General features: G+C 47.8%; 1 protein-coding gene and 1 long non-coding RNA gene across 6 annotated transcripts; both read right to left on the bottom strand.

Moving 5' to 3' along the window:
* Positions 1–29114: 29114 nt before the first annotated feature.
* Positions 29115–32565, bottom strand: LOC144370077 (uncharacterized). Its single transcript, XR_013430032.1, has 2 exons — positions 32254–32565; positions 29115–32031 (listed from the first exon to the last, which is right to left on the bottom strand). It is a non-coding gene; the product is annotated as an uncharacterized LOC144370077 (long non-coding RNA).
* Positions 32566–35086: 2521 nt separating this feature from the next.
* Positions 35087–140216, bottom strand: LOC101954706 (E3 ubiquitin-protein ligase RNF213). 5 transcript variants are annotated; one of them, XM_078030678.1, is made up of 68 exons: positions 140047–140216; positions 133110–133276; positions 128441–128584; positions 122928–123365; positions 122560–122682; positions 121785–121957; positions 121380–121535; positions 120870–121078; positions 118263–118546; positions 117456–117715; positions 115870–116067; positions 111819–112050; positions 109357–109412; positions 107929–108082; positions 104757–104918; positions 101218–101307; positions 100470–100592; positions 95837–96017; positions 93413–93586; positions 93085–93234; positions 89680–90266; positions 88739–88904; positions 87538–87755; positions 86440–86580; positions 86166–86330; positions 83881–85033; positions 82790–82983; positions 82427–82582; positions 78168–81773; positions 76426–76562; positions 75794–75889; positions 74752–74870; positions 73913–74032; positions 73380–73507; positions 72823–72967; positions 72399–72537; positions 70013–70204; positions 69153–69298; positions 67843–67997; positions 66393–66605; positions 65987–66168; positions 65253–65373; positions 62061–62161; positions 61787–61969; positions 60928–61097; positions 60737–60836; positions 58495–58606; positions 57601–57814; positions 57237–57427; positions 56363–56485; positions 55535–55645; positions 54849–55091; positions 54452–54533; positions 53630–53664; positions 52377–52471; positions 49843–50002; positions 49057–49237; positions 47918–48009; positions 47110–47361; positions 44150–44285; positions 43726–43809; positions 43260–43440; positions 42832–43033; positions 41586–41663; positions 40840–41034; positions 40316–40405; positions 40053–40231; positions 35087–37991 (listed from the first exon to the last, which is right to left on the bottom strand). In XM_078030678.1, the coding sequence occupies exons 2-68, from the start codon at positions 133227–133229 to the stop codon at positions 37838–37840; spliced, it is 15450 nt and encodes a 5149-aa protein (XP_077886804.1). In that variant the 5' UTR covers positions 133230–133276; positions 140047–140216; the 3' UTR covers positions 35087–37837. The 5 variants fall into 5 exon arrangements, with proteins under 5 accessions (XP_077886804.1, XP_077886805.1, XP_077886806.1 ...); XM_078030679.1 differs by having other exon boundaries at positions 93413–93580; XM_078030680.1 differs by lacking the exon at positions 128441–128584.
* Positions 140217–144179: the final 3963 nt, after the last annotated feature.

Genomic DNA, 144179 nt, shown 5'->3' with positions numbered 1-144179 from the left:
CTCAAACCTGATCTGAAGATTCAGTGCATTCCAGAAATTCCCAACACGCTCTTTTTAAACCTAAACTAGACATCACTGACTTCAAAAGGACACACACTTCAAGAAGCCACACATATGAATGCCAGAACCTATCAAAATACTCTCTAGATTTGCATTTAAAATGGGAAACTGTAAAACTCTAGAAGATGTGCATGACCACATGTTTCATGATGAGGTTCTAAATACAACCCACCCCCAAAATCCATGAAAGCTATGGATGTGGCTCAGTGGTTAAGCACTCTGGGTTCAATCCCTGCTATCAAACAAACAAACAATAACAACAAGAAATCCATGAAAGAAAAACCTGATAATGTGGAATGTATTAAATTCCTCTGTAAAAAAAATCATATTAAGGAAATAAAAAGACAAATCAGAGACTGGGGGAATCTTTGGAAAGTATATGTCTAAAACAAACTTGTGTAAAAAATATAGTAAGACTCAACAATAAGACAACATAATGGGTAAAGATATGAACAGACAACTCACAAGAAAGATACGAGATGGTAAAGAAGCATAGAAATGATTCTTAGTATCACCTGTCATGAGGAAAGCATAAACTAAGACCCCAAGTGCACTGCACACCTACTGAGCTGCTAAGGTCTTTAGTAAGTGTAGTATCAACCATGAGGATGATAAACAGCCACAGGCACTCTTGTGCATTGCTGGAAGAGCACACAACAGTTCAACACTATCAAAAAACTGACCATTTTCCCCAAAGTTAGACATGGTCTCACCACATGGTCCTAAAAATATAGACAACTGCCTCAAAAATGTATGTCAAGATAACACCACTCCAAAAAAAAAAAAAAAGAGATAACACCACTCCATTACATATAGTAGTTCTATTCACAATGCCCTAATACCTTAAGCAATCAGGATGTGCTTCAATGGGTAATAAAATAGCATAACTGCTATGAATCTATGCCATGGAGGCCCTGGTGTCTCTGAGCTCCCCCAGGTCTCTACTATGGACTGCCTTTACCTTTACACACCTCACAGAGGGAAAAGTGAATTCTGAATAGAAACACCTGTACATGCAGCTGATAAACTCAGGCTCAATATGCAGTTGCTGCCTATGGAAAGAGATTAAAAAGTTCTGGATGTGGGTGGTAAACTCAGAAAAATGCAAGCACAACAACCCAGGCCTACATCTTTGTTCACAGGAGCTTCCTGGGGAACAACAGACAAACCTGGAGGCAACTCCAGGATCCCCACAGAACCACATCTAGGGGAGAACCCGGAGGTGGCTGTCATTAGGGCCCCTGTGTCTCACCTCTGATTAGCTTAGAGGACATTATGCTACAGCTTCATACCTTCATCCCAACTTTTAATTTCATCTCTTTCCACAGGTTGCAAATGCATCCTGAGCTTGGATTCTGTTGACTGATTAATTTGTTTAATGTTGCAAAGAGAACTATTCCACTACCTAGTCCTGATGCACAACCTCTAAAATTCACTGTTCTGGTTATTCAACATACATTTGCATATTTTTGGCTAAAATAGATCTAAAAGGATGGTTAGCAGTTGTTGGGGTCTGCACACTCTGCCATCTGAGCAACTTTCTCTGTGTCCAGAGGCTGCAGAGGTGTTATCTGTTGTTCCAATTAACTTTTCCCTTCATTTTCATTGAGCCATAGTGGCCCTGAGGTTAGCAACTGTAGCTCCAACCCACCGAAATTCTGCAGGTCTCCTCTGGCGAGCAGAGTGTCCCTCTCTCCCTGGGACTGGTGGCAGCTCTGCTGGAGTGGAGCAGAACAGGTGAGCGCCTCCTCGGGATGGGGAGCCTGGAGGAGAAAGGGCAGAGCCAAGGTGAGCAGATGCCAGACCCACAGTTTCCACTGCAGGATAAACCAAGCACCTTTCAGAAACTACAACCTGACTTATGTCCGCCAGGTACCTCCTATGGGCGGCACAAACAGGGGACCTTTTTGGCAGCAGAGCGTGGAGACCAGGAACACCTGAAGCCACCCCCGAGAAGGGCGAGTGCCCTCCAGGCTCCATAAAGTCAATCCAGGGTGCTGGAGTGTGAGAAAGGGCTGCGTTACAGGTCGTGATTTCTGAGTTCTAATTCCGCTGCACCCTGGCCCAAGCCTGAGTGGTTTGGCTATGTGACTTAACAACTCTGAGCTGTAGTTTCCCAGCTGTGCCAGGCGGTGGCAGTGCTGTCCTGGTTCCCGCCAGATGGGCAGCAAGGAGCTGGTGGTTTCAGGGTTGGAAAGCTCTCTGGGGCTCTGTAGCATTGCCACCCTCTGTGCATGGATCCTGCTCCCCTCTCCATAGCTCTGTATTCAGCTTGTACTCACGCTTCAAGTCACTGCAGCCATAACGTAATTCCTCATAGGCACTCACCCATTCTTCAATATACCCCACATTGTTTGGAGAACCATGCAGTAAATGCCCTCATTTGCAGGGCTGGGATGTGGCTCAGTGACTGAACGTTTGCCTCATACATGTGAGGCCCTGGGTTCAATCCTCAGCACCACATAAAAAGATAATAAAAATTAAAAATAAAAACTAAATGCCCTCATTTGCTATTCCCCCTTTCAAGACTTAAACCTTTCTTTCAAGCTTTGGATCTGAGATTTCTAGGTGTCTGATGCAGGTGGGTTTGGTTTTTCCTTCATCTAAGACTGGGCCCTGCAATATGGTGGGGCCAGAAGCTGATAGGCATGATGTTGTGTTTACACCATGATATTGAGGCTGGGACAAAGTTATGTCTAGGAATAGTGACTGAGCCTATGTAAGGAGTTTTGAGAACTGTTGAGTAAACACCCAGGCCTTGCCTCTCTGATCTTGAGTCTGAATTATACCAATTAACAGGTGGAATGGGAGCTACTTCTACATAGCATACATGAAAGCAATTCAGAGGAGAAAGGCAGAAAGGAAGACTGCAGAAGGGATCTTACACTTGGCTGGGCTCTGGGCACTGCTCTGACCTGTGGCCCTTCCCTATGGGGCAATAAGCCTCACCTACTTACTGCCAGGAGGTTCCCTGTCCTACAGACACCAGGTTGTCCTCATCTTGGACACAAGAGTTTTCCACCAAGGCCTTCTGGGTTTCAGCAGAAGTTCAGTGTCTAGGGCTCGGGATGTGGCTCAAGCAGTAGCACGCTCGCTTAGCGTGCGTGCGGCCCGGGTTCGATCCTCAGCACCACATACAAACGAAGATGTTGTGTCCGCCAAGAACTAAGAAAAAATAAATAAATGTTAAAATTCTCTCTCTCTCTGTCCCCCTCTCTCTCTCACTCTCTCTTAAAAAAAAAAAAAAAAAAAAAGAAGTTCAGTGTCTAAGCCCAATGGATGCTACTGCAAAGAGCAGGCAGCTGCAAAAGGGGAATGTGAAAGGCTGGCCAAGGGGAAGAAAATGTAGGTTTGCCCTTGCACAGAAATGGGCTTTCAGTGAAATAGGTTTCAGTGGACACACTTTCTGCAATAAAGTGGCTAACTCTGAGATAAACAAGATTGATAAGAATTTAGCCAAACTAACCAAAATGAAAAGAGAGAAGACTTACATAAATAAAATTAGAGATGAAAAAGGGGAAATCACAGACATTACAGAAATTCAGCAGAACATTAGGGACTATATTGAAAACTTATATTCCAGTAAATTGGAAAACCTAGAAGAAATAGACACATACAACCTGCTAAAACTGAATCAAGAGGACATAGAAAACCTAAACAGACCAATAACTAGGAATAATGTATAGAAACCATAAAAAATGCCTTCCAAAAAATAAAACCCTGGGACCAGAAGGATTCTCAGCTGAATTCTATTAGACCTTTAAAGAAGAACTAAAGCCAATACTCCTCAAATTAATCCATGAAATAGAAAAGAATGGAGCACTTCCAAATTCATTCTATGAAGCTAGTATCACTCTCATATCAAAACCAGATAAGGACACATCAAGTAAAGAACACTGCACACCACTATCATTGATGAACTTAGATTTTTTTAAAATATACCTAATAAAATATTAGCAAATCATGTTCAACAACATACTAAGAAGATTGTACATCATGATCAACTTGGTTTTATACCAGAGATGCAAGGATGGTTTAATATACACAGATCAATAAATGTAATTCATCACATAAGTAGAATTAAGGGCAAATATCATTTAGTCATCTTGATAGGCACAGAGAAAGTCTTTGATAAAATTCACCACAAAATTTGACAAAATAAAAGCAATGAAGAAACTAGGGATAGAAGGAACCTACCTCAATACCCTAAAGGGTATATATGAAAAAATCTAAAGCCAACCCCACAGTAAACAGGAGAAAACTGAAAGCATTTCCTTTAAAATCAATAACAAGACAAAGATGTCCACTCTCACCACTCCTGTTTTAATATAATTCCAGGCAGAACAATTAGGCAAGAGAAGGAAATAAAGGGATTAAAAGTAGGAAAGAAAGGAGTCAAATTATCACTGTTGGCAGATGATTTGGTCCCATACTTAGTATATCAAAAAAACACCACCAAAAGACTATCAGGGCTAATAAGCAAGTTTGCCAAAGTAGCACGTTACAGAATCAACATAAAAAATCAGTAGCTTTCCTATGCATCAATAATTAATCTGCAGAGAAAGTAATCAAGAAAACTATTCCATTCTCAATAGTCTCAAAGAAAATAAAATACCTGGGAATAAATCTAACCAAGGAGGTGAAAGATCTCTACAATGAAATCTATAGAAGATAGAATAAAGAAATTGAAGATGACTCAAGCACTTCAAGTCTTATCAACAGAACGTCAGCTTCCTTGTTCGCCATATAAAAAAGCAGCAGCTCTGGGAGTCCAGACATCATTGACACTGTTCCACTGCTTACCACTCAAAGCCGTCAATTCTGAACATCCTGCCATCACAGGCTGCAGATCCCTTTGCTACACAATGAGTCCCTCCAGCTAATTACAGCCCTGACCTCTACGACGCAGGCTCCGGAGCAGCGCAGACCCCTCTGCATTAAGGATGCGACCACCGCCTGCCCGCTCAGAGGGAGCTGTCGCTCTCCACCTGACCTTCACCTTAGGACCTTGGCGCCCAGTCAGAGTTCCCAAGGCGGCCATGGACGGCGCTTTCCAGGGGCCCCTCTCCCCCGGCGCCACTATATCCCAGCGCCATATAGCAGCGGCAGGAGCCTCAGCGCCCCGGTCCCCCAGCACGTTCCCATCCCGCCTGCGCGCCCGCCCTCTCGCTCTCCGATGCCACCGCAAGTCGGGAGCCTGCGCTCACCTGGGCGTAGGCAATCACGATGGACAGCAGACCCACAGTAGCGTCCAGGTGAGCTAATGGTGTGCACGGGAGGACCAGCGGAAGAGAGAAGGAAGCGCGCCGCACTGGGCTGCCTGCCATTGCGCTTGGGCTCCGTCTAGCCCCTGAGCCTCAAGGGCGGGGTCTCTTTCCAGGTCGCGATCTGCGCAGTCGCACAGCTGGAGTTCCAGGGTGAGGGGCCCCAGACCTCTGTTGCTCACTCAAGTGGACTCCCAGGAAAGCTAAAGCCAAGGCTGCCCGGTGTCCTTGCAGCGGGAGATTCCATAGAAAGGAATGGACTTGAGTGGGTCGGTAGACCATGGAGTCGGCTCCTTTGGGTGGTGCTGCTTGCTGCAGACGGTGCCCTCCTGTGAACCCAAGCAGAGACACACTAGAAACCACTCACGGAGCTTAAGCAAAGCCCAAACCATTGACTGTTGAGCATGAGTTAAGGCTCCAGTGTAACAGTATCGCATCTCAGTGTCACAGGAACTTAATAACCTGTGTTTGCCAAGTACAAGTCCTCCCTAGTAACTTATTACCATCTGGTATTTTATAGAAGTTGACTGTGCTACTATTCTCGTTGTTAAAACAGAGAAATGAGTTTAAAAATTATTTAGAAGTGAGATAATTATGGAGGTCTGTGTTCTGTGTTAGTAATGATATGATACTTGGTTTCACATATCATCCCCTAAAGGCCTCCAGAGCAGCCTCCTGTTTTGTTTGGTAATTTTAGCAGGCCCCCTGTCTTGCAGAGTGATGCCAGTGTGGTGAGTTTTCTAACACTCATCCTTGAACCTCTCCATGCCAAAGAGCACTTATCTGGTCCTATAGCCCTGTGCAGTCACAGCCACACCTTCCACCTGAACATCTTTAGCAACCTCTTCAGCTTCAAGAGCTCAACCCTGAACTATTACTTTCTTAATTCCTCATTATGACAAATCTTTTACTCTCACCCTCCATCTGAAAATTATGTGGTTTTTCTTTTTTGCCACAAAATGTTACCAGGATTCTACTAAAGTAACTTGAAAGTTTAAATCATATCTTTCTCCATTTAAAAACATGTGGTGAAGGGCTGGGGTTGTGGCTCAGTGGTAGAGTGCTTGCCTAGCACGCATGAGGCACTGGGTTCGATCCTCAGCACCACCTTAAAATAAAATAAAGATGTTGTGTCCACCTAAAACTGAAATAATAATAATAAAATGTAAATAAATAAATAAATAAATAAAAACATGTGGTGAGCCAGTGCTGTAGGGCATACATATAATCCCAGCTACTTGGGAAACTGAGGCAGGAGAAGTCCTGGAAAGTTCAAGGCCAACCTGGACAAACTAGCCATCCCTTGTGTCTCAAAATAACAATAAAATAAAGGGCAAGGAGAGACAGAGATCTTGCCTAGTGGCAGAGCACTTGCCAAACATGCAGGAGCCCCTAGGTTCAATCCCTAGTACTGCAAAAATAATAGCAAAAACAACTGGGGTGGCAGCTCTGTGGTAGATCACTTGCTTTGCATGCATGAGGAACTGAGTTTGAATCTCAGCAGCACATAAAAATAAGTAAATAAATAAAGATATTGTGTCCATCTGAAGCCAGATTTAAAGATAGGTAGTGTAGTTAGGTAAATCCAGTAAAATTGAAAATGAAGGCCATGTTGAGAATGGAGTCAGGGAAAAGCAGAACAACTCTTGGAATGTTAATGTCCCCAAGGCCCAGAGCCCACCCCAAAGAAATGTTAATGAAACAGCTCCCAGCAAAAATGGAGATGCTAATCCAAAAGTCCTTCCTGCCCAGATTACTCCTTTGGCCCACCTGTGCCCCATCCTATATTCCATCACTGAAAGATAACACAACAAAGGACAGGAATGGGGGAAAGCTGGATGAAGACCTTAGCTATAAAAAGGGGAACACATTCACCCTTCCATGGATTCCACCTCTTGGGTCCCCTTATTCCTCCAGGGAGGAGAGAAGTCTTTTCTGCTGTCCCTTAATAAAGCCTCTACTTGCCTCAGCGTGCTTCTCTGGTGTTATACTTCAACATTGGGGAAGCAAGGACTCTTCACTGGTAAAACAGCGGTAACACATCTACAACTAAAAAATAAAAATTAAAAAAAACATAGTGACACCTTTACCAATTCTTAAAGCCTCTATTAATGTCAGTATAACTTACAGACATTTGGGGACTCGGTGGCCACCATAGATGGGAGATCAATATGACAACTGTAAAGGTCTGGTGAAATGTAGGAGGGAGAGACTACCCAAGAGACTGACTCCATGCAATTGGCAAAAGGGGATATTTATTGGGTATCCATTCCAGAGCGCTGGGACTCTGTGCTCACTCAAGAAGGGAGAGCAGCCCAGAGCCCAGAGCAGAGTTCAAGCGGAGCTTAAGTACACTTTTTGGAGAGGTGGGGGGCTTTGCATACATCAGAACAAATCATCATGAGGCGAGGGAAAATTGAACAACAACCCTGAGTCAGGATTAGTGCATACATTGGCGGGAACAATCAGGCAGGAGTGATTGGTGCTCCTAGGTGGGGTACACATTCAAACTGATTGGTTTAGGTCCTGCAATGCCTACGTGCCAAGCAACTTGGAACCCTTAGCTATTAAAACAACCAGAAAGTCAGTGGAAATATTTACTGGGCAGTTCCAGTATTGTCCTAACAGCTACAGGGATTACAGGTTTTGGGGGTAGCAGAGGAACTCTAACAATACCTAGTCTTTTACTTTTTAACCCAATCTCTGCACTTTGGAAACTTTAGGATGCCTGGTCTTTTACACTTTAACTCAGGCTCTGCGGCTTAGAATCAGCTTGGAAATTTTACCTTTACACAACAATAGTTCCAAGGTCATCATTCACACATACACCTTGTATCTCAGACAAACTCAAAACAACCATCAAAAGTATAATCCAGAAGCCCCTATGGAACAAGAAGCTCTTTCAGAGGGTCCATAAAGTGAAAACTTTTCATGGTATAATACATTATTTGCCTTTTTATTATCTTCATTTCATATTTGTATAGCAGAATTTGACCAGAGACTACCAGACTTACATTAACCCAAGAAACTGAATGCAGAAGCAAATTTCAAGAATCTGGTTTTTTATCATGCTAGACTTTAAAATATTTGCAAAAGAGTAAAACAATACTGCTCTTCTCACTTTTTTGATTATTATTTATAACAATTTTATGTTAACTTGTAATGTATTTATAAGTATGTGTGTGTATGTGTGTGTGTGTGTGTGTGTGTGTGTGTGTGTGTTGTGGTACTGAGGTGTGAGCCCAGGGATGTGGGCCACTGAGCTACATCCCCAGCCCTCTGTTTTATTTTGAAACAGGGTCTGGCTAAGTGTCCCAGGCTCTCCTCAAACTTTTGATCCACTTGTCTCAACTTCCCTCATCCCTAGGATTTATGAATGTGTGCCAATGTGCAATTAGTAAATTACTAATTGTGATAAGCAGAATAATGGTCTTTCAAAGATATATACATGTTTCATCTGTTGGAAATTTTCAATATGTTATCTTAAGTGACAAAAGGGATTTTGTAGATATGATTAAGAATCTTTTGCTGGGCTTGGTGGTGCACATCTGTAATCCCATGGAGCTGAGGTTTATCTTGGGAGCTAGACGTCAAGAGATTGCTGCCTGGCATACCTTCATTTTAGCCCTGTGAAACTCATCTTAGACTTCTTACTACAGGAGCTAGATAATAATTTCTTGTCACTTAGTCATTATCTGTGGCAATGTCCTTGAGCAGCCATAGGGAATTGACACAGTAACTCAAACTTTACTAAATTTTAATTCCCAAAACAATAAAAACTAATTGATGTCATCTTATGATAAAGGCTCTTTGTGATGAATAATGTTTAATAATGAATAAAAATGGGATTGTGCTCTGTTGCACAGAATTTGTCTCAAATTCAAGACCTCTCAAGTGATCCTCCTGCCTCAGCCTCTCTGCCTTTGACACAAAAAATTTAAGAACCACTCCTCTAAATGAATCCTGTGTCATTATGACTTGCCACCTCTCTTTTCACCTTGGTTCTTGCTGCTCTGAGTGCCTAGAATGTCCTTACCTTAATGAAAATCTTCACCATTGTTTAAGGTCCATCTTATTGTGTACCTCATCATCACTCCAGCCAGAAGGCTCCCTCAGTCCTGTTTTCTGACATTCCATGAGGAGGTAACCATCTCTGCAAATCCTGCTCTCCACAATTCAAGGTCCCTGGCTCTCTACATAGACCCCAGCTATACTGCCATGATAAAATCTCAGGTTCTGGATGCTCCACAAAAAAGCCAAGATTCCCAGTGAGTACTGCTGTCATAGACTCTAATTTACTAGCTCATCATGTAAAGCCCAGCATCACTGTGAGTCCTACCATCAAGAGAACCCCAGTTCCATTTTTCTAAACATAGAGTTCAGAGGAACTGACTGCCCTGCTGATACCACTGAAGCCAGATATAAAGATAGGTAGTTAGTGTAGTTACATAAATCCGGTCTAATATGGAGTAAGATAAAGAAAATTGAGGCCATTATCAAAAACTGGAGTCCATGAAACCAGAGCAGCATTTGGGGAAATTGAAATGTTAATGTCCCCATGGCCCGCCTGGAACTCATTCTAAGGAACTGTTAATGAAACAGCTCCCAGCAAACAGGGAAGCTAATCAAACCACCCCAGGCCCTTCCTGCCCAGAAAACTCCCCCAGTCATCTATCTCCCACATTTTGGCCTTCCCACCTACATTCTATCACTGCAGGATAAAGGGAAACAAAGGACAAAAATGTGGGAAGACTAAAAGAAGACCTTAGCTATAAAAAAGGGAAGACCTCCCCCATCATGGATTCTCTTTTTCCTCCTGGAGGAAGTCTTTTCTGAAATCCTTTAATAAAGCCTTCCACTTTCCACTCTACACTTGCCTCAGCATGCTTCTCTGGTGTTACACTTCAACGTTCGGGGAAGCAAGAACTTGTCACCAGTAAACAGCTGTAACACTGCCAGTTATCAGTGACAACTCCTGCTTCCCCACATGTTGAAGTTTTAACATTAGAGAAGCACACCAAAGCAAGCATATGACCTGGGTTTATTTTAAAGGGGGTAACAGTGAGGGAGAAGGGGGCCATAGCTGGTATCCTAGTATCCCAAGAGATGAGGTGTTCTGCCCTTTTTATATGTTCTAGAATTCCTTTGTTCTTCTGCCTTTTCCCCCTGATCTTTCTCCTTCCTGCCTAGTGACTAGACCCAGGAATGCCCAGTGGGATGGCCAAAAGTTGGAAAACTGGTGGGCTGAAGGGAGAAGGGCAGGGCAGAGTAGCCAAGGACACTTGAACAACCTTATAGCTCCCTATAGGGAGGGAAAAATCTTGGGACAGGTTACCTTGGCAACGGGTTGGAGCAGGGGCAGGTTCTTGATAAGATCCCTCAGGGGACAATATCCAACTGCCCATACTCACTCAAATTGGCCTCCTAGATCTGACCTGATTCAATTTACCTATCTACACTGACTGCCTGTCTAATTCTGGCTTCACTGCTAACAGAGAAACCTACTTACTTGTCTCTCTTGTGGACCCCAGGAGACCAGGAATTCTTCCATAAATAGAACCTCAGCTTCAATGCTTTTCATTAAATATTAGCAGGACAGATAGTCCAACCTCCTAGAATTGCAGTCCCCTGTGGGTTTTTTGTTGTTGCTGTTGTTGTTTTGGTGATGCGGGTTGAACTCAGGGGCACTCGACCACTGAGCCTCATCCCCAGCCCTTTTTTTTGTATTTTAAATTCTTTAGTATGTATACATATGTATAAACTAATACAATGACTCTCCTATGAACTTTAATACTAATATGATAGTCAAAAGTACTGAGAGTCCTGTCATCATATAACCCCAGTTTCTTGTGATTTCCATGTAAATTCCACCAGACTAGATTTTCCAGGAAACATTAAAAAAAATAGTTCACTTGCTATATCCATGGAGAACAGCAGTCCTGAGAGTCATGTCATCATAGAAACCAAATTCCCTTGCTCCCCATATACTGGAGTGAGTTCTGACATGATAGAACCCCATTTCCATGTCTTCAAGTAAAGCCAAGAAAACATTGGAGGCCAATTTATCAAACCTGTGTTTCCTGGCTTTCCACATATCTCATAGCAGCTCTGGTGTTTATGCTATCATAGAAAACAGTTTATTTTCTCTACATAAAGATTAGTTGTCCTGCTGTCATAGAACACCTGTTTTCCATCTCTCATTGTAGAGTCCAGGAGCCATGTGCATCATGCCATAAACAGAAAACCTGTTTTATTGTTGTTTTGGTTTTTCATGTACAGCTCAGACACGATGGGAATTCTACTATCAATTTAATTTCATCCCATTGTTCTCTGCATGGACCACATAGCACTTTGAGTACTGTCAACATAAAATCAAGATCTCTCAATTTTCACCAAGAGGCCAAAAAAAATGTGAATCCTGTCATAATATAACCCCATTTACCTAGGATACATAAATCTCAACAACTTTGTGAGTTTCACCATTATACTGTCAAATCTCAAGTTATGTCATAATAGAACCTCAAATCCCACAAAGAGTCCTGCAGCATGGAAATTCCTGTCATCAGCACTCAATTTCCTTGATTCTCCAAATATGATCATGAAGACTTGGAATCCCTGCTATTTTATTTCTCCTGTTCTCTGGCTAACCATGAAAAACCTAACATTTCTATAAATTTTGTCATTATAGAATTTGTCATTTTTTACTCTCCACAGAGATTCAAGTAGCTTTGGGTGTCCTGTCATCAAAGAAACCCAGTTCTATGACTCCACATATTTTGAGGCAACTTTGGGTATTAGGAAATCATAGATTGCAATTGACCAGGCCTCCTTGGAGAGCCATGCAGTCCTTGGAGTCAGCCTTAATTTAAACCCTGTTGCCTGGATTTACAAATAAAGTCCATCAGCCTTCAAACACCTATCATCATAAACCCTATTTCCCTGACTCTCAAAGTAGAATCTGGCAGTCTTGCATGTCTTGCCATCCTATAATGTCAGTTACCTGTCTCCATATGTAGACCCAGCAACAATAACCACATTGCCAACAAATGAAATTCAGATCCCTGGCTGGCCACTACAGAGTTTAAAAGCCCAGGGGTACCGACCATCACAAAAAAACCATTTTTCTGTCTGCACAGACAGCTGAGCACCTCTGTGTGTTATGACATGAGAGAAACCCAGTTCCCTAGCTTTAGACACACAAATCCATCAGTCATTTGACTTCTACCAAAATTAAACCCCATTTCACTTGCTTTTCACATAGAGACCAGCATACCTTTATAACTGCTATCATAAGACACTACTTATTTGGATCTCCAAATAAAGTGCAGGAGACCTGGGGATTCTTAGAAAATACAACACCACTTTTCTGACTCTCTTTGTAGATACCAGCCGCTTTGCTTTCCTCCCATCATAGAAACTGGTTCCTTTTTCTACACATAGAGGTCAGCAGATCTATGAATCCTGCCATAATGGAAAGCCAGTTATATGGCTCCCATAGACACAAGATGATATGGTAGGTTTTTCATCATAAATCCCAAGAACCATAGGAAGATCTCAACAGTTCTGGGAATTCTAACATATTATAAACAGTTAACTATGTTCTACATTTTGCTCACCAGGCTTGTGTATCCTACCATCATATAAGATGATTTATATGGTTTTTCATAGAGTTCAGGAGCCAGTGAAACTCAATAATAGAAACCCTATTCTGTGGTTATGCACATATAGCCAGTATCTCTGAGAGTGGTACCATCAATAGAGCCTAAATTCCCCAGGCTACCATGTAGAGTACAGTATTGCTGTGAGTCTTGGTATCATAGAAATCAGTTCACGGACTCTAACTCTAATCCTAACCCCTGACCCCAACCCTAACCATAACCCTAACAATCTTACCTTAAACCTAACTCTGCAGTTAGCATTAAAATTGTTGAGCTATATTACCTATAATTCTTAGGGTAGTAGTTCCTTGGATTCTATGTAGCTAGGTGGCAGTTTTGAATATTGCATTGTCCCCAGTCTTATGGTCCTTGAACCTTTCAGATGTTCCTGAAATGAGTGGTGAAATTGCTAGACTACATTACCCACCATCCCACATGGACATGTTTCCCAGAATCTCTGCAGTGTTCAAAGTGTGAGACTATCTTACCCATAATCTTTACTTAGGAATTTCCCCAGATCCTCTACATTGAGAAGATAAAACCAAGAAATACATTGCCCACAATTATAAGGGTTAAGACCCTTCAAGTGTCCATCAGTGAGCAGTCAAATGTACTAATTTGACTGCTCACTGATGAACAGTTTTTTAATGCACAAGTTTCCTAGTAATCCATACAGTCATCTGGCAAATTACAAGATAACATTCACCACAATACTTAGTGAAGTAGCTCCCAGAATCCTCCACAGTAAGAGGGCAATTGCAAGGACTACAAAACCCACAATGCTATGACACTGAATGCTCCTAAGTTTTCCTGCTATGTGATAAATTGAAAATATTCATTACCCACAATCCTACATGGATACATTTCCCAGAATTCTCTGAGGTAAGTAGGCAAATTTGGGGATTATATTACCCACAGTTCTTAGGTAGGAAGTTTCCATAATCCTCTACAGCAAGAGGGAAATTCCAATGACTAACTTGCCGACAATTGTAAGGGGCAGAAACTGCTATGGTTGCCCATCAGTGACCAGTCAAATTGAATTATTGTGCCCATGATCCTTTGTGAATAAGTTTTAAGGAATCATTGCAGTTTGCAGTCAAAACTTGGGACTACATTATCCACAGTCCTAGAAAGTTCCCAGGATCCTCAACAGTGAGGGGCATTCCACGGACTACATTTTCCACAATCCCAAGGGGTAGTAAGCACCAAGATTATCTAATGGGCAGTCAAATAGGACTACAGTGCCCACAATAATTTTTAACAAGTTTCCCAGGAATCCCTGAAGCAAGCAAATAAATTTGGAAATGTATTACCTCCAATTCTAAAGATGTAGGAAGGTCCCAGAATACCCCATGTTGAGTGGTTAAACCCAGGACTAAATTAACCATAATTTAGTTATCCATAATTGTCTATAATTTTCTAAAAAGAAAGACTCCAAAATTCCTCATTGTGAGGCCAATTTACCCACAATCCTACTATGGGCAGAAATTCCTAAGATTCCCTATGTGATCAGGTAAAACATGGGACTACATTACTTACAATCCTAATGGGAGAAAGTTTCCAAGATCCTCTGACATAAGTGGTAAACCCAGAAATGTATCATGTACAGACTAAGGTTTAGGAACTCCTAATTCCCTACTGTGGGCCAGCTAAACCAGGGATTACACTATCCACAATCCCAAGAAAAAAGAGAAGCTCCCAGTATTGCCAATGCTTATCAAGGAAAAATGGGGGCATGTTATTCATAAATCTTGGAACTGTATTACCTAAGGCAAAAATGTTCCAGGAACCACTTGGCCTGTGGTAAGCCTGACTCTGTATTTAAATCTTTATGGGGGGAGGAATCTCCCAGAATCCCCCAGTGAGTGATAAACCCAAGACTGCATTACCCACAATCCTCACTGGGAGAATAACAAGTCCACATGAAAGAAAGCTTCCACAAGTCCCCTACTGTGTAATACGTGGGACTACATGACCCACAATTCTATGGCACAGGAAGTTCCCAGAATTCTTTGAATGGAGAGGGCAAATCATGAGACTACATTATCCAAAATCCTCAGGGAGGAGGCTCACAGAATACCCAGCATTGGGCAGGAAATTTGGACTACATTACCCATAATCCTCGTTTGAGACCCTACTGCTATCAGGGAAAAACCTGAGACATTACCAATAATACTAAAATGCAGGAAATGGGATACTGGGAACTTCCTCCATTTTAGGATTATGGGTAATGGTGTCCCCCTCCCCCTCTGAAGTGGTTATGTCTAGAACTATAATACCCATAATTATATGGGCTCAAAGCACCCAGGATTCCCCAAAGTGAGCAGTAAATCTGAAATTACATTACTAATAATTCTTAGGGGAAGAGTCTCCCAGGACAGGCATCAGTGAGCAAGCAAATAATGGAACTTTAATTTCCAGAATTCTATGAAGACTCATTTTCCAGGATCTCTTACAGTAAGCAGGCAAAACTTGGGATTACACATCCCATAAAACTAAGGGGTAAAATGGCTTTCAGAATACCCAGCAGTGAGCAAACAAATGTTGGAACTACACTACCCATAATCCTTAGCAGAGGAAGTCCTCAGGATTTCTTCATGAAGAAGACAAGTTATGAGAGTACATTACCCACAATTCAAATAGGGAGAAAGCTCCCACAATCCCCATTGATAGTATGTGACTACATTACCCACAATTCTGAGGGGGAGGAAGTTCCCAGAATTACCCAAAGTGAGTGGCATGCTCATGACTACTTCACCCATCATCCTCAGGGAAGGAGGAACCCAAAATACCAAGTGGTAAGTGGAGAAATACTGGGACTATGTTACCCATAATACTAAAGGGGAGGAAGTTTCCAAGATCCTTTGCACAAAGAGGACAAATCATGGGACTACATTACCCACAATTCTATTGGGTGGAATTCCCAGAGCTGCCCAAAGTAAGTGGTAAGTTCTTTACTACTTCACCCACGGTCTTTATGGAAAAAGGCTCACAGAATACCCATTGGTGAACAGCAAATGTTGATACTATGTCATTCATGATTCTAAGGAGGGAAAGTTCCCAGAATTCTTTGCTCAGAGAGGCTAAATCATGGGACTACAATACCCACAAGTCCACAGGAAAGGAAGCTTCCGCAAGACTGTGTAATACGTGGTACTACATGACCCACAATTCTATGGCTCAGGAAATTCCAAGAATTCTTTATGTGGAGAGGGCAAATCATGGGACTACATTACCCAAAATCCTCAGGGAGGAGACTCCCAGAATACCCAGCAATGGGCAGGCAATTTGTACTATATTACCCATAATCCTAGGAGGGAGGAATTTCCCAAGATCCTCTGCACAGAGCCAATAAATCATGAAACTACATTACCCACAACTCTAACAGGGGAGGAATCTCCCACAAGTCTCCACAGTTTGAATAAAACATGGGATTATATTACCCGCAATTCCATGTGAATTAGTAGGAGGAATTACCCAGAATTCCTCAACTTGAGCCATACACCTGTTAATACTTCACCCACAATATTTGGGGAGAGCCTCCCACAATACCAAGCTTATAGCAGGAAATATTGGGACTACATTGTCCATAATCCTAAAGGGAAGAAGTTCCCAGGATCTCCAGTGTCAGTGGTTAAACCTGGGCCTATACTACCCATGGTCTTTCGTGGCAGAAATTCAAGAGTACCTCTTGGTTTTGTAAATCTCACTAACCTTTGCTCTGTGGCTAATTTTGGCCTAGCCCTATCCCTACCCCTAAAATTACTCAGAATCCTCAGGGTATAAGGGCAGGCATGTGCATTCAGCTTTCATGGTTCTCCTGGAAGAGGTGTGTGGGTAAGATCAAGGACTACATCACCCATAATTCTTAGGGTGAGGAAGCGCCCAGAATCTCCCAAGGAGAGTCAGAAAAACCCAAACCCTAACTCTATTCTTGTTGTAATGTAGTTCAGCATTTTGCTAGCTGTTCATGGGGGCTCCGGGGGCTTCATCTTCCTTAGGATTGTAGGTCATTTAGTCCAGACTTTTTCCCACTCTTGGGAAGAGGTGGAAATAATTCTAAAAGTTTCTGACCCTGAGGACTGTGGGTAATGTAGTCCAGCATTTTGTCACTTTGCTCCTGTGAGGTGACCCCCTCATAGATTGTGGGTAATGTAGTCCAGTATTGGTTCTCTCTGCAGAACCAATACTGAACTACATTACCCACAATCTGCCCCATTAGGATTGTAATGAAGTCCCTGTATTTTCTGGCTCAGAGGGGTTGATTCTGTGCACTTGTACCTCCCCCTCCGTGGATTATAAATAATGTTGTTCAGCATTTTGCCTGCCTGGGTGGGGGAGAAAGGGGGCTCTTGAGAACTTCTGCAACAGAGGGCTGAAGGCACTGTAGTGCAACATTGTGCTGGCTCCTGTGGGGGAATCTGGGAGCCTCTGCCACTTCAAGATTGTGAATGATTTTGTCACATGTTTTACCAGCTCACGTGAGGCATGGGAATCCTGTGATTTCTGTCCCCCAGGATTGTGGGTAATGTAGTCCCAGGTTACAGCTCATGGTGAAGGAATTCCTATGAACCTCCCATTCCCACCTCCACCCCAAGCATTGTGGGTAATGTAGTCTAGTGTTTTGCTGGTTCTCTGTGGGGAATCCTGAGAGCTTCTTCCCCCTTAGGACTGTGGGTAATGTAGTCCCACACTTTCCTAGGTCACAGTGGGGAGCACTCCTGTAAGATGCTACTGCCCCCTGAGAATTATGGGTAATGTAGTCCAGTGTTTTTCCCACATACACCTGTCAGATGTCTATGTAAGCACAGTTATCACCACAGTGGCTTCTGGGAATTATCAGACAAATCACTCAACTGGATGCAAACTTACCCAGAATAAATATAAACAATGAAGCAACATTAGCCTTTGCCCTCAGGCACTAGTGAGTCCCCTGTGCTGGGAACCCCAGGCCTCCCCTGCACTGCCCTGAGTTTGTGCCTCAATTTCTCCTTTTAGTGTGCTGGGTTTTCTCCCCATAAAATATACTATGACAGTGAGCACTCAAAGCCTCATAAGGAATACTTTCATAAAATTAAGTCCCACTAAAATATTACCTACAAAAGTAAAAACACAGCAGAGCTTCTTTCTCAGCACATGGGATAATGGACAAGAGGCTTTTCCTCATTCTTTCCCCATCTTTTCCTCTGATAGACTTCAGTTACCCCAAAACCACAGTGCCTTCCACATGTAGATGCCAAGGGGAAGAAATCTCATAACATACTTTTCAACACAAAATGTCAATTCTTATACAAAGTAAAACTGTTCTCTTTTGGTCCCATTTTTCTTGGGCAATGTACCCTGACAGAGATTGTCTAGGAGCCATTAGTAGTAACCGTTAGTAATTTTTCTCTAACTTGTACTCAACTGGGGTCATTTTGACCCACTTCCCTTTTGCTTGCTTGCTGCTATGGTAACATGGAACATTCATTGCACTGTCTCATTAACCACTCAATTCAGCTTCTGTACCCTGCTTGCTTGCAGCTACATCAAACTGGATGTGGTTTTTGCCTTTAAATACCCTAAAATGTTGAAGTTCAAGGCTGTTTTCTGCAGAGACAACTTGGTCCTGTAGGAAGCAGTCCCAGCCAGTCAGAATAAAGACTCTTAAATTTGGACAAAACTGGGACTTGGTGTGTTTTCTGAGTTACCTGCCCCACAACACAACCACCAACATGTAAATGTCATCCACAGAAGAACAGGTAAGCAACTGTCAGCCACCCACAGGGACACAGGTGGCTCTGAGGCATCTGTCCCACACTGGCAACAGCAAGTTCATCTGTGTTCTAATAATTGCATCATTTCAGCAAGCAGAGGATGTGATGTGGGGCTACTACCCTTTCCTCATATTCCCTAATTCTACCCTCACTGACCACCTGCCTTGGGTCCCCAGATCTTCAGCTCTATCCCAGGGACCTAGTCCTGGTGGCCACTAATGGAGAAAGGACAAGTGTGATGGAGGTGATCCTCTCTCCACTGGAGAACCTCAGACCACCCCATCACATTTCTCCATCCCACCCCCTCTCTCTGCAACCCCCAACCTGTATTCCCAGTCTGGAGGCCTTGGTCATAATCTCTCCACAGAGGACCCCAGACCATTCCACCACAATGTCCACCCTGTCTCTGTGGTCTCCTGTTTTCCCATCTTTGAAGTCTTGGTCTATCTCTCCAAAGGGGACCCCAGATGACACATTTATACTTTCCACCCCATCTCCACAGTTCCCCAGAGACCTTGGTCATCTCTGCTCCATCTTCAATAGTACATAGCTTTGATGTCATCAAGAGCAGTTTCTTACCTAGGCTGTTCAAGACCCTCCCCAGCCTGTTCTTTTATTAGAAGACAAAACTGCTGTTTTTGAAAGATGTAGGCAGGAACTATTAGAGTTTTCAGAAATCCCTGAGGAAGCTTTATCTGCATATTCTGAGATGGCAAGTCTATAAATCAGGCAGTATCCAACCTCATGTCCTGCAGAAATGCCTATCTAGGCTGAAGGCTCTTGGGGCCTACCTCTGAGGACTGTAAATCAGGAGTCTATGGTGGGAACACTGTCTCTAGGAAGCTGCCCACCTCTGCCAGCTCATCACTTGGCCCTGGACCCTTCTCCAGGAACACTCTGGTGATGGCTGCTGCATGGGTGGGTAAATCCTGTAAGGAAAGAAATTCCACAACCCCCTGGAGGGAGGAGGGAGCATAGTCCACATGCAGAATAACACAACCTCAAGTAGGGAGGCAACATGGCATCCAGCCCAGCTATCCCAGGCCACCTGAGCCAAGTTCATCACTGCTGTGCCCCAGCCTCCCTCTCTAAACCCTGGTCTCCAACTAAGGAAGGAGGGGAACTGAGCAGGAGGGATGGCCCCACTGCCTGAGGGTATGACAGCACCTGGCAGCCAGTGGCCGGGAAATTGTGTCTGTCCTAGGAGATCTGTGCTGGAAATGCTATATGCCTGGGGATGGTGGTTCTGTAGATTATGACTTGGGGTCATCTGGCATTAGTGGTTGTGGTTGAGTGGGACAGGTTTTGTTGGTCCTAATGGCTCAGCAATGGGTGAATTTTAGGACAATGACCAGATCTGAGGGCAACAGCAGACATCCTTGTTTAGATCCAGCAGAAAAGAGGCTTTATCTCATTTACCCAAATCTCCAGTGAGAAAGAGGGTCATTGATCAGTGGTCCCCTGTACAGACATTGGCTGAGGTGCATCACCCCCACTTACCACATGGTAAGACCCTCCAGGACCCTACTTCTCATCAGGTCAGTGACCTCCCTTCTGTCACCCTGGCTCTTGACCACTTGAACGGAGCTTGCCTGTGGTTCACCCTGACCCTGATTATAAGCACTTCACTCTCTTTCATGGAAAGAGAGACAGAGCATGTGCTGAACCCTTTAACTGGGGAGAAGCCATTCAAATGATGCAAGTGGCCAGGTTTCAGGGGGTTGAGTCTGGCTTCATGGTGTCTGCTGTCAGCAGGTTGACTGACAGCTAGAAAGGTCATGCTTAAAAGCATGGCCTTTTTATAGGGAGTTTCCATGGAACATTCTATCCCAAACAGGGCAAAGGGGTAGTGTTACAAAAGAATAGGTGACTGTAGCTCAACCTCAGGGGTATGCCTACTCAGAAGACTGGCCTTGCTATCTGAATGGGGGAAAAGACCAAGTCATGAGTCATGGCACTACCATGCCAGACTACAGAGATCTTCCAGATTCTTGTGATGCATCAGGACTAGAAGGCATGGTAGCTCAATGTGGCTCCCCACAAATTCCTCCTTTCTTAATATTTAAATACCATTGGGGAATTATATCTTATAGTCACTGGATTCTTGGTCCGTGGTCATCATGATCTACTATTGAAACACAAAAGGGATTAGTAGAAAACATATTATCTCAATGACACACCATGTGGAACGTTTCAACATATTTAGGATTAAAGCCATTTAATTATCTTTGGAAGATCCAGGTTATTACTATTATTTTGCTAAACACTTATCAGAAGATTCTTAATCTTTTCCCAATTTTATTGGGAAGCATTCTGTTTGGCCATAGTAACACAGACGTTTTTATTTGGCATCGCATTTAGGCCTTTCCACAAACCACAGAGCAGAGAGCTCATTCACAATATTGATGACAGTGGCATCTTAGAGCATTCTAACTCTTGAAACACATGTCAGAACTGCCGAGCTGGGGAAGGGCAAGCATCTCGCTTTCCCCAGGTCGCAGGCACTCAGTCGGATCAAGTCCTTTGCCTTCCCAGCATGAGAGAGAGTGAATGCCACATGGTTCCCAAGGGTGTCCCACAGAAGGCTTCTAGAAAGCCCAGGGCTGGAAGCAAGGCCTGAGCCTCTGCCCAAGCAGAGGTTGTGCCTGGGTCCTGCCCATCAAGCCTGCCTGGGCCTGGGTTGAAGAACAGAGCTGAGATTCTACAGCAGTGGGCAGAGATGTCTTCCTGAGGAGCCACTGCCACTTAACAGCAGGGACTGTCCCAAGCACTTGACATGACTCCAGGCTCAGCCCACTTTGCACTGCAGTGAGAAAATGGGTGCACAACACCCTCAACCTGATGCACACAGCTGTGGTGTAGCCGTTTTGGGAGTCAAGACCAGCGCAGAAGCTCCTAAGCAAGCTCTGCAGAGCCTGAGAGACCAGGCCGTGGTAGTGGGCAGGGCCTATGTGAGACAGAGGGCAGCCCACCACTCCCATGTCCCTCTTGCTATCTATCTCCCTTCTGCAGCCATGAGTGACCTGCATGGACCTTGGGCAGAGGCTCAGGCTTTGCTTCCAGCCTTACTTCTATTCAGACCTCTTGAGATATTGTCTGACTTCTTGCCCTGAGCAAAACAAAGCAAGTACAAAGAGGCCAGGCTTTCTGACTCGGGATAACTTGGACCTGGCTCTACTGCTCACTTATTCTCCATAGGAGTCACCTCTGAATGCAGAAAGCATTCAGACATTCAAATATGCCTCTTACCATCTTTTTTTAATTGTAGCTATGGCGACATTTGACTATGAACCCTTCACAAGCCCCTAGTTCCAGGTGAGGTGTGCTGTAAATAGAAGAGGCACATCAAACTTGAAAGATTCAGTACATAAAAAGGAAAACAACTCATTAGTATTTCTTATATTAATTACATATTCAAATGATATCATTTGGGATACTAGAGCTAAATAAAATGTATTATCAATATTAACTTCATCTATTTCTTTACTACTTTTTCACTGTGGATACTAGAAATTTTAAAATTGCATAAGGCCATACTGATGGGCAGGTATTTATGAGGTCTACACTTGCATCTCAATTCTTGTGTTTCTGTAAAGATGACCCTGAAGAACAGTCAGACCTCTACATTTGCATGGGACCCTGAGGTAAGGAACTGCCTCAGCCTGTTGACATGGCAGCACCAAGCTCATCAGCAACAGATGGCAAGTGAATGACAAACCGCTGGAGGGAGTGAGGCTGGTGTGATGGTTGCAGGACTTCCAGCCACACCAGCTGGACATGCAGATGTGCTTCCTAAAACATAAGGGAAGGTCCGGTTTCCCAGAAAGGATGTTCAAAATCCAGTAGGCAATGGGGGTGCTCACAAGGAATTACTGTCTTGGTCCATTAGCAACTTTAGAAAAATCTGGTAAGAAACTCTGGTTGATCAGCAGCATAGGGTAGTAACCTACTGAATTTTTAAAGCTTTCAGTACATTTACAAATGGGATTGCAGTTGTTTACTCATCTACTTGTTTCCCAGGCAATAGAGTGGTTCAGGGAAGCCGCCCTTGACCTTGATGTGACTTTGGCATGTTAGCCAGGCAAGGCAGCTAGTGCCTGGAGCTCCCTCCACCAACCAGGCTCAGGACATGCCTCAGAAGGAGTTTGGGTGGTCACTGAATTTCCCCTCAAAGTCTCCTGCTGGGGTGCAGGACGCACTCCCCCAACCTCTGGCACCTTGGCATTTGAGAAGCACCAGGAGCAGAGATCACGCTGGCTTCTTCCTGCTGCTCTCCCTTGTTAGGGACGAGGGTGCCCAAGGAATCAAGCACCTGCTCAGAAGCAGGCAAACTGCACTTTTGCAGAAGGGTGTGCTGCCAAGAAAGTCTGGCCAGCAGGCACATGTGGGCAGGCCGTCCACTGCTTCTATCCCTAAGGCAGCGCTGCCCCTCACTCGGATGGGAGGAACTGGGGGTTCCAATCTACGTGACTGGTAAAATGGGGGTGGGCAAAGGGAAGGGCTGGAGCTCAAGTGACTAGACCGGACACAGGTTGGGGAGCTCAGGATGGACGTGAGGGGAGGCATTTGGGCCGTCCTCTGGAGACTGGATCCAGGAAGTTAGACAGGCTTCAGGATGCCTTTCTGACATCCCATTTTTACATTGAAGGTTAAATACTATATTCTGAAAATGGGCCAACAGACTTTCTATTTCGCACACCCTGCAGCAGCCATAAAAGAGCCCTTCCTCTAAGGCAGGCCATAAGACTGTCATTCCTACAGTCCTCTCTGTTCCTGAGGAAGGGCCTAAGACACAAGGCCCAGAGGAGCTGTGCAAACAGGATTTGCAGAGTCCCCAGTTTCCCCCCTTCAGTCAGACCCCCTTGCCCAGCTGTGCTTCTCCACGAGGGTTCATTTCAGCAAACTGAGCATAAGCATGTGGCTTCCCTGAGTCCCAGGCTCCTCTTCTAAAGTCCCCTGTGTCGGATTTACATTAAGAGGCTTGCCAAAACCCTGTGCCCCAAACTCAAGAATTTACATTAGGTAGTATCATTCGTCAGGCCTTTTTAGTCACATAGATTGGAGGGTAAATAAAAAAGCAAGGGTGGTAGAAAGAATGAAAAGAATTTGATTAAAATGGGGTTAAATGTGGGCTGGGTTTGTGGCTCACTGGGAGAGTGCTTGCCTAGTGCTCACGAGGTGCTGGGTTATATCATCAACACCACATAGAAATAAATAAAATAATGGTGAAAATTATAAAAAAGTTATTAAATATGAAAATAAACCATTTTCACTTGAATTTAAGAAAAAAACAAAATTAGTAAAAGAGAAGTAGTTGTTACCATGACATATTTATTTTGTGACCAAAGTGCTTGATTGATATAAGAATACACTAATATTGAGATTAACAATGTGTCTCAAAATTTAAAAATAACATTAAAAAAATCTGAGGATGAGGCTCAGTGTTATGTGCCCCTAGGTTCAAACCCTTGTACAAAAAAAAAGAAAAAAAAATTGTGGTTTCTTTTTCTTATGTTACATATTGCAATTTTAGCATTCATTTTCACCTATAGTGGAGGATGTGAAAAGTCAGTCTCTCGCACATATATCCATGCCCACGCCTGACATTTTGCTGTCAGGCTATTGTTTTATGTCAAGGTCTATACTTTACCTGCCACCTCACATTAATTGGATTTTTTTTTTCAAATCCTAGGTTTCTCTGGAGGCAGTATTCGTCTTCAGTCCTTGAACCCTGGCTTCTTCCTTCTGTGTTCATTTAGATTCAAGGCTTTTTTGGAGAAGACCCACTTCAAAAATGGGAACAGTAAGGCTTGCTTAAAATCACTTTCCCAATGGCCCATCAGTGCAGGAATTGAGATTGGGACCGGTGTCAGCCTGTTGTGGAACAGTTCTCAGGAGAGCCATGGGAGTCCTGGGATTCTGGACTTGAGTGTTGGCATCAAAAGAAAAGATACTCACTCTCTGAGAACATTCTGGGGCAGGTGGGAGATCCTGGAGATGACTCAGGCCTAACTCTGCCCCAAGGGCTCAGATTAGGTAAAGGCGAGGTTTTGTCTTGTACTTTCTTTCCATCCCCAGAGACCTGAATAAGAATTGGTGACAAAGACGGCTGGTTCTCTTACATTATTCCTGTACCTGAGGACAATGAACAGAAAGTAAAAAAGGGAGAAAAATAAATGCATCTGTCTTTCCACTTCTAGGAAAATATACCCATAAAATACTGAAAAAGATTTCCTTTTACTTGAAAATAAAAAAAGCCCAGTGGTTAGTATTCTGGGTTGCTATGGCTATCCAGCTATGCCATCATGCCCCAGAACAATTTCTGTTTTTTATTCTGCAATCCATTCAATACAGCAATCAGGGGAAAGGGAAGAAGGAAAAAACAAAGATCTAGAGGCCCAGTTGCTTCCACTGATATCTCTTTGGCCAGCACAGAATCATAGAGACCCCTACCTGCAAAGGATATTGGGGAATACAGTTTGTTTTTCACTTTTAGTTTGGGTTTGGTTCTGTTTTTGGTTGTGGGGACTAAATCTAAGATTGCTTAAGCACTGAACAACCATCCCCAACCTTTTTTTATAGTTTAGAGACAGCATCTCTCTAAGATTTTTAGGGCCTCACTACATTGCTGAAGCTGTCCTTAGACTTGTGAGCCTCCTGCCTCAGCCTCTATAGTCACTGGGATAATAGGCATGTGCCACCAGGCCTGTCTGGCTTTTTTTTTTTACATGCTGGAGTTGGATCCTGGGAGGCCATCCTTACATGTGATTTGAGTTACCTCCCTGCCTGGGTGAGAGGCGCTTAAACACAGCCTGTGTTAAAAAGCCTTCCCCACCCTTTCCCAGGTCTGAGGGCTTGTCCATGCTGAGCCATGCCTGGCCACTGACCTGAAGACTCAATTGCCAGCCCTGACCTTGGGATGCTGCCCCCCCCTTATCCTTCATTGGATGGGATTTTTCCTTGAATTTTTTGTTCCCCAATAAAAGCTCACTCCCTGGCATGCTGTTCCTCTCTCGCTAGTCTCTTCTGTAAACCTCGCCACCACATTAGGGGGCTGGAGGCGGGAACTAGGAGAAGCCATCTCAGAGCTGTGCTAAATGTAATGAGAGTCTCTTTAATTTAAAACTCACCAGCAATTTCTTATGCATCGAATCCTCTTTCATGAAGCTCACGCTGGTCGCATGGCAGAGAAACCCAGAGCCAGGCACATGTGAAACACTCGTTTTACTACCGAACTGTACTTTCAGCCCTAAACCTGTCATTTTGAATTATTAGAAACCCATTTTATAAAATATAAGGTCCCAGTGGAATGAATTAGTGATACCTGAACCTGGACCTTAACAACCAGTTGTGCTCCAGTGGCTTAGTGCAGGCCCAGTGCATAGTCACACGGTGGCATGAAAGGATGGGCATCCAGTGAGGAATGGGTCCTCCTGGGCTGCTAAAGGAGAAATGCTGGATAGGTGGCCGGGCTGAGATACTGTTCTTCCATATGTGTTAGGATGGTCATCCCAGATAGAGAAGGGGTACAGGGTGAGTGCTTTTGGGTGGTTACCCACTGAGATACATCACCAGGTTTTAAAATATTTTTTCTTTGTTGACAGATTTTTATTTTGTTTATTTATATGTGGTTCTGAGAATCAAACCCAGTGCCTCACACATGCCATGCAATTCAATTGTGCTGCCACTGAACCACAGGCCCAGCCTCATTCCTAGTACCTTTTATTTATTTATTTGATTTGGCCCTTCTGGGATTGAACTCTTGGATACTCCACCACTGAGCAACATCACCAGCCTCATTTTGTATTTTATTTAGAGTCTCAGTAATTTTCTTAGTTCGTCACCTTTGTTGAGGCTGACTATGAACTCTTGATCCTTCTGCCTCAGCCTCTTGAGCCACTGGGATTACAGGTGTGTGCCACTCTGTCTGGGTCCCCTTTTCCTTCTTTATTATTATTATTATTTTGATAAAGGGTTAAATTGTTTCTCAGGACCTCACTAAGTTAATGAGCCTTGCTTTGAACTCTCAATACTCCTGCCTCAGCCTCCACATCCACTGGAATGACAGGCCTGTGCCACTGAGCCAACTCTAATAAAAATTTTAAAGTTATTTATTCCATGGTAACAAGGATCTACTTAAACTTACAATCCAAAAACATACATATAATATATTCACTTATTATAAATAAATTTATAAGAATTAGCATATGCCATTTTTATAAAAACAGATGTCACAAAAATTACTCCCATTGACCAAATGTGACCCATAAAATCTTGAAAACATGGATATTTGATTTATATATTCTTATTCTTTTTCCAGATTTATTATTATAGACAAGTTTAAAACACTGAATGAGTGAATGCAAAGAATTATGCCAATTTCCCAAATTATTAATTGAAAATAATATTTTATTTTTCCTAGTAATGACATTTATTTTCCCACAAATACCGCATGTGGCATTTATGTGTTGAAGCTAAAAAGTTGATTACACAGAAACTGAAACAGAAATGCTTCCCAGATTTATGATAAGAATGAGAAAGAGACTGATTTTGTGTAAGGAGTGCCCAAAACAGTTAAGACCAGAAAGTAACTCTTAGGTTTTATAGCACAATAATGTGATTATGTTCTACAATAACTTCTTAAACAAATCAAAATAGCCAGAAATTTGCAGGTTTCAAACAAATAATAATAATTTTAATTAGATGAAAATTACCCTGATCTGATAACTACACACTATATACTCATGTTGAGTTACAATAATGGGTCTCATATCAAAGTACAAATAGTAGATTCCACTTAAAAATTAAAATAAACAGAAATCAACTCTTTGATGTTTTAACCAAATATCTACATCACCTCAGATTTTAAAATGGTATCCTATGTTCATAAATGTTTCACTATTTTGGTTTTTCTTACTGTCATGTCTTTTATATCTAAAATGTCTAAAGAGTCATGGAACGATTTAGCCTCATGCACATGGTTTTCTGATGAATGCTATTTTTTTCAAAACTTGTTTACACTTTATTATTTTATTTTTTATGTGGTGTTGAGGATTGAACACAGTTTCTCACATGTGCTAGGCAAGCACTCTACCACTAAGCCACAATCTTATCCCTGATGCCTGGTATTTTTTTAATATGTGGCTTGAATCAACTTAAAATACATACCTACTATTTCAGACACTTGACTTAAAACACAACTTGCCTTGTATAGAAAATATTCCATCAGATTAACATCAAATTTTCTGTATCAATTTTATGTGTGGTTTCTTTACTGAAGAAATACATTGCTTCCTTCAAGCAGATGAATATTGGGATTTTATGGAAGTTCATCTTTTAGGCTTGGATCAAGTTCTTGTTCTTTAATTAAAATAAAATGACTTTGAGTCTATCTGAACTGTGACTTTAATTGCCACCTTTATTCCAGATGACTGAAAAGAAGACAGTAATAATATATTTCTACTGATATTCAATAGCTGGACTTTGGTCACTTAAGATATTTTTCTGGTCATGATAATAACATATATGCAAGGTGGATAGCTACATTGGGGATTCAAGGACAGGCCTAGAATACTGCCAAAGAGTTTTCTACACATATTGCTAGAATATTTTAATATTATGAAAACAATTTGAAGCAAAAACATAGCCGTTATTAAAAGAAAAGATTTAAATCTATTAAATCACATATATGAGAAACTGCATAATTAAAACATAATGGCCAGCATTTCTACTGAGGACTTTTTATTTCAGAATTCAATTATATTTGATAATTGTTCTTCTTTCATACACAATAGCTCTAGAATATATGTAATGTGACTCCTTATATGTCATACAAGATGATCAGATTTAGCATCAAGGTAACACTTTAACTCAATAAAAAATTATAAATACAAATTTATAAAAATCATCTTAGAGGGCATGCTTCTCAGTGCCATCTTAGATGATATATTAAAGGCATTAGTTCTGGTAATAAATGTCAAAAGACAGCACTAAAAACTACATCTAAGTGCACACCTACTACATTAAGATGCATTTTTGAGAAGGTTGCAATTCTTTATGTTTGTACAATCCTTCCATTTCAATTCACTGAAAATTGTAGAGTTTTCAATATGTTGAAAGATAAGATATGTTGAAAGATAAGAGTTCATCCAAACAAGAGAATAATCATTCTCCTCAAAAGAGGAGAATCATTAAAATAGGACCCCAAGATACATGAATTCTAGTTACGAGGGGGGGGGGGAATATAAAACCATTAACAGCCTCAGCTCAACAGATGTTGGCTAAAATGGGGTTAGAATGTACTCTAGATAACATTGTTACTGCTTTGATTGCTAAACTCACACAAAACTCTATAAATGCTTTGGTCTTAATAACAATTTTGCTCTGTTTCTGTACACCAGCTCTAGAAAATTCAGTACTGTCAGATCCTGGACTTCTAGAACCCATTACAATATCTTGACTCACTTGCATAAAATTGTGATATACCTGCAAAAATGTCTCATGGTATTCATTGCTTAATCAAGAAGAGAAAGATGAAATCAAAGTAACACACTACCCCAGAAAACCTCAAGATGAGATTACATCAAGAACTATTTTGATAATATATGGTAATTCTGAATCTATAAGAAAGCCTATGTACAGTGGGAGCACAACTACCATAACATAATCCAGACATAATTGGGTAATAATATTGGAAAGGCACCTGGAGGATATTAGAGGGACTTGATAACTGAAGTGACAAAAATGTGTTTTGGGTGAATCCACATATATCCCTGGTAAGCGGATAGGCTGAGATTGATGAAGATGACACTATTTGAAACAAAGACTTCTGCTTCATTTTCTCCTAAGATATATACTATTGGTATAGAATATGAAAAAAATGAAAAAGGTCAACAAACAATATTATTTTATTAGTAAAAGAAACATTTCCTCTGAAGTTTGTTTTGAGATTTCAGCTAACACCAGAATTTTCTTCTGAAACTTCACATTCCTTTTCTAGCACAAGGTCTAGCCCAAGATCTTTACCATTGGTATCTTGGCTCTAATACATCTAGGGATGCTGATAATTATGGGGTTCATATTTACAGATGTTTTTGTCTCATAATTTTGGAGATGACGTCAAATAAAAATTAATAATCTACTTTCATCAGTTTTTGGGGGGGTGCTTCTCCATTTGTACCACCTGCCCACTGAGTGTTCTCTATGACACCACCCTCAGCCCCAGAAGCTCCTGTTTGGCAAAGTTCAACCATCAATTCTCACATCAGAGCCTGTGATTCCTTGTTCCTTGTGGGTATTCTACATGTTCATGGATGCTTCATTCTCGTTCTCTTCTACTGCCATCATCAGTGAGACCTAACATGATCTTACACTTATTACTGTATGCTGAACAATTGTACCGATGCATTACTTTCTAAGGCATTTATTTTCAATATTGGGGTGTTCCAGGAAGTCTTTTCTCTAAGGCTCATGTCCTCAGGTCTTTCTAAAAGTCAATAAATAGACAAAAATCTAACTAAAAAATAAATGATGTTATCACTATTAATACATGAACATTAAAATAAATAAACAATACTTAAAACTCTCAGTCCATAGGTATAAGGACTTGGATTACATAGATCAATTTGGTGGAAGACACAAACTACCAAAATGCATTTTGTTCTTGGTGATCATTGTACTGGGAAGAAGTTATTGTTTTCAGCATTGAACTCTCACCAAGCCATGGGTTTATTTAGGGTAGGACACTGCTGTTTTCTTCTGTAACCATGACATGGTATCAATCATATGTAAAAAGAAAAAAATAACAGAAATAGGAAATGGTTCTCTCAGAAAAAAAATAAATTACAAGCACATTGTGATAGTGCACAGAATATCCAAAATGTGGCCTCTGTATATGGGGCATCTACAGAAAGCATGAACTTGTATACCTGCTGGGAGAAAGAAAAATGTTGCAACCCTCCAGCGAATTGGGCTTTATTATTTGAAAATATATAAAAAAATAGCCATTGATAAAGCAATATTTCTTGCAGGACTGAACATTGAATGTACATTTGCAAGAATATAAAATAGATTCCCAGAGCTATTCAATACAGAAATATTGTTAAGGAATGAAATTCAGAAATAGTCCAAATGTCCATCATTTGTTTAGTTCCAACTTTTGTCTATCTATATCATGGAAAGTTAAGATTTTTACATATGTGGAGTATTTTCCAGGTTGTTTCATTGAGTGAATAATAAGGGGCAGAAAGGATATACAGGAGCACTCTATTTTGGGTAAGAAAGAAATTTACATAGTAACTTATTATTGTTATTGCCTCCTACCAAAAAAAGAAAAAAGTAAGAATATATACTAGAAACAATTAAATCAGTTGTTCATGAAGGGCAATGGTTAAAGATTAGTGGGGATGAAATATAGGTGAGTCTTCAGTATTTTTTAACATGGGTTTATATTTGAGCCACATAAACAAAAACCATGTTCAAAACATCAATGTCCTCTTTGCCCTGAGGCTTTTGCAAATACTGTTCCTGAGCCGGATTTCTCTCTTCCTGAGGATGGCTTCTCTTGGGTTTTCACCTTACAGCTTCTGTGGAACACATGCTAGTATGGGACTGGTGTCCCCTCGTCATGACTAGGAAGGTGAGCCGTGGGCCATGTGTGCTCAGCTGCAGGCTGAGTTCCTTCTCAGCTGAGCCCACTGGCTCATCAGAGAGCTGATCCTCTGACCCCTGAGCACCAGTTTAGGTGCTGGGTACCTGGCATAGCCACACCCTGGAGTTCCTGATGCCAGCACTTGCCCCCGGTGTCCAGCAAGGGCCTCCAGCTGAGGGCTGCTGGTGGAGCACTCTGCCATTAGAGCTGACATCAAATGATCCTCCAGACAACCTGGTACCCAGGCGCAGGAGGCTCAAGTAAGGGCGAAGCTGAGTGTTAGGCTAAGTAGCTTCTGAGGCACAGGCAGGAAATCTCAGGTAGAATCCTAGGAACTCTGCCTCCTCCTATCTACCCTCCTGCCTCCAGGGCCCAATATGTCCACACCAGGTTCCCCAGCAAGGGCTCATGGACTTGCCCTCAGCCCAGGGCCATCTTGTCCTCAAACCACTGCTCTGTGACTCCAGCTCAGCTGACAAATGGTGAGAAGTGGAGGAGCATGTGCTGAACCCCGCTTGGCACAAGGACTCTGGGATCCAGAACCTGCAGCAGCATCAGATCAGGCACACGTCTGCCTCCAGGCTCATCTTGTGGCCCATGGAGATGTAGAGAGGCTTGTTGCTAGGGCTATGGCTCTTCAGGGCCTACAGCATGGAAAGGAGGTCAGAGCTGCAGGAACACATGCCCCCAGGTCCAGGCCAGCCACAGGGACTGGAGGCTCTGACGAGGTCCTTGGTGGTAGAAGGGAGTTCTTGGACTCCCAGCCCTTAGGCTCCTTCCCGGTGCCTGTCTCTGGGCAGGGTGGGCGAGTGCTGGCATCAGAGGGTCTGGGGTGCACACGTGCAAGTGCATGCAGTGCCTCTGACCTGGCAGAGTAGGGTGAAGGCCCAGGCCAGTCGTCATTCCCAGGACAGTTCTAGAACCTCCCGTCAGAGGATGCATCTCCCTCAGCCTGCAGGAGCTGAATCTGGAAAATGGGGAGAAAACTTGCAAAAACCTTTTCTTGGTAAAGGGCTGAGGCAAGCCTCTTCCTCTTTAAAACCCAGTCACAAGCCGGGAAAGGGAAGGGACCTCTCCTGGATGATACTGTACCCAAGCAAAGCCATCTGCTCAGACAGCCCTGGGTGTGCCTAAGGCCCCCATCTGATCTGACAACAGGGGCTTTGAGATGGGCAGCAGCTCACCTGGGACCACAGAACTGGTAAGTAGAGGAGTGGCCAGGGCACACAGGGCCACCCTGGCAGCAGACTGTGACGAGGACTTAGCTACTAGCTTCTTTCTGCTTCCTCCCTACTGGGAACTTGGACATGTGTGTCACCTCCATACTTTCCACCGGAGGGGAGAGGATGGGCCCAGTGTGGGTCACATTGGCCTGGGTAGGGTCTGGACCGCCATGTCCTCCACAGATGTTTATGGAGTGAGTGCTCCACACAGGTGCCTCTGCTGGAGGAAAGGACAGATGGGGTCTTTGCTCTCAGAATGTGCTGTGCAATAGAAGAGCCAAAGTGTTAATGTCACCTCCCCTGTGCATGCTGCAGGGCCAGAAGAGGGAGATGCAGGGGTGAGAAAGGGTGTGGATGCAGTCACAGGCAGGAGCAGTGGTCCAAAGCCTGGCACCTGGGATGGCATGGGGGTGACTGGGGGACATACCCTACAATAATCTACATGAGTGTGGCAGCAGCACAGAGGTGGAGATGGAAGAGGCAATCACAGCACAGGGAGGAGTCAGGGGCCCCAGGGGTTGCAAGCCACAAGCTGGGATGTACCACCCAGGGCTACATGGAGAGAGGCACCAGAGAACACCAGGTGTGCTTTACTCCAGGCCAGGATCCAGGGATACAGATGTATGCGGGAAGTAGCTGACCCGTCCTTCCCATCCCCAGGACCATTCCAGGCACCTGCTGGCTGGGCCCAGGCTGTCCAGGCCTCCCTACCTTCTCCTTGTGCAGGGCACTCTTCTCCAGCATGTCTACCTGCAGGAGTTTCTTGGCCACTCCAGTGCAGGGCAGCTTTGTGAGGACACCAATGTAGCAGGCCACTCCAAAGCTTGGCAGTGGGCAGAGGAGGGTGAACTGGGGCAGTGGGGTTGGGCAGCACTAAGCCATGCAGCCTGGAGGTGGGCCCAGGATGAGGGATGAACAGAATCTCACCATCTACAGACCAGCAGAGCACTCAGGGCCCAGACTCCAGGAACCTCTGTGCCCTGACTTCATGGGTGAGGTTGGGGCAGGCCCAGCAGCCTAATCAGCATGCTCACACCACGTCACCCTGTTCTTTCTTTCATTTTCTGGCAATTTCCCTCTTCCTCTCCCCTTTGCTGCTGCCCTCAAGTCTATGCATATGTTCCCATGGCCTGGGTGCCCATTCCCAGGAGCAGCCGGCTGGTCCCAGGACTAGCATCCAGGTCAACATGAGTTTACCCTTTGGTTTTGGGGCCATGAGGTCCAAGGGCAGTGGCCAGGATGACCATCAACCTCAGCACCCTCCTGGGCCAAGGTCCCTGCATCTGCAGGAAATGGCTCTCCTGTCTGATTATGGACAGAGGCCTGACTGTCCAGCTCAGGGACGGTGGTGAGGGGGCTCCCTGAGCTCAGGCCCTGTGACTTTTCACAGTGGCCAGGTTGGCACTGGACCATGGTCCTGGAGATGGGCCAGTGTACGGTACTGTGGGCAAGAGAAGGGGTAGGTAGTAAAGGTGGGGTGAAAGGGGGGCTCTCCTCTGGGTGGGGGATCTGTCCTGTGGTCTCACTGTCGATGATGAAAATGAGTCCAGAAAGGAGCCATCAAAGCCTGGATGGCAGCAGAAGCTCTTGCATGGGGTCAGACACGCCCTCTTCTGGTCTCTCCCAGTGTCCACTCTGACCTTTCCTTTGGGGAGAGCAAGATTATCTCAGTGGTGGAACACCCCCATTTTCACCCAGAAACAGGACCTACAGAGCCACAGGGAATCACATCAGCTAAGCTGACCCTCACTCCTCAGGTTGGGCTTGTGGGGCAGAAAAAAGGGGAACTGCCACAGGGGTCCAGCTTTCAGAAAACCCTCTTCTTTTCTGACTATGAGTAGTAGTGGCTTTCAGGGGGCCTTCCCTCCCCCAGGCAAAAGCAGAGGGTCCACTTCCTGCCCCTGGGAGGAAGTACCTGTCTGGGGCATGAGTCCTGGCTCCTTCTCCTATAGCAACTGTCCCAAATCCACCAGAAAGGGCAACTCGAGGAAGGCCAGAAAGGCCTGTCACATAGGAGGCCATCAGGCTACCCATACAGCTCTCTTCATACACCACCTGCCACCAAGCATGCAGGTCAGCAGGAGTCCGAGGCCACCTGCTTCCTGCCTCCATTTGCTCTGCCCTATTGCTCAGTTCACCATCAACAACCAACCTCCCATCTCTGCCCCACCCATGGCTCCCTTCTCTGCCTCACCCAGAGGTGGGGTGTGCAAGATAACCTTCCCTGCAAATGGCGGTGAGGACTGAATGCAATGTCATTTTGTAACAGGGGTTCACTTAGTGCTTTGACTATATCCCTTGTTGCCTTGAAACTTATGTTTTATTCTTTTTCCAAAACTTCTTTTCCCTGACCTTTATCCTCCTTGATCTCTCCTCCCTAATCTCATTTTTCTCTGAATTACCTCTTTAAAAAACTCCTATTTCCCATGATGGGCAGAATCACTGGCTCTGGGACAGGAGTCCCTTGGGTTTCTCCTTTGCAAGCAAAGCAATAAAACATCTTCATTTTTCTCAAGACTTTGTCTTTGTTATTGAATTGACTTTGAGGATGAGGACTGAGCTTCCGGTTACAATTTCAAAGGTTCCCACCTGGGACTTGGTGTGTATGACACCCAACCACTCTTCCCAGGAGCTCTTCTAAGGGTGGTGGCTAGCCTCACCCCTGCTTGCCCCTTGCCCTTCTGGGGCTCCTTGTAAGTCAACCCTGGCTCCTCCACCATATGCAAGGCCACTGGAGACTCAAAGACAAGGCCCACTAAGGCACTAGCACAAAGGCAGCACTGCGTGGACACAGGGAGGCGAGGGGAAAACCAGGTCTCCTGGAGGCTGTAACAGTGAGGTGTCAACACTGGCTTTATGAAAAGACCTCTGATCATCTAGAAGGGTGGGCATGCCCTCAGAGTAGAAATCAGAGAAAATCAGGGTTTCCAGAGACAGGAGAACTTGAGAACAGAGACAGGAGAACAATACTTCTGAGAAGGAAATGAGGAAAACTACCCCATTCACAATAACCTCAAAAAAAAAAAAATAAGATATTTGGGAATCAACTTAACGAAAGAGGTGAAAGATCTATACAAAGAAAACTACAAAACCCTAAAGAGAGAAATCAAAGAAGACCTTAGAAGATAGAAATACCTACCTTGCTCTTGGATAGGCAGAATTAATATTATCAAAATTACCATAGTACCAAAAGCACTATACAGATTTAATGCAATTCTGAACAAAATCACAATGGAATTCCTAATAGAAATAGAAAAATAAATCATGAAATTCATCTGGAAAAATAAGAGATCCAGAATAGCTAAAGCAATCCTTAGCAGGAAGAGTGAAGCAGGTGGCATCACTATACCAGACCTTAAAGTATACTACAGGGCAATAGTAACAAAACAGCATGCTACTGGCACCAAAATAGACTGGTAGACCAATGGTACAGAATAGAGGACACAGAAATTAACCCCAAAATTACAATTATCTTATATTAGACAAAGGTACCAAAAACATGCACTAGAGAAAAGATAGCCTCTTCAACAAATGGTGCTGGGAAAACTGGAAATCCATTTGCAGTTTTAATGAAATTAAACCCCTATCTCTCACCATGCACAAAACTTAACTCAAAATGGATCAAGGACCTAGGAATTAAACCAGAGACTCTGCATCTAATAGAAGAAAAAGTAGGCCCTAATCTTCATCATGTGGGATTAGGGCCCAACTTCCTTAATAAGACTCCTATAGCATAGGAATTAAAACCAAGGGCTGGGGATGTGGCTCAAGCGGTAGCGCGCTCGCCTGGCATGCGTGCGGCCCGGGTTCGATCCTCAGCACCACATACAGACAAAGATGTTGTGTCCGCCAAAAACTAAAATTAAATAAATAAAAAAAGAATTAAAACCAAGAATCAATAAATAGGATGGATTTATTGATTGAAAAAAATTTCTTCTCAGCAAAAGCAACAGTCTGTGAGGTGAACAGAGAAGCCTATATCCTGGGAGCAAATTTTTACCCCTCATACATCAGATAGAGCACTATTCTCTAGGATACATAAAGAACTCAAAAAGCTAAGCACCAAAAAAACCCAAATAACCCAATCAACAAATGGGCCAAGGACCTGAACAGACACTTCTCAGAAGAGGATATACAATCAATCAATAAATACATGAAAAAATGCTCATCATCTCTAGCAATCAGAGTAATGCAAATCAAAATTACTCTAAGATATCATCTCACACCAGTTGGAATGGCAACTATTATGAAGATAAATAACAATAAGTGTTGGTGAGGATGTGGGGGGAAAGGTACACTCATACATTGCTGGTGGAGCTGCAAATTGGTGCAGCCAATATGGAAAGCAGTATGGAGATTCCTTGGGAATCTGGGAATGGAATCATCATTTGACCCAGCTGTCCCACTCCTCAGTCTATACCCAAAGAACTTAAAAATAGCATACTGCAGGGACACAGCCACATCAATGTTTATAGCAACTCAATTCACAATAGCTAAACTGTGGAGTCAACATAGGTACCCTTCAGTGGATGAATGGATAAAAATAATGTGGCATATATACACAATGGAATTTACTCAGCAATAAAAGAGAATAAAATCATGGCATTTGCAGGTAAATGGATGGCATTGGAGAAGATAATGCTAAGTGAAGTTAGCTAATCCCCTCCCAAAAACCAATGCCGAATGTTTTCTCTGATATCGGGAGGCTGACTCATAATGGGGAAGAGAGGGGAAACATGGGACAAAGAGATGAATTCTAATAGGGAAGAGGGGAGGGAGGGGAAGGAAGGAAGAGGAGATTATCAAGGATGGTGGAATGTGATGGACATCATTATCCAAAGTACATGTATGAAGACATGAATTGGGTGTCAACCTACTTTATATACAAACAGAGATATGAAAAAAATGTGGGTGACTATGTATAATAAGAATTGTAATGCAACAAAAGTACATGTATATAGACATAAAATGGCATGAACACACTTTATACAAAGGTATGAAAACTTGTGCTCTATATGTGTAATAAGAATTATAATACACTCCGCTGTTGTGTATTTAAAAAAAAAGTAAAATCAATAAAAAGTAAAAAAAAAATCCATCAGCTGGCACAGTGCATGCTGGCCTTGAATTCAGTGCTATGCCAACACTGTCTTTCCAGCTGCCCTGAGGCACAGTGGAGGGGAGGGGAGCTATGTCCCCACCACATAAAGGGACAGAGTAGAGAATCCTATTTTGCTTGCCGGTCCTGTTTCCATGCAACTGCCACTTTCCATACAGAGACGCAGCTGGACAGCAGTATCTCTTCTGGGAACTGGGATTCCATTTCTGGAAGAACTTCACTCTCTTTGGTTTCCATGTAACTCACCAGAGTGTCCCTCAGGCTGCAAAATCAGGCACAAGAGACAGTGTTTAGAGCATTCAGGAGCCTATCAGCTCTCACTCTTTCCAGGACTGGGTGCTAAGACCAGAAATACTGAGGGTCAGCTTCAGGTGAGCCAGCTGCCCCATTCCTGAGCTAGACCTGGAGTCCTAGGCTCAGGGCTTCTGGGGGGTGGAGCTTCCTCGATGAGGCTCAGCTAGGCCTTTTCAGGCACTCCACTGATGGGCCTGTCTGGCTGCATCAGAAACAAAGCTTTGCCACTCAGAAAAAGGAAGGTGTTCCCTCTCATGGTTTATCTTACCAAAGGTTGCAAATTCTCTAGGAAGGGGAACTTTACTGTACAGGCATGTGCCATACGGCCTGAGGACAGAAATAGCAAATGTAGCCTGACTGTCCATCCAGAAAGCCAGCCAAGTGAAATGCCTGCCTCATAGCACACATAAAAGTGGACTGACTAATGAAAGAAATGTGCAATGTAGAACTATAAAAGCAGCAGGAGAAAACAGTATGGCTTAGCACCCTGGGATGTGATAAAGAAGTATGTCCCTGTGGCAGCTTTTGTGGGGGCAGGGGAAGTACTGGGGATTCAACCCAGGGATGCTTAGCCACTGTGCCACATCCCCACCCACCCCTCACACTTTAAAAGAAATCTATTTTTAGTTGTAGATAAATGCAATAGCTTTATTTTGTTTATTTATATGTGATGCTAAGGAGCGACCCCAGTGCCCCACACATGCTAGGCAAGTGCTCCACCACTGAGCTGCAATCCCAGCCCACATCTCCACCCCTTTTCAATATTTTATTTAGAGATAGGGCCTTGCTAAATTGCTGAGGCTGGCTTTGAACTTAAAATCCTCCTGAGCTCCTAAGATTACAGACACGCACCACTGCACCCAGCCCCACAGAGGCTTTATGAAAAAATCCTATCAATTGATTTCTTACTTCTATCAATTGTAACATGTAGATCAAAGGAAATAATCTATTCTATACAAAGAGCTTTTTACAAATCATTAAAAAAGAGATAAAGGGGCTGGGTAGAGCACTCACCTGGGTTTGATTCTCAGCACCACATATAAATAAATAAAATAAACATTGTGTCCATCTACAACTTTAAATATTTTTTAAAAAGAGTGAGATAAGGGCTGGAGTTGTGGCTCGGTGATAGAGTGCTTGCCTCGCATGCATGAGGCCCTGAGTTTGATTCTTAACACCATATAAGAATAAATAACGCAATCGGTATATGGGGTAAAAATGGGAGTTCATAACCCACTTGAATCAAATGTATGAAATATGATATGTCAAGAGCTTTGTAATGTTTTGAAGAACCAATAAAAAAAGAATAAATAAATAAAGATATTGAGTCCATCTATAACTAAAAAATATTTTTTTAAAAGGGATAAACTGGTTAGGGGCAGTGGCATATGCCTGCAATCCCAGCAACTCAGGAGGCTAAGGTAGGAGGATCACATGGTCGAGATCAGCCTTAGCAATGGTGAGGTCCTATCTCAAATTAAAAAATAAAAAGACCTGGGGATGCAGCTCAGTAGCTAAGTAACCATGGGTTCAATCTCTGGTACTAAAAAAAAAAAAAAAAAAAAAAGAAAGAAAGAACAAAAAAACAGATCAACTGCCCTGCCCAATAACCAGAAGCTACCAAGAGCTATTTCAGAGGATGATAAACAAATGGTGATAGATTTAAAAATGTGCCCAGCCACAGAAGTAGGTAGGAAAACAAGTGAAAACAAGACACCATTTTTTGGCCATTAGATTGACACAAATGTAAAATTCACATGATTTTGGATATTTCAGATTTCACACATTGTTGTAGCTTAATCTACCTAATCTAAAATGCATACTTCTTTGACATAGTTAGGTCTACTTGTTATAATGAGCATATATGATTTCACAGTTATCTTTTAGAAGTCCCCAAAAGATTAAAACCAAAGAAATAAGTTCTCAGTTGCTCTGGTGATGGAGAACAGTAGACAGAGGGTCCTGTGGTAAGGTGGAACTACCTTCATGTCAAGGGAGATGCCAAACATTCTAGGTGTGCACACCCTACCTCCATTCAGGGTTGAAGCTCTCCTGGGCCTGGGTGTTTCTTAGTTTCAACACTATCAGCTCATGGAGCTCCATGAGGAAAGCATCTAGGTCCGTGTGATTCAGGAAGGTTCTGAGGAGCTTAGCAATTTCTGGGCTGAGGTCTGCTTTGTACCTAGAACTGATTTCCCAAAAGGGATCCTAAAAAAGATGAACAAGTACAACATCAAAGCCTGGGACCAGTGTGCAGCACCCTCAGTCTGGGCAAAGGCAGGGCAGACTCACTTTCTTCAGTCGCAGTAGCTGTTCCGACTTATGAGCAGAGAGGAATTGCCAGAGGGCAACAGCATGTTTTAACTGACATCTGCTTAAAGCCTGGAAAAGGAAGAGAGTCCCAAGTAGGAGTGAAGGCTCACTCTGAGTGGTACCCAAGGGCACTTCTCCCTAATTTTGTCTATTTTCTTCATGAGGCCATCTCTGTTCCATCCACGAGTCTACCTGCCTCATCTTGGAAACATCTGAGAGTCTCCCCCTCCTGCAGCAGTGTGTAACTGTATCACGCAGTGAGCAGGTAGTCAATGTCCTCAGTCACCTGTGTATCCTGCTCTACTAGGTGGTCAGCACTGAGCGTCCCTGCCTCTCCTGTCCCCAGTGTGCACTGAAATTCTGTGGACTGGTGAGGGGTGGGGTTCCTGACCACCCCTTTCCACAGATGCCTGCACCAGGCTTCTGCGTGGTGCATTCTGGCAGGAAACTAAAACCAGGTGACGCTGATTCTCCTTGAAAAGCACACCTTTAAAAAAACCTACCTTTAAAACCGGAGTTGTTTGGTCGCTCATTCGCAGGATGTCTTGGACATACACATTTAGGTGCATATTTGGATCCCCACCAGCTGTGCCTAGAAAGCCCAGAGTGACCTCTATGATAGACAGTGCTTCACAGGCATCGCTGTAGGACCGAAGCTCTCCACTGATGGCACCCATGGCCGAGTTGGGGAGGGGGCTCTGAAACCAAAATCAGGACAGAGTCTTGGGTCAGGCTATTGCTTCTCCTACTTGGTAAGAGCCTAACTGTGAGCTGCCAGCACAGGCAGGGCCAACTATCTAGCACTTGTGGTAAGAGCTGATGCTTGTGCTTGAGCTGATGCTGAGTGCCTCAGCCTTTCAGACTTTGCACAGAAATGGGCCCAAGTTAACTGAATCCTCCACATGATCCATGAGGACACGGAGAGGCACAAGAGCCTCTCCACTTGTCGGTAGCAGAACCTAAGGAGCAGGAGTAACCTTTAGCACCTGAAGCAGCTGCTGATCTGCTGCTGGACATTGATTTCTGGTCATGATATCATCATTGAGAAAACAACCCCCAAGGGGTTGGTCTGTTCTCATCAAGAAAGTTTGGTGATCTGCCATTCTGCTTGCCTCTCTGAGCTCTGGGATCCCTAAGCTCCTCAGGGAGCCAGAAAGCCTGGTGCTCACAGCAGACACCAGGATGAGATTGTACTGTCCTTACGTATGTGGATGGAACAACCCTGCAAGTGAGGGTTTATCATGACCACCTGTGCCATTTTGTTCTTGATGTCCACAAAGAGATGTTCGAAGTTCCAATCATGTCTGTATACCAGCGTGGGTATCCCCTAAGTGAGAAAGAAAAAAAAGTTTTTGGAAATTAAAATAGAGGAGGCTTCCATCTGATGACAGGTGTATTCTTCAGCAGTGACTCAGTGGAAGTACCAAGCCGGACAGTGTATTCCTGGGCAAGGCATGTAACTTTGCTGTGTTCTGATGACTCTGTTCCACCAGCACTTTTTGGACACAGTAACACAAGAACTCTAGCCTGGCTACAGTGACCTTGCAGATATTGCCCTGTAGAATAGTGTATCTGCCAACCACAGAGAGGAAGAGCGCTGGAGGAACAGGAATGGGAATGTGCACATTTGTGATCTCTCCAGCCACACTGAGCAGCGACTGTGCATAAGGCAGCCACTGTCAGGATGAATTAAAAATGGCTTTAGGCTCAAACAACTGCCAGGCTGACTACAATGGAGGAATAAATACATCTGAGAATGACATCTGGCTGGACCTGGAAGGATGAGTGCAGCCACGGTAAGGGACAGTAAAGAAGTGCCACTGTGTTCAGGGAGTCGGGAGGCAGGTCACAGGGTATGATGCAGCAGGGAAGGAAGGGGCTGGAGACGCCTGGAAGGTCGGGCTGGGGCCAGGTGACAGGGCCTCTGTGCCAGATGAGGGAGTGTGGTGGAGGCCATTGTAACACTATCCACATGCTGTGGACTGGCTGGGGGTGGGGGTTCCTCACTGCCCCTTCCCAGGGGTGCCTGCACTGATGCTCCCCGCATAGGGGCATTCTGGCAGGAAACTAAGATGAAGTGGTGCTGCTGGCACTGGGCAGCTGGACTGACGGCTGAATGCTCTGAAGTGAAGCCAAGGCCATGGCAGTTAGAGGACGAGGCAATGGGGAAGGTCTGCGTGGTGGTTCCTGGGCACGGACTGCATATGCAACTGAAGGGGTGGCAGCAGTGAGGTCTTCTTGGTGGTGCCATTAACTGTGGTGGAAACCCAGTCCACTGAGACTTGAGGCTGCCCTGGGGGACAGGTGCAGACAGTGATGGTGATGTGGAAGAGAGCTGGGGACACCTCCCGGCCCAGAGAAGGTATAGGGACCACAGATCACAGTGGGGAGGAGACAACACAGACAACATCCTGGGTGTCACTTGTCTGTTCCCCCTGAAACTCACAAGGGCTGTTCATAACTACAGCAGATCGTTGGCAGAGGGCCCAGCCTACCTTGAGGGTCAGCTGGGGCTTGCCCTGGAGGAAGTGGCTGCTGATCTGCCGCTGGATCTTCTCCAGGTCAAATTCCTGTGAGGTCTCCCCACCTTGCTCCACTTGATACTGGCAGTTGGAGAGAATCAGAGGCATCAGGTCCCGCTCCACTTCATAACTGACAACATGCAGGTCAGTGACCTCCGAGGCATCCACGGAATAGCTGAGGGACACAAGATACAGGTCTTGGTGTCCAGAGCAGGTGTATGAGGCCTAGGGCTTTGGGGCATATGCTCCTGCTTCTGCATTATAGTGTAAGCAAGTGAAAACCATGTGCAAATACGGGGCTTTATTGAGGAAGGCTGAGAGAGGATCTGGGGGACAGGAGCTGTTGCTGGCTGGAGTCTGCAGCCCAGCTTGGTGGCAGGGGTGGTGAGTTTATGCAGTACCTGTTGTTTTCCTTGGAGAACTTCTCCATCATGTAGATGATTTCATTATGTAGCTTAATCAAGTAGCTGACTAATGCAGTTGAGCAGAGGCCCAGGCCCCGACGCCGGGGCAGGATGACCTTAAAATCTGTGTCCAGATCCAACTCAGAGTTGTAGTAGCCTTTAGGTAACTTGATTTCACCTTTAAAATACAGGGTCATTACTAAGCAAAGGGATGTTGCTCCAGGCGTTTGTCTGGAGGCAGGGGAAGAGAAGGGAAGCCACGGGCAGCCATGTCCAAAGATCTAGGCCCTGGCTGTTAAGTTTCTAGTGCCCCCAACTCCTTTCTGATTCCATATTTATAGATTCAGGACGACTGAGGGTGACTTTGGAGGTTGGTTCATGTATCCCAGCACATCCATCAACAGGTTGCGTTGCCACACACACAGCAGGGTGCTGGCAGAGCCACGTGGAGGAGGACACTTACCATTGGTCTCCAGTGACCGCCTCAGGGCATTCCACGTGGACAGGAAGGTGGTGATCCTGTTGTGGAATAGCTGCCTCAGCCCCTCTGTTGAACACAACACTGGGTAAGACCCCATGGAAACAACCCCTACCATTACCCTGGCCAGGGTCAAACCACAAGGCGTGCTCCCAAGAACCTGACCCTGCACCTTCCCTCACTCAGCGGCATGCCTGGGTTTCAAGTTTTAGGCTGTAAGAGAAGCTGGAGAGGCTGAGGGCTTTCTAGACACAGCAGTGGCTCATGGCCATCTCTGGGATTTAGCATCCTTTGCCTCTTTCTCTACCTTAGGACCTGAGCCCCACCCTCATGTCCCAGCCTGAATGATCCTTTTGAACCACCAAACATGGAAGGTCCTGATCTTGGTTGCAGCAGACAGCAGTCATACCTGAACTGAGACTGCTAATAAAACTCCTAATGGAACAGGAATATTCATCTTCTGGAACATTCTGGAATTGTTTCACTAGATCCCTTTGCAGGGCCAAAATCTCAGGTAAGAATTTCACCAGTCTCAGTTCTGCTTCCTGGAGAAGAGAAGATGGCTCAGTAACACTTCCTCTATTTAATTGAGAAACAACATGGGGTGTACAGATTTTAGGGCAGGCTGGGGACTTTCTGTGTAGTTTAATTTGGTCAGTTGGTTGTTTTACATGATTCTACCCTGAAGCTTGCAAATGGGAAAGGGGTCATCCCATCCTTTCACCAAGTGGTGAGGGATTTGGATGAACTGGATCAAGTCCCCGCCCTCCCTAATGAAAAGCTGCCTCAAGGACTGAGCTGGGCCCCATCTCTCAGTTTGCACAAGAGTCAACTCTAGATGACCAAAGACCCAGATGTAAGACTTGACCTCTGAAGCTATCAGCAGAAAAACAGGGGAAACACTCCAAGACATTGGCACGGGTGATGGGTTTCTGGATAGGACCCCCAAAACCATAGGAAGTAAGAGCAAAATGACAAATGGGATCACATCAAACTAAAAAGTTTCTGCACAGCAAAGGAAACAACCAACAGAGTGAAGGGACAACCTACAGAATGGGAGAAATAGCTGCCAACTCTTCACCTGACAGCAGCAAATACCCAGAATATATAACTCAAAAATTTTTTAAAAATCAAAGTAATCCAATTTAAACATGAGCAAATGATCTGAATAGACAATTCTCAAAAGAAGAAATATAAGTGGTTAACAAATATATGAAAAAATGCTCAATATAACAGCCATCAAGGAAATGCAGATCAAAACTACAATGAGATGCCATCCTACCATAGTTAGAATGACTCTTATTAAAAAAAAATAATAATAATATAGGGGTGCAATCCCAGCTACTTGGGAGCCCTAGGCAGGAGGATCACAAGTTTAAGGCCAGCCTCAGCAAGTTCTACGTTAGTCTAGGCAATTTAGTGAGATCTTGTCTTTAAAAAAAAAAAAAAAAAGCAGGAAATGGGGGCTGTCGCTCAGAAGTAGAGCATTGCTTGCTTAGGAAGCCCAAGAAGGCCCTGAGTTCCATTGCCACTAGTCCCCCACACCCAAAAAAGATGAACCCAAACATAAAATAATAAATTCTAGCATAGACGAAGAGAAAAAGGAAATCTAATATATTTCTGGTACAACTGTTTTTCTTATGGTTATCAAAAGGGGATTTATTAGAATGTCTTATACAACCAAAAGCTGGGTAGTCCACAATGGCCATCTGCAGGCTGGGGAGCTGGAGGAACCATTGCAGTCCAAGAAGCAGAAGCCTCAGAACAAGAGGGATTGATGTTGCTACCACAGTCCAATACCAAAGACTTCTGGAAACTCCCTGGACAATCAATCACTGGCAGAGTCCACTCTGGAAGAGTGAAGGAGCGAGAGTCTGATATCCTCAGGCAATCACAGCAGCAATCAAGAAACCATTCAAGAAGAATGGAGCTTGCACCTGCTGCTGCTTTCTCATTCTTCCAACTTTTATTCCATCCCAGACACCATACTGTTGGATGGTGCTGTTCATGCTCAGGGTACAACTGTTAATTAATACCTCCTAATAGAGAGCAGTATGGAGGTTCATCAAACTAAAAAAAGATCTACCATGTGATCCAACTATCCCACTCCAAAGGAAATCAGGTATCAAAGAGGTACTGCATGCTCATGTTTATGTGGCACCATTCACAATAAGACACAGAACCAGCCTAGAGGCTATCAGCAGATGAATGCATAAAGAAGATGTCATTTAAATACATAATAGAATATGATTCAGCTCTAAGAAAAATGAACTCCTGTCATTTTCAGCAAAATGGATAGAACTAGATGATATGATGTTAAGTGAAACAAGCCAGACACAAAGACAAGATCAATGCATGCTATATGCATACATGGAAATTTCACACCAATTCCCATTATGTATACAACTAATGAATTAATAAAAATAAGTAATTTGAGAAAAATTTTTTAAAAATTGACTCTGGGGCCCACGGTTGGGTGTGAGGCTGCTGAAAGGAAAGACCAAGGCCTACTGCAGTGGTAGCTGATGTGATTTTGGGTTTTGTTCTGAAGATCCAGCACCCTCACTCAAATAAGACCGTGTCTTACTAAGAGATCACAACACTAACATGAAGTCCTTCCTAGTGTGAGTACCAGACGTTCCCCAATCATTCTGCTCCCTGCCAGCTATGGTACTGGTCCATGAAGGAGGTGGTGTGAACCTCTACTGTGGCCCAGGAGAGCTCAAGTGGGTGAAAGCTGGGGATGGTTTCTGGGTCTGGCAGGTGTGACTCTACACCCTGCAGCCCCATCATGCAGCACACTACCTCCTACCTGCAGGGCACAGGGAGGGCTCTGGTTTGGTTTTGGTGTGCATTCTTTGTTTTTAATATTTTTTAATTGTAGTTGGACACAATACCTTTATTTTATTTATTCATTTTTATGTGGTGCTGAGGATTAAACCCAGTGCCTCGCACATGCTAGGCGAGATCTCTACGGCTGAGCCACAACCCCAGCCCCTTAGTGTACATTTTTGACTGTTCAGCAGGCACTTGCTGGTGACTGCCTACTCAGCTTCTGGAGATAAACACAAAGTTTCACAGTCGAGTAACCAGTGTGGTCTCTCCTGGCCTTCCTAAGAGATCACTGCTAACCTCACCATGCACTATGTAATGTGCACATTACTCCTGTGACTTCAGCAGATGTGTCTTAAGATCTCTGCTCTCTTCCCTAAGACTCCTGATATAGGCCTTGCATTCAGAATCACAGTGCTGATGGGATGGCTTAGGATTCTGCCTCTAGGAATGATGACTTTGAACCCAGGCACAGAGCCTCCCAGTCCTCAGGGGAAGTCTACCAGGAAAGGGGGGCAGCCCCTGAAGCAGACACACCTTCTGCAGGAACTGCCAGAGCACGGGCACCACCTCCTTGCCGTTCTTCTGCTCCACAACGTGCTGGAGGTACTCCACTGTGATTTTCTTCCTGCAGCTCCAAATCTTTGAGCAATGAGCCACACTTTTCTGGGACAGCTGGGGCAAGAAGCTTGCTGGGTCACCATATATGATTTTGGCCACAGGGCTCGAGCTGATGCGCTCATCCTGGCTGATGAGTGTGCTCACAGTCAGCAGGGTCTTATCGAGATGCTGGATAAAGAAATGACACAGCATTCTGCAAGTGAGACATGGTCACAGACAACCAGGCAGCTCTTGGACCCACGGTAGCTCCTTAGGAATCTGCCTGCACAACCCGGATGCTTGCTTTTGCCATCTTTCACTGATTGGGGGGTTCCTTGTTCATAGGGTTTTTGCCTCTACAGAGTGAGACTTGGGGCCTTTATTTCACTGCCCTTTTGCTTCCTGACTTCCCTGTCCTGCTGTGGATAGTCAGCTCTGTGATGTTCTCAGCAGAGCAGTCATGAATCCAGAGAGATTGTCGATGCATTTCTGGAGGGTCTCTGCCTCTTACTTTCACATCCTGCTATCAAAAGCAGTGGAGCAGGCTGCCATCTGCCCTATGGGAACTCCTGATAATCCTTGGCCTTACCTAAGACTAGTGCAGGAGGGGGATAGCAGAAGGAGGGGTTTCTCCAGGTAAGGCCTCTGACAGCGCTCCTGAGGACAGTGGGCCAACAGTGCTCACAGATGGATGGGACCCCCTCCTGGACAGAGGGCTAAGGAGTGGTCACCACTCACCACTTACCTCCAGTTCAGGTAGAAGAAGAGCTTCGACATGCTTTTCCCAATTGTTTCTATGTCCTTTTTTTGACAATTTTGCATCAAAATTTAAATGTCCTACAAAAGAAATCAAAATGTGTCTGTTACCCAACAAACAAAAAGCAGCGCACTCTATACAGTAAACACTGAATAATGTTAATAGAGATAGTCCCCTTTTGGGGGTGATAACTTCCTAAGTTCACCAGGTTCTGCCAACACCAGCCTCCAGGCCTTGTGAAGACACTTTAGTATTCTGACAACCCTCCAGCCCACAGCTGTGGCCTTGAAAGTATTTTAAACAAATGGCTAAGGACAGGACGAGAACTCAAAAGCCTAGGGGCACAACAATGCTGACAGCTACCCAGAGCCACCTCACTGCTGCCCCCAGGCCTGTAGGCAAAGGTGTCCTGGGGAGCTGGCAGCAGGTTAGGGCTCCCGAGTCCATGTGCTGTGGAAGCCACACCAGAACAAGAGGTACTCAGCAAAATCAGTGTTGCTAAGATGGGAAGGACATGCTAATGCTGGTTTCTGATGAAGACACCCCTGAAGTGGAACAGATTCTCCGGTGGTGGTAACAGACATTTTATTGCTACTGTTATTATCTGTATGCTTTTAAATAACATTGTTCTACAATGGTACAATGATTGTTTTAAAGATTTTTAAAGTAAGCAAGAAGATACTGAAATCCCTCCTAATGCCACTCAGATAACCACTTACAGAGTCCCCTCACAGACCTTTGCTTTGGGCCTGGATTTAAATGTTTAGAGTACAAGAGTTAGCTCAGCAGACAGTGTTTTGTAGCTTCCTTTGTTTATGTAACAAATTGTGTACATGTACATATTAGGTCAGGGTACAAGTGTGACATCTCTGGAAAGCAGAAGTGGGACATGTCACCTGCTGGGGTGCCACGTGCTCCCAGGGCACAGGTTAATGGTGCATGCACAAGCACCAGGTATCAGTGATGCAAGCCCCAGCCAGGCAGGTGGTGTGTGGAGGAGCGCAGCAGCCCCTCCAGCCCCCGCAAGGAGAGCAGAGCGCTTGCTCCCACTCCTGTCATGCCATTCACCAGGAGCTGAGGGAGCCTGGTCTCCTGGCAGTTATGCCCAGCCCACATCCCTTGCTTACTCCAGTCAGGGAGTGGGTGCTGCTCTTTGAGAAGGCAGCGCAGCATGAGGTGGACCACGCAGGTGGTCTCGTCGGCACTCTTCCCCAGTGTCTTTGTCAACTGCTCCAAGTCTCTCCGGATGTGCTGCTGCAGGAATCCTTTAGGGTCACTCACTGGAGGCTTGATGATGTTTATCACAGCCTGTGAGGGCAACGAGACAAGACGTGTAATGAGAGCAGTGTGTAGAGGACACAGTGAGAGGCCAAGGGAGCGAAGCACCAGCACTGGGGAGAGGTGGTTTCTAGGTGGGGTCAGGGTGCTCTCAGCATGACGCAGGCAGCAGAGGAATGGAGGGAGATGAGTAGAGCCAGAGATTGCTGGCTCTGATGTCATCCCGGTGCTGCAGGGAATGCTGCCCTGCACCTCCTGCAGCCACCACAAGGGTGTAGGTGACAGGGTCCCACCACCTCCCCATGCCCAGGTGTGGGCATGGACAGAGTTGTATACTCTGAGTAGACTTTATGATCTGATTGTTGCACCTTGTATACACATGCTAAGATGTCACACTGTAACAAACGTGTAATTGTTTTGTGTCAGTTAAAACAGATTTTAAAAATTAAAAAAATGAAGAGGATTTTCCATAATCTGAGGAGTAGTTCCCCAATTGCATCATACGCCCCAGAGGGAAAAGTAGGATCTATAACTTTTGCATTACCCTGTGGACTTTGTAGACAAAAGGACTGGATGCAAACACAGCAGGTTCTTCCTATAGCAACATAAGAGAGTCTAGCAGTAGCATCTTATACCTCAGGATCTTGAGTGGCTCCCAAAAGCATAGCCAGATGAGTGAGCAGGCGCATGAGAATGAAGACGACTGGGGACAGCTCTCGGTCAGACACTACTACGACACCTCTGGGTTGCGGGTGGCCCAGCACATGGCCAGTCTTGGTTCTGTCTGTGCTGTCTCTGGAAATGATGAGAGGAAACAGGATGAAGACTAGAGATGTCTGTTTCTCCTCAGCTCCAGGGGCCTCACATCTTAACGACTAGGTTCCCAGTTTTTTGTTTTCTTGTTTTTTTTGGTTTTGGTAATGGTAATGGGGATTGAACCCAGGGGCTCAACCATTGAGCCACATTCCCAGCCCCCACTTTTTGGGGGGCACTAGACCACTGAGCCACATTCCCAGCCCTATTTGGTATTCTATTTAGGCAGACAGGGTTTCTCAGTGCCTTGCTTTTGCTGAGGCTGGCTTTGAACTCACAATCCTCCTGTCTCTGCCTCCCGAGTTACTGGGATGATAGGTGTGCATCACCAAACCCAGCTAGGTTTCAAGATTTGAAGAAAACACTAAAAGAACCAACTATTCCAAGCCTAGACAGCCTGCCTCCACATCCTTCTCTCTTTAGACCCACCCAGCTGGATGGCCAAACTCTGCAACTTTCCCAATGTTAACTGGCTGCACGATGTGGCCATTAGTGCAGGGTGTCAGGATGCAGACCAACACCTTCCTCATGACAGCAAGTTTGGGGCGTTTGTGCATCCATGTGGGGATTGTCTACGTAATTCTCAATTTTCCCAAATCAAAGACTGGGATATACAGCCTGGAAAAAGTTTTCAAGATTCAAGGACATTGATAATTTAAGAAGATAAGAGTCTAGACTATTTTAAGCTTTGTAACAGAAAAGCCAGATAAATGGTGAGGTAGAAGGTCCTGCATGTCATCTTAAGGGAGCTCTGACAGCCACACTCATCTCAGGATCAAGCATGGGACTATGAGATCAGATTTTTATTTTTATTTATTGTTTTCAGTTCTGGGAATTGAGTGGGAGCTTCACATGTGATAAGAAAGTACCCTACTTTTGAGCTACACCCCAAGTCCTTTCTATTTTTATTTTAAGACAGGGTCTCACAAGGTTTTCTGAGCTGGCTTCAAACTTTCAATCCTCCTGCCTCAGCCTCCTGAGTAGCTGGGATTACAAGTGTGCACCAGTATTCCTGGCTGAAGTCAGATTTTTATCTAGTTTCTGAATCTGGTACAGTTAGCCTTATGTATCTGCAATTCTCCGCCTGTGAATTCAACCAACTATGAATCAAAAATATTCAGAAAGAACTGGGTACTGAAGAATAGCTTTCTTTTCTTGTCACTATTTCCTAAAAATATGATAAATGAGTATTTACATAGCATTCAATTTGCATAAAGTATAATAAGAAACCTAGAGATGATTTTTTTTAAAGTCTGTGGGAGGGCTGGGGATGTGGCTCAAGCGGTAGCGTGCTCGCCTGGCACACGCGCCACACTGGGTTCGATCCTCAGTACCATATACAAATAAAGATGTTGTGTCCACAGAAAACTAAAAAATAAATATTAAAACATTCTCTCTCTCTCTCTCTCTCTCTCTTTCTCTTTAAAAAAAAAAGTCTATGAGAGGCCAAGTACAGTGGTGCACACCTGTAATTCCAGTGCCTTGGGAGGCTGAGGTAGGAGGTTCACAAGTTCAAACCCAGCCTCAGCATCTTAGTGAGACTCTATGCAACTCAGCAAGACCCTGTCTTTAAATAAAATATAAAAAGGGCTGGTGTTGTGGTTCAGTGCTTAAGAACCTTAGGCTCAATCCCCAGTACCATTAAAAAAAAAAAAACTGGTTTACAGGAGGATATTTGTAGGCCAAGCAAATACTGTGCCATGACATATAAAGGAACTGAACATCTGTACCTGAGTATCTATGGAGGAAGGTGTCCTGGAAACAAGTCTCCACAGACATGGAGGAATGGCTGTAGTTAATATGACTGATTACAGGGCTCGAGCTGGAGCTCAGTGGCCGAGTGCCTGCCTAGCACATGTAAGGCACTAGGTTCAATCCTTAGTACCGCATAAAAATAGATAAAATAGTGCATGTAAGAAGACACGAAGGATGGGGCTCTACTTTGTGTATAGCCAGAGATATGAAAAATTGTGCTCTATATGTGAAAAAAAGAAAAAATAAAATAAAGACATGCTATCCATCTACAACTAAAAAAGTTTTTAAAAAACACTGATTATATCTGTCTTTCACTTTTCTCAAATTAAAAAAAAAAAAACAGGGAAGGGGTGCAACTCAATGGCAGAGCCTAGGATGTGTGAGGCCCCGGGTCCCATCCCCAGTACCACAAAAATAAAGCAAAGAAACAAAAAAGCTTCAGCACTACATGCACACAGGTGTACTTGATGTGGATCCCCAACATGACACAGTCCGGATGTAGAACAGTGGTGTTAGTGATCCTGTAGTTCATACGATTCATCTGCTGGAATGGACAGCCCAGAGCCTCAGGCTCCAAGGGACGGAAGCTGAGTCCACATACCTGATACTTTGGAAGCCGGCATGAGGTCTGTGGTTGATACCTCCTATTTTAGCACCACAGTCAACACAGAAGCTCTGCTCCATCGGCTTGCCACACTGGGACATAGAGGGGACACACAGTCAGCACTGCATCCAGCACTGGTACATGTGCAGAAGCCACCCTGCATAAGAGGTGGTGTGTGTCACAGTCTGCATCTGGTGCATGTGTGTGTTAGGGAGGAGCAGGAGCCCTGGGGAGAGGGTGGGCACTTAACCACATATACTGTCCGTGGGCAAATGTGGCTTCATTTTCCAAAAATAAAGTTTTTTACTCCCAAGTAGAGTGACTAGTGTGTGTAGCCTCATCTTCCTTTCTCCTATTCACTGCCTTCTCCATCTCTGTGTCTAGCATGCCAGCCTCTAGAGCATCATTATCTAACACCAGGAATGATGGTGTTAATAACTCCTAAGCAGACCTCCTCACATCCACTGGACAAAAACAAAAAAACCCAACCATAAGATTTGCCACCACTAATGGGCCCAGGTTTCCAAGTCAAATGGCACCCCACTGCTATGAATCACAGCCACAGCAGGCCCCTCCAGCTGCAGCGCTCAGACCACAGAACTCAGTGATAAGAGGGGCCCTGGAATCTCTTCTTATTTCACTCCTCAGACAAGGAAGCAAGTGGGAGTCAGGAAGGTGAAGTCACATCAGGGAGCATCCTGTTCACTTGAGGGAGCAGCACACACAAGTCTAGTCCAGCAGCATGTTGCTCAGCAAGTGCAGATGCCATGAGCAGCCCGGGAGATGCCCTGGAGTCCCAGATGAGCAGCATGTGCTTGTCTCCCAGGGCTCATCACCCATAAGTCTTTCCTGTCCTCTCCTGTCCTCTGGTATCTAGCCCACATTCCTCTCTGACTAGTGAACCAGCTGAGGGTCTGTGTGGCTGAGCCCTGCTGCAGGGCCAGGGAGGGAGCACCATGGCATCCTAGGAGACTTGGGCAGTGCCTGCAGACATTCTCGGGCATCACACTGGGCTAGGGGGTGCTGCTACTGGCACCCAGTGAGCTGAGGCCAGGCGTGCTGCTAAATATCCTACAATGCACAGACAGATCTGCAGGAAAGAATCATGTTTACAGTGCCATTTAGACACTCAGCTGGAACACCCTGAGTAGCCCTCAGAATACACCTATGTCTCCCTCATTCCCTACGCCCTCCCTCCCACCCCAGATGGGAATGCACATTTAGAGCCTCCCCCAAACACCAAGACTCACCTCTCCTACAGAACACGGATGACCTTTGGGACAAGCTGTTCAAAGAACAACAGGACACATGTTAGCTAGTGAGTCTCCACCAAATGCCCCATGTGGGAAGGGGAAGTTGCTGCCCTCCTCTCTAGCCCTGACCAACAGGACACACAGCCCATGTCCTCATGATCTCACCAGAAGCCTTGAGCCATGCCATCAGCTAAGTTTCCTTGACATGTCAAGTAAACTGGAGCTCAGTGAACACATGTCATCAGTGAAAAGTGTCTGCATTTAGCTTTCTACCACAGAGAGAGGTTGGATCCCAGACACACCAGGGGTAACTTAGTGGCAGGGGGGATAGTGTTTTATATCTTTCTATTCTCTTGGATTTTTTCCTTTTATGGCAAGAGAATGATTTAGAACAACTTAAAAAAAATTAGTTTTAGAAGGTTACTTACTCAAGGCAACAGCTTAACTCACATAAGGTCAGGGGTATATGGCTGTCTCCATGGTGCAGACTACAGGAAGCTCTCTCTGGGTCAAAACCCCTGGACTGTGACTGAGCTTTGAATGAGCCTCAGCATGGTCCCCAGGCCCCCCTTATTCCAAATGGCTTGTTCTGCCGAGCAACAGTGCATCCCAAAGGGTCTTGTTCCCTGACTATGCAGGGAAATGATTTGGTCATCTAGCCAGCCAAGTCTGTGGCCCTCGAACCACCATGAGGAGGCAGGTGACATGGGCCTTCAGCAGAACCTTGTGAAGCCAAGTCCAATCTCATGTCTGGCATGGCCACAGGCTGACCTTCCAAGCTGAGAGGAGTGAGACCCTTCCCCTTACACCGATACTCACTGTACCAGTGGACGCCTTCCAGACCCTTCCACTTCTGGGCTTGAGCCAGCAGGTCTTCAGGCATCGTTGGAAGAAAAGCATTCTGAAAGACCAAGAGCAGAAGTGGCCCTGCTGAGTGGGCCTGTGGGCTGTGGCTGCGATCCAGCAAGAGGCACAGAGTGAGGCAGTTTCTTCTCAGCTCCAGAGCTGTTTACAGAGGATGAACAACAGCTCTGTGTGAAACGGCAAAGGGTAGGGCATGTTTTTACCAGGACTGTGCTGAAGGATCAAGTGGGGCAGTGGGGCAGAGAATCTAAAGATGGACAAGTCGGAGAGTTCCCACAGCCACAGGCCAGGTCTCAACATGAAAACCCCTGAAGTTTCACTGTGAAACCAAAGTCATCATCACGCAGCTTACCGCCATGCTGGCTGGGGAGAAGGCCAAGTTCCTCAGGGGCACCAAGACTTTGCTCTGTCCACACAGAAGGACAGCCGCAGTGTGAATGGCCATTTCTGTCACTGTTCTTTCAAGGCTGTCAGCACCAGGGCTCGCGCTCAGCAAGGGCAGAGTGTTGGCCACGAGGGATGCTGCGAAAGGCCTGACCCCCGGAGGAGACAGGATCTTGCTGTCCTCAATGAACCTGCTCACAGCCTCGCATTGCTGGCACGAAAGACGTTTTTCATGTTAGGATATGTCAAAGAAGAATACTGTGTGAACTTAGGGTTTTCTCTTTGAAAGTCACATATTTCGATACTGATTGCACATCAAATATCAAGGTAAATATATTTAAAGGATTATAATGGAGGAGAAATTCTTTAGGAAAGAGAATTTTCATATAGAAACACAGCAACCACATTCCTGAGTGCAGATCTCAACACTCTGTTTTGATAAACATGACGTAATGTTCCTGAGACTGTAAGATTTAGGTTTAACAGAAAGTAATTCTTCCACATAACAAGGGTACACCCTCTATCCTAGATAGGAAATTATGAAGGTCATAATTCCTATTATCCTGATAGGAAATAAAAGTTTATGACTTCTACTGTGCTAAGAAAGTCCCTCCTAATCGTGAGACTGAACTCAAGCCCCAATGTGTCACTCACCTCCGGCTTAGGGTGGAGGTTCAAGTTGTGGGAGCAGTGGAGAGCAGCCACTTCTCGGAACAGCGCCAGCAGCAGGTAGACGGCCTGTTGAGCTCCGGGGCTCCTGCAGGCCTGCGGGTGGGGCGTGGAGCGAGCACTCAGAAGCCACACAGCACTACCTGGAGCAACCTTCCCTGGGCCACGCACCATGGCCCTCCACGCACATGACTGGGGCTATGAGTTCATGAGACAGGCTCAGGTTAACTTCAGTGCACAAGGGCCAGGCAGCCATGATGGAGAAACAGAAGTCAGCACCTGCTCTCCTCCAACTACTTCACTGGTCTTAGAAATGTTTCCTGAGAGGTTTTTCAATTTCCTCTTTCTAGCATTAGGCCCAGATAAACTGGGACTCAAAAAGGAAGCAAGACCAGAACAATTTAAAGATGAGAATCCTGGGGCTGGGGTTGTAGCTCAGTGTTAGAGCTCTTGCTTAGCATGTGTGAGGCACTGGGTTTGATCCTCAGGACTGCATAAAAAGTAAATAAATAAATAAAATAAAGGTATTGTGTCCATCTACAGCTAAAAATGTTTTTAAAAGATTAGAATCCTAAATCTCTGTATCAACATCAAAATAGACACATAAGCATATATGTGGATTGTGAATCCATACAGCTATGGATTTTGCTAATTGTCCTGACACCTTTCACTCACCAGGGAGACCATGGGCATCTGGCACATAGTGTCACTCTAGGGGCTGTTCAGAGGCCCTCTCCACCACACCTGCATCCTTTGACATAACCAAGGTCGGGGGGCCACCTGCATCAGGGAGAAGCTTTGAGCCCATCCTACCATGAGAGCAGCCTCGAGGCCGGAGGCCTTGCACTCGAGCATGGCTTTGCCCACTGCGTCACGAAGTGCCTTGTACTTGTCCCCATGCACCAGGTATTGGTCCATCTGGCCCAGGTGGTCTTTCTGCAGCTCAAAAGAAAAGGGTTAGTCATGGTGGAGCGGGTTGAGGTGTTCTGCAAGGCCCATCTCCATAGGCTAAGAAAGACAGCAGACACCACTGGAGGCTGGAGGTAGCTCAGCTGGGACTCGCTGTAGGGTCCAGGCACGACAGTCCTGGGAGTCTTCAGGAGCATGTCTTCCATAGGGAGAGCCCAGGGAGGAGGGAGGCTGACCCTGGAGCTGCTTGCTTTCTCTACACATGGCACCACCCCAAGCGAGGTGACAAAAAGCATGTCATCTCTGAGTCCCAGTTGGTCATATTAAAGATGCCAGGAGCTGCAGTGCCATATTTTTTAACCCTAGGACAGTAAGAATTTTCAAATTTTTGAGCACTGGGAATAGAGAAGCCTGAAAGCCAAACTCATTACACTTGTCTCTCAATTGTCCCCACCTCTGCCTGGCAGAGAGCACAAGACACAGCCTGCAAGAGGTCACCTTTTAATTTACTGGAAGCAAATATTTTTAAAAAAATACTCATTCACTTTCCCCGAAGTGAAGCCTAGATAAAATGCAGGTGAACAACGAACCAGAAACACACACAAGTGTGCACACACATGTGTCCATGCCTACCTTTGCCCTATAGCAAGCGGCCTAAGCCCACCCTGAAGCAGAGACCAAGGACCAGATGCCTGCCTGTGTCCTGCCTGTCGTGAGGGCTGGGAGGGTGAGGAGTGGTACCCATAGCTTCCCGCTCTGCCAGGGACCTGCGTCTCACCTGCTGTGCAATGACTCCCTTGGGAAACACCCACTGGCACCGATGGCCCTCCCTGGAGAGGCTCTGCACAAATTCCATCCCACGCAGGCTCGCAAGCCTCCGGACCAGGTACACGCGGTGCCAGTCGTTCCCTGCCTGGGTGCAGAACTGCTGGACGTGCCGCAGGTAGCCCTGCTGTTCCTCAGCCAGCTCTGAGAGTGCAGGGAGAAAGCTAGTTAGTGACTGGAGACTGAGGGCCTGCTTCTGGGGAACTCAGTAAAAAACACCCAGAAGAGGGGACCATGGTAAGGGCCAGCAAGACCCTAAGGACAGTTCCTGTCCTTCTGAACCTGTAGCTAACTTCTCCAAGGTAGAGAAGACCTGCCTGATCCCTCCTGAAGCTCCAAGAGGAGGTCAGAAGCTCTGTCGAGACACAGGCGGGTCCTGGCCACCTCCTGCAGGTACTCTACAGACGCGGCAGTGGCAGGTCCTTGGCCTTGTCTCCCTGAGGAGCAGGTCTGTAGGAAATGGCCTTCCTCCCTCAGGCAGTCGAGTTCACTCCTTGTGCAGTAAGCACTGGTCTTCTCCTGAATTGAATCCTACGGAACAGAGAACAAGAAAGAAAAGGATATTATACTTTAAAACAGGCAACTCCCCAACCTTCTAAAATCGCCAGTGAGAATTCAAGGGAAAATAAAAATCATTATTGTAGATCTGAGTAAAAATTTTTTGATTCATAGAAAACAACTGAAAAAGCAAACCTATGAGAAAAAAAAATGTGTATAATCTTGAAATTTGGAAATAAAAATATGAAGTCATTAAAAAGGACTCATGATCTTGCCAGCTGGGGATGACCATTGCTAACCCTGAGGTGTGATCCTCCAGGCTGTGGTGTCTTTGCTTTGCTCCGACATGCACGTGACTGTCAATATGGTCACACACTGCTTAACAACAGGGACACCTGCAGAATGCATCCTTAGGGACTTTCACTGTTGTGTCAACATCAGACAGCTTCAGATACTAGGTAAGGATCTCACGAGACCACCATCACACATGCAGTGAAGGAAACATCACCAAGTGGCTCCTGACTGTGTGTGTGACATCTAAGAGCAGAGCAATGTCTTTGAAACATCTTCCTTTTTCCACACGGAAAAGAAGCATCTGTTAATTGTACTGAATAAAGCTGCATTCTGACAGTTTTCGGAAACTCTGCCACTGCCTAAACCATATAGTTCAGATGGTTTGCAGAAGAAAAGCAACAAAGAGGCAGCCGGCTTACTTCTAGGCAGTTGATGAAGAGCATGTAGAGTTCGGTCTTATCTTCAGTGATGAACACTTTCTTCTCTAACAGGGACAAATAGGCCTGGATATAATCTTTCACTGCTTGGAAGCTGTGAAAAGAGAAATATTATTCCTGGTGATGTCAGGATCACCCTACACAAAAGCACATCTATTAATCTATTATCCAACTCTTTCTCTGTGTGAGTATAAAGGTATAATACATACATATGCTGGTATATAGCTTTAACAGCTTTTTATTAAAATGTTTGCACACTCTTGGAGGAATATGAAATTCCATATTACAGTTCAGCTGTTTTCAAACATTTTGGTTTAGGGCTCTTTTACAGGCTTAAAATTTATTGAAAACTGCAAGAAACTTTTTGTTCATGTGGGTCAAATCTACCAATGTTTATGTTATTAGAAATTAAAACTAAAAAGTTTCAAGAATATTTATCAATTCATTTAAGATAAAAAGAATAAACCCACATGTGTTAATGATGTTTAGAAGTGTGGCTTTTTTATGGTCCTATAATTCTTGGAAGCCTTGTTTAACAGAATTCAGCTGACTTCCTACATCTGCTTCTAATGCTACATTGAAGCCTATAAAGAAAATCTGGCCTCACACATGAGGTAGTTGGAAAAGGAAGAATTTTTTAATAGTCCTTATATATATTTGGGGTTATTCTTTCTCAATACTGTACCAACACTTGAAAAGTGATTATTTCTGAAGGCTGGTTATGGGACCTGATACCATGTCAGTTATTTTCATCATCAACTATATTACAATCCCATATACTACTCTGTTATGAATTTTTCCCAGTGCTATGGATTGAACCAAGGGCCTCACTGTGTGCTAGTCAAAAGCTCTACCACTGAGCTGCATCTCCAGCCACTGCATCATTTTTTGATTCTGTGACATCAGGCATTGGTCATTTGGAAAAGCTTTGGTTTGCTGAGTAAAGCAGATCTTGAGATGTTGGCATCTTTTTAGTCTACAACCTGTTGTTGTAGATACCTACCTACATTCATCAACATCACCAGAGATCTGTGGTCTGGTGGTCACTGGTTCAGGCAAAGCAGCCCATTCTTATCTGGAGACATTTAGGAGTGGAATTCTTTGAGATAACACTGTCCTCTGGTGTGCAATGTTTTGGATCTATTTCCTGCTTCTACACAACATTAAAAATCACAGCCTCAGGCTGAGGTTTTAGCTCCGTGGTGGAGCACTTTCCCCTCAGGTTTGAGGCACTGGGTTCCATCTTCAGCACCACATAAAAATAAACAAACAAAATAAAGATATGCATCCAACTATAACTAAGAAATATTTTTAAAAAATCGCAACCTCGGGGGTTGAGATTTAGTAAGGCTCATATGTGAAACTGGCATTTGGAAAACTACATATGCCCTGGGCTGGGGATGTGGCTCAAGCGGTAGCGCGCTCGCCTGGCATGCGTGCGGCCCGGGTTTGAACCTCAGCACCACATACCAACAAAGATGTTATGTCTGCAGAGAACTAAAAAATAAATAAATATTAAAGATTCTCATTCTCTCTCTCTCTCTCTCTCTCTAAAAAAAAAAAAAAACTACATATGCCCAGTGGAGAAGATGACCATGACTATGGTTGCAATTTCCTTCGTGCAAAGAAGCTTTGGCAAAGTTACTGCAAATATGGACATGTTGAATAGGCAAATTACTGTCTCGGGATTATTTTTTAAAACTCTGAGGTCTGGGACACCCTCCCCACAAAGGGTCTCTGCCAGCACGCTGAGAATTGAAGCTCAATGAACACACAGGATCAGCCAGAGGACACCATGCTTGAACATCACTGACCACCTGTCTCACTGAGAAAACACAGAGTCTGCGTGCTGTGGAATCTTGACCTGGAGGACACCGAGGCTAAGGTACAGTCTGAGTTACCACCCTGCAAATCACACCCTGGGGTGGCCATGGAGCTAGGGTTAGAACCACTATTCCTAATGCATGGGTTCTGCATGCTTCACCACACCCAGGGTCCTTCCCAGAACTCTGTCTTCTTACTTGTACCAGACCCTGGCAATGCCCAACTCACGTGCCCACAGGGTTCAGTGTCTGAACATAAGCAACAGAGACCAGGTTTCCTTGCACTGAAGAAACTTTCCCAGATCATGAGCTAAGATATGTGGCAGCACAAAGACCAAGCCCAGCCCAGCCCAGAGAAGCTGAGGCCTCAGACAAGTGTGCCTTCAGGGAGCCGCTCCCACCTGTACTTCAGGAGCAGCTTCAGCACCACGGAGCGGACGACAGGAGTCTTATCCACAGCATCATCAAATGGCGAGAGAGACTTGGTGTGTTCCCGGTATCCTTAGCCAGAAAGAGAAAGGTGCTACTGCTCATATCATGGCACAAAACAGGGAGGAACTGAATCAAGGTTTGAAGGAAAAAAGTAACTCACGTTGGGGAGCATCTCTCAAAAGCTCCTTCCGCACAAAGAGGAGAGACAGCAGCTCATCGATCACACTCTTCTGAGGAGGGGTACCGTCTTTGAAGCACATGGTAGAAACCAGATCCATGAAGAAACTGTTGCACATCTGCCGGAACTGGGCGTGTTTCCCAATGGCCACCCTGAGGAAACAGTGAAAACCCAGTCAGAGGACTCAGAGAGTGTTCCCAAATCCCTGCCTGCAGAATGATTTGAGATTCAGACAGCAACTCATTTTACATCAACAGATGCAAGTGTCTACTTCTGTTGATTAGCTTGTCTTCAAAACTGCAGAGAGTTTGTACACACATCTCTTCCAGGAACGCCTCCATCATTGAACCAGGCAAAGCCTGTCACAGAACCCTTTACTGGGAGGAAAGAGAAGGCAAAGCCACCAGGGATGGAGCACGACCATGGTCTGAAGCCCATAGCACCACAGCTCTCTTCCCGCACCTCCCAAAGGCTGGGCAAGAGCAGGTGTGGGGCTCGATGGTAGAGGGCTTGCTTGCCTAGCCTGCACACGGCTTGGAGTCCACCCCTGTACACACCACTCAGATGAAAAGGAGGACAGAAAAGCTGTATCTAAGTTTCTTGGGTCTCTTTCAAGGGCTTCATTTATCAGTTTCTGAATTTTGCTGTCTCAAAATGTTGCGGGACATGTGTGTCTTGGGGAGAGGAATTCTGAGGTACCCAAATGGGAGTCTCACTTCAGAGTTCTCTGAAGCCAGGCTTTTATCAGATGGAGGTTAATAGAAATTGAATTTCTGAATATTATATTTGAGAAAAAAGGACAGAAAAAAGAGGAAGACTTTTAAAGAGAAAAGTGTTTTACCTGTGCTTTTGGGAAACTGTCAAAGAGAACTCCTCTGGCAGGACAGTTAAACAGTAGGGGCAGGTCATGTGCCTGGAGACGAGCCAGATCTTGATGCAAGGCAGGCAGTACACATGGCCACAGGGCAGACACACAGGATCCTGAGCATCTCCCAGGCAGATGAGGCATGGCTGCACTCCAAACCTGAAATCCAAGCAGGCGATGGGCTCCAAGGCAGATGCCAGCACCCCAGGGGCAGCGATCCCTCCCGCCTGGAGCCCAGACCCCCTCTCACCTGGCCAGGCTCTTGCTGGCTTGCTCCTTGCACTCACAGAGAGTGGTCATCACAGCCACAAAGGGCCTGTGGGTCTTGAGGTCAGAGTTCTCTTGAAGACACTGGAGGAGAAAGGCCTGGTGAGGGGAGGCACCCATTGAGGAGGGGCAGGGGTCAGCTGTGCCTTGGGGCAGCCCAAGGCCTCAGGATTCTTAGCAGTTTCCCATCATTTTATCTCTTTGTGCCTCTGCTGCTTTTAAAAGAGAAGAACCAAATTCCCAGTGTCTAAATTTTCCCTCTTCCTTCCTTTTCTTTTCAGGTCTGCCCCTTCCCTTCTCTTGATGAATTTCCATCTTTAAATGATAATAATGTGATGACCATTGCGACACACCATTAAGCTCTGAGAGACCTCAGCACTTTTGTAATATTGGCTTTAGATCCTGTTTTATTTCTTTACTTATTTAGAGATGGGGTCTTGCTGTGTTGTCCAAGCTGCTCTCAAACTCCTGGACTCAAGCGGTCTTCCTGCCTCAGCCTCCTGAGGAGCTGGGCTACAGGTATGTACTGCCACCCCTGGTTATATCATACTTTAAAGGAACAACACATAGATCCAGTTGTGGCAGCACAGGCAGCCCTTTCTGATTAAGCATCTCCCCTCCGCTCCCCGCTAACCACATTCCTAAGTTTCTCTGAGGTCTTGTATGTGCCTGTGTAAACCTCCTGCCATTGTCCTGTGCCATTCTGCCCTTTAAACCCTGTGGCCTGGGAGGCCCCACTGCAGGCCCAATTCTGTGAGTTCCTGGTTGGGAGCTCAGCTGCAGATCACTGGCATTAACCACTGTATGGCAGCTCCCATGAATATTTCAGACACCTGTTTCCAGTAATGGATATTTAGTGTGTATTTGGGTTTTCACGATTCTAAAGAGTGCTGTACTAACAGTCTAGCGTATGTCTGCTTCAGTAAAAACAAGAAGTTGGGCTGGGAAGCAGGTGGGTAGTGCAGCCCTTTCCTGGCATGAATGAGGCCCAGAGTTCCACCTGAGGACCACAAAATAAATCAAAGTGTCTCCAGGACACTCATTTAGAAATGCACATCTGCAGCAATGCAGGATAGTGAATTTAATGATTTAATGGCTGTTTCTGAGAGTTTGTGGTCAGGCATGATATTGAAGGCAGAATTAGGCTGATGGGTCAATTCAGAGAATGGAAGGATTGAAATGTTAGTTCCTTCAGAACACTTCCTCCACCCTCATCAAGATAACCTGCCCCTGCTCCAACATGTTGCTAAGGTAACCTGTCCCAGGGATTGTCCCTCCCTATAGGGAGTTTTAATTAAGCCCCCTTCCTGCCCAGATCACTTCAGTTTGACCCCTCCAGCCCATCTTTTCACCTTTTGGCCATCCCACCAAGCATCTTCTGGGCCTAGTCACTAACACAGGAAGGAGAGAGATAAGGGAGAAGAGAACAGGAGAACAAAGGAAGCCTAGAACATATAAAAAGGCAGAACACCCTCACTTCTTGGGATACCAGGATACCGGCTATGGCCCCCTTCTCCCTTCTGGGAGAAGTCTATGTGACCCATTTTTAAATATGCTTTATATGCTTGCCTCTGCATGTTTCTCTAATGTTCAAACTTCACCATGTAAGGAAGCAAAACTTGTCACTGGTAATCTGTGGTATCAATGTTAGTACTGATGTTCTATAAGGGCATTATACAAGTAAGAATAGTTCCCTATTGCTACTTTGCTGAGGGTATATTTTTCTAAAACATACATTTTGTCAAATGTTCTCTTTACCTTTTGACATCATATAACTGATGACATTCATAGATATTTTTTGGCCATCCTTGAATTCCCAGGATTGATCAAACCTGGAAATGATGTGTGTTTATTATCCTGATAAATTTGATTTGTTAACTAACAAACCAACTCAGCAATGGATAATGGACTTAAACATTTCTCCAAAGATACATAAATACCTGAGAAGCACAAGAAAAGGAGCTCAGCTTCACTAGCTATTATGGCAATGAATATCTAAACCCTCTGAGGACTGGGGTAGTAGCTCAGTGGTAGAGCACTTGCCTAGCATGTGTGAGGCTCTGGGTTCTATCCTCAGCACCACAATAAAATAAAGGAATAAATAAAAGTATTCTAAAAAAGCTCTTCATTATTAAAACATTATTCTTCATTATTAAAAACAAACTTCTTCATTATTAAATTCTATTAAAATTCTTCATTTTTAAAACAAAACAAAACAAAAAACTCTGAACCAGGCAAGGTGGCACATACTCAGCGATAAAGAAGCCTGAGGCAGGAGGATCACATGTTCAAGGCAAGTCTGAGCCAAATCCTGACTCAAAATTTAAAAAGAGGCTGAGATGTAGCTCAGTGGTAGAGCACCCCTGCATTCCATCACCAGGACAAAAAAAAAAAAAAAATAGAGAGAGAGACAGAGAAATTTAATAAATTGATACTGTGAGTCCCCTTCTAGTTATACATCCAAAAGAAGTAAAAGCAGGCCTCAAACAAGTTGGTGAACACCAAAGTTCACAGCAATCACAACAGTCACCAGGCCTCTGACATTCTGGTCAAGTCTGGGGATGCCAATCTATTTCCTATGTGCCTGCCTGCATTTCAAAGGCTGCATACCTGTCTACAATGGCCTTTCTCAGACACCCTGACAGTGGGCACTCTGGAGGTCAATGGCATTCCAACCACAGGATGAGATCACACAACAGTGACCCTAGCCCAGGTCATGGGGTGAAAGAGGTGGGAATCTGGTTGTGCTGAGTGACCATTGTTGCCAGACAGCCTAGCCACAGGATGGTGGCTTTCTCTGAGGGGCACTGGTTGTACTATCATTGGCTTTATCTGGTGTTGGGAGCAGAGGCTCAGTGGTTTTCTATTCCCGTGGTCCTATGAATTGCATGTATTTGGAAGTCCCCCGCTCCAGTGGCATTCTCCTGCATCACTTTCACCCTGCTCAGGGTGGTGGTGACTTTGCCCCTGAGGGCTAGAATGCTGGCCTGCTCTAGGTCAGCTTGGAGGTGGGTGGAGCCTAACTCTTCAGCTCTTGCAAAGCATCCACAAGCAAGTTTCCTGCCAAAGTCATTATTATCCCTAAGTGACATGCCACAATACAGCAGTCAGGCAGGGCAAACTCATGAACAACACATGTCTCTGCATCCCACCAAGAGACATGCCCAGTGCTCACCTTGTCTAGTGAGAAGACGAACTTGGTCACCAGCTGGCCCAGCTCAGGAATCTGGCTCTCGGTCCCCAGGAGCACATGTTCCACAAAGAGTGCAATAGAGAAAACACGACTCCACTGGGTTCTGTCGAAAGAGGGTGTTACACACTCAGCTCCAAAAGAGAACTCTGAGACAGGAGGAGGGATGAGAAGGCAGGTGTAAGGCAGCACGGGAAGGCGAGCTGACAGGAGGGATTATCCACCAGCCCTGCCCTCAGCACTCCCCCAGCTCTCCATGCAGGCAGGACTTTGGGTCTCACTTTGCTATCTCAGCATGCTCAGCCACTGTGCTCACTCTCTCATAATCCTGCACACAGTGAGTTCCTCTTGACTCTCACAGCAGAGCACAGGTTGGGACCCTCCCCACCCTGAAGGCCTGCCCCTCTGCTTGCCCTGCCTGCCCCAGTCCATTCTAATGGCTCCCTGCCACCACAGTGGTTCTCCAGGTGCAGCTGAATAACCTGCCTTTCTGTGGCTCTGGGGCACCATGGCCTCCCTGCATGTGGTTCTCCTCTTTCTCAAGCATCTAACGAGATGCCTGGCACTTGACAGGGTTCATCAAGCGCAGAGTGAGTGCACAAAGAGCCCTGCCCGTGGCAGGAGCACCTGCTCACCCTGCTGCCAGGTGTGCCAGGACCTGGAGTCCACTGATGAGCACAGGCTGAGCATGCCAGGGAGAGCCGGGCTCTGGATCTCACCTGACCTCCACAGTGACAGCTCTGGCTGTGCTCCCACTGCCTCGCAAGTACCCGTCGGAGCAGACAAGCTCCAGTGGTATGGACAGCTTCTTCACCAGCTGCAGCCAGGCCTGGGGACTCGGCTTCAGGGTGTCTCTTATCAGCATTTCAGCACAGGCCATTGCAGCCAACACATCTATTGTCTGGGAAGAGGAGAGTGGTCACATGACCCCACAGGACCCCACCAGCCAGAGGTCCTGGCAGAGTGTGTCCTTGCATTCCAGGCTCATAACCTGCTCCTTTGGGTCTTGGGATAGAGGAAGCACTATCCAGCTGTTCCCAACACCTCTGGGCTAGGCTGACTCCCAGGCCCCTAAAGGATCTCTCTTTGTGCTCCTGGGGACAGGCGCCTCCCGAGGGGCTGTACCATCTCACTGCCAGCCATGTCGTGCTTCTGTACAACTTCAGTGAGGCTCTGCAGAACCTGTGGGTGGATGGTCAAGATTCTGGAGAAGTTGTGCAGCCGGGTCTTGAAATGCTGATAGGCCAGGTGCACCCACGGCAGGGAGAGCCCTTCCTCGGGCCTCCCTGAGGCTGCCCGCAGCTCACAGACACAGCACCACAGCGCCATCTGCAGAAACTGGGGGTTTTGAAAGGTTTTCAGAATGAATTTTTAATTATAAAGAGATGTTTTCCCGTGGGAAATCAGAACTATTCAAAAATCACAAAAAAGAGAATTACAACCCGGACTTCCTATCTTCCGACTGCTTTTCAGTAGAGCCTCTAGCCATTTTCCTAGCTGTGCCTTTCCTCAGAATCATCCTCAAATCAAGATCACTGTGTTCCTGATTTTCTCCACTCAAGATTAGATTATGAGAATCCTCTATCACTGATTATCTGTGCAAACATTGTTTTTTCAGTGGTTGCAAACAACCATTTTAAAATGGACATACTGTAATTTGTCCCTTCTTCATTTATTTGGACACTTAAATTGTTTCTAATTCTTCATGATCAGACACAAAGCAGGAAAACCTTGCTGTGAGCACCTGCCTGGCCTCTGCTGAGCAGCGGTGGGGGGTCAGGCTCTCCAATCACCCTGCCATGTGACCACTGCTCAGCATCTGCCCAGGAAGCCTGTAAGCCCTCCCTTCTTTTTGAAAACTCAGTTTTGCCAGATGAGCAGTACAACTGGCATCTAGAGACTCTATATGTTCTCTTGAGTCACTGATAGGGCTGAGCATGTGAGCAAAGCTTTCTAGAAACTTGCACGATTACACCCTGTGTAGCTGGCATAACTTCTACCCATTTTAAAAATAAGAGTATATTCTGCTCATTCTCCGCAAACTCCTTGCTAACCTTTTGTCATGCTGGCTAGAGTATATTCTCTCATATTCTCCACCTTCTTTTTCTGCTCTGCGTGTTGACTACCAGGCAGCTGAGTTTCCATCTTCGGCTGGGCTCTGGCTCTGCAGTCAGCACTTGCCTGGTGGGACTGAGGCTCTAGGTTTTCTCCCCAGCACCAAAAACAAAACTTATCAATCTTTCCACTGAATTTCACTCATTATTCTTACCTTAAGAGGTCAGTTACATATTTATCTTAATTTTGTCAAGAGAAACTCAACAATTTCAAGAGGGGTGATACAAGGAATCTGGAGAGCTTCTCAAGGTACTAGAATGTGCATTCCTGGAGGCCTTGGGGAGTGACGAGGATTGGCCCTGTGTTCTGAGCAGCTCAGGGGACATTCTTAGCCTAGCGTTCTGCATGGCTTCATTCTGTTCCCCTACATGGTAGCACTAGCTCTCAGAAGCTGAGTTCCCGTGTTTGTCCCCAGTCCAGACCATGCAATTTCCACACATGACCTTGAGTGGATACCTACCTTCAGCTCCTCCCAGGTGGACACTCTCATGGTGAAGAGCAAGAAGTCCCTCAAGTAGCACTGAACCAGCTCCTGCTGCTGCTCTCCAGGGAGCTTGGCAAGAAACATGCCCAGGGGAGTCTGCTGGAAGATTTCTACTAACTTATCTGACCGTCCTGCAGGGAGGAAACCAGAGTAGCTTGAGACAATTGAAGCCACAAGCTAAGAGAAGCTTGCTCCCCAGGAAGGAGAGCCATAGGCTAGAGCAGCCCCTGGGGGTGACTCAGAGACAAAGTGATATTGGTTGCCTTACGGGACTAGAGAGTGATGGATGTATAGACTAGGGGACACAGAAAGGAAGGCAGGATCAACATTCAATTTAGGCCATGCTAGCCCCAACACGAAAAAACATCTGAGGGAGTCTGAGTTTTGTGCTGTACGTCTGTTAGGTGTAATGGGCTCCAGTAACCCTGGGTTCCCAGGGAATCAGAACTGAGTGGGCTACTCATCAGGGCTGGGGCCAGAGACTATGCCAACCAGGGAGATTCGCCTTCCAGCAGATGGGGAGTTGGCTCCCAGCTGCACACTCTGCTGGACCAGCAGGGTTGGGTAGGGCATTGCCCCAGGTGAAGAAACACCCTCTCAGCAGGGAACAGACTGCTTCCCATTGGTTTAGGACATGCAGCAGAATACAGACCCAGGAAAACAAGTTTACTTTGAACATACTGGTTCTCTAAGTGAATGCTGAAAAGATGAGGTCATGTATACATGAAAGATGACTTCCAAAAACACAGCCCTGCCACTGGCTTTTTTGGAATGACTATGGCCAAACTCAGCCCCCAACAAGTGACAGCCAAGCACACACTCTCTAGCTTGTGTGACTCAGGATGGACGAACGGCTTATCATGGAAGAAGGGGACACACTTTCATTGCTAGCATTTGCTGAGAAAGTTTAAAGGGGACCTTTCCTGGGTCTGAGCCTCAGGACAGGAATGGTCAACTTGCAGCAGGTAGCAAGCCCCGTCCCTGCTGGAACATGCTCCAGTTCACCAGCCTGCTGGTCAATACACCACTAAATCACCTCACAGGCTCACTTGATGGTGTGACTTACAGGCTTCTGGCCTCCTGATGACTCTCACTCCTTCAGCAGAAATTTCAAAATGAAGGCAGGACATGAACTTGAGCCTATTCCACATGCAAAGTGTGAAAACTACAAGTCCCAGAATTTACCAGGTGCTGGCTGCTGACTGCCCACTGATGGTCAGGCAGTGTCTTTGTGGATAAAGGCTGCTTCACCAGGGCTGCATTGGGCCCATCTTGACAGGTCTCACCTTTTACATCCATGATGTACTGGGTCTGGACCCAGAGCTCTTCCACATAGTCCCTGATTCTCCAGCTGAAGGGGACACTGTTGCAAGCACCCTCGGGAAGGCTCATATAGTTCTGCACCACGATGGAGGACATCTCACTCTTGGATCTGCAGTGAGGTGAGGTGAACGAGAGGTGAAGGTGCTGTGGGCCAGGGGTGGCTCCACAGTAGAGTGCTTGCCTGGCATGTGTAAGGCCCTGGGTTCCATCCCCTGCACCACATCAAAATAAAACAAGGCTGCACAGACAGTTGCTGTCTCCTTTGATGGCCAGGACTCCTGCTGAACAAGAACTGGTGGGCTACCTCATAACCCCTGTTTACAGACAGAACGAAGCAGGCCACCTATGCAGGGCCTAGGAGGGGCCCAAAGCCTCAGGCAGAACCAAGTCTCCAGTGCCTGCACCTGTCCCTCTCCTGCACCTTATTGGCCTACATTCCAGAACTGAAGTCCCTGCAATCTGAACAGGAAACTTGGGAAGGCCCCACACAAAATAGGGATGGTGAGTCTGGTCTGATCAGAAGCTCGAGGTTGCCATCTCTGTCGATGAGGGAGATCATGCATAATGGAACATGAGCATGATTAAGGACATATTCTTTCCAAAGGGCAGTGTCCCCACTGCACACAGAGTCCAACCTGGCTTTCTGAGCTATCACCAGTGCCCTGAGAAAAGGAAATAAGGAGAGAGGAGATGCAACAAAGGCCTGCAGGATACCATGGCCTCTAGGATGTAGAAGGAGCTGGCGAAACGTTCCTTGGAAAACAGAGCCTACGTTCTCAAGCCCAGGAGAGCTACTGAGGGTGCCGTGTGGATTTTCATTCACCTTATGTTATTCATCACAAGCGGAATGTTCAGCAACTTAGTGTTACTAAAAATAAACATCCACAGGTCCCGGGCCCAGGCTGGTGAGTCTCGTCTGATCAGAAGCTCCAGGTTGCCATCTCTGTCGATGAGAGAGATCATGCTGGCCAGCAGAGGGGTGACTGCGCCTTGGACCCGCTTCCAAAGGGTATGCCTGCAGCAGAGTGGGACAGGGGAGAGGGGACAGGGGACAGTGGCTCGGTATCACAGCCAGTGCTGATCTTGACACCTCCTTCCTCTGTGTCAACAAGCCATCTAGCTTACAAGCCAGGGCTGCAAATTGAAGTTTCTATCACTTTTAAGTACAAGAGACTCACAGATGTAATTGTCTTAAGATTAGTTAGCAGGCCTGGATAGAACTTAATTCTACATCTAGTAACAGTAACTAGTGCCTTGAAAAGGTGAAGAAATATTTGCTGCATTTTTATATGATTTTTTTTCAGAACAAGCCTACTAGGTTCTATAAACAAATCAAATAAGGATCAACTTCACTAAAAAAAATTAAATAAATATTTTAAGAAAAAAAGTAGCTATAGATAAAATATAATAAAGATGAAGAGATCAAACTAAATTTGATACAAAGTTAAGTAAAAAAACATTTTTATCTAGAATTCGGCTTTTCTTACAGGTGTTTCTGTAACTAACCCTGAGTACTTCAGACTGACAGTGCTTAATTGGTTAAATTAACTACATCTAACGTTCATGCTAAAATGATATATTTTTTACATAATGAAAAATGCTACAGTTTCTCATGATAAAAGACAAGAATTAATAAATATTTGTTTTGGGGGAAAAAAGTGCAGCCCTTTGTAGGGAAATTTTTTTTTTCTGGATATATAGTACACAGGATTCTGGAGATAATTTAAAAACATCTACTGAGAAAAAAAAGATCCCATTAGGCAAGGACAATGACCTTGACTTAAGACCCCAGACTAGAACACACACAGTGGATGTGGGGGAGGCGGTGAAAGGGGCCCTGGGCCGGAGCAGCTGAGAGCCGTGAAAAGTGCTCCAGAGTAACAGTCACCGCAGAGGGTCTCCAAGAGACCAAATTTAAAACAACTTGAGAATCAAAAAAAAAAAAAAAAATGAAGGCAACAGGCTGCATAACATGATGAACTAAAAACCAGAGGACTCCTGGCGTAAAGGACTCCAAGGAGGCTGGCTATCTAGCCCCAAGGGTATGTGACATTAAGTCCCGGACACACAGTGCTGGTGAAGTGTCATGACATCCTGCCAGCCTCAGAAATGAGCATTGAGGGTACCGTGCAAGCAGGTCCAGTTGTTCCTGGGTGTTGCTGGTGACCACGGGGAAGAAGCTGGTCTCGGGTGCTGTGGAGACCATGGGGCAGTGAAAAGGGAGGCTGGCAAACCCAGCAAGGCCAGAGCAACAGTGGCAAAGGGGCGATGGGGCATGGCTTGGACATGTGCTAGGAAAGGGAGACAGACCATTCAGGGAGACAAAAGCAGGTTCAGTTTCTGGGCTCACAAACTTCCTTCAGAAGATGTAACTAGGAAAGAAGTCAAGGAGCACTGCAGAGAGAACTTGAAACAGAAAACTTCCTGTGGTGAGGAAGCCAGCAGCCACGGGCCCTGGCCTCCCAGGACTCTGCCATCGCCCACATTCCCCCTGTGGGCCACGTGGGGCAGCAGGCCTGCGGCCAGGGGGTCAGAAGGGCAGAGCTGGAGGGACCTGGAGAACCTCAGTGGCCTAAGATCATCCTGCCAACAGGTGGTTTCAGACCTCAGACCCTCCATCTGAGACCCTGAGCAACCCTCCTGTCCCCATAGCACAGGCTCCTCAAGGTTGTCTCACGTCTGAAGAAAAGGGTCATGGTATTATAGGATAATAAATGATTACGGATAATAAATGACACTCCTGGGTCCTATTTTTGTACTTGCTGTTACTTCAAGCTGTAGGGCTGGGAAGATAATTTCTGTTACTTCCCTGCACATCACAATCTCAATTTTAATAACCTTGAATGGCAAACCTGGCTTTGGTTTATGACATGCTGGCAAACATCCTATGAGAACAATTTTTTTAAAGTTTTTTATTATGAAAAAAAGTTAAGGACACAAAAGCAGAGAAAGGAAGCCAACCATCCCCATGACCACCATTCAGGTGGCCAACAATCCACCAAGACCAACATCCAGGTGGCCAATAAACACCCCAGGACCACCATCTGCATGGCCAACAACCCACACATGCCCACCATCCAGGTCTGTTTTGGGTTCTTGGAGCAAAAACATAGCTCTGCCCTCTGCAGAGGTGGAGAAAGAAACACCTGGTGTGCTCCTTCCCCTGGGATGGCATGGCAGGTCCCTGCACTGCCCGCTGCTCACAGTACCTGAAGGTGCCGGCCTCCTGGAGCGCATCCTGGTTCGCAGCCTCTCGCCCCACCCACTCCTTCAGACTGCAGAGCTGGTTCTCTTCTTGCTTCTTTAGAAGGATGGAGAGGCGTATCTTAGATATCCGCAAGAACGCGGCTGTGAAAAGGCAGAAGGGACATAATTTAGTCCACCTGTGGGCACCAAGTTGGAGGCTCTGCTGGGCTGCTTGACCAGTTCCCCTGCAGAGGGAAGCCACAGGTCCTCTGGCCAGGCCAACTCTAGAGCAGAATTCACGAGATGTCCTGAGACTCCCGCTATGCCAGCTGCATCTGCCAAGCCACAGGAACCTAGAAGGGCAGCTCGCCATACTCAGCCACCTGATTCCCACTGCTCAGGAAGGGCCCGCTGGACTAGGATGAGAAGCAGGGACATGACTCGTACCACTGCACTCACTGTCCCCATTCAAGAGGCTGAGGAGGATGGTGACTCTCCTCATGTTGCGCGGGCAGCTCTCCTGGTCCCTGAGCATCCCCACGGCACTTTGCACACAGCTCCTCAGCAGTCTGGTGGTGTCCAGGACCTGTGCCTGCCAAGGGAAACAGCACATCGTCTGCTGCTGCCATGTCCAGGGTGGGTGAAAGCTACGCTACCCACACGAGAAGGTGGCCTGGTGTCCACCTGCCCAAATCAACAGTGGTCAGTCTCCATGGTGAAGCTGACCTACTGACCTCCCCCGGCTGATCCCTGTGTGCTGCCCAGCCCCCAGAGGACCACTGGCAAGGTGGTGGCTGACATCACGAATTTGGCCAGTGGTTGAGGGACAGCTCCTAGAGCTAACTAGGAGCCTTCATAAAGAAGGGAAAGGCAGACCTTGTCCTGGAAGTCCCCTACACTTCCAGCATAAAGAGAAGGCAGGACTCAGCCTGACGCTGGCACAGCTGCCTGTGCTCCTCCAGCTCAGCCACCTGCAGCCAACAGGGGAACAGAGGAGAACTCACATCACTGCCCCGCAGGTCAGCGGTGTCCCATTCCATCTCCTCAGAACCCTCCTTTTCCGTTTCCATTGCTGCTACCTCCCCTGACTTGCTGATCTCTGCCTCCATCACCTCCTCCTGGTTGCCTTTCACTGCAAATGAAGGGAACACAATCAAGTCACCACTTGGAGAAGGAAGGGCGTGGGTAGTACCAGGTCTGTGCCTAGGCTGAGCCTCACCAGGGTTTCCTGTCCCAAGCTTCAGTGGCAGCTCCAGTTAAGGGGACATCCGTCATCCACTAGTCTGGCACATGACCCACAGCACACCAGCTGATACACTAGGTGCTGCTCCTGGGCCTTCCCAGGGCTCTGGTTTTGTGGACCATGAGCCAGGCAGTTCAGTGCCACATTCTGAGTTCCTGCTGAGGGCGGTGCCAAGACTCAAAGGGGACTCAAAGGTGGCAGCCCTGACTCCAGCTTCACAGGAGGCTGCCTAGCTTGGCACCTTTCACCTGCCTTTCTGCCCCCACCTCTGCAGTCTGCCACCTTGCAACTCACACTTTGGGCTGCCTCCTGGCAGGAACAGCTGGCTGATGGTGACACTCTGCAGCTTAGTCACATCAGCAGCCATGACTGTGGACCTTCGGAGGTCATCAATGTGCACAGACTGCCACAGCCCTGTGAAGAACAAAGCCACCAAGTCTTCTCACATCTTTCTGCTTTCTTCTTGTCTGTCATGAGCAGGGGCACACCTCTGTCCAGATGCTCAATCACACTACTGTCAGAGTGATGATCGGTACCTCAAAGCCTACATCCCCGAACACACCAAAACCCATCAGACCCCCTACATCACATCAGCACACTCACCACCAACATGAGTGTTGAGGCTGATTTATGTAGTCATGCAAAGGCTCCGTGGATCCTGTCCACAGTTCTTTATGTGCATCTTACCGTACTTACTGTCCCATAATTAGAAAGTGCTGCAAGGTGCTGACAGTTTGGCTTTCCATCTATGAAATTATTAAACTTGTTTCCCTCTTTCCAAAATACCAATTGTCTTACATAAGCCAGCTAGAAAAAGGGATGGACTGATTTGAACACAGTACTTCCCAAGGAGCAGGCAAAGGCGTCAGCACTAGGGCTGGTGTGAAAGGGGAAGATCTCTGAGTCATTTGCTTAATGAAGAGTGGGAGCAGGAATGTGTCCCGTGCACTCCTGAGGTAGACCAGGCCACGCTGACACAGCAGCAGCACGTCCCAGAGCGATGGCTGTGAACAGTGAGCCCAGAGAAGCCCAGAGACAAAAGGGGTTGGTGTCTGACCGGGACGTGGGCAGCATGGGACCTCAAGAGGCAGCCCAGACATACTTAAAGACAGTCACTCATCTTTTGGCCCTACCTCCATGGAATCCCACGTAGGATGCCCTGTTCCTCATCCGGGAAAGTTTTGTGATGAAATAGACGAAGACGCAGCCCTGAGTTCCTTGTATTTTGTTGATTTCATTAATAGCAGAATACCTATTGAGAAAACAAAAATCAAAACAAAGCAAGCAATGGAGCAAAAGCTAAGGTGTGAGATGGCTGCTGCGTGTCCCAGGAGCTGTTGGGGCTTTACCACATTCCACACAATGCCAGGGGCCACCACATCTCTCATGAGAGGAGAAGGGTGGCTTCCAATTGGCAGGATCACTTCCTACCTCTCACTGCTGATCAGAATCCCCACCCGCCCTGCAGGTCTCAGGGCACCCACATGGCAAAGGTTGGGGCTTACTGGCCTTCCCATTTTGAGAAAGTACAGTGTGGTACGGTGGCCCTTGCACACCCAGTGGCCGCAGACCACCTCCCTATAGGATCTGGCTGGGCCTTAACTTGTACTAGGCTCCAAGTGCTTTAAAGGGGCAGAAGTCACTCTTAATTACATGAGGTAACAGAACACAGCAATTATGAAAGCAACAGATTTATGAACACCACAAAAATGTTCAATAAATATTAATTTATTTATATAGTCTTACTGCCCTTAAACTTATGATAAGTTCTTTTATTTCTTTGTAGGCAGTACTGGGGATCAAACCTAGGGCCTCAGACATGCTAGGCAAGTGCTGTGCCACCAAGCTACATCTCAGACGAAATTTTAATTTTAATTATGTGATTCAAAATCAAAATGATCAAAAAAGGACTGTAAATGACTGCAAATGCAGCTTTAACACATCCTCCTAAACACTACAAAAATTCCATTATTGACGCGTCTTGCATTCCACAATTTCTGTGCCATTACTGGCCTTTTCCTTCATCCTTTACTCTCTAGCTTCTCTAGCCCATGTCAGGAGCTGGGAGGGAGAGTCATTCTTATTTCCACACTGTTTTCATGGAAAAAATTCTTCAGGATGTCCTGGGGAGATTTTGGCTTCCTATGTTTTCCTAGAAAACTACTGAGAACATACTTAGCTGACGCAATGAGCTGAGCACTGTGAGCGCCATCATCAAAATCCATCTGGACAATGAGGATTTTACGTCTGGCTGTCTTCATTAAGCTGCTTCTGAAAGAAAAAGAGAATCACCCCAGTGAGTCCTCTGTCCTAAAACATGGGCAGCCAGAGCTCAGGAGGCTAAGGTAGGAGGGTCACCAGTTCCAGGCTAGCCTCAGCAACACAGCCAGACCCTATCTCAGAATTAATAATAAAAAAAATTAGGGCTGGGGATGTGGCTCAGTAGTAGAGCAGCCCTGGGTTCAATCCCCAGCACAAGCAAAAAAAACAAAACAAAACAAAAAACATGGATCACAACACTCCACAAAGTGAAGGGAAACATAGGCCATGCAGATCCCAGCGTCCAGTCGGGGTCTCCCTCCACAAGGTGAGGATGCAATCCACTGGAGAAGGAAAGGGCCACACAGTGCTCAAGAGGCAGATGGACACAGCTGTCTTACAACTGGGGCCAGAGGGGTATAGGAGGAGGCTGAGCAATGAGCCTCCATAGTACTCAGAGTTCCTTACAAGTGGTTACCACACCCTGGCATGCGATACCACGTTCCCAGGGCAGGGGCCAAGGCTGATGGGCAGGCAGGGCGCCTCACCGGACTTCCTTGAGGAACGAGTACTCAGTGTCGAACTGCTGCAGTGACAGGATCACAGGCTTCGGGGCCAAGCCCTTCAGCTCTGCCCCTAGGGCCTCGCAGTCGTGGCTCGTCAGCAGTCTGGAGAAGGTGGTGACCTGCAACATGGGCACACAAGCCATCAGCTGAATTTAAGCAAGAGCACAGAGCACCAGGTCAGAACCCAGGGCCAGTGGGCACTCAGACAGAAAGAAGCCCAACCCAGAGCAGTTTTTCTATACAAGGAGTGGCTGAGGCAAGCAGAACCCCAGGGTCAACAGATGGCCGAGAGAAGACTTGCCCCGACTAAAAGATGCCTTGCTCTCCTCCTGAGATGTCAACGTCTCTCTTCTTGCTTTTTTCCCTACCTGGGAGCCTCCTGATCCTTTAGGGCTCAGCACAATGCCATTTCTTCTTGTAATCTGACTTCATGCTATCAGGAGTTAGCCACTGCTCCCTCCCCTCAATAGTTCTCCATTTTCTGCCATGGACCACACCCCATAGTGCACATCACCAGGCACATAGGACCTCAGCTCTCCAGACCCCATTTTTTTTGTACCAGGGATTGAATGCAGGGGTGTCTAACCACTGAGCAATAATCCAGCCCTTCCTTTTAGTTTTTATTTTGAGGCAGGGTCTTGCTAAGTTACTTAGGGCCTCGATAGTTGCTGAGGCTGGCTTTGAACTCTCAATCCTCTTGCCTCAGCCTCCCAAGCCACTGGGATTACAGGCATGTGCCACTCCACCTGGATCTAGTCCCCTTCTCTGGGCCTGTCCTTACTGACAAGCTTCCTATTCCTACATCCAACCACACAGCAGACATCCAAACCTATTCAAAACAGAGGTCACCGCTGGCTCCCAAACCCATCGCTCCTTCCTGGGGTCTCCGTGATGATAGCACAAAGCGACAGTGAGCTCAGGAAGGCTGTCCTCCACCTCCTGCCACCCTCCATGGAATTGATGATTAGCCCAGCCATGCTGCCAGCTAACCATTTGCAGTTTGCACCATGCCAGAACGTCCTGACAGGTCTATCCTCTCCATGTCACTCTCTTACTCCACTGTGTTTCCATCACCCAGTCATCGGGGCATGTCTACGTACACTTTCATCCATAGCTCCTCTCTGTGCAGCCAAGACCAAGCTCAAGGCTGTCCACAAGGCCCTCCACATGTCTCTCCACCTATCCCATCCCCACAACCCAGCACTCACAGCCTGAATTTCAAGCTCTGTCAGCAGTCCCTTCCTGGTCTCCTGCACAGATGCAAATTCAGACTCAACACCTGTGCCCCAAGGATCCCTCTGCCTCTGACGCATACCCAGCCAGCCCTCACAGCCGGCCCGTGACTTTTAAGGAGAACCCCCTATGATCCATGCCCCCACCTGGCTGCGCAGCTTTCACCTGTGACACTAAGGGCACCTGAAGGGGAGGCATCCTCGTCCATCACTCTTAGGCTGTCCAAGGATGAGAAGCAGGACAATCACTTATATCCTGGGTGGGCCCAGCACTCTGGGAAGTGAAGTTGTGCCCAGTGCTGCTGTCAGAGGAGAGCTCTGCTCACAAACAGGTGAGAGACCAAAATAGACTTATCCTCGTTGTGCCTAACATGGAGGGGACATACCGGTTTTCCAGACTGAACAGTGCCTTAAACGGAGTTGAGACCTTCAGGCACCAGAGAGCAAGGACTCTTGGGTGAAAGATAAAGGAAAGGCTGTGGGGGCAGTCACCTCTGTGAAGATGGCGTGGCGCTCCAGGTCCGCATTGTGAAGTTGGGCCTGGAGGAAATCTGCAAAGGAGTGGTGCTGCTGCTTGTTCCAGTATTCCTGGGACAGGGTCTGTGCAGCAAATGAACCCAGCGTGGAGGTGCTCAGCCGCACCACAGCATCTGGTGTGGCACAGTCCAGCAGGATCAGCTTGGCCTCCTCAGATACTCTGTGATACAGCTCCTGTGTCAGGTCCCTGGGGCCCTGCCTCTCCACAGCCTGCAGCACCACAGAGGCACAGGCGTCGGAGTGGTAGCCGATGAAGACGTCAGCAGGGCTGTACTTGTGCCCAGCCAGGAACTGATGGGCCTTCACGTCAGCAAACTGCTCTGCCCACTGCATGAGCTCCTGCACGATGCTCTTCTGCCACCCCTGCAGCACCGAGCTGAGGTCCAGGTAGTGCTTCTCCAGCCGGTTAATGAGGGGCACGGGGAACTGCTCGTACACCACATTTTTCTCCTCGATGACGATCAGGCGGAAGTCGGGGTGGACCCGACACTTGACGCGATGGGTGCCGAGCCCGAGGTCCACGTACTTCTGGCCCCCGAGGTAGACGTAGTACTGGTTCAGCGCATCGTACAGGCTCTCATAGAGGTGCTGCAGGTTCAGCAGCACCACCATCTTGCCGGTCTCCATGCAGATCTTCACCCGGTTGATGTTTCTGCAGATCTGGGTGTACTCCTGGTCCCGGGGAAAACTGGAACCAAAGATGATCTCGGGCTGCTGGTCCTCACTGAAGAATGACTGCTGCAGGATCTGCAGGGCCATGTAGTTTTTGGTCAGCACAAGCAAGTAGCGGGATTCAGCTTCTTCCAGCTCCCCCACTGCTGCCGTCTTCATATCCCTGAAAATGTTCTGCTTGATGAGCTCCAGGGTCCTGAGCTCTCCTACGTACCTGACCTCAGGTAAACTGGCCATGAAGATGTCCAAAGCGGGGATGTCATCTTTGCCACTGAAGTTCCGAAGGACTGCATGTGCAATATCCTGTGGAGAAGGCTTCTTGTTAGATGCTCTGGCGGTGGCGAAGACCATCTTGATGAGGCTGTAGTAGTCGCGAAGCCCGAAGAATTCCTTGTTCTGCCTGCTGCACACTGTTTCATAGGCCTTGGCAAAAGGAGCGAAGTACCCTCGGACCCTGTCCTGCACCAGGCTGTCTGAAGAGCAGATCCCCCTGGCACTCTCTATGAGCTCCTTCTCACTGGGGCTGCCGCGGGACACAAAGATGCCCCGGTTCATCTTGGCAGGGTCGAGGGCCCAGTTGGAAATACCTATGAAGCCAACTTTTTTGTGGGGGGCCGGATCGTCTTCAATGCACCCGTCTTCCAGCAGGGGGTGCAGAGTCTTCAGGGGCATTTTGGGGGAATCTTCTGCCAAGCCGACCTCATCCAACACCACCACAGACACGTACTGCTGCAGGTCCTTCCCCTGCTGGAAGCGAGCGCACTGCTTGAAGGTGTTGATGATGCCCTGTGGGGTGCAGTGGGGGCTACACTGGAAGGACACCAGGTGGACCTGCTTCAGGCTGCGGAAGAGAGCGGAGTGTGCGGCCTGGCCCTGCATGGCATCTGCCACGATGGTCTTGGCGAGAGATTTGGAGGTGCCAGGCTTTCCCACCAGGAAGAGGGGGATCTTCAGCTCAATGCAGATGACCATCATGAAGACGTTCTCCTTCAGAGCCAAGTTCCTGGCTACGGTTTTCCTCAGAGGCACCCCACTCAGGAAAAGATCCTGTGCGTGTGTGATCTCGTCCAGGATGACCCTGCTGTCGTCATATGGTTCTGGAAAGGACCTGCAAATGGCTCTGCGGTAGGACTCCTTGTCCTCTAGGGAGGCGTGGTAACAGACCCCCACTGCCAGCACCAGGGACCAGAGGACGGGGTCTCTCCTGAAGTTATTTTTGCTGGCACGGGACTCGCAGAGAAAGGTGTTCAACTTCTCCAAGAGCATCTCGCTGCGGCCATGAAACCACGTAAACACCTTCACACAGCGCTCCACGTCCCGGAGGCTGACGAAACTGCACTCACTCTCAGTGTTCCTCATGAACCTCTGAGAGGCAGACAGCACTTCCGTGATCACACGAGTCTCATCCTCGCTGATCCTGACGTGGTCCACCAGTCTCTGCACAATCTGCTGGATGTAGAGCTTTTCTGAAGTGTCATTCAGCTGCCCAAAGTCCCACACCAGAGGAATCAGGCTCGGGGGCAGGGCGTGGACACGGTACACCAGCTGCCTGAGGGGAATGGAGCCCAGCCTGTCTGCCGTCTCCTCGGCACCGACCCTGTACCCCAAACCAGCCGACTCCAAACGGCAGATGGTCTCCCGGGAGTGCTTCCTGTAAGGGTTGCAGGCAGCTATGATGTGCAAGCCTGAGTCCTCCAGGGGCTGGCCATCCACGGTCCGGTCACACAAGACTTCCTTAATACAGCTTATGGCCTCAGTGGTGTTGGCTTCATCAAAGAACAAGATGGTGTCCAACTGGTGTTGGTCCTTATTGAATAAGGCAGTTTTCTCAGCCTCCAAGACTTTGGAGTGGATCATGGCTGTGGTTGTTCCTCCATGAACCTTGACCAACTTCATGGTCTCAGCCTGGGCACCACAACGCCGCAGATCACTAAGGAATTTAATGAGCCTGGTTTTCCCACAGCCTGTTTCTCCCATGATGATAACTGGGATCCCACAGCGGAATCGCATCTCAATGGCCAGAATCTTGAGCATGTTGTCTGTGGTAAGCTCATATGTTTCATCGGGATCAAGGGCCTGAGGAATTCCTAGTGGCCGGCAGAGTCTCAAAAGTTTCTCATGTCTGGGCAGGTTATCAAAGTCAACATTGAAGGGCACCCTCTGAAGCAACAACCCCTTGTACAGTTCTTCTGTCATGACATCTTTCTTGATTATCTTCCCATTGAGATGGTTGATGGCGTCAACGCTGCCATTCTCATTGAGCCGAAGATGGAAGCCTATGAATGTCATGGTCTCGCGGTCACCATTGAAGAACACATATGGGTGAGGCTCTGACTCCCACCTCCTCCGGAGAGTGAAGGGGGCGAGCTCTTCCTCATCAACCCCATCCATGGTGACCATGTGCTTCCCTGGGCTCTGGTCAGAGATATGAAGTGTTGGTGTGGCAAAGTCTCTTGCCATGAAGATCATGAAGGTGACCACAAAATTCTTGAAGCCTGGAAGTGTAAATCCAGTAAAGCCTGGATTACAGAACATACAGGCCTCACAGTCCTTGAGCTGACAGTTGAGGAACCGAGCAAAGTTCTGGAGCTCTGACCAGGAGGGGTTAATGACCCCACAATATATGAGGAGGTGCTGGATGCACTCCCCTGGGGTACCTTCAACAGAGCCTGCTTGGTATTGAAATGTGTCCAGGTTTTGTTTTTGATGGAATCTTTTTAAATATTGGTAAGGTCTTTGGAAAGTGGCACTGCGGAATTCTCGCTCGTCCATTCCAGGCTCCAGGAAGCTTCTCTCGGGGCTCAGCTCCATGTCTATCGCTTCTTTGGGAGGTCTACAGGTGACTTTGGGGAAGATGTCAAGAAAACTGAACTGGGGGGCATGTGGATTCTGCAAAGGAGAGACATAAGTAGAAGTTAGAACTTGATTTCCTGAAAGATGCCCATATATATTAACCCTCCACGCGATCCACTCAGGATCGGCCTTTATGAAAACAATCACTTAAACACACAGTGGTTGCTTGCATTCTGCAGCCTCTCATTCACAGAGGCTGGCATCTGCACCTTAGGGTATTAAAGAAGCTCAACTACAGTAGCTGTATCATTAACCAGGAATCCATTTCCAACCCAGCCTCCTGTGGCGTGATCTCTCCTCCAAGCACGAACACATGTGCGACCATAGAACTCCCACCAGCTAACGGCTTTCTGTGTGCAAAGTCGCCCTGTGATCTTCACTGGCAGTAAAAGAGACAATGGCCCTCAACAGAGGAATCTCCTGAACACTCAGCACGGGTGAGACTCAACCCAGACACACCATGGATCTGACAGATCCAGACAAATGCAAGACGCTGCCAATCAATAAATACGAGAGCATTCTCATTCCAGACATCATTAAGATCTAAGTCTAAGCATGCACTTTGCCTTACACATACTCGCTGCTCCCTGAACATGAAAGTGGGAAACAATTAAGATGTGTCAACTCAGGCCACAGGCCACAGCAGCAAAGGTGTGCTGTGATCACCTGCAAATGCCCTGTGTGCTTACCAGCTTTGAAGACCTCTTTGGCAGTACTGAATTTCCTATGGGGATTTCAATGATATATAAATGGCATGGGTTCCGAAGCCACATTTTCCCACTTATATCCATTAGGTATTGTAAAATGAGGAGTTTGAAAAGAAAAACCCAAGTTCCAGTCTGTACCTAAAGACAGAGAAGCGTGGGTTGAAAATACACAAGTGCCAACCATTTCTTCCAACTCCCAGGACCCTCCTGTCTTGTTCCTGAAGAGAAGGGTACTGACCACAGGTAGGTGTAAAAAGAAGGGACTCTTCATACAGGGAGAAGCAAGTGGGGCCCTTGGAATTACACCTTCTGATGTGGCCATTCAGCTGCCATATAGGCACTTACCGAAGCAGTCACATCAAAGTGGAATATCATAGGCGTTTTCCGAAACTGAGCATCCCAGAAAGACAGGAGGGAGCCCAGGATGCGGCCCTCATCCACCTGAATGTCAGTCAACCGAACAATCTTTAAAGGCACCTTTTCACTATTTAACTTCTTTTTCAGTTTTTCATGCAATCTCTTCACATAGAGAGACTTCCCTGTAATGTTAAAATAAGGAAATGAGATCCCAAGCCCATGGACCAAGAGGAACAGAATCCAGAGAGATTAGAAGTTACTTCTTAGGCAAGAGCAGTGGCATACGCTTGTAATCCCAGGAGCTTGGGAGGCTGAGGCAGGAAGATTGCAAATTCAAGGCCAGCCTCAGCAACTTAGTAAGGCCCTAAACAACTTAGTGAGACCATGTCTCAAAATAAAAAATAAAAAAGGCTGAGGATATGGCTCAGTGATAGGGCACCCCTGAGATAAATCCTCATTTAAAAAAAAAAAGTTACTTCTCTATGTAAAAATTAAAACTGATGCAATGGAACATCAGATTGGAGCACAACTCCACCGTGAAGCCAGAGTCCCCAGCTGTCACCCACTCAGCATCCTGGCATTCTCCATGATGACAGCAGTGGAAGTATACTAAAGTAAAAGCAGAGGTATGTCCCGAGCAGGGAGGGGAGGGCAGGTTTTGTCCTGACAGGGCACAGTGATGTTCACGGGATGAAGTCAACAGAATGGAAGTCACCACCTCTTATTAAGGACACATGACAGTGACTGAAGGGAGGGTGCAAAGCACTCTTCTCCTGGAGCCAGAGCAGCTGTGCCTCCTCTGATCACACCAATGTGACCCAGAAGAGGTCAAGGGTTTACACAAGAAAAAAGTGACCTGCAGAGAAGTCCATCCAAGGAGGAGCTGGGCTCCTGGGAACTGCAGCCTGGGTGGAAAGGGGGCCCCTTCTAGAGGAAGCACTGACCGCAGGGAGTCAGACCCTCCTGAGACTCACTTTCCCACCTGCAGAGGGGTGTCATCTGAGCTGCCCACTGCTGCAGAGGCGGGGGTCATTGGGAAGCCCTGAGAGACTGCCTGCCCACCCCAGCGCTCTCATTACCAACTCCGGCTCTCTCTGAGGCCACGATCCCCACACACATCCGGTCTCTGAACACAGCTGCCGCCGACAGGGTCTGTGCTGGGACCTGGTAGTGATGTGCCAGGTAGGCCTGGATGGCATGGAGGGGTGCCTGGGGGATGAGGTGGACTTTGTGCTGGCTGAAGGCTGAGGGCAGGTAGCAGCATTCCCGTGCCGCGTCGCAGACCAGCACCAGCTGGTAGTCCTCCCGGGGACAATGTGTGCACAGGCTGCGGAAGAGGGCCTCTGCCTGGCAGGCTACCTCGTAGCTCAGCTGGTCCGCAAACAGCAGGCTGTAGACCTTGTGCCCCTGGGAAACCGGGGCCAGGCAGCGGTGCATGAACAGGGCCACCTCCTCAAATGTGGTCCCCGGGGTACAGAGTAGCACCTCATCGAAAGTGGGCAGGGGCTGGCCTGGGGCCTGCATGTAGATGGCCAGAGCAGCCAACAGCACCTCAGAGTGGCCACACAAGACCAGGTTGGGCTGGCCAGCCTGCAGGCCCACAGGGAGAGACCGCTCCACAGGAGGCCCACTCATCCTGGCCAGGCGAGCCAGACAATGGCCCAGGGCCTCCAGGTCCAGGCAGCCAGGCAGAAAGACACTCATGCTCTCCAGGGACTGTTCCATGATGGCCCCCAGCTTGGTCACCAGGCTGATCTCAGCGGATTGCAACGGAGGTAACTTTTCCATCACTGTCCTCACGCGGTGTCTGGGGGCCTCACTGAACCCCTTGGTGGCCCTTAAGACGTCGGCTGGGGTGCAGTTGTCTTTGATGAACGACAGCATCATGAGGGCAGCTGCGCTGGGACTCTGCTTCCGGAGCTCGGTGCTCAGGAGGACCAGCTGCTCGGCCGTGTAGAAGTTGAGGTAGAAATGCTCCCTGCGCTTCCTGCTCACCAGCTCCTTCCAGTCTTCCAGGAAGCGCTCCATCTGCCTGCAGAGGGCTTCCAGGAGCCGGGGGACGTCCCCACTCTCTGTCAGCTGCCTCACCAACTCCAAGTGGAAGTCCATGCGGATGGAGACGCCATTCCTGGGGCAGCAGGAGACCTCGGCAGTCCAGGTCCGGAACAGCATGTTTCCCGCAGAGTACAGGTTCAGGAAGGCTTGCATGAGCCGCTGCACATGGCAGAATAACTGGGGGAAACAGGGCATAAGGCAGATGTCACAGTGAACTACTGGAGGAGGACGTGCTAATCTAGACACACACGGGTTCTAAGTCAAGGGGCTTGGGTTCACTCCTCCCTCAGGGTCACTGGGAAACACGAAAAGCCTAGGGAGAGGGCAGCCACCTTCAGGAAGAGATCAGGTGGCAGATAAGAATGTTGATGTGGGCTGGACTGGTCTCAGTGGTAGAGCACTTGCCTAGTATGTGCCAGGACCTGGCTGTATGGCTGCACTGGAGGAAAAAATGTCAATTGTGAAGGACAAATAAACTGTAAGGAAAGACCCTGTAACAGGAGAGAGAGGGGGGGGGAGGAGAGAGAGAGGGAGGGAGAAGGGGGAGAGAGAGAGGGAGGGAGAAGGGGGAGAGAGGGAGAGAGGGAGAAGGGGGAGAGAGAGGGGGGGAGAAGGGAGGAGAGAGAGAGGGAGGGAGAAGGGGGAGAGAGGGAGAAAAGAGAGAGACAGAGAGAGAGGGAGGGAGAAGGGGGAGAGAGGGAGAGAGAGAAAGAGAGAAACTATTACAAAAACCAACAACCTATGTCGACAATTGTTTTAGGGTTTTTTGTTTTATTTTTTGGGGGGGTTGCTACCAGGGATTGAACCCAGGGTGCTATACCACTGAGTTATGTCCCCAGCCCTTTTCCATTTTGTGACAGGATCTCACTAGGTTGCTGAGGCTGGCCTCTAACTCACACTCTTCCCGCCTCCGTCCTGAGTCACTGGTGTTACAGGCGTGTGCCACCGCACCTGGCTCGGTTACTTTAGTTTTGATGAAGAGTGCCCATTAGAATCTTGAGGTGTTTGACTTGGCCAGTTTACAGAGTGAATGAAGCATTCATACTTCTTCTCAGAACTATCTACTTGGTCACCTCCTGCTAAATGCAGCTGACTAACCACCAGTGGTGACAGATCTTCAGGATGCCTCCAGGGCCTCCAGGGCCTGTCCCACCTCAGATGGGGCTCCAGGCAAGGTGCACCCTGCAGACCCACCAGCTCCACTCTCTGGAGCCACTCTGTCCACCAGAGGCCAACCCCTGCCCCTTCCCCTTTGCAGGAAGCAGGGCAGTGAGCATGCCCAGCCTGAGGCAACAGGGCACCTGCTCACCTCAGAAAACCTCTCCACTTCCATACTCCTGTGGTCTTTCTTGCCAGACATCAGCATCAGCTTGTTTAAAAGATCCTTCAGCTCTTCCAAAGTGTAGGCGCGCTCTGGCTCCAGGCCACTGGGACCCCCAGGGAGGATCAGGCGCAGGATGGCATCTGGGGAGATCTGGGAGGCAAAACATGCTTAGAAGCCATTTTCTGGTGGCTACAACGCTGACTCTGCAGCAGGCCAGTGCATGCCACCAACAGTGCACCTGGAATCTGAGAGGGCTCACCTTCTGGTCACCTGTGGGTGCCCTGACCTCATAGATGCCTCTGCTGTTGATGGCTGTGGCCAGGGACAGGGACGAGAGCCCAATGGACCCATGGCTTTTCTTCACTGTCTTCAGCCACTCCAAGTTCCTGGCAGAATCTCGCTGTTGGAACGAAAGCAGAGAATATGGGCCAGAATGACTATCTTCCTGGATGTCCTCCTCCTGCTCTGCTCTTGCTGGGCAAACTCCAGCCACCCTCCTCCAGGGCTCCAGGCATAACTTCTTGCCTGAGGCTGTCTCAGATACCCCTGCCTGTTCCCTCAGGACCCTGCCTGTTCCTCAGGACCTGGCCACTCATTGTGGCTGCACTGGTGCCAGGTTTCTAGCTGACACTTGGAATGCACTTGGCCTGCACTTATGGTTGATTGGTAAGATAGCCACAGGCCGTGCTCTCTGGTGGCAGGCCACCATCCTCCTGGGCTCCCAGAACAAAGGCCCTCTGAGGAGAGATGGTTGACTGAACAGGAGCCCTAAGTTCTTAATGTCCTGTCATGGTCCCTGAGCATGACCAGAAGAACAGGAAAAATCACAACAGAAAATGAGCTTCTAGCAGAAAAACTGCAAACTGCTCTCTCTGTCCATCTCCCCACCCTCCAACCACATACAGGACTGTCCCAAGGCTGGTGCAGGCCTCTGGACATCTCTTCTCATTGGGTGAGTTATGAGTGTAAGTTTACTCAGACGCAGGTACAGGTAGTTTACTTAAATGTTTTTTTCCTGATAAAAAAATTAATCAACATCAATTGTGAAAAATACCAAAAAAGTAACTAAATAAAAGGACAGTTACTAAATTCAGAGAAAACTGCTGCACACCCTTTCACACGCTTCCTACTGTGCTCTTTCCACACTTGTCCTGTAGGGTGGAGACTGCTCTTGACATGCAGCTCTGTAGTTCTCTTCCAACCCAAGACAAAGAAAGCATTTCCATAGTGAAGAAAAGCTGGTTTTAAACACCAGTTTAAATGGCTGCCCACACGCCTCCATGCCCACGTGCCTCAAAGCACAGCTGCTCCCCAGGGCTGCAGGACCTCCACACCTGGGAATCAGGGACAAACTCACCAGCTTGCTGGGCAGATGGGGGTCATTTTGCAGAGCCTTCCAGAGTTCTCTTAAAATTTCCATGAACTTGCTGAAGCCTGCCTTCTTGTCCAGCTTATACAGCAGGGACGCATAGCCCTGCACAGCATCGTGGAAGCAGGCCACGCGGTCCACGTCAATGTCGCTCTCTCCAGCTGAGATGGAGGCCAGGTCCACAAACACCTGGAGCTCGGTGAAGCCTGGGGCAGAGAGGGGGTCAGCACAGGACCACTCCGTGATGCTGCACAACTCTCACCTGGGGCAAGATCCTTCGTGAGGCCATCGATAGACACTAGGTAAACACCTAGCATGTGTGGCACTTCCTGCCTTCCGTTAGGACACCAGGACACCCTTTTCTTTTGCAGCATATGATGACACCACTGACCAGCATCTAATCTTTACCAAACAATGTCCCAGGCACTGTTCTAGGCTTGTGTGTACCTTAGTTCCTTTAATCTACAAACATTATCACCTGATCAAAAACACGTTCCATTGGTAAATAATTTGAATCAAATGTATGATATGTCAAGATCATTGTAATGTTTTGAGCAACTAATAAAAATAATAAAATAATATTGGGCAATCAATTATTTAAAAAACTGAGATAATTCCCCTAGGGTTAATTACTAATCAAAGAATGTAAGTCAAAGCAGACTCAGGAGTAAAGGTGGAAGCAGCAAAGCTCTGGATGAGAGCTGGAGCCAGTGACGCCTCAGTGCCAGCAGGAGGTGGCCTTCTAGGCCTCTGTGGTGTGTGAGTGCTGTCCCCGCTCCACCTCCTTGAGCTTTCTTTCTTACCTCTCCTCCCCTGCTTCTATCTAGTCCACACAACCACACAGGCTGCCCAGCCCTAGGCTGGAAGAGAAGTATACAGGTTACACAAGCTTACGGCAGCAACACCCCTCTGTGGGCAAGAGCACGCCCAGGCCTCTGGCAGAATGAGCTTGAAGGAGAAAAAGGAGTCAGAATGCTTATGAAAATGATGCCAGTGTCCACAGATGGAAAGAGCAACACAGGAAACAGTTTAACCAGAAGCCTGAACAGCGGTCCTGATGCAGACTCCACTGTGGGCCTAGAAGCAGACACTGCCCCCCCAACCCAACACATGCACATGATTGAGGCAGGACATCCTTAAGGTCAGGAACCCCACTTGGCAAACACCTGAAGCCGAGCTCCCACCCTACCTCTCAGCTCGTCGTGCAGCCAGCTGACCAGCTCCTTCTGCAGGGCCAGTTCCTCCAGACACTGGCGGCGGGGCTCGCTGATGTCCTGCAACAGCTTCTTGGCCTGGATGAGCTGTGGGCTGATCTGGTTCAGTCTCTCGTGACGGGTGGTCTTGAAATCATCAATCTGCAAGATGAAGCTCTGCTGTGGGCTGTTCCAGCAACCACCCACACCTGCCCTCCAGTATGCCTGGACCAGCAGCTGCTATAGCAGAGCCTGACACATTCTTGCACCAAGGAGAGCATGACCTCCACAGCCCTCCTTGCTAAGCTGCAGTTGCTACTGTCCCCAGTACCCAGGTCCTGTGAGGAAGCTTTCCTAGACTTCGAAACCTGCTCCTCACAGCAGCCCAGCCAGGTCCATGTTGTTAGCTTCTCTGGGGGAGTTACTCATAGGCTTACCGAAGGGTTCAAGTCTAGGTAGAGACAATTCCACACTCTGTGTTAAATTTTAAGCATTAACATACCTGCCTCTACTGAAAATCCACACACCTTAGAAATGTGAGACTAAGAAACAGGAAGAGATTCAGGCCTGAGCTACAACAGGAGCAATGTACCATTTGGCATTCCCACTGCAACTAGGAGAGGTACCTGGACAGATGACCAAATATTTCATCTGCACTTTCATAACCTAAAGAGATGAGATTCCTCTGGAAAGGGGTTGGTTTTTCTACCCTGAATTTTTGGTTCTCATATAGACCCGAGAAAACTCACTAGCTAAGGAACAGTCACACTGTCTCAAGCAAAGGTAAAAACCCAGGGCTTGGAATGTTCCAGACTGAGTGCAGCCCAGATGAGAGTCCTTGGAGGGGGCTGCCTCACTGATTTTCCCAGAAAACCTGGGGCTTCTAAGGAGTCTGAGGTAGGCCCCACCTCCCAAAAGTCCCCAGCAAATAACTTACAAAGTTTATTAAAGTGTAAAGAACACTGAAGTCACCGGTCAATCCAAAATCCTTTTTGAACTGCAAGATGACCTTGGCCGAGCTGATGGCCTGGTGCAGGCTATGGTACTCCTTGATCTGTACAACACGCTCTGAGATCCAGCCCCTCTGGGCCTGGGGGTCTACTTCACACATGATCTGGAGGTCTAAAGTCAGGTCATTGTATTTATCCACAAAGTCCTTGAAGATGACATTGATTTCTCCAAAGGTGACCTCTCCTGACTTCAGATCCTGATAGAGTTTCATGAACCTCTGGTAACAAGGCGAGTACAAGTACTCATAAGCCTCTAAAAGCGCAAGGGTTTGTCTTTCAGATTCTCCTTGGGGATGGCTTAATGACTCTGCAGCTTCTTCCCAGAAGATCTGGAAGATATGGCTGTCCATCAGCGAGTCTACCCTTGAGGCCATTCTTTGGACCTCACGGTCCAGGTTGTAGTGCGTCATCAGCTTGCAGGCTGAGGACAGCGGGTGTCTCACCCGCATGGCTTCATTCAGTCTTTTGCAGTTCAGGTCTTCTGAGTGTCTTGCTTCAATCTCTCCAAAATCCACTTTGGAAACCACAAGGAAACATGGAAGTTAAACTGCTAGTCACGGTAGCATCTTATTTTACTTTCCTAGTATTTCTAATAACTTCTTTGAGAAAACACAAATTAATATTATTTATGGGATGTTTTTTCTTAGGAAGAATTCATCCCTCCTCCCCTCCACTCTGCCATGGGATTGTTTATCAGTTTTCATGATAAAGAACAGACTGGAAGCTCTTGTGTGGAGAGAACAGTTGGAAACACAAATCCATGTCCTTCCCAAATCCCATTCCAGTGACAGATTAGAAAATGCTTTTAAAACATCATAACCAGCAGGAACAGGGACAGTAGAAAAGAAGCCCAATAACAACACAACCTGAGAAGTAGAAAGATGGCCACACCAGTGGCAAACGACACTTGGGGCCTGAGAACAGAGACCCTAAGGACACAGCAGAGGTGAGCTCAGCCAGGCCCAGCACAAGTTTCTGGCACTCAAGGACACTAGATGTTAAGGTCACTCTGGACTGGAGGAGGCAGAGAGGGAACTGGAATTGGGTTCAAAGTCTGTTTAAGAAGCAGTTGGTGAGAGTCCACCTCCACCATGGAGGCAGATGGGGGCTGCCCGCCCCCTGTCAAGGGGCAGGAAGGACCAACTGCAGGGCTCTCTGGACTGGAGGCTACTTCTAGACACACACCTGTCTTGGGCAGCTACAGAGGACAGGGAGTATTCAATCTAAGGACAAAGAGGATGACACAGTCACCAGGGCAGGAAAACTGGAATAAAAGTGGGGCTCACTCTCCTCCTCTCCCTCTTGGCTCCAGAAGTCTAGCAGGCAGGGGGTGCAAATATGACCAGCTCACAAGAGAAGCCCTCAAGGACTAGGTCAATCTAAGGGCATCCACAGAGCCCCACAGGTCACAGCCCAGAAGCCCTTAGCCTGTCCATCCACCTGTGGGGACTGTCTTCATACCGACAAATGAAAATCTCCAGTCAGAACAGAAAAAGTTTTAATGTGGGAAATATATCCAAAAAAGCCAATAGGGATTGTGTAGCTCAGTGGTAGAATGCTTGCCTAGCATGCGTTCAATCCTCAGTGCCATTAAAAAAAAAAAAAAAAAAAAGCCTAGCGTCCATCCCCAACATGCAAAAAAGGAAAGAAAGAAAGAAAGCCAACAGATAAAAGCAACTTGGATGAAACAAAAAAAAAAAAAAAACAGGAAAACATGCTGCAACCACGAACCACAAGAACATAGTATATAAATGAATATTTCAAGAGAAAAGGAGGGGCTGGGATTGTGGCTCAGTGGTACAGCATGCACCTAGCACATGTGAGGCACTGGGTTCTATCCTCAGCACCACATAAAGATAAATAAATAAAGGTATTATGTCCATCTACAACTAAAAAAATATCTTTTAAAAAAAAGTTTGGGGCGTGATGGCACACACCTGTAATCCCAGTGGCTGGCAAGGCTGAGGTAGTAGGATCACGAGTTCAAAGCCAGCCTCAGCAAAAGAAAAATAAATAAGCAACTCAGTGAGACCATGTCTCTAAATAAAACACAAAAATAGGGCTGGGGATGTAGCTCAGTGTTCTAGTGTCCCTGAGTTCAACTCCAGTGCCAAAAAAGAAAAGAAAAAAGGGAGTGCCTTCAAATTAACTATATATAAGAGCTGAAATGAAGGATTCAATGCCCAGGTTACAGGAGGAGATTGAAGAGAAGGCTCAGGAAGCGAAGCCCAAGCAGGAGAGATGTCATGGGAGTCAGGCAACCATGCCAGGAGGCCCAGCAGCTGCTGATGTGCACCCTGCAACAGGGAAAGCAGAATGAACCAATTCAGGAGAAGGCCCTAGAGCTCTAAGACTAGATCTCTGGCTGAGACCTGCCAGTGCCCCATCCTAGAGATGGAAAAGAGACCCAAGGCCAGGCACAGACTAATGTCAACCTCAGAACACCAGGGCCACACAGCTCTCAAGAGCATCCAGAGAAGGGCAACAAGCTCCATACAGAGGATCAGTAGCGAGAATGCAACTGACATCCCAATGCAGCACTCAGGCAGCTGAAGGAAACTCTGCCCCTGGCCCAATGATCAACCTACAGCAGGGGCAGAGTTCTGTATCTGGCCTCCTGTGTCCCTGTCCCAGCAAGCAGTAGATGCCACCCTCTGTCCAACAGGAGTCAAGCACTGGCCAGAGATGCAGGACCTGCCCTACCAGCCCAGAGGCCAAGGCAACCCTGAGAGACAGAGGAGATTAAGGGCCAACTCCCCGCTAGGGAAAATAAGCCCTCTGTCCTGGGAGACGCTTCAGAGACATCCACTCAGATAACTGGTTCAGTTTGGGGCTGAATTTGAAATAAACACAATGAAAAAGGGGAAAAGAAAGTACCAAGACAAGAAATGCAATTCCACCAGCTACAGAAAGTTTGTTCCAGAACCATGGAGTGGCTGTGGTCCACTGCACGGCTCGCCTGTGAATCCTGTGTTCACACCATGGCGAAGGCCCGACCCTGAAGAAGGTACAGTAACTCAGGACACCCTGGGAGTGACAGAGCAGCAAGCAGCCTCATGTTCAGGGCACAGACTGGAGAAAGATCTACCCTCCCCTCCTTGGGAAGCCAGCATAGGACACTGACACTGGGAAATCGGGGACATCGACGGGTGTGGAGGCACACAAACAAGAATGTACAAGGGGAAGCTGCTTCCCTGGGCAAACACATTGAAAACTGGGTCAAGAATGTTTTTTAAAAGCTTCTCCCTGAAAAATAAGGCCCCTTTATTTGTGGCCTGCTTCGTCCCTGTGACAGCTCTCAAGGGTTCCCAGCGCAACTGCGGGAGCAGTACCTTGGACGAGGTGCTTCACCTTCCCACACAGCCTCAGGAGGCTGTCCACCTGTCTCTTCTCTCTCTTCAGAAACAGGACTTCGCCCATCCTCCAGTCCAGTGTCTCCTCCATGTCACAATTTTTCTGTTGGAATGAAGAACTTTCTGTCTCTGGAAAATAATGACAAAGTCAGCCAAAGGAAACACACTTCACGGCACCCCTTTCTCTCCCTGGGAGTGCCCCACAGTCACCATCAGAAGGACAAGGAGGCCCCCACTTGGTGGCATAGAGGAAGACAGCCAGCACACATGTGAACGTAGGCTTCTTACCAGCCTGGCCTCAGCTCACCTAGCTGCCACAGGTCCAGAAACTGTCTTTTGTGCTTCAGGATCAGCTCCAACCGTCTGACCAATATGGACCCATCCAGGACATCACCAGCAACCTCTGCGAAGACAGAGCTGGCGGCAGCCATCAACCTCTTGGCGTCCTCTGTGATGTTGGCGAAGAGCTTCTCATCTGTCCCTGAGAAGAACGAGCACAATGAGCATGCGGCCCTCCCCTCTCCTTGCCATTAGAACCTCTCACCAGCCCCCATGCCCACACGGCGCTGGCAGCAGTCAGTGGTGTTTCCAGATGCACTGATGCCTCACTCAGCTACGCCTGCACCTGTGAGGTTCAGGTCTTAACCTAGTGCATCTCCTGTCTGGGAGGAGGAGATGGCCAAAGTCAGCCAGGAGAACCACAGTGCTCAGGGTTGAAGTCCTGAGCCCGTGCTACAGTGAACGTATTTCTTGAACTACATATGATATTCTTGGAAATTCACCTTGTGGGAGACCAACCTTGCACGTGACTGAGTCACACTCCCCGGCTGGATGCTGAGGCACTCAGTCACAAAAATATGGCAAAGCTTTCCCCATCCTTCTTGGGTTTGAGGGACAGTGTCTTGTGCATAGGTGTGTCTTGCTACAGCCCCATGGTGAAGCTATGCTTACCTGTTCCTTTGTAATATAACCCCTTGCCCTGTTTAGGATAGAATCTTTCATGGAAGTGCCTTGTGTGTGTCCCCTTCTCTTACTGTGCCCTTGGGTGTGGCCTACCCAGGTGTCAGTCAACCTGCTGACAGCGGACATCATAAAGATAGACTCAGCCCCCTGAAACCTGACCCCTTGCCTCATTTGAATAGCTTCTCCTCAATAAAAGGGGTCAGCACGTGCTCTCTCTCTCTCTCTCTTCCTGCGGACCCTTAAAGTCAGAGGAGCCATCACTGTGACCCCAAACAAAAAGGTATTTGTGTTTCTTGTGTTTTATTTGGCATACCCCAGTCAGCCCAGTTCAACTGGAGTGACCCCTGAGCCTTTTAGTCACAAGTATGGAAACCTGGCACACCTGTCTTGAGAATCCCTGCAGTAGTAGGAAAATAAACTGCAACAGGACAGGCTCACATCAGAGGCCACTCCACGGGTGCAGGTAAGCATCTGCATAGCACCCAGGAAGGAGGCAGATCCATGCTGCAGCTTCATGCTCTGCCTATCTTGTCTGCGGATCAAAACCTGGAACATGAGCTTTTGGAGCAACTAGAGGACAATATTTTAAAACATGACTAGTTTAACTGCCAGACTATTTATCTCACAGTAATATGAGGTTCATATAGTATTATGAGAAGACCAAGTTTATTTTTACCATAAAAAACAAAGATAAGGGGCTGGGGATGTGGCTCAAGCGGTAGCACACTCGCCTGGCATGCACAGGGTGCTGGGTTCCATCCTCAGCACCACATAAAAATAAAATAAAGATGTTGTGTCCACCAAAAACTAAAAAATACATATTTAAAAAATTCTCTCTCTTTAAAAAAACAAAACAAAGATAACAGGGGGCTGGGGTGCAGCTTGGTGGTAGTGTGCTGGGCTAGCAGGCATGAATCCCTGGTTCATCCCCAGCATCACCCCCACACAGAGTGCAGCTGAGATGACCTTCAGTGGGAGAGTGGACCAACCCAGGCACATCCAGACAAGGGAGCTTTGCTCAGCAATAAAAGGAACGGAACCAGGAAGCCAGGAAAAGACAAGGAGGAGCCTTAAATGCATGCTGTGGAGTGTAACAGTGAACTCTTCCCCAGCAGGCTGCTGTGGCCCGTGCACACGGCAGCCACCTTCAGGACCACACACTACTCCTGCCTATGTCCTGGTGTAGAACAGAGCAGCTGGTTTGGCTGAGACAATCATTGGCCCTGGGTTTTTATGGCCACACCAGTGCTTTCCCACTACAGGATCTGAATCTAGCAATTTACACATAAACCTGCACCATCATTTCCAGGGCAATGCACGACACTTGGGACGGTGATGGCTGAAGAGTCACATACTGTTAGTTATCAATATTAGTCTCAAAATGTGACACATGAGCTTCACAGGGAGGCAAGCTGGGCTTGGACTGATTTCTAATCATTTGTTGTCTTGGACACAGTGAGTCTCCAACATCCTGGTTAAGTAATGTGCCCTGGGCACTTCCATTCCCTCATCTGGAAATCAAGGGGCTTGGGGACTTTCAGAGGGGTTGCTTCAAGGACCATGTGTCCCCCCAGGAGCACGTATTCAGCAGGCACTCAGCAGACAATGGTTCTAGTGTTAGATGCTCTTTATGCCTAACACCTGCCTGCACCTCCATGCCTCCTGCCTTTACCAAACCTCAGCACATGCAGACTGAGGACCAGGTCAAGGACCTTGCCTGTTCTATTGCCCAAGGAAGGACAGCAACTCCAACCAGCCCTACACGCACCGTACAACTTGAAGAGCTGCTTCACATCTCGCCCTGTGAGCAGGTATTCAAGAATCTCATCCAGGCCTTCCACAGCCTCTCTGTTGTTCCTGGGCCAGGACTTGGTGATCACAGCAGACACAAGGCTGCCAAATTTCTGCAAATCATGACAAGAGACTCCCTCCAGGACACTGATCTGAGACTAAAAGAAAATGAATTAAAAGAGAGTTGAGAAGATTTTACTGATTTGTTTTTTAATGACACAAGTTAGCACCCAAGAGCATTTCATAAATCTACTGAAGCTAGTTTTATAGTGCCTCAAAAAATAATAATAATACAGAAGAGAGGTTTGGCTTCCCCCTGGTAAGTGGGGAGCTTAGCCTATTGGAGGCCCTGGGTTTCATTCCCCGTATTGCAAAAAGAAAAGAAACATAAAATACTAAATATTTCCTAGGGCATTTCCATTGCCCTGTGGCCTAGATCCTTATGTGAGGTGCCAGAGGTTTGAAGATGCACAAACACATCCCTATAATCCCAAGTCACACACCCTCCCAGCTCATTGTCAGCTTCTGTATTTCTCTTAGACATGCCTGTCATGAAAAATGCCAAAAACAAGATGAGGAAAGCTTTACTACATCACAAGCTGCCCTCAAACACCACAGACACTCCAATTCTCCTTCTGATGCTTCACCAAGAAACAAAACAGTTTTCTTCTTTGCATTCACATTTTTGCAAAAAAAAAAAAATGAAAAAGTTTCAGTGATCAATAAAAAACACAGGGTAAACTAATAACAGGTACTTTTGACACTTAACAGGATAAAAGAAAACATTAATTAGCAATGAATAAAAAGTTATAAAGCAGAGGGAAGTGAGATTTATCCCAGGAATAAAACCACATTTTTTACATTAAAAATCAGTTAATAAGCCTGGTATAGGGGCACATGCCTGTAATCCCAGCAGCTCACTAGGCTGAGGCAGGAGGATCACAAGTTGGAGGCTAGATTCAGCAATTTAGTGAGGCTATATATCTCAAAATTAAAAACAAAAAGAGCTGGCAATGTGGCTCAGTGATAAAGCACCCCTGGGTTCCATCTCCAGTGCCACACACGCAGACATAAAAACATGAATACATCATACTGATAGGAAAAAAGTGACAACCATTGTAATAGATACAGAAGAAGTATCAGGCAAACTCCAAGAACAAGACCAGGATAGCCAATTTCACTCCTTTCATAGTGTCAGAGCTGCTATCCAGGGCAATTAGGTAGGGAAAAGGAAAAAAAAGAATTGGGATTGTAAAGGAAGTACTAACTTACAGGCAGATAACATGGTCATCTATGTCAAAACTCCAAGGAAGGTACTCGCCCACGGATACCCCGGTAGAGAAAAGAAATGAGCCTGCAAAGCTGTAGGCCACAGAGACAAGGTGCGGCCCTGTTTCCAAGTGCTAATGATGAATAATCCAAAAACATATTTGAGAAAACAATTTTTAAAAATATTTTTAGTTGTAGATGGACACAATACCTTTATTTTATTTAATTTTTATGTGGTGCTGAGGATCAAACCCAGTGCCTCACAAGTACTAGGCAGGTGCTCTACCACTGTGCCACAATCCCAGCCCTGAAAAAATAATTTGTTACAATAGCAAAGGAATAAAGTACTTAGGAGTAAATTTCATAAAAGAAATGCAGACCTCACCACTTGCAAACTGCAAACTACTGTTGAAAAAAAAATAAAGACCAAAATAAATGGGTAGACATTCTAGGTTCAGAAGCCATGAGATGTGACATTGTTAAGAGGTCAACACTCCCCAAAATGACTTACAGATTCAAAGCCATCCCTGTCAGAATCACAGCTGCTTTCCTTGCAAAAACTGACAAACTGATTCTAAAATTCATATGGAATCCCAAGAGATCCAGAATAGCAAACCATATCAAAAGAGGAGAACAAATCAGGAGAATCCATGCTTCTTGACTTTACGACCTACTGGAAAGAAATGGCAGTGGAGACATGGACAGATGTGAGGCGAACCCTCACAGCTGCAGCCAACAGACTTTTTGACTAGAGTGCCAAGATCACTCAAGGGGTGAAGTACAGTGCCTTCCTCAAATGGTCTGGAACAGATGGATCTCCACATGCAAGAGAATGTACCTGGACCCTTACCTCACACCACATAGAAAAAGGAACTAATGTTAAGAGCTAACACTCTAGAGCTTTCAGAGGGGGTTGCTCCATGACAGAGCACGTATTAGCATATGGTCCTAGGTTAACACTCAGTGCCAAAAACAAAACAAAAACCTTTTAGAGGAAGACACGGGTAAATCTTCATGACCTAGCATTTAGCACAAGATGTCAAAATTACTAGCAACAAGAGAAAAAAAAAAAGACACACTGAATTTTTCCAAAAGTAAAAACCTTCCCAGGAGTGGTGGGCACACCTGTAACCTCAGCTACTCAGGAAGCTGAGGCAGGAATATTGCAAGTTTGAGGGCAACTTTGTGAGACTGTTTCACAAGATAAAAAAGAAAAAGGACTAGAGATGTAGCTCAGCACCCCTGGTTTCAATCCCTACTACTACAAAAAAGAGAGAGAGAAAAAGAAATTAAAAACTTCTGTGCTTCTAAAGAAAACACCCAGAGTGAAAACAATCCAGAGAATGGGAGAAAATGCTGGCAGATCACATATCTGACCAGAGATTCACGCCTGATTATCCAAAGAACTCTCATAAGCCACAATCAAGGAAAGACACAGAGCCCAATTAACCATTTGAAGAAGGCACTGTGCTTCACCCCTTGAGTGATCTTGGCACTCTTGTCAAAAAGTCTGTTGGCTGCAGCTGTGAGGGTTCACCTCACATCTGTCCATGCCTCCACTGCCATTTCTTTCCAGTAGACATTTGTCCAAAGACATAGAAAACAGAAATAGCCAAAAAACATATGAGAAGGTACCTGAGGTCATAGCTATCAAAGTCACCAGAGAAACCACTCCACACCCCCAAACTGCACAGTCACAGGAATGAGAGCACAGGCTGTGGGGGTGTGGAGAAGTCAGGTCCCTCCTAGGCTGCAGCTGACATGGAAATGGTCCGGCCACGGTGGGAATGGGCCAGATAGTCCTTCAATCACACAGGTACCAAGTGATCCAGCCATTCCACCATAGGCGCAGAGAGTGTGAACAGCACATCCACACAAACCCATGTGTGGAGGTCCACAGCAGCAGACTGACAACAGCCATCAGTCAGGGTGAGCCCGGATGTCCACCAGAGGACAAATGGAACATAAAAGCCCCCTGAGTCCATATGATGAGCAACATGTAGTCATGAAAAGGGACAAAGGACTGATAAGTACTCCAGAGTGAATGACCTTGAACACATGCTCAAGGAAGCCAGGCACGCAAGGCCACAGCCTGTTAGAGTCTGTAAACAAGTCTGGATGGCGCCTGGCATTTTGCAGAGGGAGTGGTTTGTGAAGTAAGGCCAGTGAGACATTAAGTGTGGAGATTCCTGATTGGTTGACTGCTGCATCTATTTTATGTTAATTAGATAAGCTGTGTGGAATGTATATATACCCCTCCTGTCCTACAATAAACGGCTCCCACTCCTGCTGTATCAATCTACACAAGTTGCTCGTCACCCCCCAGTTATTTTGCTGCAGCCGGACTGGACTGCAGCAACAGCCTGTGTGACTTCATTCCTGAGACACCTGAGTAGTCTGTGGAGGAGGAAGGAAGATTAGGTGCTGCTGGGGAGGGGCTTGGGGCCAGCATGGTGGAGGGCAGACTCCGCAGCTGAAGGGCTGCATTTTCTTTGTGAGCTGATGAGAATGTTGCCAAGTAGACTGTGCTGGTGGCACCCACACCTGAAACACACCACTCCCCCAAGTTTGGCTTCCAAGGGTGAGTGACAGGAGATGTGGCTGCCATGTTACTAAAGCACTGAGCAAAGAACAAATGAAAGCCTTAGAAGTATTCGTTATGTAAAAAGATTAGAGTCTGTTTCCCTAGAAAAATTGAGTTCTGCTTCTCACGACTCCACTGGCCAGCAGTGTAGCTGAGGCTTGTGCAGGGCATGAAGTGTCCAGCAGGAAATACAGAAGGACCTGGGAGCCTCAGGGGTACTGTGTGGGGAATGTGCCAGGGCAGAACCTCCTCCCACTTTGCAGAAAAAAAAGCTAAGTGAAACGATAGAATCTTTCCCCTCTTTTTCTGCAGTGTTGGGAATAGAACCCAGGGCCATGCTGGGCAAGTGTTCTACCCCAACAAGAATGGAGTCTATTTAACTTCAGAAGCTTCCTTCCATAGATGTTTTGTCAACCTTTGGGGTCATTTCCTGCATATCTGTTGGGCAAGAGTTAACAGACCACAAACCAACCAGGGGAAACGATCACAATGGCAATTGGAGGCACAGCCCACCAGATCAGCTGCACGATGGCTTGTAATTTTGCACAGGGTTCTGCAGCAGGAAGCCAAGTTGCATGTCAAGGAGTGGGTATAGAGCACTGGATTGCAGCATGAGGCCCAAGCCAGGGAGGGGGCACCAAGGACCCAATCCTGGTCAGCACAGGCCTTGGAACTGGCAGGCACTTAAGGCCTGGAGCTGGCCATGTCAGCAAGCATCTGTGAACCCCAGCATGTTTCCCAAGAAGAGATTGGTCACCTGGCAAGCAGAGCTCACAGCTTCGATGACACACTTCTCAAAGCTCTTGGCCACACTGTCCTTGAGGCCAGCGGCATCCCAGTGAGGGCTGCAGAAGGCAGAGATCTGGGAAAGAGGCCTCTCCTGCAAACATGGAGGTGGGTGGGGGTGTAAGTGCCTGGTTGTTCTGACTCCCCTCCTCCCTGCCCTACACTAAGCATGTCCTCCCTGCCCCTCACTAGAAGAGTAAAGATGAAACCAAGTTAGGCTCTTCTCATATTCCAAAAAAAGCAGCCAGAATAGCAGCTTGTAAAAACATGCAAATTTTGAAAAAGAGCCATTTTTCCTTTCTTTTGTCCATTTAATCAGATCCATATAAAACACTTATGAAGAAACCAACTTTTCTGGGTCACAGACCTTCATTCAAAATGAAGGCCTTTTTTTGTTTGTTTATTTCCTCCATGTCACTGTGTTTAATAAGGCTCCTGCCACCAGCAGGTCCCTTGGAGCACCTATACATGGAGGGCTTGATGACACGTATGTCTAGGGCTCCAGTAAGAGCACAATCCCATTCCCTGGCTCTTCTCAAGAACGTCACACTAGAACTCTGAAATGTTTCTGAGGTCAAACTGCAAAGCCCTGATCAGAAACAGAAATGCAAAGCTTGGGTGGATCCCAGGGCCTGTACATGTGTGCTCTGCTTATAGTCCCAGGTGCTGCCACAGTCTGGGCTGATCATCATGTTGATGGTGTCCTCCATGTCTGGTACCTTCTTGAGCCTCCCTTCCATGTCCCCCAGCAGCGACTCCTTCCAGTCATACTCTGCAGGAAAGTTTATTTCCACCAGCCGCCGCCAGACCTGCAAAACCCACATGTTAAGTGACAGCCACAGGGACAAGTAAACACCACAGAGGTATCCTACAGAAAAGACAGCAACAACAAGGCATGGGGGCACCTGTGGTCCCAGTTGCTCAGGAGGCTGAGGCACGGGGATCTTGAGTCCAAAGCCAGCCTCAGCAACTTAGTGAGGCCCTAAGCAATTCAGCATGACCGTCTCTAAATAAAAAATAAAGAAAAGGGCTGGGGATGTGGCTCAGTGGTTGAGTGCCCCTGGGTCAAATTCCCAGTACAGAAAAAAAAAAAAAAAGAAGCACTTTGCTAAAGCACTTGGAGGCAGCATCCTAACACGTCTCCAAGCCCAGGTAGGCATCCTATCCACACACCATGTCTGCTGAGGACAGGCAGCGTTAGGAGAACAGAAGCCTGGAGCAGGTGCCCCTAGCCACATGCCTCCATATGTCCACCTGACATCTAGATCCAGGGTCTACCTTGGGACACACAATGCATTTACTGGTCATGTCTCTTTTCTAGAGAAGTTCCCTGGCCTTATCTTTTCTGATGCTAACAATTTTGAAAAGTTCAGGTCATTCTATAGACTGTCTCTTGACCCAATTGGCTCACAGTTTTCCCATGATTACAGTAGGTTTGGTTGGGACACTACTAAGCCAAAATGTACTCAGTGCAGGTCAGGTGTGGCCAAACATCTGCACTTTCCACAGGTGCCTAGCCAAACACCTTGAGCCTGACCAAGCGGTCCATGAAAACTGTTGGTGCCACCAGGGCTGACCAAGAGGTCGGTCCTTGGTTAAGGCTTATCAGCCAGATTTCTTCACTGTGAAAGTCATCTTTCCTCCTCCATAAAGGCTTCTGCAAGGGGACACTGGAAATCCTGTGCCCTCCTGGCACCCCCACCGAGCTCAGGATTCCTGGGTGATACCTGCCTGCATCAGCTACTATACCTTGGTGACAGAGTGACAGTTTTCTATTGCAATTATTTCTTTTACATTTCTTAACTCCATTCTTCAATAGAAGAATAGAAAAGTTCCTTTTTTCTCTTTTTTTTTCCTGTCAGTATGTTTATCAATGAATTTTAATCCATTCCTATCACTTTGCCTTTTAATAATCAAATTGTGGGGCTGGGGTTGTGGCTCAGCGGTGGAGTGCTCGCCTAGCATGTGCAAGGCCCTGGGTTTGATCCTCACCACCACATAAAAATAAATAAATAAAATTAAGATATTGTGTCCAACTACACCTGAAAAATAAATATTAAAAAATAATAATCAAATTGTTCCAGATTCCAGCTAATGTGAGCATCTTCAACACTTTTCTTAAAAATTTTGGAATAACTTTAGGCTTGCAAAAATGCTGCAGAGATAGCCCAGATAATTTCTATGTTCTCTTAACCCCATTTCTGCCATCATGAACATGACCACAACTCAGTTGTCATAAGTGAAAAGCTAGCAATGACAGACCACCGTGTCAACCACAGACTTCACATGGAGTCCTCCTGGCCATCTGAGGAGGAGTCTGGATCACCACATGCCTGCAGCCTCAGCATTTCCTGACATTCCAGCACGAGGAGCTCTTGCCCCCGCTGTGCATCTCGCACTGACTCATGGAGGTGGTTCTTCTTCCAGGAACAGCATTGTGTGGTGGGAAACGGGAGTTAGAAGACATGATTGGGCCATGTGGGGTAGAACACGCCTGAAATCCCAGCTCCTCAGGAAGCTGAGGCAGAAGGGTCACAAGTTCCAGGCCATCCTGGGCAACTTAGCAAGACCCTGCCTCAAAATAAAAAATAAAAAGGTCCGTGAAAGTGTATTTCCACCAGCCACCACCAGTGTAGCTCAGTGATAAAGTGCTCCTGGGTCAGTCCATAGTACAGAAAGAAAGAAAGAAAGAAGGAAGGAAGGAAGGAAGGAAGGAAGGAAGGAAGGAAGGAAGGAAGGAAGGAAAGAAAGAAAGAAAGAAAGAAAGAAAGAAAGAAAGAAAGAAAGAAAGAAAGAAAGAAAGAAAGAAAGAAAGAAAGAAAAGGCATGATGGGATGTGGGTGTGCTCGGGTCCCAGTCTCAGAACATCATTATTTCTGTAGGTGCTCATGGTCCCAGGGTGCCTTTGCCATAGGACTTTTGATGGACAGAGCTGGCCACTATCTAATTCATGAGTTCCTGCTGCTATCTCTAGCTCCTTCCATACCACAGAGCTCTTGTCCCTCTGACTCCCTATCCCCCTTCTCCTGACTTCCAGCAATACCAACAGCACATCCATCTCCCCAGACCTTGGTAACTTTACTTGTAAAACAGGAATAACAGTAGCAATCACCTCAGAGTAGATGTTTAATTAATTTCATTTTTTTAATCATTACTACTGCACTTAGAATCATTCTTTCTTTCTGGGCATAGTGACACACGCCTGTAATCTCAGTAGCTGAGGAAGCTGAGACAGGAGGATCATGAGTTCAAAGCCAGCCTCAGCAATGGCTAGGTGCTAAGCACTCAGTGAGACCCTGTCTCTAAATAAAACACAAAATAGGGCTGGGGATATGGCTCAGGGGTTGAGTGACACTGAGTTCAATCCCTGGTACCAAAAAAAAAAAAAAAAAAAATCTTTCTTGTCACTGGCTACACAGCTACCCGTCTCTCAAGCTTAACACCTGGGGATTATACTACTTAGAATCCTGGAATAATATTTAATAATCCAATTGTGTTTTCCTGGGATTTCAGTCTGTTGGTATAAAACTTCACAAAGCAGTTGGAAGAGGATTTTTTTCCTTCATTAAAAAGAACAACCCTCTGGCCTGCAGCCACCCTTGTCCATACAGTTGGGGTACCCCTGCCTCACATCACAATGAGTCTTGCCACCAACTCTGTGTGAAGACCACAAGCAGGTTCCAGAGTGTCCCTGGAAGACTGTGGCTCAAGGGGGACAACCTTCCACTTCCAGGACAGGGAGAAGGCAGCCAGGCTGGAGAGCAGGACCTCCCACTCTACCTCCTCCCCCTGCAGCCCTCTAGGGACCCAAGCTCCTGGATCCCACCGCTCTCGGCTGTCTTCTCCAGCACTGGGGTGACTACTGTGGAATCCTCCCCATGTCCTGGGTTTTGGAGGAGGAGTCACTCTGTCAAACGGCTTCACTCAGGTGCTTCCTGTCATGCTGACCTTCTGTTTCCAGCACCACACAGCTGGCTTACAGCCTCAGACCTGAAGCAGAGCCTGAAGGTGCTCCTGGCAACTCTGCCTCAGCGTAACTGCACCCCATCACACTGTACCACAGAGCCACTGACCCTCTGCCAGGTACAGGGGGAATGTTCCTTCCTCAGAGTAGGAGCCAGGGCCCGAGGCAAGGTTCAGGATAAGCCCAGGCCTCCAGGCCAAGGCATTGTGGTTCTGGTGCTTGGTGACAGGACATAACTGTGTGACTCCCCACTCTGTTGCCTGCAGAGGCTCTGCAACCTCAGGCCAAGCTCACCTGGATCTCCTCCGGGTAGGTGAAAAGGAGAGTCGAACCCTTCCGGAACATTCTCTTTGCTAACACTGTGCACAGCCAGGATCTTGTGGTGGCCAGGACACCCTGGAGGAAAACTGTCAGGAAGCCCTTCTGGGCTGTGGCTCCCGAGTCCTCTGCCACGTCCTGTGGGCACATGAGAGAATTTTTATACCAGCTCTGCCCTGCTGCTCCCCACACCTGAGCCACCTCCTAGCTCCATGCTTGTTGGAAGCCCATCTGACACAAGCACTGTCATTTCCCCAGTACCCTGGGCTCCCATGAAAGGGGCAACATGGGAGAGGAGGGGAGAAGGTACGGGTGTTACAGGTCCCCAAGCTGACTGCCTCACCAAGAGCCTCCACCAGCGGAGGCACACACAAGAGCCTTGTGCTTTCTCCAGATTGAGTGAGAAGAATGGACCCATGAGCAGAGAGCTTCCAGAGAACCCTGAACCAGTAGGTCATGCAAACTCCCAGCCCACTCCAGGGATGTGAAGCAGCACTCTGCTGGCCTGGAGGCCAGCCCAGTTCTCTCCCCATGGGCACTCTGCAGGGACAGCTATGGTCTGTCTCCTCCCCACCTCTACCACCACACCCACAGAACTACCCCCTTTCAGGTGACCCAACACTCCGGAGTCTTCTCTCTCTTTGCACTCCAGAGGTACCTGCCATGGAGCACATGCAACTCCAGAGGCCCTGCAGGCTGCACAGTGTGTGCTCTTACAGAGCTCCATAAAACCTGGGTCTGTTGACTCCTGCCCCCCTCGAGGCTCACAGAACCACCCTGGGGCCTCCATCTTGGCAAAGTGACAAGGTGGATGGCAGACGCCATTCCTGCTATAAGGAACCAACTAGAGTGGAAGAGATGACCCATTCAGACGGCAGGAAGAGCATGGTCCTCAGCCATAGTAAGTGCCAAGGTGAAGAAACTCAAAGAGCCCGGGAGGCAGACCAACAACAGGAGAAGGGACTCGGGCTCCAGGCAGGTGACCAGAGCTCAGGGCACAGGTGAGAGCAGGGCAGGACAGCACTGAGGGTTCTCAAAGGAAAATGAAACAGGGTACCCTTGTATGATGTCCCTTAATACCTTCCAGGACAATCTGGACACCTCAGCAGGGCATTTCCCTAGTGCTAGGCCTCAGGCATTCCAAATCCAAAAGCGGCCCCAGCTACACACTGACCCCTCCTTGTGGAGGTTCTGTGTTTGGGATTGGGGTCCCTGATGACTTCATGGCTGTGACATGCTTGGTGCCTGGGAAAGTTTCTGTGCCGAGGCCTAGGATGCCTGGTTGCTGTGGTAATGCCTGCCACGCTAGAGTCTTATCAGCTTCGACCTTAATCTTAGGCACATAACTCCTGGGAATAAAGGAATTAGTTTGCTTGATGACTACAATGTTTCACCAAGCTCTCGTGCTCCTGGATCTGCCCGCTTTACAGTAACATCAGACAATGGACTTTCTTGAGAGCTGCACATAGCTCCTGACATTGCATATTGCAACTGTAAAATGTAACTGCAGAATAAGCAACCTTACTGATATGCTAAACAATAATGTAGTTAGGGTACTAATGACATATTGGTATGAATAAATGTGTCTGCTGGGAAAAAGTCCACTTTGCCACCTTCCCTGCCTCTGCACCTTGTCTCTGTGCCTCCTCTTTATTATTATTTCTTTATACATCCTGGTGTCATCCAGAGGTAGTCAATAAATGAATTGCAGGAACAACCCTGAGGCTGAACAAACAGCAGGGCCCTGAACTGTGCTTTGACCCTCATGGCAGCCACCCAGCTGCTGACCACCTGACAAGAGGCTCCCACATGCCCCAGCATGTTTTTGCTTTGGTCAATTTTAGCACAGCAAAATTTTGTTTTTGCAGAACAGGTAGAGTATTTGTGACCACAGATCTGGGACCCCAAACAACAATGAAGACACTTCCTTCTGCAAAAAAGTAAACCCTAAATAACTGACAAACTTCTCAAGCACCATCTATTGGGAGCTGGCACCAATCTGGGATAGATGAAATAGTACCACTTGGGGGCTGGGGATGTGGCTCAAGTGGTAGCGTGCTTGCCTGGCATGCGTGCGGCCCGGGTTCGATCCTCAGCACCACATACAAACAAAGATGTTGTGTCTGCCGATAACTAAAAAATAAATATTAAAAAAATTCTCTCTCTTTTAAAAAAAAAAAAAGAAATAGTACCACTTGGGAGAAAGCAGACACCTTATCAATGAAATTCATTCTTAGCACCTATAATCCCAGAAGGATGAGGTAGGAGGATTCCAAATTCAAAGCCAGACTCTGAAACTTAGCAAGGCCCCAAGAAACTTAGCAAGACACTGTCTTTAAATGAAATACAAAAAAAAAAAAAATGGCTGGGGATATGGCTCAGTGATTAAACATCCCTGGGTTTCAACCCTGGTACTGGGAAAAAAAATCATTCCTAGAGTGTGTTTATGGTATATTAAAGAAGAAAGGCTGAAAGAATAAGGTGAAAATGTAGACTTGACCATCTCCATCCCTAACATTACAGTTTTGATGTGCAAAACGTTAAAAAAAGAATTGCCCTGAGACACCATTCTCGATTACCCACACAGAAGTTCAGGACCCACAATGGAAAAGCTGCACAGCAATGCAAAGCTCCTGATGCAGCAGGGACGCTGCCCTGAGACATGGGTGAGGGAACAGAGTGTGAAGGCCAGGGGGAGCCGAGCTCCAGTGGCAGGAATCAGAGTGAGGTTCCCTCTGGGTATGAGGGCGAGGATGACTGCACGCTGAGGGGCACAGGGGCCTGAGCAGGGCAGCAGGACATGGGCTCTGCTGCCATGGTGTGTCGCTATATGAAGGGAAGAGTCTGGCGGGGAAGACAAGGCACAGACATGTGTTTTGGGGGGGTGGGTAAATGGGCTCTAGTTTTCTGTGAATAATAGAATCTAGGAAAAAGGAGGGGTCATCTTCTTGGCGAGGCCAGAGGTGAAGTGTGTAGTCTGCATACAATGGAACCCAGCATGGAGGAGACGCCAAATGAATACCTGACAGCTGACTCTACCACTGTCTCGTCCAGGCATCCCAAACTCCCCACATTCCCTTCTAAATCGGGCTGCATGGAATCCAGGACCTCTCCTGGGCATGACATTTCATCCATAAATCCCACTCACCACTGGAGGTCTAAGTCTGATGACTCTGCAAATGACCTCAGCAGACAAGGCGGGGATCTCATAAAACCTCAGGCGTTTGGTGATCCTGCAGGCAGCTTGATGGAGCTTCAGGCACACAGTCAAGTAGGACTCTAACGAGGTCTTCTCAAGAATCCTACCAACCAGGAGTCCAGAGAGCTCATTTAAGTCATTGGGAAATGAGAAAACAACACCAATAATCAATACCAGTCCCTTCCCTTTTAGACATACAAGTATGCCTGCACTCATAGCTCCTCGGGAGGCTGAGGCAGGAGGATGGCCAAGTTCAAGGCCAGCATCAGCAAATTCGCAAGGCCATATCTCAAAATAAGAAATAAAAATGGATGGGGGTGTGCTTAGTGGTAGAATGGGTTCAATCCCCAGTACCACAAACAAATTAATTACTTAAAATAAAATAAATGACCTACAAGTAAGGCATTTACTTGATCTCCTCCAGGATATCATTAAATAGGTCTTAAAGCTGTGACTAAGCAGTCACCGTCCTTTTGTCTTAGCTCAGCAGTTGGAACTCTATCAAAGCAAGTTAAAATATTTGCAAATACGTTCCCTTATTCAAAAAATAGAAAGGGATGAATATTTCCAATATTAAAATATATGAATAACTTAAGAAAAAAATCAAAGAGGTATAGGAGAGAGGGAGGGAGGGAGGGTGCTAGAAGAGGAGTGTGCACTGCACATAGAATTTCTTCCACCTGGTGTGACCGGGTTTCACATTTACTGACTGACGGCTTGGTGATATGAGAAAAGACCCTGCAAAGTCACAGGGGCTTGCCACACAGGAGGGCCCTGTGCTAGGCTCCATGTCCAGACACCCCAGGGGCTCGGAGAAGGGAGAGCAGCAGTGCTGAGAGGCTCCAGGAACACCCAGGCCCCTGGTGCACATTACTGTATGCATTTCACATGCTGTTCCTCCAGGTGGCAAAGGTCACACACAGGTGAAGGAGTAAATGATTCTGCAAGGCCACCTTTGATTTTTGTTTTAAATGGGCCCAACTTTCAAGAACTAATTGTTAAAAAAAAATGCAAGACACATACATCTGCTCTATGATAATGATCATTTTAAAAATGTGAAAAAACAAAAGCCAAAAGGTTGGGTGGGAACTAAGCAAAATCTCAGCACCCAAGAGCTGTAATTTGCTTTTCTTTTTTGAAGTGCTGGGTACTGAACCAGGCCTTGCATACACTAGGCAAGTGCTCAACCCCTAAGCTACATCCACAGTCCTGCTCTTTTCCTTTAAGACAAAGAAAATGAAAAAAACCCAGATGGCTGGATTGGCAACTGCAGAGGACACTGGAGCACTTGCTGGTACACCACCCTCCCACTTTGACACAGGCGGCCCCCACCACATATGAGCCCACACAAGGAGTGGCACCAGCTGCTCTACTTACACATCCTGAAGGGTGTCCACAAGGTGCATCAGCATTTTGAAAACATTCCCAACATGCTAAGGCAGGAAAGAGAAAGGGAAATATGAAAAGTCCAAGAAGGAAACAGCTGTCTGTGCCGAGAAGGGAGAAGGGCACAGGGACTTGTCCTGTTCTCCTTGAACACAAGCCTTCAAAAGCCAACCTTCATTTTCCACCTGTGAAATGCAGCCTGTAAATTTAAGCCATTTTCTTTTTTTTTTTTTTTGTTGGGTGGGATTCTTTTCTTTGTCTTTTCTTTTTTGAAACTGGGGATCAAAATCAGGGCTTCGCATATGCAAGGCTTTGCCACTGAGCTACATCCTAGCCCTTATACCAATTTCTTTTTCAAAAATTAACTTATTTATTCTAATTAGGTATATGTGACAGCAGAATGCATTTTGATTCATTGTACACAGTTGCAGCACAACTTTTCATTTCTCTGGTTGTATATGATGTGGCATCATACCGTATATACAGTCATACATGTACCCTGGGTAATGATGTCCATCTCATTCCACCATCTTTCCTGCCCCCATGCCTCCTCCCCTTCCCTCTCTCCCCTTTGCCCAAAGTTCTTCCATTTTTCCCATGTGACTCCTCCACCCCCAGCATTATGGATCAGCATCCACTATTCAGAGAGAACATTCAGCCTTTGTTTTTTGGGGATTGGCTTATTTTGCTTAGCATGATATCCTCCAACTCCATTCATTTACCTTCAAATGCTATAATTTTATTATTTTTAATGCTGAATAATATTCCATTGTGTATATATACCATAGTTTCTTTATCCATTCATCTATTGAAGGGCATTTAGGTTGATTACACAATTTAGCTATTGTGAACTGTGCTGCTATAAACATTTATGTGGCTGCATCACTATAGTATGCTGATTTTAAATCCTTTGGGTATAGACCGAGGAGGTGGATAGCTGGGTCAATTTCATTCCAAGTTTTCTAAGGAATCTCCATATTGCTTTCCAGACTGGTTGCACCAATTTTCAGTCCTACCACCAATGTATGAGTGTACATTTTCCCCCATATGGTCGTCAATACTTATTGTTGTCTGTATTCTTGATAACTGCCATTCTGACTGGAGTGAGATGAAATCTTAGTTTTGATTTGCACTTCTCTAATTACTAGAAATGTTGAGCATTTTTCATATATTTGTTTATTACCGACTGTACATCTTCTTCTAAGAAGTGTCTGTTCAGCTCATTTACTGATTAGGTTTTTGTATTTTTGGTGTTAAGTTTTTTGAGTTCTTTACATATCCTGGAGATTCATGCTCTATCTGACATGCATGTGACAAAAATTTGCTCCCCAAATGTAGGGCTCTGTTCACCTCACTAATTGTTTCTTTTGCTGAGAAGAAGCTTTTTAATTTGAATCCATCCCATTTATTGATTCTTGATTTTATGATTTATGCTTTAGAGGTCTTGTTAAGGAAATCAGGGCCTAATCTGACGTGATGAAGATTTGGGCCTACTCCTTCCTCTATTAGGTGCAGGGTCTCTGGTCTAATTCCTAGGTTCTTGATCCACTTTGAGTTGAGTTTTGTGCATGGTGAGAGATAGGAATTTAATTTCATTTTATTGCATATGGATTTCCAGTTTTCCCAGACCATTTGTTGAAGAGGCTATCTCTTCTCCAATGTATGTTTTTGGCGCCTTGTCTAGTGTGAGATAGCTATATTTATGTGGGTTTGTCTCTATGTCTTGTATTCTGTACCATTGGTCTACATGCCTATTTTGGTGTCAATATTATGCTGTTTTTGTTACTATGGCTTTGTAGTATAGTTTAAGGTCTGGTATTGTGATGCATCCTGCTTCACTTTTCTTACTAAGGATTGATTTGGCTATTCTGAGTCGCTTATTTTTCCAAATAAATTTCATTATTGCTTTTTCTATTTCTATTAGGAGAGACATAGGAATTTTAATTGGAATTGCATTCAATCTGTATACTGCTTTGGGTAATATGGCCATTTTGACAATATTAATTCTGCCTATCCAGGAGCATAGGAGATCTTTCCATCTTCTAAGGTTTTCTTCAATTTCTTTTTATAGTGTTTTGTAGTTTTCATTGTTGAGGTCTTTCACCTCTTTTGTTAAACTGATTCCCAAGTCCTTATACTATTTTCTTTACCCAAAAAGCATAAAAGGAAAGACAGCAACTATGAAACATGTGACGTTAACAGCACCTTCTAACAGTCATAAATAACAAATGGCTACGGTTGTCTTGTGCTCTATTTACTCAACCAGAACCTGCTCTGGGAATTCAAACTTTAACCCTAAGAAATAATGACTTCTTATTTCAGCAATTCTCTGATTATTTCTCAGCACTTCCCCCAACTTCCCTTCAGGACAGAAGACCCACAAACATTCAATGTTCAGTCTGTCACCTGCTTTTACTAAGCAAGGACCTGACACCCAACTCCCAACCACAAACCTCCAAGAGATCTTCTGAGATCTCTGAGATCTCCTGAAGCCACTGCAGCCTGTAGTAAGTCCCTAGGAAACAGTCCAGGACCCGAGCAGGCATGAGACTCAAGTATTCATTGGAGATTTCCATATAGGGAACCAGGCTTCCCAGAGGCAGCAAACTGAACCAGGATGGAAAGAGATACTCATCCACACACAGCAACTGCTTCCTGCTCTCCATGAAGTCAAGAAACTGGTTCCTGAATGAAGAAACCGGGACAGAGACCAAGGCAACAGTGAGAGCGCTGAACAGACTCAAGACAAGGAAATGCAAGGCTGGGAAGGTCCAGAATGCTCAGATTTTAAAGATGGTATCAATGTATTATGGAAACAGACATACAGAGCGAATCAAATGAAAACTGAACAAAATAGCCAAGTGTGTGGCACACCTGTGATCCCAGCAACTCAGGAGGCTGAGGCAGGAGGATCATAAGTTCAAGGCTACCCTCAGCAACTTAGTGAGGCTTGTCTCAAAAAATAATTAAAAAGGAGTTAGGGATGTGGCTCAGTGGTTGAGCACCCTTGATTTTCAATCCCTGACACCAATAAATAAATAAACAAACAAATAAATAAATAAAAATAATTTCCATTTAGCTTTCATTTCAAAAGGTTCCAAAAATAGAGAAGAGATGAGAACAATTGAGCTCACTGCCTTCATCCCTAAAGATGGCACCTGGCTCCCAGTGGACAGGGAGGGCAAGGGGTCAGGGCACTTCACACATGGCAGTTATCTGTGTGTGGAAATGAGTACAAAGCTGCTTTCATGTTTAATTCAGATTTATTTTAATTTTTAAGTTTTATACTCTTCTCTTAAATTGGACTTAAAAATTTTTTTGTGTGATGTTGAGGAGGCAACCCAGGGCCTTGCCCAGCTGGCAGATCTCTGCCCCCAAGTGCCGCCAGCCCCCTACAATTTTCCTTGTGTAGGTTGTGCTTTCCATGTCACCTCACTCCAAGGTGAGGTGATTTAGAAGCAGCATGCTGTTAACACATCCAGGCGTGTAAGGATTTTCCACCTGTCCAGCTGTGGTTAGGAACCCTGGACTGCAGCACCTTCAAGTACTGAGAGTGGTCCAGCTCAGAATGCAGCCTGTCTTGCTGCATGTGCCCACAGGCACACCTGAAAAAGGCCTGCCCTGCACTGAAGCTCCTGGGGGCCACCTGGGTTTGGCTGGTCTACAGCTTTCTCCCCAATGTCCATACCATATTGATTCTCCTGCCATTTGCTCCACAGAGGTATGGATCTGCCTGCTCCTCCTCTTGGGCTCTTGGTGTGGAATTGGATTTGATTCTCCACACTGGGGGTTAGTCGTACTTTAAACCTTTGTTCTCCATTCCTCTGTGGATCCTGCTCTGACTTTTTTATTTTTTATGGTGCAGAAGATGGGACCCACGACCCCAGCCAAGCTAGATAAGTGCTCTGTCACTAATCCCCAGCCCCAGCCCCTGCCCCAGCCCTGTTCTGGCCATTACATATTGCTCAGTATTCCAATTTATCATTTATTTAGCTTGGAGTTTTGCATCTCTGAGTCCACTTTCTCCTGCTCAAGCACAGTTCTCAGTGGGGGCAGGGGTGTTCAAGCTCCCACTACCAACCGGGGGGCCCTGGCAATACCAGGAAACACAGATGCCTCTCAGAACTGGGGAGGGGGCAAGACCAGCAGCACCTTCCAGGTGGGGGCCAGGCACACTGCTGGACATCCTACAGTGCACAGGATGGCCTCCACCACACAGAATGGCCTGGTCCCCAAAATACAACAGTGCTAACTTCAGGAAATCATGCCTAGAATTACTTTGATAGGGTTTTTAAAAATTAATTATTGCTATTATAATTTTTTTTGTAATGGGGAGTGAACCTAGGTGCACTGAACAACTGAGCCACATTCAAGGCCCTTTCTTGAGTCTTATTTTGAGATTTCAAGTTGCTCAGGCTGGCCTTGAACTTGTGATCCACTTGACTTGGTTTCCCGAGTCTCTGGAACTTCAGGACTGTGCCACCACACCTGGCTTAAAAGTTATTTTTTTTAATGATAGTACGCTCAACCTGAATTTTACCATTTCAGCCATTCTCCAGAATATACAATGTGTCAATGACATCACATTGGCACACAACCAAACTTAGGACCCTTTTCATCTTGCAAAACTGAAACTCTATCCTCATTAGAGACTAACTCCCCTCCTCCAGCCCCTGGCAAGCCACACTACTCTTTCTCTGAGTATGAAGATGCTAGGGACCTCAGGGGTGGAATCACATGGTAATTGTCCTTCTGAGGTCTGCTTTGGTGTTTTAGCTCAATGTCCTCAGCACAGGTCTGCACTGCAGCATGTGACTGAGCCTGCCTCCATGCCAAGGCTGAGCACCCTGTACCAATGCCACCTCTCCCTCCTCCAGGCACCCTTCCACAGTGCCCTGGATTCAGTGAGTCTTTTCCCCAGCTGCCTTGGAGAAAGTCTTTCTTTGGTGCCCTGCAGCCTTGACTGTGCCAGATGTGAATGGCCTGCCCCTGTTCTGCCTGGAGACTGCAGGCTCTGTGAGACGGTGCTCTCTGTCCTGGGAAAATCAAGAACCATCCTCCCTCTTTCCTCTGGCCTCTTTCTCCTCTTTTCTCACCTGGTTTTCACTCACAGACCTCAGAAGCTCTGTTCTTTTCTTTTCCCATCTGCAACTTCTCTGTGTGAGCATGACATTTCTTTCTTTCTTTCTTTTTTTTTTTTTTTTAGAGCATGACATTTCTATTGCCCAGTCCTCCGGTTCGTGGCCCCTTCCCCCTGCTGTTTCCAGGCTGCTGCTGAGCCATCAAGAAGAGTCTCCATCTCCACTCCAGGTGTTGTCTGTGGCCTTCCCACTCAGCTATTTTCTTAGTACCTATGGTTTCCACTAATCTTCTGAAATTCCCCATCTGTTTGTGACAGATTGTCCACTTTTTCTGAAGGTCCTCTTCAATACTCCTCCCAGTTGTTCTTTTTAAAAATATTTATGTGTTTATTTTTTAGTTGTAGTTAGACCCAATACCTTTATTTTATTTACTTATTTTTATGTGATGCTGAGGATCAAACCCAGGGCCTCACATGTGCTAGGCGAGTGCTCTACAGCGGAGCCATAATCCCAGACCCTTGGTGGTTGTTCCAAACACCCTCCCTGAATCCCCCCACCTGGGCCGTCTATGTGTTTCACACCCTAATTCCTCCCTGTGCAGCAGCTTCTTCTCAGGTCAGGAGTTATGAGGGAGAGGAGCCAGGGCTTTGCTGTAGCTTTAGTGAAACTCAGTTCATGGAAACTTCCCATCCTTTGACAACAGAGCCACAGTACCCCTGGCAGAAGCCAGAATCTGAGCATCCATAGCAACTGGTTCCTATCTCCCTCTTCAGACTTCAGCAAGCTCTATGCATCCACATCTTGGGAACAGTGACTTTTCCAATTTTCAGTCCCTCTCCCCACTGGATGGCCACTGTCTTTTACACAGTGCAAGGCCCAGTGATCCTATGGTCATTGTCTCTGTACTCTTGCCCACCAAGACTTCCACACTCTATGAGGCCTGAGCCTCCCACCCACGGGGCAGCGCACCACTCTCACAATCAGAGAGCAGACTGTGGAAGTCCTCTGCTTCTCCCAGGCAGTTCTCTGGCCTGAGCCTTATGGCCAGCAAAAGGAAGATCTTGCTCAAAGCTCTACCAAAAATGCACTCACCACCCCCAACGCCAGCCAAAAGGCCAAGGTCAGAGGCCATGAACTAAGGTTTGCAGTACTGGGGGTTGTGTCCTGGGACACACAGAGGTGAGTAAACCTACATTAATACAGTTATACGAGAAAAGACCGCCCAGGGCAGTGGCCATGCCTGTGATCCCAGTTGATACAGAGACAGGAGGATCACAAGTTCAGGCCAGGCCAGGCAACTTAGCAAGACCTGTCTCAAAGATTGAAAATTTAAGAAAAGACTGGGGATGTAGCTCAAAGCGGCAAAGTGTTAAAGAATCATTATTCTAAGATGCGCTTATATAAATGCAGCTTTACAACTTACTCATTTAGCCAATTTTCCTGAAACTGAAACAAGGAGATTCCGTTGAGGCCAGCCCAGATGTCCTCAGGCTGGCTCACAAAGTCCTTTCTTGGAGGGGCCAGCTGCATACAGTAGTGCAGGACAGGGAGGATGCCCAGCCAGTCGACGACTCTAGCATCTATGCACATTTGGCACAGGTTGACCAAGTACTCTTGCCATCTGGGAGGGAACCAAGACCTAATGTGAGCTGTGGTTGGCAGTGTCCGACCTGCCCTGTGGTCTGATGTCCCAGGAGGGAAAGGAAAGCTACTTGCATCCAGCAGAATCATTATTCCAAGGTGTGGCACACCTAGACCAAGTCCCAGACCAGGAAACACAGGGAGACAAGAGGGGAAAGAGACCTGGCACTGCACTGGGATTGATCCCAGTGCACCAAGACATCACGAATCCCAACAGACTCCCACTGGGGTCATATCCACCCACACCACACAGCTGAGGAATTGGGGCCCTCAGTTTCCAGCCAAGAAATTCACACAGGGCCTAGGATTTGAACCAGGTAGTCTGGCGATGATAGACCTAAACACAAAGCAAACTTTAAAAAAAAATTTGAACCCAGGGATACTCTACCACTAAGCTACATCCCCAACCTTTTTTATTTTGAGACATGGCCTCCCTAAGTTGCTGAGACTATCCTTGAACTTGTGATCCTCCTGTCTCAACCTCCTGAGTCTGTGGGATTACAGGCATGTGCCACTGTGCCCAGCTACAAAGCCACTTTTTAAAAGGAACAACACATGGTGTGTGTCCCACAGGTACAGAAATAGATGCTTCTTCCTTCTCTCACACCCCCGCACAGCTGTTTGGAGATTTCCTAACCACTGTCACCCTTTCACAGAGGGCACAGCAACTACCTGGGTCTTTAAAACTTAGGAAACCCACAGATGCTAAGAGCTCAGAAAAGGCCACCGGATGTTACCCAAGCTCAATCCAAACAGAAGCGGAAGAGACCCTGATCCTCTGAGCACAGCAGCTCAGAAGAGGTCTCCGCAACCACATGAAAGGCCATGGCTGACAGCAGGGGCAGTGTGCTTCCAGAGCTACCAGCACAGGTGGAGCAGCAGGGACAGCATCCCTGTGGGTCCTGCAGCTGTCCTGGTGACACCTGCAGGCAGGCCTGGGCCCCAGTGCTAAGGCGTGCTGAGTGGGCAGAGGAGGGGCCCCCAGGAGCACTCTGTCATGCACTTTATGTCACTCATTTATTTTTCCAGATGGGGTTCCACTAAGTTGCCCAGGCTGGCCGTAAGCTCTTGGGCTCAAGCAACCCTCCTGCCTCAGCCTCCCAAGTAGCTGGGATGACAGTGCCGCCATGGTTCCTGGCCCATGGTTCCTGGCCCTTTGGAGCTTTTTGAAGCCAGGGTATTCAGGAGAACACAGAATTTAACAAAACTAGCAATGACACACGTGCCACGAAAGTGACAGGAGCAGGTGGTGACAGGACTGTGTGCTCAGACTTTCTCTAACAAGCACTTATCTCTATAACCAGATAAAAATCATGATAAATGGCTACGAAACTTCTAACCAAGAAACAAAAGGAACCACTAGGATACCTCTCAGATGTGCCCAGGATGTGGTGGAGTTCACGGTGTAGGACATCTGGAGAGCAGGTGCTGGGGCAGAGGATGGAGCACAGTGAGGTCAAGTCACCTTCCGACAAGCAGAGTCTGGCATTTTCCACCAGGAAAAGGAGGACCAGGCCCATCCTCAGTCTGCTCCTCACAGGCCAGCCTTCAGGCAGGGCGTCCCCACTCTTTCCTTCCAGAAACGGTTCAATCTGCTTTTTCAAACACTCCCACAGGTGTTCCTTCACCTGGTGCAGGGGAAAGAAGAGGCACAGCCATGGAGTGCATGCCCTGGAGGCTGGAGAACCCTCGGGCAGGGGATCAAGGCCCTGAGACAGGGGAGTTCTGGGGAGGGCCCCATCTCCCTCGCCTCCCCAACTCCCAGGTACTCTGAGGTTCTGGGACAGCAGAAGCACATGATCAGTCCCAAACCCTGCAGTGAGGTGGGTCTGGGAGACCCCTGGATGCTCTTGAGAGCTCAATGTCAAACTCGGAGAGAGCGCCTTCTCTGTATCCAAGCCACAGTGTGGCTGAAGGGGCAATGATGGGCTCCACCCTTTCTTTCAACTCTGCCTAGTCCTGGAAAAACTCAAGATCAGTGCTGGGAGTGAGGCTCAGAGGTGCAATCAGGAGGAGGGACATGGGGGCGAGGGATTCCCAAGAGGTGGAGCAGGAAAAGAAGGGATGGAAAGATCCTCCTGCCCCTCTGCAGCTGCCCCAGTCAGTCACAGGGTCTCATTACCAGTAGTAGGTCACCCACACCAGAGCTGCTGGTGACCGGGGGAAGCCTGATACCTCCTCCTCTTCGAGGCCCAAGCTGTGCCAGGGCTGTGCTTTCCCTTCATAAATCATAGGCATTCGGACAACAGAGTAAAACTGCCGGAACTGGGTGAAGAAGTTCTGCAGGTTGACGAGGTTCCAGGTCTGGAGGTTGCTGAAGATGCGGCCCAGCATGATCTCAGCTGCTATCATCTTCCCCTTCACCAGCTCCTTCTTCATCTTATTAGTGAAGAGGTTCTGAAATTTCTGGAAGGTCCCAGGAGGCTTCATGCAAATTATGTCATCATATTGATGCCAGTCTGTGGGTGATAGCAAGAAAAAAGTCACATTTAAGATCTCAAAACCCACCAATCCAAGGTACCACCTAGGAAGACAGAAACACAGGGGAGGAGCAGGCACAGTGGCACATGTCTGTAATGCCAGTGCCTTAGGAGTCTCAAGCAGAATCACAAGTTAGAGGTCAGTTTCAGCAACTTAGGGAGGCTCTATCTAAAAAATAAACGTAAATAGGGGAGCACAGTCAGAGGATAAAAGGAAGGAAGGAAAACAAGAGGACTCTGGAAAACTGAGGTGATCAGAGCTCACTCCATCAGCTACCATGGCCCTAGCTCTAGAGACAGAAATCCTAGAAAACCCACAGTGATGAGCTTAAAACCAAGTCTCTGCTTAGCAATGCAGTTCAGCAAGCCTGGTAAAAGCTTTAAACATGACCATATGCAGGATAAACATTTATAACAAAAGAAGGGGGCATGGGGTAATCAATGATGGTGGAATGTGGTGATCATTACTATCCAAAGTACATGTATGAAGACACCAATTAGTGTGAATATACTATGTATATAGCCAGAGTTATGAAAAACTGTGCTCTCTATATATGTAATAAGAATTGTAATGCATTCTTCTGTCATAGATAAATTTTAAAAATTACATTAAAAACATTTATATTAAAACTACATCTCTCACTAGCAACTGAGTTTCCTGTTCTGGTAAATGACTTCAGGGTACATACTGGGAACAGCAATCCCCACCCCAAAGAGGGTGGTGCAGATTACCCGGCAGACACAGAGCCACCAGCAGGTGCCCACTACAGGGAAAGGGCTGAATTCAAGTCTGCTCTGAGATCCACCTGCAAGAGACACAATTATAGACCTAGAAAACCCAGTGATGTTAACTGTAAAATAATTAGAAAACAAAAGTGGTTAGCCAACACCATGGTGCATGGCTATACTCCAGGCAATTTAGGTGGCTGAAGCAGGAGGGTAGCTGGGCAACTTAGCAAAACCTGATTCAAAATTTAAAAATGAATAAAAGAGCTGGGGATCTAGCTCAGGGGTAGAGCCTAGCATGCACAGGCCCTGGTTCCATCCCCAGCAATGTCAGAAAAAATAAAAAGAAAAAAGAAAGAAAGAAAGAAAAGAAAAAAAAAAGACTGAAAACTTATAAGATGGACAGAGACACAATGATAGGCACAATGATGTCTGCCTGTAATCCTATCGACTCCAGAGGCAGAAGCAGGAAGACTGCAAGTTCGAGGTCAGTCTTAGCAACTTAGGAGGCCCTAAGCTACTTAGGGAGATTCCCATCTTAAAATAAAAAATAAAAAGGCCTGGGGATATGGCTCAGTGGTAAAGCACCCTTGGGTTTCAATCCCTGGTACCAAAAAAAAAGCCCTATGAGTAGAAAGACACACACAAATAGCAGTGAAATATTAAGACAGGTGCTGAGCAGGACTCCTGAGGCCCAAAGCAGGCTCTGTGCACACTGCTATCCCATTAGTTGGCCCTGCCACCCCAGCTCTACCCTGTCCCTGCCAGGTGACAGTTGGCCAGGGTTCATATGCTAATTCAGGCATGGTCTCCTCTGGAGCTTCTCCTGACCCCACTCCAGCCCCTCACTTTGTGGGACTTGTCAGAGCAGAAACTCCATCTTTGCTTGTGGAATTACCTGATGAAATCCAGTCTTGCCTAAAAGCTGAAGTCCTTGGGGTACACTATTGTCATTAAAAATTACGTGCATAGTCAGGTGTCCTGGTGCACCTGTAGCCACTCAAGAGGATGAGGCAGGGGGACCCCTGGAGCCCAGGTGCTTGAGGTCAACCCAGAAAACATTTTTTTAAAAAAATCCTTGGCCCCGGGGGGAGCTGAGGACCTGGCTGGGTGCCCAGGCAGGTCTGGACAACCAGTAGCTGCAGAGAGGGTCACAGACAAAGAGCTGCCAGAGGGCCTGAAGAGGTGCAGCGGGTTCTTTCCAAAGATTCAGCAGGTCGAATGTGGAAGCCACCCAAGTGCCACCAGCAAAATGTGACAAGGACAAATAACAGAGGCCCACAGGAAGGCTCTCAACACATTGTTCTGCTTCCGGTCACCACCTGACCGCCTCCAGCAAGGGCCAGCCAGCAACTCCCTGTTCCGTGCTTTGTCCCAGAATCTGCCCGGGACCCGGGGCCCACTCTGCTCACAGTCCCAGCCCTTCCTCTGGCTTTGTCCTCTCTCCTTCCCACTTTCTCTCTTGCATAACCACAGCTGGGGCAGCACACAGCAGAGGACCCATGCAGACCAGGTCGTCTGCTCCGCAGAGCAGCACCCAGGCCAGGACACAGGTGCCACAGGAGAGGCTCTGTACCTCTGGAGCACAGGAGGGAGGACTTGACACACAGGCAGCGGTTCACGTGCTCGCCTGCCTTCTGCGGCTGCTCGTAGATGTACTCGTACTCCACAGAGCTGCGGCTGCGGCCACGGTGAAGGACGTACTTGTAAGGAATGGCTCTATCCAGGCTCTGCCTGGGAATGACAACGCTGCCCTCGATGAGGGATCCGTACTCATGTAAGTCCCTGCAAATCAAAGTACACCGGCTAGTGGCCAGTTATCTGGAAGTATTATCTCAGAAGATTTAGGTCTCAAATACCAAGAACACAGACCTAAAGCTATAACGAACACTGACCAAGACAGCATGTCTAGAACAGGGCAGGGCTTCGTTTCCAGTTAGGACAGAAAAAAGAGCCATGGCAAAACGAGACTGAGAAATGCATGCTGGGATATCAAACACACACTCACCCAGGAAGCAGGGCCACCTCAGGGACTCACTGGTCACCTCTAACACACATTGGAGGTGCTGGGGGACCCGGGACTCACGCAATGAAGTACATCTTGCAAGCGTCACTCCACTTGGGCTGTCCGAGCTCTTCTCCTCCCCTGATGAACACCGTGTGGAGCTCAGGGTCGAAGGTGACATGCTTGGGGATGATGGCGTGGAAGTGCACAGTGATCCCCTCCTCGGGCTTCAGCCAGCTGGAAGAGGGAAGGAAGCACTGTGGTCACCAACTGCTCCTGGACAACCTACCTCCTCTTTCTCTGCTGGTCATTTTCACCCCTGGCTGCTGCCCATCACAAGCGGCCAAGAAGTGGAGAGGAGGGTGTGAGTCCCTGGCCTGGCCAGCCTGCCTCCTCTGCAACCCCTGGACTGAACTCATCACAGGGGCCCTCAACAGGCACGGATGGCCTCCCTGTGCCCTGGCCCTGGGCGGGGTGGCCTGGTACCTCACGGGGACGGCCTTCGCACTGGCTTTCTGATTCTTCTGCTCCTTCTCCTTGGTCACAGCAGCTGTATAATTATCGTCACTCCCTTCTGGCTTCCTGGGGTCTTTGGGCTCTGAGTTGTTTTCACCTGGTTTTTCTCCAGGAGCAGCCAACCCGTCCTTGGTCTCACCCTCCTGAAACGAGCAACCAAGCCCCAGCCTGAAAGACTGCCCCTCAGCCATGCATCTCACAGCAGCCCAGGTGGACGGTCCAGTCCTTCCAGTCCACTCCCATGGCCTCTCAGGACCCTTCCCTAACCTTGCCTGGGCCTCCTCCCTCTCTCACTCCTGAGCACACTACTTCCTTCCACTGAGAGCAGGCCGGCACAAGACACCCTCGGGCCTGGGCATGCCAACGCTTTCATCTGAATGTGTCCCCAGGGACTCCAAAGCTCACCCCTCACTCCTTCTAGCCTCTGCTCCCCCAGCAACTCCCTTGAAGCCTCACCAGCCTCCCTGGCTGAGGAGCCACCTTCCCCCGTGGCACCAACCAGCATTCTCCTGGGGATCCTCCTGGTACCCCCCACACTCTAGTTTTTCCCAGCTCACTTCTTGGTTCCTGGTTTGGCCTCAGTTTTCCCCCCTCCAGCAAGTGAGCTCCCTGAAGGAAGGCTTGGTCTCCTTCGCACTGTCCCTAGCTCTCCCCAAACATGTGCCACATAACCAGACTGAAGATGGGCAGGTGACAGGTTGGAGCAGGGATGTCCCCCAGGCCCACCCTGGTGGGAAACCTGTACCTGGCAGTGTTCCTTGGAAGCAGGGGGACTTGCCGGCAGCTCATTTGCTGACTGAACCTTATCTTTCATTTCTTTCCCAGCCCTGTTAACTGGATTATCTGGCTCAGCTGTAGCGTCAACTCCCTGGAGGAAATAAAGACCCCAGACTCCCTGAGCCACAGAGACAAATGAAGGCTGCTCTGTCCCAAGGGCTTAAGATCAGCATTGGCCTTAAACTTGAGTGTGAGGCCAACAGTCCCTTCCTGCCCCCCACCCCCAGGGAGCAAGTCCCAGCTGCCCTCCTAGCAGGAAGCATTGTCTCACCCACATGGCACACCAAAGGTGCTAGGGCCCGTCCTGTGCCCCCGCCACCACTCCCCAACACTTACCCCAGAAGCTGGGACCTCCACGTGCTGCCTGGCCCTCTGTGCTTCTTTCTGAGACTCAGAGTCCCCTTTGGATTCAGGCAGCGGGAGTTCCTGGGCAGCATCTTCAGCCTTACAGTGGGCTTCGCAGGTAGAGGTGGGCAGCCCAGACACCTTCTGGGAGAGGCCCCTGTCCCCAGAGGGCGTGGAGGTGTGGAGATCCATTTCTTCCGTGTGGTCCTGGGGTGCTGGCCTGCTCTGAGACACATCTCCTGTGGCTGCACCCCTGCACTGGCCAGCTGGACCAGCGTGCGGGGCTTGGCTTTGGGCCAGGGCTGCGTCCTGGGACCAGGGGTGTGAAGGTGAATTTGGACGCTGGGGAATGGAAGGCGATGGGGCCAAGGAACCCTGTTCTGAGGAAGCAGTAGTGTCCTGATTCTTCCTCCTTTTCTTCCTTTTGCTCTAAACAGGAGAGACATACCAATCTTACTTCTGAGGTTGACTACAACCTGTCCCATGTTTCCCTCCCATTTCCCCACCCCCAATTTCTCCAGTACAGCAAGCTTAGCTCTGCTGAACCACTTACATCTATCATCCCTGCAACTTCTTTATCAGGGACAGAACTTAATTAAGAAACCCAGGGTCAGGGGTGGGGTCCAAGGAGCAAGAGGCCAGGCAGAGAGCCTCGCAGGAGTGGCTGAGGATGTCACTGCGAGATCACTCTAGGACATTACAACATGCACGGGCTGTCCATGTGACACTCTTCATCGTATGTGTCACAAGCAGGAAAACCAGAATAAAGGAGAGGAGGAGACCGCAGAGTACTGAGGAACAGAGAGCCTCCTGCTCACCCAGAATGAAAGCCGACATCCAGCACATGATATCTAGCCTTGGGAACCAGGAACACTGCTTGTGAGTAGCAGGCTGCTGGGACCTGGCCCCAAGGGCTATGATGCTCTAGAGGAAGTGCTGATGGGCCACTGAAGGCAACTGGTTCATAAATCCCAAGCCCTGGCTGTATGTGGCGAGGCCCTGCCACCCAGAACAGCTGGGAGTGGACCTGTACTTGCCCCAGGGCCCCCGCTCCTGGGGTTAAGACATCAGGAAAAGGGAAGAACGTGAGTGCGTCTGTGTCTGGAATGTGCGGCCTCCTTCTGCGTCAGTCTGCAGCTTCCCCAAGAATCCTAGCTGACCTTCCTGCAGAACTGTCCAGATGCCCACAACAGCCCCCCAGGCACACAGAGGGCTCCTAGACTGACTGGGAGTCAGTGTCCACTGTGTGAAATAGAAAGACAGGGCTTAAGAGATTTTTTCTCTTCATGGTACTGAGGATGAGACCCAGGGTCTCACATGAGAAAGGAGATTTAATGAACTTTTTCATCTCCCAAGGGCAACCAGATCATCCAAGATGCTGTTAGCATGTGCAGTGACTCAGCAGTCTGGATGGGCCCCAGGGTCCTCACTTTCACAGGCTACCTGGAGGCCCATGCTGCCAGCCCAGGCGCAGTCGTGAGCATGAGATAGTGTAGCAACTGGTGATCCCCTCTCTGACACCTCAGGGTGCCCTGGAAGCCTCTGAGATGGACTAGACAGATCTGGGGCCCTTAACCTTAATGGTCTCCATCAGCATCCTGATGGTTCCAAGAAGATGCTGACCAGCACAGGCTTGGGGAGGGACACACCCCCTCAGCCCTTCCCAGAGTCCCTGAAATGTCAGCGCTTATCCCAAGTGGTGCTGCCTCCACACTGAGCCACTGAGTGACCTGGGCCTCTGTGAGGCACAAGGACCACGAGGGCATAAGGGCACAACAGGGTCCTGTCCTATGACGCTGGCAGCGTGATGGAGGCAGGTTAAGATGCATTATGCAACATTCCAAGGACAAATCCAGCCAGGAGGGCATGGTGGGTGGTCACAGGCCACCCTGACTCAGAGGCTTCCTGGAGAAGGTGGCAGCACAGGCTGAGTCTGGAAGATGCAGAAGCTCTAACCCAGCCTGATCTCCGTGGCCAGGACTCACAGGTCTTTGTGCACAAAGACCAGCCCTTCCTCCCTAGGCCTCCTGCTCACCTAGAATAGAAGCCAATGTCCAGCACAGGAAGACCCCCTGAAGCTCAGGCCTGCTTACCACCCCCACCCAGTGTAAGCAGCAGCTCTGGAGGTGAGTAGGGCCTGGACACAGGCAGTGACTGCAGCAACACCTGGGGGCAGCACTGAGTGCAGAACAACTGGACCAGACACCTCTGGGTGGGACACAGCAGGACACAGGCACATGGGAGCCAGAAGCCAGGGTGAGTGAGGACAGGTGGGCTTGGGAAAGTCACTCTGCCTCCTCAGCAAACACCTGCTATAGGCCTCTGCCTTAGGACAGGTGGAACATCAAGGCGGAGGTGACAGAGCAGGCCATGGGTAGGAGGCCAAGGCCTATACAGAAGCGTAGAGAGGCCAAGTCCCAGGGTGTGGTCCACACAAGGAATGGAGAGACTTCAACATCAACAAGGGGGTGCAGCATCAGGGATAGTGACAGGCAGCAACACAGACAGCAAAGGTGAGTCCTCATGAAAGTAGGCAGTGGGACATGAATGCCAAGGCAGGTGGGCAGTGAAGCTGCCTATGGAGGCCCAAGGGAACGAAGCTGACAGGTGGGTGCTTTGTGTTCCCCAAGCCCCCAGGGCCAGCTGGCTCATCCCTGTAGCAGGTAAGGGCTGTAAGGAGCCAGGGGTGGGCTTCAATGAGGACGGTGAGGATGGTGAGCTGCCCTGTCCCTGGCAGCTGCTTGGCACATCCTTCCAGCAACATGGCTACCAGAGCTTTGCTGTGGGAGGGCCTCCTGGCAGGGACATCCACCTGATGCACCTTTCCAGATCAGCTTCCTTGTTTGTGCAGACAATATGACAGGTAGTGTTTAGGGATAGGCTTCCACTAACAGGACCCCTGGCTTTAAGAAGCAATGGGAGCCAGGGGTGGGGGCACACACCAATAATCCCAGTGACACAGGAGGCAGAGGCAGGAGGATTGCCAGTTCGAGGCCAACTGTAACAACTTGATGAGGCCCTCAGCAACTTAGTGAGGACCTGTCTCAAAATGAAATGCAGGCCTGGGTTTATAGCTCAGTGGTGGAACGCTTGCCTCATATAAATGAGGCACTGAGTTCGATCCTCAGCACCACATATATAAATAAAATAAAGGTATTGTGTTCATCTACAACCATATATATATATATATGAAATATAAAAAGGGCTGGGGATGTGGCTTAGAGGCAAAAGCATCTCTGGCTTCAATCTCTGCTATAAGTAAATAAGTAAGTAAGTAAATAAGTAAGTAAGTAAGTAAGTAAATAAATAAATAAATAAATATTTTTAAATAGCCACTACCTGAAGATGGGCCAGCTGGCAAGGGAGTTGGTCAGGGAGCCAAGGGACAGGGTGCTGCACCAACCTTCTTGCAGATGCCATGGCCGCTGTGCTGCGCTGAGCCCTGGAGAGCATCCCACTGCCCTAGACCTGCAGCTGCTCCAGCCCACAGACTGCAGCACAGTCACATCCAGCCTCACCAAACACCACGCTGGCCAGGTGACCCTGGGGGCTTACATCAGGTGCCTTAGTTTCCCCATCTGTTACATGGGACAGATGTCCCTACATCACAGGGTCACCATGAGGTGACCCAGAGGGACAAAGCATCTCAAGAGCTGTGGAAAGCAGGGGACTGGGGCTGGGTCAGTATGCACAGAGGCACTTTAGGGCCACCTGCTGACAGCGCCAGGCACAGGGTGGGTGTGGGACCCATGTGGTCAGTGCCCCACCTCCTCCCTTTCCCTGGGAAAGGTCCCTACACCTCCCTGTTCTCACCCTGCACCCTGCAAGGCGAGTGGAGTCAGCTCTGCTCCAGCCCCGGGGTCAAGCCCTGTGGGCTCCTTCAACCACTGATTGCACCTCACGGCCACAGCAGGTTGAGGGCCAGGCTGGAGAGCCAGTCAGAGCCCAGGTGTGAGGGGAAGCTTTCCCTCTGTTCTGAAGGAGCATCCTTTGTCCCCTGGATGAAGCAGTGGGGCAGGGAGCTGTGGACACCATTATGTGACCAAGGGGCAGGATGGTCTGGAGTACTAGAGACACTGGCCAGAAAGGCAAAGAGGCAGTGCAGGCAGGCAGGGCCGCACCTGGACTTCACAGCTACCATCCAGTTGCCTAGATTGAGCCTCGTCTACAGCCTCAGGACTTATTGGTCATCTGAGCAATAAATTTCAGTTAACCAGTTTGAGTTGCATTTTTGGTAATTTGCAACCAAAAGATTTCTAATGGTTCAAATAATCAAACCTTAGATTAGGTTGTTTTCTCCTTACAGAAACAAAAACAAAGTCCAGATAACCCATGTCCCCCAGATAAAATGGATGCCAGCCTCTTGTGGACACTTGCAGGTCACTGCATGGCACAGAGGACCCCACTGTGGCCTGTCCTGACCCTCCAGGCCCATCAGAGCACACATTCTGCCTTGATATAAAATAACTGCCAGCTGCCCTCTAGGAGGGGAGTGGTCACAGGGAGGCACTCAGCAGCAGGCCCTGAAGAGGGCAGGCATGCTGGGGTGCGGCTTGCAGGTGCCCCAAGGAGGGCCTGCCTCTACCCTCCATGACACATCAGCTTGGAGACCACAGGAATTGCAGGGGTGGCCCAGGAAGACCCTCGGAGGGACCCCAAACAGTTCCTGGAAGACAACTGCCAGGGCAGGGCTGATGGCAAGTGACAGCACCCCTGTGGACCCAGACTCCTTTGGCCATACCTGGGAAGCAGTAGGTTGCTGATTTCCAATACAAGTATAATCTGAATCGCTAATGGAAAGAACTGCAGTGGCTGGAACTGTCTCTGAAGGGTGCTTCAGAAGGAAAGTCCACACTGGGCCTCCAAACTCACCAGGGCCCTGCCCAACCCATGGCAGCAGCTGCTCACTTAATTCATGTGAAACGGTGTGTGACCATGGTACTCAAAACAGCCACAGCTCTTTGGGAGTCACAGCATCCCCTGCAGGGGTGAAGCAGCCCTGCTTTCCTCATGTGCACAGCACCTTCATCACACAAGTGAGCTTCTCTTGCTTCTCTTCACGTGTGATGGTGAACCTGGAACACACCCAACCAGTGCTCTGGAGTTGAACACACCTGAACCAATGTTCAGGATCTGAACCCCAAGGAGCAGACACCAAGCTTCCTGCCACACCACTGGTATTTCAAGCACAGCCTGCTGATGGGCACAGGCCCAGCTTGGACAGCACCTGCCTTGTGAGAAGAGCCCTGGTGTGGCATAAAGGGACGTAAAGGGACGGACTTTCACAAGAAATAGCAGCTGGGAGTCAGGGTGGGCAGGCAGGATGTGCAGCACAGAACAGAAAGATGGCACCCCCAAAATGACCTGCCACAAAGACCAAAACCTGAGTGGGTGCAGACGCCTCACAAATGGCTTTGCTCCCAGCTCTGCCCTCTCAGTGGAGGTATGAGGGTGACTGGCTGGCGGGGCTGGCAGGAGGCTCTGCAGCCAGAAACACAGACTACCTGCTCATTGTCTGCCGTGAAGGTGTCCAAGACCTCGCACAGAGCAGCCCCCTCCGTTCTCCTCTTGCTGGGAAGGCACTGGGAAGCTGCTTGCTCACCAGGTATGTCCTCTATGGCATCTACAGAAGGTCCCGAGGCCACTCCCTGTTGAGACATGACCCCTTCAGACAGCACAGGGTCACCCACACACCCTGGAACCCCGCCTCATCCAGGCCCCGTCAGGGAAACCTCATGGAGCAGGGAAACCAGAAATCCAGAGCCCAAGGCAGCTGAGGCCAACAGGCAGGAAGGTGCAGGTGGGCAGGGCAGAAGTGTCCCCCAGGTGGGCAAATCAGGTCCTGGTCCCCTAGGCCTCCACCTGAACACCTGGGTCTGTACTTTCAACAAATGCAGCTGCAGAGGCACCAAAGGGAGCAGGTCAGCCCAGGCACCAAGGCTCAGCCAGGCACAGCCTCCAGAGCCTCCAGAGGCCAGGTGTGCCTCCACCAGGCAGCCTCAGGCAGCGTCTGTCAATCACGCCAGCAAACTCTGAGGAAGGAAAGCCACTGTGGGCCGAGGGCCACTTGGAGCCTCCCACCCCACCAGCTCAGGCCCCTGCTTGGTCTCTTCCCTCACTGCCAGAAGCACAAATGTGTGAGCCTCTGGAAGGACACAGAGCCAGCAAGCAGGAACCCACAATTCAGCATCCAGTGGCCACTGAAGAAAGGGCCAGGAGGAGGCTGGCCATCTCCCCCAAGGCCCTGTGGACCACAGGTAGAAGGACACAGTCAGCTCTGCTGGGGAAGGCTGATGAATGGCTGGTGGCTCCATCCTGGCTTCTGAGGTTCAGGCCACCCCCCCAGGCCCCGCCCACCCTCTGGGAATTTCAGGTCTGAGCTCAGAGACCTTCTCTCAACAGTGACACCAGCTCAGGTGAAGCAGGATGCAGGCTCACTGTGGGACTGGGAAGCCACTGCCCAGAGACACTTGTGGTGCTCACCTGTGCACCTGACTCCCAGTTTCTTTCAGTGTGGCTTCTGCACCTTTAGGCATGTGTTTTAAATAAATCTCCCGTGACAATACCACACACAGTGTGAAAATCATATAAAAATGGGCATTTGGGGGTAGTTCTGCTGGTGTTTTGAGGTATTGGGGCTGGAACCCAGGGACTCACACATACTGTAAAGTGCTCCACCCGGAGCCACATCCCTGCCCCAACCAAACATTTGAAAGTTAACAACTCAGAGGTCTTTAGGCCACTTACAATGTCATCAGTCATCACCTATACTAGGCTCCTACTTCGTCACCCCAAAAGCAACCCGTCTCTACCTCACAGTCACCGCCAACTCTGAGCTACTGATCTCTCTCTCTCTCTCTCTCTCTCTCTCTCTCTCTCTCTCTCTCTCTCTCTCTAGATGAGCTTGTTCTAACATTTCCTATAACAGACATTGCACAGTGTGTGCCTTGTACCTCAGGTTCCTTCTCTTAGCACTGGGTGTCTGAGGTGCACCCTCGTTGCAGTTTGGACATGTACACTTCCTTCTTTATACTGGCTGATTGATGTTCCACTGAGGAACACCTGGGTTGCTGTGCCGCTGGAGTGCCATGGCTCGGCTGCTCTGATGTATAGATAGGCATTTGTTCAAACACCCGTTCTCATTTCTCTTGGATACATACTTAGTGGAACTGCTGGGTCATATGGCCATTCTGAATTTAACTTTCTGATAAGCCGCCACATTGCTTTCCACAGTGGCTGCAGGACTTCATATTCCCTCCAGCGTGACACCACAGTTCCAGCTTCTCCACCTCCTCACCGACCCCTGTGATTTGACACTTCTTATCACAGCCACCCTAGTGTGTGTTAAGAGGTTTAACCTGGTGTGTCAAGAGGTTTTGCATCGCACTGAACCACCAATGTGTGCTGATGCCTTTCACTGGCTTGTTGGGCACATCTTTGGAGAAAAGCTTAGGCAACCCAGGCGTGGTGGTGCACAACTGTAATTGCAGCTGTTCTGGAGGCTGAAAGCCAGAGGACCACAAGTTCAAGGCCAGCCTAGGTGACTTAGTGAGACAGTCTCAAAAAAAATAAGAAAGGCTGGAATGCTGCTCAGAGGTCGTGTTGGTGTATTGTGTGGGAGGCCCTAGGTCCACTCCCCAGTATGAAGAAGGAAGGAAGGGGAAGGCAGGCTGTTTCAGGCAAGCCTTTTGTCCAGAATTAAGTCGGACTGTCTTTTTGTTGTTGAGTCATGAGTTCTTCATATATCATGGATACTAAATCCTTATCTGACACATGATTTACAAATACCTCTCCATTCCATTGGCTGCCTTTTCAGTTTACCTTGTCCTCTTCTAAATGAAAAAAGTTTTCATTTTGATGAAGTCCAATTTTTCTACTTTTTCCTTTTGTTTCTAGTGCTCTTGTTGCCACAATTAAGCAAGTTTTGTTAAACATTTGGTAACCAAATGCCAACTCTATGATATTCCCTCTAATTGAGATTTATTTCTGTAAAGTCATCAGTAATGTCTCCACCTCCACTTCTACTTTAGTTTCTTTGGCATCCTTTCTTATTTTTTTAAATATACATTTATTTATTTATTTGCCTTTCTATTTATTTATTTTCATGTGGTGCTGAGGATGGAACCCATATCTAGGCAAGGGCTCTACCACTGAGCTACAACCCCAGTCTGGCACCTTTCCCACTGGTGTGTTAGGATTGCACGGTATGATGGTGCATGCAATCCATAATGTGACAATATCATTTAGCCAGGATTCCTCCCCAGCAGTTCCCCTCTCTCCCCACCTCCCACCCCCACCTCCTTTTCTTCCACTGATTTCCCTTCAATTGCCATGAGGTCTGCCCCCACCTTACTTTCCCTTTTTCCTCTCTAGCTTCCACGTAAGAGAGAAAACAGGACCCTGTACCTTTTGAATTCTTTACATGTTATCTTTTTTTTTATTAGTCTAAAAGTTTATGGATTTTGTTGGTCTTTTCAAAGAATCAACCACTGGTTTTTTTCTCTAGTGCTTTTCTATTCTCTCCTTTGTTTATTTCTTTTTTAAAATACCTTTATTTTATTTATTTTTTTATGTAGTGCTAAGGATCAAACCCTGCATCTCACACGTGCTAGGCAAGCGGTCTACCACTGAGCCACAACCCCAGCCCCATCTCCTTTGCTTATTTCTGTTCTAATATTTAGTATTTCCTTCCTTCTTTGCCTTTGGTTTTAGTTGCTTCACCTTTTCCTAGTTTCTTACGGTGTGAAGTTGGAATCAGACACAGGGCTCATGTCCTCAGTCCTTTCTTTATTCTCTCTCTCTCTCTCTCTCTCTCTCTCTCTCTCTCTCTCTCTCTCTCTCTCTCTCTCTCTCTGCCACAGGGTCTCACGAAGCTGCTGAGGCTGGCCTTGAACTTTGGATCCTCCTGCCTTGGCCTCCTGGTCACTGTGATTACAGGTGTGCACCACTGTGCACAGCTATGGTTTCCTGGCTATTGCTCCTTTTTTTTTCTTACACAAAGATTCTTCAACTTACTCTGTGAAGGCTTAAAAAGACCCTCATCCTGCTGAGCACTGCAGCATTTTTAATCACCACCCCTGAGTGTCTCCATGGTGACTCTCACTTGAAGGTTCACCCAAGCCTTCAGTATCCCCCAAGGCCAGGTTTGTGTGGCCTTCCCTGCTGAGGAAGGGGTCACTCCAGGGGAAAGACACAACCGTACACCACACACACAAACACACACCCCCCACAGGCCCTGCACCCTGACACATACACACAAATCAACTCACTTCACACACACCACATATACCAGACACTACACACACACACACCCCACACCCATGCACCACGCACAGCACCTGCCCACATGCATGCATGGACCAGAGGACTCCAGCGTGTCACTGCCACACTCTGGGCCACAGAGCACCCCCTGCAAGGAACCTCACAAGCCAGCCCCAGCCCAGGCACAGAAAGCCACCGTCCCCTCTGAGCCAGGAGGAAGCCTAGGAGCAGGTGCCACACTCCGGGTGTCTGTGAGCTGGAGCTGAGCCAGGGAGCACACCTAGTGCTCCTGAACCCCTGCAGGGAGATCCCTCCCAGAAGCCTCCGGGGGCTCCAGCCAGGTCCCTGACCAAGCAACAATGCCCTGGTGTTTAACTCTCCCAGAGGCCAATGGGCCTCACCTCTGGGAAAGAGCCCCTGCCAGCCAGCGAGCACCCACACATGGGCCCTGTGGCACCACAGAGGGGCACCCAGCCCCTCACCTCAATACAGAGACCCAGAGAGAGCAGTACCCACAGCTGGCCCAGCCAGCAAGCACCCACACATGGGCCCTGTGGCACCACAGAGGGGCACCCAGCCCCTCACCTCAACACAGAGACCCAGAGAGAGCAGGACGCACAGCTGGCCCAGCACAGCTCCTGAGGCACACACATATCGGGTCTAGAGCTGTGAAAAGAAGGTGGAGACCCAGGGCCTGGAGCCAGTAGACACCTCTGGGGATGGACCAGACACTGAGGGCAGCCAGGTGGTGGCACTTCTGGGGCCAGCTGGACCTCTGTGCAGTAAGGTTGCAGGGGAAAGTCAGGGGGTGAGGCACACATGGTGGTGGTGAGGGTGACAGCCAGCCCAGCTCAGCCACCAGGGAAACACAGAGCAGGAGCAGGGACGGTGGAGGCAGCACGGCTCACTCACTCTTTGGATGGTCCAGGACCCCTCTTCAGAACTGGGCTCAGCTGCATTTTCCTGCAGATCCCTGGAGCCAAGGGACAAGCACAGTCCCCTGTCTTCCTGCAGCGCTTCCCTCAACTCCATCTCTTCCTCCAGGGATGGAGCCACCTAGGAGTTATTGTTCTCAGAATCTATACAGGCAGATGAAGGACAGGTCAGGTCAGGGAAAAGCAGGGAGCACGCAGAGGTCAGACCTGACCTCCCTCAAGGCCCTGCTGTGGTTTCGGCTACCAGCCAGGCAGGATGCGACCAGGGACTCAGCCCCAGCTGCAAAGGAACATCGAATCAGACAGAAAGAGGCTGGGCTGCCAGGTGCATGTGCCTATCATCCCAGCAACTGGGGAGGCTGAGATAGGAGGATTCCAACTGTGAGGCCAGCCTCGGCAACTTAGGGAGGTCCTGTCTCAAAATGGGGATGTAGCTCAATAATAGAGCACCTCTGAGTTCAATCACCAATACCAAGGAAGAAAGAAAGAGAAAGGGGTGGTGTAGGAAAAGAGAAAAAGAAAAGAAACGGGCACGGCAGGGGCAATGTCCACAGCACCCCAAACTCTGCAGCTCTAAAACAGAATCTGCCCTTTTCTTCCAGACCAGAAAAATCCTTCTCCTTCCTCAGGGGCAGGAAGCCCCAGTCCAGGCACCTCCCAGCGGAGGCCTGCCTCCCTTAGCCTAGCACTGCCCCATCCATCTACCCTCTGGTCTACCGAGAACCTTGTGTCACCAGGTATGTCATCTACACAGTGTGCACAAAGCCACTGAAGACTGCACACCTGAGTCTGAACTTCACCCTTCAAAGAATCTCTATTGTCAAATCTGGGTCTTGAGGACACCGGGCCATTTCAAGCCTGGTTTTCTTCCTGGAATGTTTTCTGAGCTGACTGCCCAAGGCCCAGGCCTGCCGGGCTCCAGGTGTTCCCTCCCCTAGCCCCTTCTCTCTTCCCTCTCCTTGCTCTTTTACCACTGCATCTCCTCCCTGCAAGGCAGGGGCCATGCAGACCTGGGGCCCAGAGTGCTGGAGGAAGAAGACCCTCGGGCCCATGAGCTGAAGGAGGCCCATGTGCAGGACTCAGACCCTATACCAAGACCACATGCAGGACTCAGACTGAAAAACGAGCCTCTACCTCAGAGCAAAGCCTGTCCAAAGAAGGGGCTTGAACTTTGGAAAGACCCACAGAGCACTCCTAGGTACATTCCCACCCTGCTAAGTTGTTTATCTACGAATAGCAGGAGAGATCTGCTGCGCCAGGTGTCCCTGACTCAAGTGGGGACCCATAGCAACCCCATAGCAGCCACCCATCAGCATGAGACAGGGAAATACCTGGGATGCCAGATGACACTCCCAATAGTTTATGGTGGTTGATAACGTGTTGGGAAACCATGTAGTTCAGCACGAACACCCCTCGTGGCTTAAACCAATCAGTTCAAACGAATCCTCCTCTTGTAGTAACCAATCACCCCTACTCAACTTGTTCCCGCCAGTGAATGTGCTAATCATGTTTAGAGTTGTTTTATGATTTTCCCGTGGTGTGGGATGATTTGCTAAGAGATGCTATGATGTCTGTGAAGTTCCTGCCTTCCCCAAAGAGTGTTTAAAACTGCTGCAACCCCTGGGCTTGGGGCCTCTCAGCGTCACTAGTTACTGTGTGCACGCAGAGGACTGAGCTAGCTCTCAATAAACACCTCTTTGCTGTTTACGTTGATCTTGGTCTCTGGTGGTATTTTGGGGGTCCCAAATAACAAGACCCTATACCAAGACCATGTGCAGGACTTAGACCCTATACCAAGTCCCTGTGGAGAGCTCAGACCCTATACCAAGGCCTCTAACTGCCCACACAACACATCGCCAAAAAGTTGGAAAACTCTACTCCCAGACCACTTCCCTTTGCACAGCTGACATTTAACAACAAGCCCAGGATTCTGATGGGCCTCCCTCCTTCTATGCCAGCTGGACAGGCAGCCCTAGGAAACCTAATCTACTCAGAACCTGACATCTCCCCTGGCCCCAGGGACAGACTCAGGGAGGGCTCCAGGGCTCCTGCTGGAGTTGGACACACACCCCCTCCTGGGGGGTCCATGACGGCAGGCTGGATGTTGGACCCTGGCCTAGAGTTCTGCCTCCAGCCTGAGGACAAAGCTGCCATATACAGAAGGGCAGGGCTGCAGGACCAGAGAAAGGAGCCAGAGCCCTGGGCACACCCAAACCCCTAAGCCAGGCCCTTGTTGGGCCAGCAGCTTTCCCTTCCCTTTCCCTTCCTCTTCCCACTCCCCATCCCATGGGGGGGTCTTTTCACCTGGCTGAAGAGACCTGGCCCCTAAACTCTGTTTGGCCAACCAGCTAATGGCAGTAACAATTTAGTTGGTCTAGGCCCTCCTTCCTCTAGTGACCTATATAGGTACTCTTCTGACCTCAAGCACAGTGACTTCCTGGCCCTCACCCTTTCACAGACCTGGGAACCTCCCCTGGAAGCATCTCCCCCCACCCCCATAAAACTCCTTTTGGTGCCTTACTCTTGTTCCATGGTTCCTGGCCTCCCGTGCCCTTTTTTGCTGTACAGCCCTGGCTTCCTGTGTTCTCCAACACAAACAGCCCCAAGGACTATAAATCTCAACAGGCAGTCCACCAAAAACAAATACAAGTGGCCATCTGATTTCCAAAAGACGCCTGGCTTCCCTGCTGTTGGAGATCATAACTGGAACCACAGAGCCACTTCTGACCACCCCACTGGTACCGCTGGTTACGAGTTCTGCTCCCCTACATGTTGAAGTTTGAACATTAGAGAAGCATGTAAGGCAGAGTTTATTTAGAAAGGAGTAACATAGACTTCTCCCAAGAGGAAGAAGGGGGCCATAGCTGGTATCCTGGTATCCCAGAAGTGAGGTTTCTGCTTTTTAAAATCTGCCCTAGGCTTTCTTTGTTCTTCTCTCTTCCTTTTATCTCTCTCCTTCCCCTGTGTGTGACTGGGCCCAGGAATGCTAGGTGGGATGGCCAAAAGGTGAGAAACAGCAGAAGGGGGAAGGGCAGGAGGGAACAGCCCAGGACACATTAATTAACAACCTTACAGCTCCCTATAGAGAGGGCAGCTCCTGGGACAGGTTACCTTAGCAATAGATTAGAGAAGGGGAAGGTTATTCATGAGGGTGGAGGAAGAGCTGAAGGAATTAACATTTCAGTCCTTCAGGGGACAGTCTTCAACTTCCTGGACTCACTCAAATTAGCCTCCTAGACCTGACCTGACTCAATTTACCTATCTATACTGACTGCCTGTCTAATTCTGGCTTCACCACTGGACTATGAACAAGATGGGGAGGGAGAGGGTGGGAGAGGAGATGAAACAGGAGGATCACAGGTCCAAAGCCAGTCTCAGTAACTTAGTGAGGTCCTTCTCAAAATAAAATATAAAAAGGGCTCCGGATGTGGTTTAGTGGTTAAGGACCCTGGGTTCAATCCCCAGGACCAGAAAAAAAAAATGTGTGGAAGTTCAAACCAGCTCACTGACACTAGACAAGTGCTCTGCTCCACCAGCCCGTGAAATGCTCCACTTTAAAAGATCCAAAGCAGCCTGGCATAGTGAAGCCAGATTTAAAGTTAGGTAGTTAGTGTAGTTAGGTAAATCGGGTCTAATATCGAGTGAAATCTAAAATGGAGGCTATGCTGGGAATGACTCAGGGAAAACAGGACAACTCATGGAATGTTAATGAAGTTCCCAAAAGGCCCTAGGCCAAAGTCCACCTGGAAGAAGTGTTAATGAACAGCCCCCAACAGATTTGGAGATAGCCCATTCCAGAGAAGTGATAAGCCCATCTCAAAAGTCCTTCCTGCCCTTTCGGCCCACCTGTGTCCCACCCCTCAGGCCTTTCCACCTACATTCCATCACTGAAAGAACTATAAAAAGAGGAGACAACCGCACTTCCACCGATTCCACCTTCTGGGTCCCCTTCTTCCTCCCGGAGAAGTCTTTTCTTCTGTCCTTTAATAAATTTCTAATCTCTACTCTGACCTTGCCTTGGCGTGCTTCTTTGGTGTTATTCTTCAATATCGGGGAAGCAAGAACTCGTCACCGGTCAACAGCGGTAACAATAGTGGCACACACCTGTAATCCCTCTGGGTTGGGGGGGCACTGAAGCAGGAGGATCCTGAGTTCAAAGCCAGCCTCCACAAGGGCAAGGCACTAAGCAACTCAGTGAGACCCTGTCTCTAAATAAAATACAAAATAGGGCTGGGGATGTGGCTCAGTGTTTGAGTAGCCCTGAATTCAACCCCCAATACCAATAAATAAATAAGAGAGTGAGAGAGAGAGAGAGAGAGAGAGAGAGAGAGAGAGAGAGAGAGAGATATCAAATGCCAAATGTACGTTATAATGATTCTGTTACAGTTGAAAAGGAAACACGCCAGGGCATAGTGCAGCAGGCTTTGCCAGCCCATTGTGTGGTAAGCACTGGGGCAGAGGGGAGCAAAACTCAGGGACCAGATACCACTGCCCAGGCCTCTTCCCCACCCAGTGGACATCTGCTCTGGGCCTCCTGGACATCCTGGGCTGGGCTTCCACTGGAACCCCCTGGGAGACCTCATGGGGGTGGGACCTTATTATCTGGCCTTCACCCCTTGTTAGATGGGGTCTCACCAACCCATGCCAGGGGCTCCGTGGAACCCCACCCACCCTGGGCCCCAGAGGCAAGGCTGCTCCTCCTGCAGGGAGCGCCCATCATCCAGGCTCCCAGCTGCACACTCCCAGCCTTCCAGGAGCCCTGATGCTCTATCTCCTCCATTGTAGAAACACACATCCTCCAGGAAAACACAGAATAAAAAAGAAACAGCTGCATGGACCTTGGTGCCTCCTCCAGGAAGCTCCCAGCATTCTGGCAGGAGTCCCTGCCTGGATCCCTGGGGACCTGGGGCAGGAAAGGGTGGCCCACCTCTCTCAAAGCCCATCCCCCACCCCCCACCCCCACCCCTGCCTCTGCAGAGACAGCACCTCCAGGCCTGGGTTCCTGGCAGAGCATCCCACAGCTGGCTCCCAAATTCCTGGGATTCCTACCCTGGTTCTGCGCAGATGGAACCACCTGAAGAACCTCCAAGTGGCTGAGAGGAGTGGCCTCCTCTGCTGAGGAGCCAAGCCCCCAGTTCCTGTTTCAGTTTCTATTGCAGTAAACAGAGTCAGCACCAGGCATGAGGAAGCCAGGGCTGGCACCCCTGCCAGGCTCTGGGGGCAGAGGGGAGCAAAACTGGACTCACTCAAATTAGCCTCCTAGATCTGACCTGACTCAGTTTACCTGTTGCCACTCTGCCCTCTCTCCCTACCTGCAGGGATGGGCACCCCCTGGAAGGCAGCCCCTGGTAGTGTAATGGATGGCTAACCCAGGCCTGGATATAAAATAATCTATAAAAACACTGCGATGAGAAGTAGTGCCTAGAAAGGGAGAGCTCTGCCCCTTTCCAGTCAGCCATCTCCAAGAAACCTGATTAACATACCCCTACCTTTTGCCTTTTGGATTATAAATAACTACCCCTGGGAATCCAACTACTCCCCTTTGAAGTGTAAACATCCCAAGTTCAGGCTCAGGGCCAAGGCTAGAGATTTGCCCTTTGCTGCTTCTCCTCTGATTCCTGCCCCCAGGATGGGAAGAATCAGCAGCTTTTGGTAAAAAGGCCACACATCCTTGTTCTCAGGCAGATTCCCCTTTATTCAGATTCTGCTGGCAAGTGGTTCTGGACCATCCCAGCCCCTCACCAAAAATGAAAAGAGGGGCAGGAGGCAGTGGCCTTTCAGGGAGGCCCTGCAGCAGGAGGAACCCTGGGTCACCACTTCCCTCAGGGTGCTGTGTTTGCCCCACCTGCCCTTCCTGGCCTCTGTCAGGGACCACCCTGTCTTGTCCCACCATTAATTTTAATGCTGGCCCCACAGCAAGCCTGTGAAAACAGTCTGGCACTGCTCATCACTCAGACCAGTACCCCTTTTCTCCCCTCAAACCAGACCAGCAAGACCTCAACCACAGTTCAACCTGCACTTGGGTTCCAGAGGGTTCAAAATCCTGTCTCTTGTTGCTAGCTGTGAGGCTGTGGGCAAGTTACTTAACCTCTCTGCTTCACTCTCAGCATCTGAAGGACAGGGATTTATGATAATGTCGTCTTTAGCACAATGCTGGGCACATCACAGCTTAGCAGCCTGGCTTTTTTAAACCCCTGAGACTGCAAACCCTCCCCTCCCAAGGCACCAGCTGGCAGATGTTCTTCCTGGTACCCAGGGTGGGGAGCCCTGGCAGGTGGCTCCACCATTCCACAACTCCATCTTCACAAACAATCTTCAGGCCCTGTGGCTGCTCGTGGCCACTGCCCCATCCCAAGGATCCACAAGTCCCAGATGCTCAGGGCATTCTTGGGGCTGAGGGAAAGCAGTGCTGCCCTCTGGGAGCTCTGTGCCCCATGGACTTTAGGGCAGCAGGACAGGGGCAGGGGAGGCACTTGCTCTATTCCGGCCATCAGCAGGGAAGGCCCATCTGACAGCTGGTCCCCTCCTGTCCCTCCACTGACAGCCTGGGCAGGCTGCGGGGACCCCTCCCAGGGCATTGCAAACCTACAGAGCCCTCCCCCTCCAGCAGCCTCAGACACCTCCCTAGATATCCTCTGGAGTGTCCAGAGCCTTTCAGCTCAGCCAGAGGCTTCTCATCCCCAAGGAGGACTAAACTCAGTTCCCTCAAAGAAAAGAGGCTGGAAACTTGAAGCAGGACAGGTGACTCCAGCAAAGAACCTCACAAAACTGCCTGAGGAAAGTGTCCCCTGGGAAGAGTTCTGTGGGGGGAGGATCAGGCCTCCCTGAGGCTACAAGCTGGCCCTGCTCCCATCTGCCTGGAAGGCACAGATGCCCCCATTCCCCACTTGACTCCAGTGCCCCTTGAGACTTGCCTGGTCCTTGGGCTGCAGGAGGCAGCCTCTTTCCACACTGGCTGCAGAACTTGGGTGCCGCCTTGCAGGAGACGTGTCTCTGGCTGGGGGATCCTCCAGCCCAGTGTCCCTTCCCCTGCAGGTCTGAAAGGAGAAGCAAGAGTTCCCAAGGCAGCAGCTACAACTGTGCCTCCTGTCATGTGACCACAGTCCCATTTCAGTTTCGTTTTCTGAGAAAGTGAGATTGCTGTAGCCAGGAAGTTCATTGGCCAATGGAAATCTAGCAGCAGTGTGTCTCCTGTGGCTGCTCAAGGCCACTGTTCCATCCCAAGTTACACTCTACCCTGGATCACCCTCCATCCAGAAGCCCCCCTCTGTCTCTGCAACCTCCCAGGGAGGCTAAGACTGCAGCTCAAACCACAGGCCAGGCCAGCTACCCATACAACCACTGAGAACTTGGGGGAGGTGGGCAGGAGACTCAGGTGGACCTGCAGCCAGGGAATAACCTTGGCCTAACACAGGTGACCCCCAGGCAGCCTGCAGAGCTGCTTGGAAAGTAAGCCTGGAGCCAGGTGCCATTTTCTGCCCGGGGGCCTTAGTATCTCAGCTGCTCCCTGAGAGAGGGGACAAGACAGCTGCCCCACAGGTGAGAGTTAAGTGAGTCTTACAGGGACATCTAAGCACAGGTGAGAGTTAGGTGAGTCTTACAGGGACAGCTTACAGCATTAGAGAGGTGCTAGTGGCCATGGTCACCTCTGGCTGAGCAGTGCCTCCTGCTAACAGGCTGGGGTCAGGGTTCCCAATAACTGGGGGACACTGTCATCTATGGAGGCCCACTCTTCTCCTTAACCAGATGGCATCCAACTGGGGAAAGGGTCAAGGTCAAGATGGCAGGCCTTGGCTCTGGCCTAACCGGTGAATCCCAAGGCACACCCACCTATCCACCACCCACTTCTGCTGGTCCTGCATTAAAAAGATGCAGAAGCAGTGGCTGCAGCTGTGGCACCTCACCAGCTGGAGGTACCTACCAGCTGCATGCAGACTACTTCTGCTGCAGCCCCTGCCCCTCTCCCAAAGTTCACCTACTACAGCCCAGCCCAGTTCCCATCATGCCCCCTTCCCTCCACACAGCCCCCTGAATCAAATACCACCAAGGTCTGGCAGTTCCTCACTCAGACACCTTCAATGATTCCCTCCCTGCTCCCCCAGGCTCCTTTCCACTGTAGAGGAGCAAAACACGGCTTCCCTCCACCCTTCTAGGTTCTTTAGCTGAGCTATGAATTAAATCAACATCAGACAGATTAACAGGAGGATAATTATGCACATTTGATTACATACCTACACACAAAATATGAGTTAAAGTTGGCCTTCACACAACACCAGAGCTACAGGAAAGGACAGAGCTTGGGGACTACTGGGGGTGGACATGGTTAAAAGAGGGCCAGATGGCTGGGGATATAGCTCCGTTGGTAGAGTGCTTGCCTCACATGCACAAGGCCCTGGGTTCAATCCCCAGCACCACAATAAATAAATAAATAAATAAAATAGAGAAAAGGTTATAAATATGCAATTTAAAAAAAAAAAAAAAACAAGAGGGCCAGGGTAGAACCATGAGATGAACGGAGATGGTGTCATTACATAGTTTCCCAGGTAATTGAAGCTGTCTGGGAGCAGCCCTCTTTACTAATGCAGATTTCCTTCACTGGGGGCAACTTCTCTTACAGAAGGACAGCTGTCAGAACTCCTCCTGGTATCCAGGTTTCTAAGACTAACCAGTCACAGATATGCCTAAGTGTATGGGGGGGGGGCATATCTATCTGTCAGGTCACATTTTGGAGTGGTGTGTTTTGGCTGGTCACCTTCTGAGGTTGTCTGATGGAGTGCTACACTAGCCTACAGAGGAGAACTTCACCTCTCCAAAGCACTCTCTTGTTAAGTCTGCAGCAAGGGCCAAAAGGCAGAGTGAGCGCCCTAGATACTCAACACTCCCTGCTCAGCTTCCTGTCTTTCCCACCAGTCCTTGTGCCAGTCACTGACCAGGGGCAAAACTCAAGGCTCGGCCCGCCCCTAGCCACCACCCAGGGAAAGCAGGCGGGACAGGAATGGCTGACCTGTGGTCCGATCTGCACTGCTCAAAGACGCCACCCTGCCCTGGAAATTGGCCGGGGTGTGTGGGGGTGGACACTGCGCCTTTCTCCTAAAAGTTACTATAGTTGTTACAGGTGGAGCAGAAGGACGCTGGCTGCCTGCCGCTCTAAGCGCTCTCTCCAAAGCCCTTTCATCCCTGCAGCACTGCTGGAGAGGCTGCTGCACGCTTCCGGCTGGGGCAGGTCGGGGTGGAGGGCCTGCCCTTCAGGGACGTCGCCCGGGACCCAAGAAAGGCCTGCAGCCCCGCCGCCCAGGGGGGTGTGGTGCGGGACCCGTATTCCGAGGAGAAACCGAAACTTGGAACCAGCAGGAAGAGCCAGCTGGGCGTCGCCCCAACCTGACCATGGAGACTTATGCCTGGCGAGCCCGCACCTGCACCCCGCATCAGGGTCCCTGGAGGTCTCTGGAGATCCCTCGCGCCCAGGAAACTCCTATCCATCCCTGAACCCTACCCAGTGGGAGCCGGTACCCAGGGGGGGAATCCTCGCCACAGGGACACCTGGAGCCCTTAAAACCCGAACTGGGCTATGGCTGCATCCTGCCCAGCAGGACCTGGTGCACCTGCAGCACAGGGAGAAGGGCTGCCCCGCCCGCGCTCTTTTGTCCACTGGCCACTCCACCCGAGGCGCCGCCCCTCCTCCCTCTTCCTAGTGCAAAGCTCCCCCGGGGACCTGGCGCCCTTCCAGATCACTGCTCCTTCCCTGGAAGCGTCTCCTGCCGCTGTGCACCAGTACAGGTCACGGAGGGGGCCCCGATTTCCGCATGGCGCGGGTTCACCAAAGCAGCTTCCCTCCACAGAGGACCAAGAGAACCTTTGGGAGGACCCAGAAGCGTGGTGGTCCCCAGCCCGGGGCGCCCAGCACCTTGGACAGTGACCAAGACCACAGCGAGGTAGCAGCCAGAGGCCCAGGGCCTAAAGGAAACCAGGATTCCGTCCATCTAACTTCAGAACCCCAGGAGAGTACAGGCATGTGACACAGGCAGGGGCCCACTCCTGTTATCCCAGCAACACAGGAGGCTGAAGCAGGAGGATTGCTAGTTCCAGGACAGCCTCAGCAATTTAGCAAAGCCCTAAGCTACTTAGTGAAACCGTATCTCCAAAAAGAAAAAAAAAAGATTATATATATATATAATCTTTTTATATATCTATAAAGGCTGGGATGTGGTTCAGTGGTAAAACATCCCTGGTTCAATCCCCAGTATTCTCTCTGCAAAAAAAGAAAAAGAAAAAAAAAAAAAAAGATGGCCACCTGGGTGCTGTGGCCTGCCCAAGTATCTCCTCCTCTCAGGAAGAAAGACAAAATGTTCACAAAGGGCCTTGGAAGATCTATTTGAGGAGAAGCCTGAACAGAGGGGAACCCATCTATTGTGGCCGCCCCTGCCAAGCCACTGGTCTTGTTCCCCAACCCAGGCCTGGATACTCATCCCACAAAAACACAAATGTCCAAGAGATGTGTTTTGTGGGGGAAAGAAAGGCTTTATTCAGTGGCCAAGAATGGAAAAGAGGGAGCTTTGCTTCTGAGCTTCTCAGCTCTAGGGGTTACAGATGCAGGACAAGATTTAAGAGTCAAATAAAGGACATGATCGTGTCCTTTCTGGTAACAGGTGCAGATCTTCCAGGAACAGGGGTAACGTTTCTTTTTCCCCTTTTCTGATTGTGGTGGCTGGTAGGCGTGTTTAGCTTTGAAGGGGGCGGAGAGAGGTCAGGCAAGTCCAGGTCCAGGTGGCACTGTATTATAGTCCTGAACAAAACATCTCTCCACCATCAACATGTCTGTGTGCAGTGCTGAGCAAAATCTGACCCCAAGACTAAGGCAGCAAAGGGGACAGACCCAGTATGAAGGCAGAGGTGCCTGTTCATCCTGTTCCCATCACTCCTAAGACACCTGCAAGCACAAGGGCCAGTGTTTTCTGCAAAAGTGGCCTTTGGGTCTCTGAAGGAAAGCCTAAGCAACTGCTCTTATGAGCCATGTGTCACAGGTATCAACTGCAGCAGTGCTGATGGG

Source organism: Ictidomys tridecemlineatus, chromosome 13 (assembly GCF_052094955.1).
Source record: "Ictidomys tridecemlineatus isolate mIctTri1 chromosome 13, mIctTri1.hap1, whole genome shotgun sequence".
Lineage (NCBI taxonomy): Eukaryota > Metazoa > Chordata > Mammalia > Rodentia > Sciuridae > Ictidomys > Ictidomys tridecemlineatus.
Note: the sequence above shows the minus strand (reverse complement) of the source record. Positions and strands in the feature narration are given on the sequence as shown.

Coding starts and splice junctions, on each gene's coding strand:
- LOC101954706 (XM_078030678.1), bottom strand. CDS start 133,229: ATGGAGTTGAGGGAAGCGCTGCAGGAAGACAGGGGACTGTGCTTGTCC. Junction 86,581..87,537: donor CCCATCTGCCCAGCAAGCTG/GTGAGTTTGTCC, acceptor TCGTTCCAACAG/CGAGATTCTGCCAGGAACTT. Junction 61,970..62,060: donor GCCAGCAAGAGCCTGGCCAG/GTGAGAGGGGGT, acceptor CTTGGATTTCAG/GTTTGGAGTGCAGCCATGCC.